The 143,291-nt window shown below is 45.6% G+C and overlaps 1 protein-coding gene and 4 long non-coding RNA genes across 7 annotated transcripts; 2 read left to right on the top strand and 3 right to left on the bottom strand.

Moving 5' to 3' along the window:
* The first annotated feature begins 30,035 nt into the window (after positions 1 to 30,035).
* LOC134165029 (uncharacterized) lies at positions 30,036 to 45,690 on the top strand. Its single transcript, XR_009965335.1, has 4 exons — positions 30,036 to 30,851; positions 31,444 to 31,486; positions 42,133 to 42,207; positions 44,686 to 45,690. It is a non-coding gene; the product is annotated as an uncharacterized LOC134165029 (long non-coding RNA).
* Positions 45,691 to 77,397: 31,707 nt separating this feature from the next.
* LOC134165026 (uncharacterized) lies at positions 77,398 to 83,670 on the bottom strand. Of its 2 annotated transcripts, none has more exons than XR_009965333.1 (2): positions 83,404 to 83,670; positions 77,398 to 79,506 (listed from the first exon to the last, which is right to left on the bottom strand). It is a non-coding gene; the product is annotated as an uncharacterized LOC134165026 (long non-coding RNA). The 2 variants fall into 2 exon arrangements; XR_009965332.1 differs by having other exon boundaries at positions 77,398 to 79,351.
* Positions 83,671 to 89,164: 5,494 nt separating this feature from the next.
* Positions 89,165 to 93,851, bottom strand: LOC134165028 (uncharacterized). Its single transcript, XR_009965334.1, has 2 exons — positions 92,691 to 93,851; positions 89,165 to 89,351 (listed from the first exon to the last, which is right to left on the bottom strand). It is a non-coding gene; the product is annotated as an uncharacterized LOC134165028 (long non-coding RNA).
* A 6,905-nt stretch (positions 93,852 to 100,756) lies between these two features.
* GARS1 (glycyl-tRNA synthetase 1) lies at positions 100,757 to 129,872 on the top strand. 2 transcript variants are annotated; one of them, XM_062621352.1, is made up of 17 exons: positions 100,757 to 101,014; positions 104,783 to 104,884; positions 107,793 to 107,895; positions 108,968 to 109,109; positions 110,120 to 110,208; positions 112,028 to 112,104; positions 113,809 to 113,954; positions 114,934 to 115,083; positions 116,641 to 116,803; positions 117,705 to 117,869; positions 120,383 to 120,491; positions 121,032 to 121,176; positions 122,970 to 123,055; positions 125,756 to 125,865; positions 127,211 to 127,304; positions 128,239 to 128,429; positions 129,658 to 129,872. In XM_062621352.1, the coding sequence occupies exons 1-17, from the start codon at positions 100,838 to 100,840 to the stop codon at positions 129,781 to 129,783; spliced, it is 2,175 nt and encodes a 724-aa protein (XP_062477336.1). In that variant the 5' UTR covers positions 100,757 to 100,837; the 3' UTR covers positions 129,784 to 129,872. The 2 variants fall into 2 exon arrangements, with proteins under 2 accessions (XP_062477336.1, XP_062477335.1); XM_062621351.1 differs by having other exon boundaries at positions 120,383 to 120,495; positions 121,036 to 121,176.
* Positions 129,873 to 138,958: 9,086 nt separating this feature from the next.
* LOC134165024 (uncharacterized) lies at positions 138,959 to 142,788 on the bottom strand. Its single transcript, XR_009965331.1, has 3 exons — positions 142,643 to 142,788; positions 142,369 to 142,424; positions 138,959 to 140,463 (listed from the first exon to the last, which is right to left on the bottom strand). It is a non-coding gene; the product is annotated as an uncharacterized LOC134165024 (long non-coding RNA).
* Between the last annotated feature and the right edge of the window lie 503 nt (positions 142,789 to 143,291).

The raw sequence follows: 143,291 nt of genomic DNA, 5'->3' as shown, positions 1-143,291 counted from the left end.
TGATGTGAGCAAACCATTCTTCAGGCTGTGAAACAGCATCTGTGGTGGTCATGGAACAATCCATGTACCACTTCCAATTAAGTGATCCAATTTTGTGACCAAAGTGATGGTAATCACTTTGGTCACAAGCAAAGAAGGATCTCAAAGGCTGATCTGGGCCTCTTTGCTCTTTAGCCTCTACGTGCTGCTAGAAACCTGTTTGTGTTGTGCTCTTCAGAGAGGGAAAAGCTGGCCAAGGGAAGCAATATAAAATCTGCATCTGGAGGTTCATTTTGCAGGGAGCTGCAGGGACTTTCACACACGTATAGCAACTTATTAATAATAAACAGAGGGTTGCTGCTTCCAAGTCAGGGAAATTCAGAGGATGAGCAAAGAGGGACTGCAGGAGCACATGAGAACGTCAGCATAGTACCTGGAACCTCATGAATCCCAGAAGGAGAGGATGGGGAATTGCCTGCCCCAGATTCAGGAGAGCCAGCCCAGAAATCAGAGCCAACAAGGGCTGTTATTGCTGGCAGCTGTAATGAAATTAAAGAGATGCTTCACTATCCATCATCAGGTGTGTCAGTTTTCAACACTTTAAGGCTGGAAGTTAAAACCTTTCTCGGCTGCATTTCCAGCCACTGGCTTTCAATTTTCGGGCACAAGGAAGTATATTACATAGGAGGCATTGCAGGTGAGATTTCTTCCCTCCTGCCACACACTTCTGTGGCAATGCATCAGTAATAAGACTTCACGCGTAGCATCTTCCTTGCCAAAACAGAATAACTAATTCAATTCTGTACCTAGATACTTGCCCAAAATCACTCTGCGATAATGCGACAAAGATTAAGCCAGTCCTTTTCTTTGGATGTGACAGCCACATGCCACATATCACACCACATTCCCACCCCTCCTTGCAGAGACGGGGTATCTGAGGAGCAAAGCATCATGCAGAAGCCTCACAAGGAGCGTGATGTTGTGCTCAGCCTCTCCAGGTGCAGTTCCAGGGCTGTCCAGACTTTTCTTTAGCAGCCCAGGATGAGGAACAGATACACAGGGCACATTTCCACTCAATTCGATTCAAGTGGTGTTTAATAAACCCCACTGCACTCTTTGCTGTAAATTCAGTTCTGTAGTGAGGGAATGAACAGCACCACGCAGTGTGTGAGACTAACAGCGTATGAAGCATGGGAGGCCTGAAGAAAAGGGCCCCTCCACTTCCACAGCCACATAAATGTGTGTTAGAGATATAGACTCCTTTTTGGCATTTGCCAGACAGCAGCCGTTTTTCAAGACTGTTTCTGACGGCATCATATGGATTTTCCTTTTATAACAATCTCTCTCATGGAAATCCCTGTTGGTCCCTGCTATTCCAGCGAAAGAGACTAATTCAGCTCATTTTCCCCAGGGAAGATCCAGCTGATTATGCAATAGCAATGTGTACCAGCACGTTAATGGCACTTGGCACCTTCCTGGGCTGCACGGGAGGCAGGGGATATTGCTGTCATTATGGAATTAGTCACACTGGAAACACCACAGGGTTTGTTTAATCCAAAGAGAAAACAAAAAAATTGTTGGGGTGGGGTGGAGTGGAGAGAGGGAACAACTGCACCTTTCTGAGCCAGATGGAGAGGGAGCCATGGCAGGACCCGGCCACCTCACTGGTGAGTGGGTGTCCCAGGGCCTCCCTATGCTCCAGGTGCCTGTGCGTATTAGTGGGTTTTAACTAGCTGCAGGCTGTAGTTTAGGGGTTTTTCATTGTCCAGGACCCCAGCAATTGTTTGGCTGGATTTGAGCTGGTATAAATGGTCAGGTCACTGCAGATCCCCATGGGAGGAGAGGTCTGAAGGCAGCTGGACTAGATGATCTTTTGAGGTCCCTTCCAACCCTTGGGATTCTTTGATTCTGTGGCAGTGGCTCCTCTTTGCTGCAGGTGCTTACTGAGAGGATGTGTTTCTGGAGAGGAGGAAATTCTCCTCTTTCAGGGAAAGGGTGGGTCTAGGCCGATGCTCCCTGCTCTGTGCTCTCCAGCTTTTATTCCAATACTACACCCGAGTTTGCCACTCGGCAGGTCCCCTCCACCTCTCCCAGGACTCTAGTGCCCTTATGGGGTTCTTCCAGTGTCCTCTTGTCTGAACCAAGGATCTGGTTTGAGGGATCATCAACCAAGAGATCTGGGAGCGAGCCTTAGAGACCATCTCCTGGCTGAAAGAAGAGGTGTGTTGGCTGCAGGTGCCCAATGAGGTGTATTTAACTCCTTCTGACCATGCCAGAGACATCTCTGCAGATGACCTTGCAGCAGCTGAGACCCACACTCACTCTACTGACTTCTGCCCATCAGGACTTCAGGCACCTCTGCTTCACAGCTGCAGCTGTATACAAGCCAATGCCACAGGCTGTGTGCTCAGTGCCAAGGAGCTGCTGGGATCATGCCAGCTGGAGATCTTCTGCCTCCAATATCCTCCACCCAAGCTAAGATGTAATGCTTTTGCAGCAAACTCAGTGGCTGCTTGCCCCACCTGTGTGCGCATCAGTGCTGCTTGGATTCACGTGCCATCAAGGGGCTTCAGGTGCTGCCAGCTGAGGCTGTCCCTCACAGGACAAGCATAAGATGGATCTAGACTAAATTGGTGCACAGGCAGATCCCCAAAGGTGCTCAGGAAACACTGAAGCATGGTAATGTCATAGGGAACATGGCTGGAAGACTGTGCCCAAGGAGAAGGGATGTCTGTTCCTTCAGCAATCAGCTGCTCACACCATAATTCATATTGTGAGTTTTCCTGCTATGTGCAAGGACAAATGACATTTTCTACCCCACTGACCCACTACCACAACAAAATGACTGCAGCAAATCGAGCTGTGTGGTGGAGCGTGTCTCCTGTCTCCCATCTCCATGCGACATGGAGGAGAGCTCCCTTCAGCAGTCTTCATCTCTCACTCATGGTGAGATGAACGAAAGATGCATTGGGATGTGTGATTCCCTGCTGGGTGCTGCTAATTACCATAAGAAATGGTACCAGAGGCTGCGAGGCATTGAACTGGAGTGTAATTAGTTACATGGGAATTGCTAAGTGTCTCAGTTTGGACAACAAGCAGGAAACCTCAGGGCCAGCCTCTATGAAAGAGCTGCTGTATTAAAGCAGAACACCCCAAGGGATGCTGTCCAAGCCTGTGGGTAGTTTTGTGCTTGGGACAAGGCTGTATTCGGCTATACACAACAGCCCCATTCCTGCTCCCTGCCCCAGGGTGCTAACAGCGCAGATATCTTTCTCCTCCTCACTGTAGCTTATCTAATATTTATGCACCCAGTGCTAGGGAATATCCTAATACTTCATGTGCTCAAAGGTCCAGAGCTCTGCTAAGATATTTTGCTTCCTGGGTTTCCTTTCCCTTGGCACTGGGCTCTGTGTAGGTGCTGTCACTGGTTTGTTCTAGACTCCTGCATGGGGATGGGACCAAGCTCCCATGATAGTGTCTCCTTATCACCTCCATTTTCTTTTCCCAGGCACAGAGGGTAGGATGCCCTTGGTGGCCAACAGAACTGGATTTCATTGTGTGATCTCCTTTTGCAGGCCATGGAGATCTAGTGAATGCCAGGAGGTAGGTGTCCAAAATATGACAGATGAATCACACATCCAGAAGGACCTGTTTTTTTCCACTGAGCATTCAGTGGCTCAACAGTAGGTGCTCACAGTCAGACCCAGTCAGACCCAGCTTGTCACAGCCTGTGGTACCTGTGGGCTTTAGGGACTGTGAGCCCAAAGCAGTAAATATCTTATGCTGCTTCTTGTCTCCATGGGCACCTCCTTGTGAGGGGCTGAAACTAAACATGCCTGGTTTTATCTACCCTTTACTGGAATAACAAAACCACACATTTTAATTTCTAAAGGGTTTGGAAGCCTGGGACAAAGGGATTTACCCTCAGGAGGCTAAATGAGAGGCTACAGGACAACCCACCTCTCTTGGATTAGCCAAGAGGGGACAAAAATAGCTTCTATCCCACCAGAAGCCTGAACCTGCAAAAGCAAGCGGGGCTTGTGATTCATGCCATGGCCGGCTGCCCACAAGGTTTGCACAGGAGTGTGAGCAGAGCAGTTGGGTTTCTGGACCTGGCCATCCTGAGTGCCTGCAGGAAGGATGAACCCTTTCTGGAACATGCCAAGACTTGGAAAGGAGCATCACGTCATGCCTGGCAGGAGGAATCCGCTCCAAACATAATGCGGCTTCTGTTCAAGGCTCCCTTTGCTATTTTTGCATGTGCAAATGGTGTAAAATGTGCTTTTTAATTTGCTTTAAAAAAAAACAATGAAACACAAAGCAAAGGGCACTGGAGGCATGCTGTCAAAGGGGTGATGGGGCAGGGGAAAACAAGGCAGCAACTGAAAATCTATCACCTGCTGTTAATGTTAGGGGAGATGTTTGATCGCAAACATCGCTGTGCGTGTCTCCTGCTTCCAGCCTGGCAGTCCTTGCTCTATAAAAAAGGAGTCAAGATGACTCATAGGAGTGATGAGGTAAAGGCTCTGGTGACCTGTCAAGCGACACCAGCGACTTCACAGTCAGGATGTGGGGCTGTGATCAGCAGCAGGCAGCTCAGGGAGGAGCAGGGATTTGTGTGACAGCCTGAGTGGCAGCTTTGGCACCAAAATAATCTTCCTTCCCAGGACTTCTCACCTGGAAGGAGCCTTTCTTGCACTGATTTTAGGCATCTTCTTCCCCACCTTTATGGAAGAGGAACAGACCTGTATGGCTAGAGATCAAGAAAGCCCCAAATGAGGCAAAAAAGAATAACCTTCACTTGCTTAATATTTGATGAAAACTGGTTCTGTCTTAGCCCAGAGTGATTCGGTTTAGCTGCAGTGCACAGGGGAAATTTCTTACATTCATTTGCAGACAGAGGCTGAGCCTCTTGGGTTATGCTGTTATCTCATGAGCAATCACTCTTGTCCATGCTGGGGTAAATGAGAAGTTTGTGATGAAGGACAGGGCTCTGAGTACAAGGGAAACTCCAGGGGTGGTTTTGAATGGCAACTGCATTCTCCTGCATTGAGCAGGAGTGCACCAGCGGGTGAGATGTAAACGCTCATCTCCTTTGCAAACAGGGTGGGAAATTCTTTAATTGTCCAGTTTACATCTAAAAAAACAATAAACAAACAACAAAAAAGAATCCTTGGGCAGGAAAACTCCATCTTTCCCCATTCCCTGTGTTTGCAGTAAATAAAAGCGGCTCCCTGCTGCTTCTCTCACCTCTCTGATTTCTGGGGTTTCTCAGCCCCAGAGTCACACTAGAGGTTTGAGCTGTGTTCTGCAGCTAAAAGCAAAGAAGGTGGAATGGGGCTTTCTGAAGGGCAGATGCAATGCAGAAGGACAGCCACAGGCTGGGGTTGGACTGCAGGGGCTGGACTCACTCCCTCCGGCTGGAATCACATCACTGAGGTCTCTGTGCAAGCTCCCATTCCTCTCTGCTCTTTCTTTGTTTGGGAGAGAGGAACTGACATCTCCCTCTGGAGGGTGACATCTTCCCTGACTGTCACCCAGACATGGGTAGGACCGTGCCTTGGAATTTGGTGATTAGCAGCTATTTCCTGAGAGAGAGAGAGCAGAAGACATGGTGCGGTGTGTGTGTTAACATGGCTCCTCTGGGCCCCAAAGGTTTGGCCAAGCTCTCCCTTGGCAAGCTCTCCTGAATGTTAGCTGGGAAGGTGCCCCTACTCTTCTGAAAATCACATGGCCCCACACATGGTGCTGCTGCCAATGGGGCTGATATCCTGATGCCTTGCTCCAATCTCCCTGCTTTGGGGCCTCTGTGGTGATGATGCACTGGCCTTACTCAAGCAGTGTCATTAGACAGTGTCATGATAGATTCGAATGCCAAACTAGACAGGGGGTGGAAAGGATTAAAATGTTTGCACTCATGGCTATGAGTGGCTTCTACTCATATCTGGAGGACTTTGCTGCTGTTCTTGTTGGATTCACCATGGGGGTGGTGACCTGAGGGTAGGTCCCACCTGGGACTCTGCTTTAGAGGTTGGGTTTAGAGACACCCGTAAGATGCTGATGGGATATATGGATCATCCTGCTGGATCCAGCATTGGGTGGTCATTCACAGAGAGAGACTCTGGGGTGGCTCTGACAGGTATCCTAGCTCCTTTACACCTGCAAGACACCTACAGCACAGAAATAACAGCACTGCAGTTTTTCCCAGCAGCATGGGGTGAAATAGCACTGCTGAATTCCTCAGCTGCAAGCCTCATTTCTCCTGACATACTGCTCTAGACATAATGTGAGGTCGCAATAATGCTGTTTCCCCAGAACTGGCGGTCATTTACTTCTACCTGACACCACTGGAATCACTTTTCTGAGGTTGGTACCATGGGGCAGACAGTCCAGAAAATGAAGCAGGTGTTTCAGCTTTCCAAAGGGAGAGCCTATCATGGAGATCAAAGACAGTCTTGCAAACTGAAATACCGTGTATGTATCTACTTTCACGTGCAGCTTCAAATGTGTCTTCCCCAACACGGGTCACTGGCATCTTGCAGATTTAACCTCACTATACATTTATGAAGAAGGAAGGCAAAAATCAGACAGTTTTTCTGGTCTTTTGATAAAGATTTTAGAAGGTTATGCTTCTATAGGAGGTTGTACCTCAAACGAGCCATGAGCACCAGGAGGAAGTTCATGCATGGTGGCCCCTCGGAAGTTAGACTGAGTGCAATCCACTTCTAGCCTCAACAAGGTCTGTGTGACTCTGCTCTGACCCCTAGCACTAGGAAGAGTGGAGCAGGAACCGGTCAACAGCTGTTACTCAATTTTGCTGAGGATGAAGCTGTAGCACACTGTGCTGGACTAATACAAGGGCTAAAGTTTAAATTATGATATGCAGGAGGGTCCTGAAAAGGCCTTTTAATATTGGCTTTTAAGGGCTTTTGTCTGTCTTAAAAACACATCATCTATGCCTGGACTGTTAACCTAAACAAGACCAGGGCTGTGATCATCCACAGCAAGATCCATGCCATGTGCATTGCCCCAAACCAATCAATTCTCCCGCAGACAGTACCCAGTCTCATTCACAGCACACAGGCAGGACCCTGCAGCCCTGTTTGGGATAGCAAGAAGGTGAGGATGTGAGCTGTGCAGTGCAGAAAGCCAACCCTCACCCATTTTATTTTTGAATATAGACAAAGGATGCAGGCTTACCTTTATGTGGGAGAATAACGCCCTCCCTGAAGTAAGGCAAGGGCATCATTCTCCTGCAAACCTGTCAGGGCTTTGGCGGTAGATGGATGTTTTGAGACCTATAAGCCAAGGCAAAACTAAGCTAGAAAAACAGCCTGGGGAGCTAAACCCAGTGGAATTCCTTAATGCCTCATTGGCCTCCCAAATGCTTGCCTGATCTGCCCAGAAGCATGCAGAAAATTTCTCCTCTGGAGTGAGAGCTGTCCATGAAAGTCCTGGCAGAGACAGGGCCACCAAGGCTGGCTTTGTGCTAGGACCTGTGTACACCACCCACATCCTAAGTCAATGGTGCTGAGCTCCATTCACACATCTCATGACTGAGCTTTCCTTCTGACAGTAGCAAAAACCCAAACAAGAGCTGGAATAAGCTGACTAGGTCTGGATTGGGTTAACGCAATGAGGTGGGGGTGACAGGCAGAGCATGGCCATCTCTCTGCTGGGGTACTGCAGGTGTGGGATACATCCCACTATCCCCTCCTATGGCTGAGGACCTGTCTCTCAGGCTGGGTGAGATCCTTCACCTCACATACTGCTGATGGTCACCATATGGCCCCCAAAATCTTCTATAAGAGAATTTTTGAAGGTGTGTGTCGAGGAAAGTCTCCTTGTTTGTTTGTTTTTTTCTTTCATCTGTGTTTGGAGAGAAAGGATATATGGAAGTCAGTTTAGCTCCCTGTCTTGCCTCAGGTGATATATGTCTCCCCATCCTCATTTCAGAACTATCAAGGATGAGTTCAGTCAAGTGCTTGGGCCTGATGCTAAACCCTAGTATGTGGATGGAGGCACACTGGGAACAAGAAAGCAATGCCACCTTAACAGCCACCTCTTCTGTTGCTCTTCCCATTGGGAGACATCAGTGCACTTAAGTCCACCTCTGCCTTACAGAGAGGGAGGTCCAGGCACAGCCGGTGGGAGAGGCAGGGATGGAAGCAGATCCCCCGTGGGGTGCAGGCACCAGCCCTGGGGATGCGCAGCCCCAGTGTGCTTGCAGCCTCACTGGCTGCACAGCTGCTCCCCTCATTCGCACACTTTCAGAGCGGCTCCATTCAGCAGCATGGCTTCCTGGAGCCTGAAAGGGATGCTGATTATTTTTAATGAGCCTTTGCCTTGCCAGAGGTTTGTTTGGCATTGATCGCGTGGGCAGTGCCGTAGCCCTCTCCCGCCTGGCAGGTTCACTCACCCTGCACTCCCCAGCACTGCTAAGCACCCATGGGGAGACAGTGGTGGGGACTCTACAGGTCTGGGGACAAAATATGCATGTTATGGATAGATCAGTGCTGTGCCCTATGGGAATTCAGGACCCCAAAGTGGAGCATAACCCTAGCCTTGCTCTTGGAGTAAGTTTGATCTCCACAATGTTTATACAGCCTCCAGGGCACTGCATGATGCCTACCTGGCTCTGACGTCCTCCATCCCACCTAGCAGCAAGGTTAGGATATTTGGGAACCTCCTCCCTTGCCCTCTAGCTTTCCTGCACACCTGCCCCAAGGGCCCGGGTTACGATTCAGCTCATCCCAAAGCAGAGCAGATGATTCACATCCTATAAGTGCCTATATCTCTCCATCAGTTCCAATGGGACCGTGGGATGGAGAGATGAGGTGACTGACTTTGGATGCTGGATCAGGCCCTTTATAATCTGGAAAACTGAATAACATCTGGCCTTGCAGGAATTAAAATTGATAGAGGGTGATCTTGCAATGATAGCAGTGCAAAGTGTAGCATCTGGGGCTGTTCCTGGAAAACCACCAGTTCTACTGAATGTGGGGCTTCTCCAAGCAGCAACTGCCTCATTCATTAGTCCATGTAATTTGACGGGACATACCCTGTTGAAACCTGCTGCCCAGCTTTATTTTTCATGTTACCCTTGCTGCAATTTTTTTCCCTGAGAAATTATTTAAACAGATGGCTGAGCTTGATATTAGTACACTTATTTCAACATTTGCATGGAGCATCTGTTAGGAGGGGGAAAAAAAAGTTTTGCAGGTTTAAAAAAATAAGGTTTTTTCATCTTTGACTTGAATTCCAAGAATCTCAGAAGACGACTACCTCTTCCAAGAATGTATAAAAGCTTCATTTATATACCAGTAGGATGCCACTCCACTGAAATGTCACTCACTGGCAGATGATTTGGAAGGGGAGAGGAAACTGAATGTGTATATTACAGAACTGATCAAGTCTAGCCCCCAGAAGGGGGAAACGTGTAAAATGAAGCTCCCAGCCTAGTTTTCTGCTGTTATTTGGGTCAGTCAAATAATTTAGAACCAGATTGTTTCATTTTCCTCCTTAAATAGATCCCCATTTATTGGGCTGCTCTGCCTGCATTGCAGATTTGGCACATGGTGGTCATCTCCTGGCTGCGTCCTGAGTTCACAGCAGGCTGAGCCCCCCTTCCTCTTCTATCCTGCTCCCTTCTGCCTTCCTTGAAAAGGCACAGCCCAGGTGGGACCACCAATGCATCCCTTCATTCTTGCCATGGCTGTTCAGAGGGCTGGAATCTCAAGGTACATATGGTGTGTCCTCAAAGGATGGCTTAGATGAAGCTGTTGAGAAACTGCATCTTTTTCTCTTAGAAAAGATCTGAGGGTATGTCTGAATCCCACATACCTCTTCCTTCCACAGTAAAATAGTCTCTGCAATAATTTCTGATTCTTAATTTTTGGGCTAGCCCTCAGAGGGGCTACAATAAAAATAAAACTCACGAAGACGTATGTGGTTCATCACTGCACATTAACAAGGAGCCATTCCCTTCTGGCCAAACTCTCTTGGTCGTCTGCTTGTTAAACCCCCAGGGCTAATGCTCTTCCACCCAAAGTCAGATGCTAAGTTGCTTTATTTCTCCCTTTTATGACTGTATTAAGCAAAGCCAAATAGTAAACATCTTTCTGATGTTTCAGCTGGCCTTCACAGAATGGGGTCTGGTCTGGTGAACTTGATGAACACAATGATGGTCTGATGCTTGCCCATCACTGAAACCTGTAGGTCTCAGTCCGTGTGTGCATTTGTTTAATTGCCTCTGCAACAGGATTTCTCTCTGGTCTAACACTGTATGGTTTTAAGAAGGTGGTTATTTGTGCCATCCATTTTTATTCTGTCATCCTCATGATTCCCACTGAAGTAGCACAGAGGATGCAGTCAGGCAACCAAGGCCCACTTTTTGACTCATGATGGAGACTGATCTTAGCAGACCTCAGCTGTAATGGAGTCACCCAACCTACAGCAGCGCTGATTCAGAGCAGTAGTTTTATCTGGAGTTGTTCTGGATTCAGGGCTTTATGTTGCAAGGGCAAAAGCAGTCTTTTCAGATGTATCTCAGACTGGTTTTCCCTTGCTTTTGTACATCACTGTATCCGGAGGCACTATGGTCTAGGGTATTAATATTGAGAGGCAGAATTATAAATTACAGCACATACATGCCTTAATTATTTTGTCAAAATGATTTATAAGCTCTAACTTACTGGAAAGTACCAGGCTGTATCCATGGACCAATCTTTTCTGGTCCTTACCTGTGTTAACTCAAAGGACATGCTCATCACCTCTTCCTCCCACATTTGTGCCCAGGGGATGGTACTTTCCGGAGTCAACCAGCACCTGAGCTTGACAGCAGCTATGGAAATGGATCCGAGACTACATGGATACTTTCCAACTCAAGCCAATATGACGCATGCAACCCCTGCCATCCTCCCCACCATGCACCAGCCAGCCACCCCACATCCTCACAGCAGGGAAACTCAGTTTATCCCATAACAAACTTCTGGCAGGGTGTCAGTTTAGCCAGAGTAATGCAGATTTACAGCCACAGCTGAGGCAATGCCAAAAATACCTGGCATAAATGACCATGTCGCAGCACACAGGTAACAGGGCTGTGATTTAGGTCCCTTGCAGGAGGGAGGGGAAGGGGTGCTGCTTTTTGAACATTTTTTCCATTTTTTTCACTATTTAATGACCTACTTAACCCATTGCTGAAGGTGTAATTTATGGCTTTGAAATGTAACCAGGGGGTTTGCAGCCTCCATGCTTTGGCTCTGGCTGTTTTATCACTTGGTTCATTCCTCACAGTTTCGCATGACAGCACATGGGCTGAGTGCGATGAATGGTATGCAGATAAAAACAGGGGAGAAAAGCTTTCCCTCAAAGACTGAGTGATGGTGGAAGAGAGAAATGGGGATGGAGGGGAACGTGCCTGGGGAAGGCTCAGGAGAAGCTGTGAAATGCCTCTGGAGCAGGCAGTGGGAGATACACAGGAAGAGTGATGTTGGATGCCGTGTAGTGGAAACCAAGGGCTGGATGCAACCCCACAGGCACTGAGGGCTAGGAGAATCACATCCTCTTGCATGGGGATGATGGGGTCCATTTATGCCCATAATACATGGGAATAAAATTTTGGGGAAAATCTGAGCCAGGTTGTGGGGAGGCATCCACTCCCATTCTTGTTCGTGATCTCCATATACATGCTCAGAAAACAAAACCATGCAGCTTTACCTCCCTCCTGCTTTTCATGAGAGTGTGGCTCCAGAAATGCACTCCATTGCTCTGGCCATTTCCATAATTAAAGCACTAAGGAGTGGATGTGATTTAAATCATGCCTGAGCTCTTGAAAAGCCACCTGTGGTGTTAAAAGCAAGTCAATAAAGTGTGTTAACAGAAGCGTTAACATTTCAGCAGCATACAGGCAGCCTTAATTTTGACATTCCCCATCAAGCAGGTTGTTCCAGTGTTCCTCAAGGACAGACAACGGTGTTGGGGTTTGAGTCTGAGTGTTTGGCTCAGCAGCAGCACAGGTCATGAAGGGAGCGGTATCAAGCTGGGCAGGCAGAAAGCATGGGAAAGGCTGTCTGATTTACTAGTTAGACCGCTTAAATGCAGGCTGTTATCCCACCCTGGGACCCAGAGCCACCAGCTACCTGCTATTTTAGCACCTTCAACTGTGATTTAAACACATCTTCTGCACACAGACAATGGCTGGCTTGAAATTACCCCAGCACAGGAGAATGGAGTACAGCATCCTTCCAGGCATCAGTACCATCACCCTGGGGAGAAATCTCTGCAGGCTCTTTGGGGCTTTTGCCATGTGTCCTACAGGTTGTCTGTCCTGCTGCAGGCTCCCACAGGTCTCCTCTGGCATGACTGTGCAGCTGGGCCTCTGTTCATGAGACTGAGTCCAAGTTATTAATTCTGTTTGTCTCCTTTGTGGTTGGAGGCCCTATCCGACAGGCATGAGCCATTAAGGGTCTGAGAAGAGGTGTTCCAGCAGCAGAATGAGCCCTCTACTATAAACCTCTGTCATCCCTGGGCTGGTGCACTGGATATGTGAGGACAATCTGGGGCCAGGATTGGTCCAGAAGCAATGCAGCTATAGATGTGTTACAGATGAGCTGGGCCCATCTCTGCACTGGGCTCTTGCAAATGCCTTTGCCCACTTATAGACTTACTTCCCCCGAAGGCAGGAGAGCTCAGTCCACAGGCAGTTTGATATTGGTATTATTCTAACTGGAAAGCAGAGGAAAATTTTGCATTCTCAAGTGCCAAAACATTCAAATCAAATGAGTTTGTCCTGAATTTACTGTCTGTAAAAACATTGCAAAACGCTTTGCTCTTCCAGACTGTTGTGATGTGTCTGCTCACATGTGCACAGGGACAGGCTCTAAGGAGAAACAATGACACCAGCATCTCCTCAGAAAAGCCCTGAATTGGCAAGGTACTTGGCACATGCTTAATATTAAGCATAATCCATCCCTCAGCAGCACAGCACTTAAACATGGTGGGCAATCCACTCTGGAGCCAGCCAGTAGCTGATACTCCAAGAGCCATCAACTGGGACTTAAAACATGCCCGTAAGTGCTCTGGGAGGAGGGGGCCCAAGTCCCACTGAGTCAGCTGAACCTCTGCCTTTCCATTTTTAATTAAATTCCATTTTTACAGTAGGAAAAAAGTGCTCATGAGTATTTGATTAGAGCTTTTTCAACCTTTTTTTTGATCAGCATGGGACAGAGGACATGTTCAGTCTGTCATTAAACATCCTTTGTTGGCTTCTATAAGTCAAATACTTGTCTTAAAAAATGTGTTATATTAGATTTCTCTCTCTTCCATACTGGCTGCTTTATGATTTTGCCTTCTCCAAGTGAGCCCTGGTGCAAATGGAGACATATGCAGAGAAGCATTTCAGCTTGCATTGCACCATATAGTGTGTGCTTTACATGGTATAGACCATGTTTCTGCAGAGCTTCAGGGGAGGTGGCTTCCTTACCCCCCAGTATACATGGGGAAAATGAGGTGAAGAATTTGAATGAATAGACCAAGGGCATGTAACATGTTTGGCAGCACAGCTGGAAATAGGGATACTTCCACCCTGGTTCTTTGGACTATGCCCTCTGATACAAACTGAACTTGGGATGCAGGTATTCGTCTCTAAGGATGATAATATTCTCTTAGTGCAACAACCAAAATGGCAGTGTCCCACTTGATGTCTTGTCAAATTAGTGTGTGGTTCAGAATTCACAGACACAGGTTCCTGGAAGAGCCTGTGGGACACGGCATGCAGCTGGTGGCAGTGTCAGAGGATGATCCTGGAAACATCCCAGCAGGACTGTGTCCTCTTCTTCTGAGCAGGGTGGATAACACAAAGGAGGGACACAAGCTGCTCCAGAGGCAGGTCAGCATCCACACACTGTTAAAGCCTGGGGCTTTAACATCCCAAGGACATTTTGCCTGGTTGTTGTCACCTGCAGATTCATGCAGGATCTATTTACTGGTGCTGACGTGGCTCACGGACATCCCCAAGGGAAAAGCAGCTCAAGAGGAGCTCCCTAGGGAGGAAGTCTGGGGGACAGCACGTTGTGTTGCTTGCATCACTCAGCAGCGTGTGTCCTGATGGCAGACAGGGAGAGAGCACTTCTCACTGCTAAGCTTTTTCCCCTTTGCTTTGCTTCTCCTCTCTCTTTAAGAGAGTTGCAAGCTTCTGAGTGGCTTCTCCCCTCCATCTTTCCTTACTGGCACTTACATCTGATGTGGATGGATCTCTTACTATTGCCTAAAACAACTTAGTTCCAAATGTGGCCTCTCAACCTATCATAAGCTCCCAAGATTGTCCCGAATATGGAATCAAGAGTCCAGAGAAGTGGGTTGTCCCTGGATGTCCCTGGGACTAGGGCTGTAGGTCTCTCTCCCCCAGCTTAGATGAGTGCTAGCTCATCCCCTGCCGTTCACTGAGTTCTGTGAGAGGAGGAGTGGAGCTCTTAAGGAGGGGCATGGTGTAGGTATGTCATTGCAATGGGCATGCTGGTCCTTCCTTCTCACATCATCACACAAATATCTCCCCTGCTCCCTCTCACTGTCAGGAGGAAGGAGATCTGCCCAAGCAAATCACTTTTGCCCTCTGTAAGCCCAAGGCTTGACAGCAAAATGTGTCCTACAGTGCAGGAGCTACCAGATCCTCCCTTGTTAGACCCTGGTGTCTTCCTGTCTCTATCCCTCACCTCCCATTTGCTACATTAAACTACCAACTTTTAGTGCAGGGAAGATCTCGCATGATGTATACAGCCTGGTACTCTGGTCTTTGATTTTTTCTTTGGTACTACTTCAACATGAATGATTAAAGCCCTTTGATAAGCCATTTCCCGCCACTCACCACAAGGCAAACTTACTGTTTCCATCCTGGCTCCTTTGTCTGTGTTCAGACTCTTCAGGCATTTCCGTACTTGGCATTTATCACTTCCAGTATATCTACATGGACTCTATTTTTCTTACTAAGAGATATTGAAAAAACATCAGTTTCTTGACTGCTGTCCCCTTGGACTGTCACTAAATATTCTTCATCTAAGGATATGCTCTTGAAAAACATATAGATCCAAGTCCTCCCTCTCATGGCTGCCGTTTAGCTGAGATATATGTGTTATTATTCATCTCTCCAGTCTATTCGTGGAAGCCAGTCCTGCTACTCACCACCATGGCTAGATTCCCCCGTTAGATGTAACATCTGCCTTTCCCCTGGATGGAGATGTTATTTATTGCCTCTTGCTCGCTTGGCTACTGAGAGAATAAAACTGTCCCTGCAGTTACCACACTGCTTTGAAAGGTGCAACGGCCTCATTTCTCTGGACTCCAGTGTGAGCTATGGCTGTCAGTGAAAACTAATGTCAGTGGCTGCTGGCAGAGATGAGCCGCGAACATGAACTGTGCCAGACCTGCAGAGCTCAGCAGGTTTGCTCTGGAGATCTAGTGATGGTGTGTGGTGGAGACCATAAATCACCCCTCACCCTGAGGTGAGACAAGCGCTGGTGGGATGGGCAGCAGCCTCAGGGGGAAGTTCTGCCACAGCTGCTGACTGAAAAGCAGGGTGAGAGCTCACACAGCTTTCTGTAAGCAGTTCTTTGATTTTCACTGATGTGCAGTAACAAATTCCCTCAATTCAGCTCAATTAACAAACTTCTGGGACCCCTGAATGCGTGCAGCTGAGGGTGCAAGCTTGGTGGACCAAACATAGTGGTCAAAGTGGGACTACAGCAGAAGATGGACCCACCTCCCTTTCTCTCCCACTTGTTCCAGTCATCTCCTTGGCATCTCCACCTACAAAGAGGGGAATATGTCAGCCAGGCTGCAGGCAGTGAATACCTAAGGGCTTTGCTCCATGTGGCACCATGCACAGGCTTTTCTGTGAAAGAGTAGGGGGGCAGATAGCCAAGAGGTGCAGGGTCAGTAAAGCGCCCTTGTCTCAGCTGAGGGGTGAGGGCAGGCACCCAGCCCTTCCTCTGCAGGCAGAGCAACAGCTCCTGCTGCAGCACCAGGAACCTGCCTGAGCTGCTGGCATTTAATTTTAGCATCTTTTTGTCATCTCCCCAACTTCACCAGAAGCCAATTCCCAGGCCTCTTGTTGGCTTCCTCCTCCCAGAAGTTCTAAAACACCCAAACACTGTAAGTCAGACCCCACAGCACCTTGAGATTAACAAGGGGGAAAAACATCTCTGGGTATTTTTAAGACAAACATATGAGGGGTACTTTTCCTGGCTGGCTGCACTACATAGGGCTGGAGTGTTTTTCACTTTTTCAGTGGTCCTTGCAGTGATAAGAGACTCACAGAAGTCATCTTAAAAAAAAAAAAAGAGAGATTTTACATATAGTTTACAGCTCCAGGAGCCATGGGTTGTTTTAAATAAAGAACCAAATAGATTTCTGACATGACTGGGGGAGCTGGGAAAGCAGACTCCAAACCGTATGCAGGCTTGTCATCCAATGTCATCTTCTCCAAAACACACCAAAAGGAGAAAAACCCCAGGAGAGTTAAGTCCCTTTGCAGAGCTGAGAAAGCCAAGGCTGCAGAGCCTGTTGTTCTGCTAGAGCATCCATTTGGGATGAATACTTAGAGGTACAGTCATTTTCCTAAGCAGGACGTCACTGCTTGATGCTTGTTAGTGCTAATGAAAATCAGACAGCCTGAGTTTGTGCTCCAGCCAGTAATTCCTCCAAGTGCTGCCATTTTCACTGTCATCTCAGAGAAGAAATTGAGTTAGTGAACTTTAAACCGGTGCCAGTTTTAAACAGAACAAAGCCATTGTAGGGCATGCAGAGGGGTTTATTAGGTTGCCCTTTTACCCAGCTGGATAGGAAGGCACCTGTCTTTGTAATAGTCCTCATAAAAATAAAATTAACGTGCAGAAGGCTCCACCATACTCCTAGGACAATTGCACTGGGACTCCTGCATGGGGAGAGCTGTCATCCTGCTGCATGTCTGTGGGATCCATGTCACAATATAGGGATGGTGACACACCAGTCCTGTGCTGCTCCATGCATGGGCCAGCAAAGCTGCTCCTCCATGACATGGTGGAAACTGTCCTTTAAAAGCATGACTCTAACCTTTCCGCTTTCTTATTTGCCATGGGCAAGGAGCCAAGTTAAGGTTTTGTTGCTCAGGGGTGTCCAGACCACAAGGATTATATATTTCCTATGTGATCTTGGCCAGTTTATTCACCTCTCAGCCGTAGCTTCCTTACTTTCAAAGTCTAGGCAATAACAGCCTCTTAGAGGAAGGAAGCGTGAGGGTTTGTATGATAATATTTGTAAGACACTCAAGGGATGTGTTGAGGAGGTCCATAAAAATGTCTAGCAGGGATGAGTAATGTTTTTTGGGCATATCTTGAACTTAGCCCAGGCTGCAATTGTTCCCAGAGCACCTGTGTGCACTAAGCTTTGTAATCCTCAGCTCCATAAAGGTGGAGAAAATGGGAGAAAAAATAAAATCTCACATTGCTCCAACAGGTAGAGCCAGAGCCTGCACTCACAACTATGTACATCAAACCTGCACTAAAATCTGGATTCACTTCCAAAGATTTTTTTCCACTTTGGTCTTCAGTGGAAGAATGGTCTTCAAACATTTCTTCAACGTTCCCTTTGGTGACCATTCTGGTAGATGGCTAGATCTGAAGTATTCAGTCATTTGTTCCATGATTAGCAACCACTGAAGTGTGTGGCTTTCTTGACAGGTCTCAGCAACAGCTTTAACTTCATGCAGGCCTGGGGCTGAGTCCCCATATGGTTTGGTTGCTCCATCGCAAACCCGGACTCAATAGCAAAAGTGTCAAGGGGATGAAACCTGAAGTTTACATTCATATAACTGGGAAGAGAACACATTCCAAAACATGCTATTTTAGGCCTTATTTCTACATTGAAAGAATAAGACCACTGTGAGAAAAAGAGCTTTTAAGGAGAAGAGGCTGTCTGATGGTGGGTAGTAGAAGGTGATCCATGACTAGGGTGGTGTTCATGAAACTAAATTTGAAAGTGTTTTCCACTCTAGGAAAGCACTAGAAAAGCCTGAATCTTGTAATATATTACTTCACTTGCTTTGCTGGTGTAATCTAGTGCTTTGCAAAGCCATACAGTTTTGCTTGTGCATGCAACTGCTAGTGTGGTATTGGGAGGACTTCTCTGGTTGTCATTCTGGATAGGCTGTCTTTTCATGAACTGATTAAACATGTAGCACTGTGAAGAGCTTGACTTTTTGCATGGTAACCCGGAAGTCTTAGGTCCAGGGAATAAGAAGAGCCTTTATCAGTGACATCTATTTTATCAGGACTACTGGTGAAGCAATTGAATGTGAGAGTTTGGGAGAAGCTGCAGAAGTGCAGCAGGGCCAAAAGCAAAGCACAGGACCTTGTGCTTTTTTTCATTTGCAATGAGATACCCTGCTTGAGCAGCAAGAAGTGGAGAGGATGTCGCTGCAGTCAGCTTTCAATGGCACCTTTGCAGTCCCTGCCTCCCTGCTGCATATAGGGATGCCAACAACCACAGTCATCTGTTCCTACGCTGCTTGGGTTGCACCCAGATGGCTTGCAAACCAGTGTAATTGCTCAGGCCTGGTGTGATTACAGGGGCAGTAAAGCAGTGGTGACACTATCCACAAAAGAAAGAGCTGCTGAGGACATGGGAATTGCTATAAATAACTTCTTGTTCAGTTGTAAGCTGTGCAGCGCTATGCAGGCAGGCAGAAATTTGCCTAAGGACAGCGTCCTGAGACTTACAGTTGTTCAGGCTTACCTCTTACAGAGCCAGGGGGGAGAGGAGAGCAGGATTAGGTCAGACAATTGATTTTTAAGGCTTATAAAATGTGACTGTCAGGCCTTCTGTATGTGTATTTGCATGGTGCAGAAGAAAACATAAAACCAGCTGAAGCCCAGGGCAGCCCAAACAGGAGTCCTGGAGGTTCTTCTTGCCCTTCTGTGCAAGACAGCTTGTGAAAACAGATGTGCTCTGACAGAGGCTGGGTTTTGTAGCTGGAAAATGAGCGTGAATCCCAAAGCAGAGGGCCCTTGATGAAGTGTAGCTTGCTGCCAGGGATTCTTCCTCCCTCCCCCTCTCTCTTCTCCAAGACACTGACACTGGAAATGGTCCTGCTGATTAGACAGTGTCTGAGCTGACGAGCCCAATGCTGGAACATGGAGTACTGTTCTGATGCCCACGTTTTCAGAAGGAAGTTGAAAAATTGAGGAAGGTGCCAAAAACAGCCACAAAAATGATACATGGGCTGGAAGAAATGGCTTACACAGCTTGTGCTGTTTAGCTTATCGGAAAGAATATTGAAAGGACATTATAGCACGTAAGTACCTTCCCTTGAAAAGAAAACACGCAACCAAACCCGTCATATAAAGGGGTCTTTAATCTATCAGCACAAGGCATAGCAACTGGTGCTGGAGGGAAAGGCCAGACAAACTCCAGCTAGGAAAAAGGGTTTTTGTTTTCCCCATAACTGTGAAGGTAAGCAACTGCTCTAGGGAGGGGACTGCGCTCCATCTCCTCAGATCCAGGCAGATCATTGTCTGATGATGCCATCAGTTCCTGGGTGCTGGATGTCAAACAGACACGGTATGCTGTATTCTGGAGCTTGAAGGAGAAAACGTAATGATCTCTTCTGGCTTGAGGCTTTCTCACCATTCACAGCAAGGCAGGAAGAAAGAGACCTGCTGTTCAGTAGCCACAACCCAAAACACAGATTTACCATTCAGAAGCAGTCTCATGCCCTCTGGGAAAAAAAAACCAACAAGTCTAATCTGCAGCTATGGATGCTAATGATGTTCAAAGGGCTGGTGCCCAAGGAATCACGTGTGGTGGGACATGACAGTAGCTGATTTTCTCCTTTGTGTACTGAGAGACAGTGAATACCAGGCAAGCCTTTGTTGTACTGTGGGTGATTTCAGGTCAGACAAGCCCTTGACTCACCTGTGAGATCTTTCCCTGCTGGGATTTCCAAGCTGGTGCACCCGTAAGAGGCCATGTATGACGAGCCCTTGCCTTTACTCTGCGGCCAAAATGAGATCAAAAATAGCTCCAGGCTTTGCAAATCCAGAAGCAGCCCCCAGAAATAGGAGGCAAGAACCAGTGGCATGGTCGCACATACCTCTGCAGGGCAGGGCTGGCCTAAATTGAGCACTGACCAGAACAAGAAAATGACCTACTGGAAATAGCATGGCCCAGCTACCCATGTGCCATTTCCACCTGTGTAACGAGGTGTAAAACATTCCCCAGTGGAAGCATTAGCTTGTTTTTAGCTGTCTCGGAATAGGTGTAAATACTTACTCAAAGCATGGACCAGAAAAAAAAAAAAAAAGAAAAAATGAAAAAATGCTTTAAATGCTTTAACATTCAAGAAAAGTACTCTGTGTACCAGGAGTTTTAGTGATTAGTTTGGGAGAGCCAAGTGTCTGAGCAAATTAGCCTTGGATCCGAACAGCCTTGCAAACGGCTGTCTAAGAGTGAGCAAATACCATATTATTAAAGACAAATGAAAGTAGCAATTGAACTGAAGAAGACAAAGAGTTTTGCTCATGTGGATTTTTTTTCTGTGAGTGCTTCTGAGATCAAACCTGATAAGATCCAAGCCCCTATTATATTCATTGGCCTCCTAACGATTATTTAGTGAAGGTCTTATGCAAATTACGCATGTCACAATCCCCGCTGCTATTTGGAGCCAGTGGTTCACTTTAGTTTGAAGATTATGGTGCAGTGTGAAACTTGTTTGTTCAAGAAATGCTCCCACTCTAACCTCCATGAGAGGCTCCATTGAACACAGCACTGCCACGTTTGTCAGGAATGTGTCTCTTATTTCCAGTAAATACAACAGCTAATTAGTTAGGGAGCAGGACCCAAAGAAAACAAACATGGCTGGATCAAAGATTGACATTTCTGTAGCCTCTGAAATCCAGAGGAGGTTCTTGCAGCTGGGGAGCTTGATACCAGGTGAGGACCATCTTGCACCGTTTGGCTGGGCATCTGTAAAAGCCAAAACCAAGCTGCCATGGCAGAGCAGAGATACACTCCATGTGAGCACAGATTGCTCCATATGTATGCAGAAGCCCACGCAGACTTGTGCAAATGTGGCCCAGGAGGGCATTAGCTCCTCCTGGGGTATGGTATAAATTTCCTTTCATGAGACAATGAAGAAGCACCATGGTACATACTTTCCCTTCAGTGTGCTTTTTCAAAATGAATTATTCCTGTCCAGCTGAGTCCTAAATCCTTTCCACAACAGCACAGATAGGATCTGGCTGTTCTCACATAGAGCATCCCCTCTAAAGCATTTGCCCAGTGGTCAAAGAGGCCATGTCTAGGCTTGCGTGAAGCAAGGCATTCAAAACCCTGTGTGCTCACATGAAAGCTAGTGCTGTGCAGTCCTAATTCCCTGGCAGGCAGCCTGAGCAGCCAGATGTGCCTGACACATGGCAGGACTGATGGCATCACACCATGCAAAGATCCCTGCACAAGCCCAGAGGGCAGTCTCAACAGAGAGAAATTAGCTCGATGTGTGGAGACCCAAGGGATACAAGCTGCAGCAAAGCAGTTTACTCTCTGCTGCTGATGCCATCCAGAGGGTAAGATCATCCAACACAGACTAAACATTTCTGTTCTGTGCTCTCTGACTGTGGCCTTTGGAAAGTTCCTCAAGGCTGTTGTGTGGGCATGCCCTCACGGCTACCTTGGAAGGCTCCTTGCTGCCTGACTTCCACAAGACTTAGCATCAGGGGACCAGGACTCATTGTGGGTTGGATGGGAACTGCAGGAGCATGGGCTGCAGACTTCACTGACACTGCAGTTTTGGTGGTGCTGCTCAAAGCCTGGCTCCTCCACATGGATCTGGTGCTGAGCCCTTCCTGCCATCAACCCTAAATCTGTAGTCAAAGCAATCTCTACATTGAGCCTGCTCTGCTCTGGCTCTCTAAATTGCTAATCTTGCCCGGGACTCCTCCTAGTAACAAATATGTTTGTGCCCAATATGATAGTAAACACAAGAGGTGGAGTAAAAATCACGCAGAGCCAAGAGATCTGAAAGAGGGGGCTTCCTATATTGAGCTGAGAAGCTGGCTTAGCTCTTTCTTTTTTTTTTTTAACTTGGACTGGCTTCATGAGCAGAACAAAGCATCAGATGTTTTCCCTTTCCTTGTCCACACAGTGTATCATCCTCTCTGTATGACTGTGTTGGCTCAGCCAGAGGCAGCAATGACTGCTATGGCCAAGAGGGGAGTGTGGCGCATTCAGCAAAGACAGAACTCCTCTCACAACTTTGCAAGCTGTCAAGATCCTGCATTTGTAATTAACCTATCCTTTTTCTGCAGCTTTTTTAATATGGTGGCCAGGAAGGTCCAGAAGCTGGAATTGCTTCCTTTTGGTGCAATATTTGCAATATATATTGCAATATTTGTTATATATTTTAGATGCAGCCTATGAACGTCTAAAATGCAAGCCTGTGCTTTACGTTTTCAGTGCAGCTGGATGCGAAAAGTGGAGAATACGGTACATGCTGTCAAACCCGGGCTCCCAAAGTCCACCCTCTGAGTCTTCGCTCTGTGCTGATGAAGTTGTGGATAACACAAAAAGATTAAAGAGGGTCAAGGTCAGATTTACACCCACTAGGTCTGATCAATACCCAGCTAAGACCATTGATTTAAATGGCTGTTCAGCATAGTGGAATCTGAGAGGCATTGAAATAGACAGGTTATAATTTTTCACACTTACTACACTCAGGGATCTGCTCAGATCTTATAACAAAGGTCCCTAACTGCTTTTTTGCAGCCTTCTTTAGGCATAGCATCCAAGGAAGAAGTATAAGCCAGACTCCAAGAACCTGAACCCATGTGCTCTCTGGCATACACCTGCATACTTCCCTCACTGCCCCGAATTTGTGCCAACAGCAAATCTCCATGAGGTTTTGTGGGCGACTGATCATCTGCCACTGTTCACACCAGGCAGCCCAGATCCTTCCTTTGTGGCATAACCGCTCTATGAGATTTGGATGAGCTCATTCAACTCATGACACTGGAAGAAAACTGTTCCTGTGTATTGTCTGATGGAGGTGGTTTTCTCTCCAAAGACACTCATAGTGGGGTTCAGCAGCCATAAGGGAAGGTGCAGGGCAGCAGAGCTGGGAGTGAGGGAGAGGGAAGTGGGAGGGATGGAAGGAGAAGGACCCTTGTCTCCTCCCTGGGTCCCGGGAAACTGCATGTGAGTTAGCATTTGCTAGTCATTTCCTTGGACCTGTATCTGTGTTCAGCATGGGAATACTCACTCCAGGCTACTTCCCCTATTCAGGTTGTGTGGAGAAGAGTTATTCAGTTATCCCCTGGAGAAGAAACTCTGTTTGGCTACTGCTGTGATGGAGCTGCTACTTTGGGCCAGCTGGTTTTGTCCCAACACTGAGCTTGCCATGACACTGGCCCAAGTCTCAGGCATCAGCCCCATGGTTTCCCATAGGAAAGCACAGATTCCAGTCATTATATCTGTTTCTGTTTGCCATGAACTACACGTGTCCTGTGTAGATGCTGTGTGATGGTAAAGAAAGAAGGGTGCAGCGCCATGCCTACAACCCAGCAGCAAAACCCCATTCACCACCTCCAGTCTGTGCCAGGCTGCCTCCCATTTCCGGCTGGGAACCTGTGTGCTTCCTGCTCCTTTGTGAGCAAACCTATTCACTGTATCCTTTTCTCTTTGCATCATTGGATCTCAAGCTCCTATGACTTGCAATTTGGGCTATGGTAATTTGCAGTCACAATCCCCCCTCACCCCATCCAAGTGCCTCCTCCCTCTGGACATATTGTCATAAAAATCTTTCTAACTTTTGGCTAATTGGCAGAGGTTATGTGCATGCTTCAGAAAAAGGGTAAATCATTATAACCTCATGCCTCTGTAGTCAATTATAGATTGCTGTCCCAGCTCAGCTGATTTGGCAGTCAGTGTCATTGCAGTAAAAAACTAAAGCCTTTAGCCAGCGTGCCTGACGTCTCTGCTTGAGAGCAGCTCAAACCGGAATCTTATATCTCAGTTCACACCCCAGTCTGGGAAGAGATGAGCTTTGGATGTGATCCTGTCCCAGGACTATGCAGACTGGGTTAGTCTTTTATTCATTCATTTGTTCCTTTTTGGCCAGGTCAAAGGTGCTGCTTCTCAAATGCAGATGGGCTGTTTCGCCCCAGCATCTGGGGTCTTCCCCTTAGGATCATCTTTGCAGGAGTGGATGCTCAGGTGGATCCTCACCACTGTTTTGATCCTATCTCTTTCCTTGGCCTTTGGTTTTCCTCCTGCAGTGAAGAGGGGAGATTCCCTCCCACCTGGGTTCCCTCATCAACCTTGGGTGTTCTTGAGGGGCAACACAATGTAGTTTGAAGCTACAGCATCACACCCAGAGACATGCGCACTCACATTTTCTCTGATGGTTCAACCTTGCCCAAGCAGACAGCTTTTGTGTCCTGAAACAAATGTTTGAGGCATGTCTGAGATTTGTGTTCACAAAGACACTCTTTATCTCCTGTGCTTCAAGAACTAATTTACAAGAGCAATTCAATTTCTTGTCTGGAGACTACCAGGGACAGTGCAGGGGCACAAACCCCAGAGATGCAACCAAGACTGAAGGGTTTGAGTGTCCCTTCAGCCACAGCTGCAAAACAGAAGCTGAAGTAGTTATTTTCTCTCTGGAAATTTGAGGAAAACAGGATATTTGTACAAAAAGCAGGACCCTGGAGCATGTGTAGGGGCACCACTAGGCAATGTCCAAGCAGTCTGTTTACCAGTCCACTGCTTGCTATGACAGCACTCAATTTGTGCAGCCATTCAGAGAACTGCAGAGGAAAGCACTCTGGGATGTTGCTCAAACCAAGGGCAGTCAGACAGCACCTTCTCAACCATCTGTAACAGAGTTTGGGGCAGTGCAGCACAGAAAGACATCTGCCTCTGCCATGAGTTTAGGTTATGCCATGGTTTTCAACCTGTTTTGCTCCATGCCTGCTTTTACACATCAGTTCTTGCTTTTACATCATGAGTGTTGTTTGTGGTTGCAAACCACCCATATCACATTTCCCTTTCACAACCCCAACGGAAAGGGCTGTCTCACATTTTGGGGGTTCCTCGGACACACCATCAAGGCTGGATCAACAGGTTGTCATGGTGCCACAGAAGAAGTTTATGGATGGTCTAGTCCTGAAGTTGCAGAGTGAAACCTGAAGAAGAATATAAATCATAGTTGGTCTCAAAGGCTGCTGTACTTGGAATCTTCCAGTTCAGATGGACAAGTTGGAAACTGGCTCCTAACCTCAGACCTTTGGCTTCTTTTGCTAATTTTACAAATGAAAAACCTCAAGTTTTTGGTTGGCTGTGAAAACGGTGTCCTTCATCCTACTTGGGGCTCAAGATTTTCATTGACATAAAAACCCCAAGGACTCCAGCCGTTTGGCATCCTGTAAAAGTGCTAAATGTGCATCTAGCCCATAGGAGAGAACCAAAACCAAGCCTCTGAGACTGTAAGCAGCCATCTGCTCCATAAAAGGAGTGAAGAATTAAGTTGTTCAGTCCACGAGACTTATCTAACAGAAAATTAGAATTAGTTAATATCTTAATATTTAATGTCTGCAGTGTCTGTGTACAGAGCAGATGTTTGAGAACAGGTAGCTCTCTAACCTTGTGGGGGCAGTGACTAGCGGATGAGAGCTAACACCAGAAAAATTGGAAGCAGAAATAAGACAGAATTTTTAACAGCACAAGTGATTAACCAGTGAAAGTGCTTCCTTAGAACCTGTGTGCGAAGCCTTTAAATCATGTCTGGGTGTTTCTCTAGCTGATAGACTCTAACTCATCCAGAGCTTAGGAGCTTGCTGAAGGCATTCCCAGATAAAAGGTCTGAGTGAGCAGAAGAGATGAGCTGCAAATAGCAGCTCCATCTGCTGCTCCTGGTTCCAAACATGGAACCAGGCACATAGCCTTACCTGCAGTTTGGCTATGGGTTTCCTCTTCTGTCTCTAAACCCTTCCCTAGTGCTGACATGAGATGTTGAACAACCATCCCTTTCCTCTTACCCCCAGCTTTTTGTGTCACCTGGCACAAAACAACCAAATATTTCTGGAAGAGCAGGGCCCAGTTTGTGGTTTCTCGATGCAGTCATTCCTCATGCCTCAAGGGACAGCAGAAATGGGCTTTTACACTGCAGTAGCATAAATTTCCAGGAAGCTTGACAAGATTAAGCAGAGCACTGCCTGCCTGCATGCTTGACCTGCAGAAGCAGTGGCACTGAAGGTGGTGAGCACCATCTCTCACTCCCCTGGACAGCTCAAGTTGGATGAGTTATTTTCAGATGTGATTCCCACTGAGCTCAGTGTAAGTAGTCATGCTGGTAAAACCAAGGATTAGAATGGGCATTTCAGGAGCAAACTTGAACAGGAACAAAGATATCAGTGTTACGAGCGGAGGTCACCCTGTCAAGTGCTGGTATTACCATCAGAACTGATCACACTGGGCTGCCTCCATGGTCAACAAGCCCAGGGTGAGTTTCTTTTCAGCGTAAATCTATCACCCAATTTAGGGCAGAAAATCCTCTTCCTAAAAGTGTTCATTTTATTTCTCTGATCAAAGGGAGCCTGGGGCAAATTGGTCAGAGGCACACGGCAGCTTTCAGGTACCTGATGTTAGATGAGGTGCAGTCCAGCTGTGACAGGAGCACATGGCTCTGCTGCTGCTCTGCAGAGAGATGGGTCTGTCCTCTCCTCCCCTTCAATTCCGTCCTTTTTCCTGAGCTTTAAAGAAAGTCTCCCTTTGCAAAGGCACTTTAAAGAAAGTCTCCTTTTGCAAAGGGGTTCAGTAAGGCCTGAGCTTGGTTTAGGATTTTTCCTATAGGACAGCAATGTCCTAATAATATCCTCAGCACAAAGCAAGTGAAGACTTTCGGAGGAAAGAACACAAGGTTCTCCTCTCTCTTATTCAAACACATCTAAATTGTAGTGCTGGTTTTCTTAGCCAAACCTTTTTTTAGAAAAAAAAAGAAGGGAATTCAGCTATCCAGAAATGCTGCGTGGATTTGCATCAGCTTCTGCTGAATTGCCCAAAAATAATTAAAAATAAAAGAGCCTGTAGGAATTATGTCCAATGGAGAGCTTCATTTCAGGATTCTAAAATCAAGCAAAAATAACTCACAAATACGTTCTTGTTTTTAACATAGCCTCAGTTTTATCTTTTACAAGTACTTAAAATCTCTCAAAGTTGAAAAAAACCTCTTAGTTCCCCGCTGAAACAAATATTTTCTTCAGCAAGTTTTTTGCTTATTAATTGATTGATTCACTTCAAATTTTAAAAGAATTGCATTTCTGATCAGCTTAAATCTGAACTTTCAATGAACTATACCAGCCACTGAGCTGCTTTGTAAGCCAAATTAGTTAATGAAGTGCTTGTTCTCAGTGCCAAAGATGCCTTTGTCACAAATTACTAACACCTAGAAATGTAAATAACCCTCCAAAATCAGTTCTGAGAAGATCACATTGGTTGATTTGTTTTAAAAACAACTAATGGGTTATATTGCTTGGGCGGTTAGTATTGATTTACTTTGAGGAGTAATTAATCACTCCATGAGTATGAAATATGTTATCTTTTGCCTGTAAGAAAATGTAGTTATAAAGAGGGATCAATACTGATCCAGCTAAATCTTGCTGCACTGATAAATTGCTGCCATTCGCATTCATTATTTATACCATTTTTAGGTATCTAAGTACATTGTATACAAGTGCATTGTTAATTAAAAAGTAATAAAATGCCCAGTTAATTTATGGGCTGTGGTTAGCCCAACTGAGAAAGGCTGGCACAGGGTGCGAGGGGGTAGACCTCCTCTCCCTGAAGAGCGCGTGTGCAGTTATCACAGTGGTGAGGCCAGCCTAACCTTCCTCCTGCCCCTGATGTTATCTGACCTGGGCTGATTTCCAGTAAAACGCTGCTCACAAGTCTCCCAGCCTGGCTGCCATGCAGGGTGAGCCTGCTTCTTGCATGTGGCATGAACCCAAACCACTCCATTTCCCCCACCCCAGCACCTGCTACCAGCCTGTCCTGCCAACTGGAGCACCCAAAAAAGTGCTTTCAGGGCACATAGCAGGCCTGGACCTGTTGTATCACCCATGACTGTAATTTTAGTGTTCTGGGTAACTGCCATCTCTGAGTGATGCTGGAGTGCAACAGCTTCACTTGCCCCTGCACCTCCATATAACCTAGAAGGCAAACATCATGTATACGAAAAGAGCCAGTACAATCTAGCAGAAAAGCACCATATAACCTAAAAGAGCAATCCTGTTGATGACAGGTGCACACCAGTTTTTCACTCCCTTTTATTTGTCTATAAGCTTTCCGCAGAGCACAGATTGCAGCAATTGCAGCCACTGCTAGGGAGCTTCCCCTAACATGGTCTCCCAAGTAACTCCCCTTTATCTCCAGCAAGAAAATGCCATTTTTTCTCCCCTTTAAATACAGCATTTGGCTGCTCTAATCAGATGGTATCAGATGACTTAAGGCTATATTCTTTTTTAAAGTGTATTATTTATTTATGGTGATTTTGTTGTGTATTCCAGATAGGCAAGATTTTGCCTGCCAGTCGAGCATGTACACCTGATACAATAGCCTGTGTAGTGTGTCTTGCAGCCAGGCAAACACAGTAAGCAGGCAGATGCAAGAGTAAGCAGTTGCCATGTATTTTCCTCTTCATATTTCTGTGTTGTGGGATTACAGTGTTTATGTTATAATTTTTTTTGGTTTTATATTTTATGTGCAGAGTGGTGAGAGACCTGCTGTGTTGCTTAAACATATGGTATATTCTACATAACTTACCTTCTACTCATGCCCTCTTGTAGTGTCTACTCAAAAGCCCCAGCTCCTGGGGCCCAGTGGCTATTCAGCAGTTTAGGGACTTTTTCCTTCTTAACCAAAACATAAACTAAAATAATTGTATCTCCTCATGAGCGGGGAAAGCTGCTTGAAGGAAACTCATCTGTGAAAACAACCAACAGGCGTGGTTTCTAAAACCCTGTGGTTTTTTCCAAATCCAGTCTTATGATTTTTCATGTTGGCTGGGGAGGTGGGGGAAATCTACCTCGTGATCCTTGGTTCTCATTAGCGGCCCTGTCATCATTGTTATGTGTGGGAATGCAGCTGGTGAATCTGTGCAGCTCTAATACGGAACATCAACACAGCATCCATCGCTTTCCTCCATAGGGCTGGGATGAATGAGGAATCCCCGCAGGACACTTGGCACACCCAGGGGTATGGCACAGGGCAGTCACCTCTGGCAGTCTCAGCCCATGGCTCACCAAAAACTTGGGGATAGTCAAGTGATGGGGTTTTGACACTTTGGAAGTTGCATAAGTTCAGTATATCCAATTCACAATCTTCTATTCATCTACAATATTTATATCAGTAGCACAGTCAATTACAAGTAATATTTACAGTATTACACCATGCTATGTATATGTTCATAAATCAAACAAGGTAATCTCACCAAAAATGCAGAGGGGAAAATAAATGGTAGCGATCTAATAGCTGTGAACAATATATGTCTAAAAATACGTCCAGAAACTGGAATTGTTTTATGGAGAAAATATTACCACAATGACATTTGTCTGAAATACAGCAGAAAAACATCAGAATAGCAGAACTTTTTGAGAGTTAACATGGGAGGGTTGGAGTGAGGCATTCCAGAATTTGGGGTTTGCCTCCATTTTCAGAGGTGGGGAGTGAACAGAAAAGCTGAAGAAGGGGGCAGTGAGGAACCAGTCTAAAGTCCTGAACCAAACAAAATATTTCTGAGTGCCTAGAGCTCCACCAAGGCAAGACACTGGAAAGTCTGCATGATGAGTTCTGCAAAAAATGCCAAATCCTTGCACATGATTTGGATCCCAGCAAAATCTCCCTGTCCTGTGGTAAATTTTGTGTTTCTAGACAGCGTCCATCTTCAGCCATAGTGTGCAAGTCTCTCACTGCAGGGATTAGATGGTATCCTTAGCTGATGCCAAACTGCTCTTTTCTATCTGTCCATTCCTGGGCTCCCTAGGGCAGTAGCAGAGCTTGCTCCCTCAATGCCACAGCAATGTCACCACACTCCACTTGCCAACCCTGCTAGCTGCTGGCTGGACATCCCAGCCCATGAAACCCCTGGCTTATTCCTGGAGAACACAAGTGAAATAATGGAGATGCAGTGCCCAAGACCCACAGTCTGGGAGCAAAGGCCCAGGCATCTCTCCTTGAGAGAGATTTCATGGACCAAACTGTTCAGTGGAAAAAGTTTGGGAAATAATAGCTTTGAAGTCAATGGGATTGATTTACACCATCCTGTGGCCTTACTTCTAACCCAAACATCACAAAAAATAGCTACCTAGAGGGTCCGAGCTCTTTTTTTAAAAGGCTGATCAACTGTTATTACTGGAAAAAGCAAACAAAGGCTCAAGGGCACAAGGACATCTTCGGCCTTCTAGGTCTGAAACCTTTCTTTCATTTCTCTCATTTTTTCCAATAAATAATTCCAATGTCTGAAACATTAAAAATATAAAACATTTAAATAATAACACTTTAGCTGTAAATAAAATTATGTATGGTGTGCATGGCATATGCAGTATGTAATCTATTATAATAGAATATATAGAATATTTATGAATATGGAATTAAATTATAAACACAAAATATTATTTAAATTTATATTATTAGAAAAGAAACATTCTTTAAAAAAATATATACAAAAATAGTCCCCACGTTAAAACTTTTCTCTCTGCACCAAAATGCTTTGAAAACTCTGGGGTCCGAAGCTGAGGAGTGTCCATCAACAATCTCCTTTGAAGCTGCTGAGAACAGAGGACACTTGAATCCTGGTAGGAAAAGGCTCCCAAAGTTTTTGGACTTCAGTTACAGATGGGAACTGGAGTGAGCTGGGAGTACTCTGCGGCTGTGAAACCCAGGCAGGGTCATTGGTGGAGATTCTGGGTCAAAGTCATATGCTTTGGAAGAAAAAAGGAAAGAAATAAAATCAGGGGGAAGTGTTTTTATCATGAACTCCTGCCCTCAAAAAGCTGTGGTAATAACAAATGCATTCTCCAGCACATAAAAGAGAAGAAATAAAGCTTAAAGCTGGATGGGACTTTATCGTATTTTTTTAAAGAAACCCTCTTTACTTTAATTGCCAGTTGTGATGGCAGGAAAAAAAATATGTAAAAAGCAAGAATAGCTAAAAATAGGTCAGATAAAAGTCAGCATATCTAGCCATAAATTATCCAGACCCCAATAAAAGCTCAGTGAATGAGACAGTGGAATGTGTGGGGGCATGAAGACATAATGATACTAAATTAGAGCTTGCCTTCAGAATCGCATAGGGTTGTGAATTACTCTCGTTTAAGAGCCTTGCAGTAATCGATAGCGGCTTTTGCTGCCTGTGGACAAAATCTCATAAATCCCCTTTTATTTTAGGTGTCTGTGTGGAGGAAAGTGTGCCATAGAGGCTTCAAAAGAGGTGAATGGATCAGGTCCCGTGTGGTTGCGATCCTGCCAGTGCCCAGGCTCTTCTACTTGGATTTGCTCCTCCTCCCACCCGTGCTCCCAAGGGGAAAGCAGGGTGCTAAATGCTGGATGTGCTAATTGCTGTGCAATCGTACTTAAGAGGTAAAACATTGTCAAGCTGGGCTCCCTTTGGAGAAATTAAATCTCCCTGAAATCCTTTGCCTACAATGTGTGTACCATCCAGCTGAGCAGCATCTCCATAATGAATCTCCAGGCCTGATTCTCTTCTCGCTGTGTTTAGAGCAGCGTAATCCTAATACGTGGGAACAACATAGCTTTATTCATATAATTAGTGATCTTCTAGGGAGTGCCCAAAGCATTCAAATTATTCACTTCTGAAGCCGCCTGAATTTAGCAGAGCTGCAGTGTTCATCTCCACATAAGCCCTGTCCATTTGTACACAGAAACAATTTGTGGACTGGTACAATTACCGGGCTTAGAAGTTCTCTGCATTTTGAAAGCTGCCAAGAAGTGCTGGCATCTTGATTTTTAAGTTGGGATACAGTGGTGCGACAGGTATCTCTGGGCGCAGAACCCATTATCCCATAGCCAAGACTTACTACAGGCCACAAAACTCTTGCTAAGACCTTCTAACACAATTAAGACCTACAATGAAAGACCACAAGTACAGTGTGCCACAGGAAGAGAGGAAGACACAAAGAGGGCATCTCCCTTGTCCCAAGGGGATTCATTAAAGGCCTCCCAGAGGGATGTAGAAAATGAGCCATTCCTCATACTATGGAAAAAACAAACTCTAATAGTCCAAATAAAGTCTCAAAATGAGCCAAGCTCCTTTACTTTCCTCTGACATTTGCATTGCCTTTTGCATGTTAATTATTAACAGGAATCTGCTTCTGGGACCATTACTCTGGGAGTAGCATGCCCATCTTCCTGATGGCCTTTAGGAAACAAGCCTTCACCACAGAAGGACATGATCTCTGAAGGCACAGATGGACTCGATCCTGAGAAGAGATGAATAAGGACAGGGCTTAGCTTGGCAATGAGGAGGAAAGCAAACACCTGCTTTTGGCAATGGCACTGGCCAAAGGAGTTATCAGGATCTTTGGAAGGAAATTCCCCAGCTGTGCCCAACATCCCTTGTCCAGCAGGAGTTTCTCAACCCAATGTGTGAGAAAGCAGAGGCCAGCAGTTATCTACATTCCTTTCATTCCACCAACAAAGTCTCCCTGTGGTTTCATTTCCTCTAGAAAGGTATTAAGGAATATTAAAGGGATAGGAATCTGCCCATTAAAGACATGTCCGACAGATCCCTTGCTTGCAAAGGAAAGACTGCAGGGCTTAATTTAACCAATTGTTGATGATTGATTAGCAAGGCCATTTTAAAGTGCTTTTGATCCCCGAGTCCCCTCATTACAAGCATGACTGGGGCTGGAGGGTTGGACTATCCCCAAACAATCTTGGAAGCCGAGGGAGCTTTGAACAAGTTTTTATTAATATTCTGATCAATAAGCATGAAGGAGCAGATGAAAAGCATTTTGCTGTATTGCATCCACTGTGCCAGGTTTTCAGCAGGCTTGGACAGATCTCTTGGCTGCATAGCTCCAGCTTGGAGCTGCTGGGTGCCTTCCTTGGCTGAACACTGGGTGTGCAACAGGACCTTTGCACATGTGCTTGGCTGTGGGAGCCTGTGCAGCTGCAGCAGTTGTGCAATGAGCTTTAGTTCTGCTGTTGCAGTCACGGCTTCTTGCTGGTTGGAAATGCATCTGAAATGCTGGGCTACAGGGGAGACACGAGTGGCAAGGCAGCCTGGGCTAGAGCTGCTTTGGAATATGTGAAGGCCTCCAGGTTGTGATGGTTTTAAATGATGCTTTTCATCTGATGTGCTAAAGTTTTATGTGTCTCACTGTGAGAAGGTGAAGTTCAGAAACAGCAGATCAACCCAAGGAGAGCCTATTCTCCAAGAAGAAATGCCATCTCTTTTCGACCCGAGTCCCCAGTCATGCAGTAAGCATTGCAGTGAAAGGAGGGTGGAGAACAGGCAGAAGAGAAATGGCAGGACAGGTCCTGACATTGGAGGCAGGGCAAAGGCTAGGAGCTTGGCATGGGAGAGAAACCCTGCATGAAGCTGTTCTTGGCGCGTCAATTGTGCTTCAGGCTATCTCTATGTGAACAGTCATGTCCCAGACCTGACTTTGAATTTGCATCCAAACAACCACCAGATATGACTCCAAAATTATTCATTTGAAGGTTGGTTGGAGTCTGGGCTACTCCACAGACACACATGGTGCCAATTTTGGCTTTGGACTCCAGAGACTTGTTCATCTGCAGAGTGATCACAGGTAACTTCTCAGACACCGGTGACCATGAGGCATGCTGAGATCTGCTGATGAGAAGCCTTCTGTACAGAGCAGGCATTCATATTATTATTAATCTAGGTCTCACATCTTACCATCTGGTTCTCTTTCCGAGCCTGGCTTCCAGCTGACAGCAAGCTGTTCAGATGGGCTCGCTCCCACCCACAGCAATCCTCTGGGCTCCAGTGCCCATCAGTGGATCCCTCCTGCGCTGTGCTTGCAGCCTTGCCTTACTTATTTGCACATGTGAAAGTAGGGGTGGTTCAGAAATCGGAGGTCATCCAGCTCACCTCGCTTCAGATGGCTCCAGTACAAATGTCTGTCTTTGAACTGAAACAGGTGCTTTTAAGACATGATTCATCTGCCCTGTTTTAGGTACCAGCTGCAGGATGAATACTGTGCTAGTCTCATTGCCTGGACTGTTTAGATAGACCTGAATTGCAAAAAACAATGTCCAGGCTGACAAGCTTACAGGTAGACATCTGCAAGGGAGATAAACCAAATGAGATGCTTCCTAGCACAGGCATGTGGAAATGTTTCCTGTAACTGGAGACTGCCAAGGTCTGCTTTGCACCAGAGAACACCAGGCTTCTCAGCAATGATTCTCATGCATAATAGTAATAACAAGCCCAACACTTCCCTCAGTCCAGTCATCACCTCTGCAGATTGAGAAATAACTACACATGGAACCCCATGATTGCAGTGCAGTGGCCAAATCAAACACCTGAAAAGGTCCTTGCATGTGGGTCTATCCAAGTGAGCAAGTTGTCTCAGCAGCTAAGACAGTCAATGGAGACGTTGATAGTTTGCAGTGGTTAGGTGTGATGCAGATGACCAGCCATTAAAGTGTTGCCTAATATAAAAGATAATGATATTTTTCATGTCATGTCACACTTGGCATCTTGCTAAGGAACCCCGAAGGCACAGGTCACCTGTAAACCCAGTGTCATCCGGGTCTGGTGTCTGCCAGGTGCTTGTGGATGACTTGGATACTCCGGGTCATCTCACATGGCAGAAGCCATCTATATTTAGGAAACCAAATTGTTCCCTTGTGACCCTGTGAGTCCACAGGCTGAATTCCAGCCCAGGTCACCACCAGTGAGAACTTAGGCAAAGCCACCATACTCCTTAGAAAGAAAGCACTGCCCTGCTCTTGGTTGCTTCTCTCAGACTGATGATGGCATTTTGCAAGAGCTGCACTGTCCCATGGCAAAGGTACACTCTGCTCCTGCATGTAGCCACACTGCTTTCATATGCTTTCCTTTTAGTCTGTCCACTAACATCTCCCTCCTGGAATGACATGTGGAATGAACGGTGGCCAAGGAACAAAACACAGAAGTGGCGATGTCTGGCAGGGATGTGGTGATCTTAGAGAAAATTTCAGACAATCACATCAGACCTGAATTTGTTGGCATACTTGTTTTTGTGTCTTGGCAAAGTTTTAACAGCAGACATTAACAATACTGTGACTTCTAATGTTAACGTAAGTTTGAAGAACTCGATGTCTAAGAGCTGAACCCCAATGTGCTGGACATCAATGCAGAGCAAGTACACAAAGAGCTCAAATAATTGGAAAGATCAGTTGCATGATCTTGCAGTGTGGAGCCAGGTACTAATTAAAGGTTTTTGGGTAGCTTTAAGCTTTGGTCTTCACTGAGGTGACTTGTAAAGTTGAGACTGAACTTCATAAGCATTCACTGAAATAAGTTACTTACTCCAGGGATGGTCTTGGTGGAAGACTGAAGCCCTTGGTTCCCAGTCAGAGTTCATCCTTTAGAGGTTTTCGGAGCACTTAGCTCTGTTGAGCTAGCTGGTTTATCAAAAAGCACAGCACTGGAAATTCATGTATAAATTAGGCTATGCTGTTTGCTTCCTGGTCTTACTGGAAGCTGCAAGTACTTTCCATTTTTTGAAACAAGCCTAAGGAATCCTTCCCAATTTCTTCAGAAACTTTCTTGGAAATCTGTAAAGAACCAGGATGGACATATCAAGGTGTCGCTCATTTTCTTGTATCTAAAGTGACAAAAGTCAATACGTAATTGAGATGAAGAAAATGGGAACCGAACAAAATGCATTGCTGAAAATCATGAGAAAGTTCTTTTTACTCAGGAAGAAGTACAGGTAAACAAAATAAATAAAGGTCAGCACATTCAACCTTCAGGTCAATTCTCCTTCAGATTTCATCAGGAGTTGCATGTTTCTAGTGGATGTGGCATTTCAGGTACCAGCAACCAGGGACAAAAGAAAGTACTCCTACCATCTCTCCTTGGTAAAGCCATGAGGTTTCTTGTTTCCCCATCACTCTGTGGGTCTATAGGGATAGCTGACTTAAAGGGAAGAAAAGGTCAGGTTTGAGCTGGGGAAATATGGGGGATGGTAGACCTGAGGAAGACAGTCACTGTGCCTTGGTTCCTTGCCTATGACCCCCCATAGTGAGTTGTGAGGGCAAACACATCACATACTTCCAGGTGTTCTGGAAAGCATTCAGAGCACAATGAGTAGATTGACTATCAACAGACTGACTCTTCCCTTGGATCTCTCACCAGAACACTGTTTTATCCTCCTTTCAGCTTGGAAAGCTGATTCCAGTCCTTCCTGATGTGAAGCTCAGCTCCCAGTCTCAGCTGCATATCCTGATAGCTCATATTAGGTGATTAAGAGAGAAGTTCAGCTGCAACATTTATTCATGGCACTGGCACATCTGATGCCCAGATCCATCAGCCAGCTGGCCACCAGGACAAGGATGAGTAGTAAAACTTCCAGTCTGCTTTTCCAGACCAAGGTGGCCTCTGCAAATTATATTAATTCTAGGTCAAATTTACCCTGGGAGACTCATGGGCAATTCCCATTTTCAATATCCTCTCTGTCCAGCTCACCCTACACATCATGGTAAAATCTCTCACTCACTGGTTGCATCCCGGGGCGTCTCATTTCACAATCAGTGCCAAAGTGCAGGAAACCTATGGGTACATTTTCTTCCCCTCAGATATAGCATTTAGGTTAGGAAGGGAGCTGTAAAGGTGACTATTACTTAAGAGAAAGAACCCATTATCCTGTGCTGAATGCAAGTGTGTAAGGAGAAACTTCTCCTGACCCAAGGAACTCTCTGTCTGGACAAAAGGAGGATGTATGTGATGGAGAAACAAACAACATGCAAGGCAAGACACGACCCCTGGAATTTGGTCTCTCAAAGTTCAAATCCTCTGAAGATCTTTCCAAGTTTTCTCCTCTGAACCTGAAATCCTGCTCTGGCTGCGACCCTGGCAAGTGGTTGGGTCCAAGTGTGTCTCAGTTCCCTCTCTGCTGCAACAGGGCATCAGTACTTGTCTGTGCACTGAGGTTCTCCAAGCACTTTTGAATTGTTCAGGCACCCTGTATGGTCTAAACAAACCGAGCTGGGGATTGTATAAACTACACACATAAATTAAGAGTTTTAAGAGGGGAAGGAGGAAGGTTTTGTTTGTGTATTTTTTTATTACAGGATATAAATGGGCAAATAAATAATTTACCATGTGATCCATGCTTTAAGGCAGCCCAAATCCTTTTCTGCTGTGTCTTTCAGAGCCCTGTTGAAAATCAGAGACAGGCAAGGGAGCAGCTATACATTTATTTTATTACTCTGCAAAAAGCAGAGTTCAAATTAGTTGAAAGTCAGGGTGGGAAAGAACGTGGCCATTCTCATCTCCTAGGTGCTAGAAGTAGTCTGTCTGTATTTCTTGGACTAAGGTTCATCTCACTAGCTTTTAGGTATCCACATCATGGTTGTCTCCTAAAGGACTGATTATGGAATGGTCCCTTTATGGAGAGGATGGGTCATTTCTGCAGCATGAGTCATCTGATCTTGTCTGAACTATTTTAGACAATCAGATAAGCATCATCCTGTCTTCTGGGAGAAGCACTGCAGCAGGGAGATAGACTGGCAGCACTTGTGGGTGGAGAAGAAGAAGCTCAGAGGAGAAGACAGGCTCCTGTTTGCTATCAGTTAGCTCCAAAATCACGGAAGTGGACTCCTGGGGACTGCAAATATAAGGGCATTCTATGTCAGCACATCCAGACGGTGCTACATTTGTGCAAGAAGTCACTCAGAAAAAGCAAGATCTTTAAAGATGATTGCAAAGGCTGTTGGAATAGACATGTCTGAGCAGGCTTTTGTAACATTACTTGGCCTCCTCCTCCTGGGGCTAGACCTAGGATTCAGTCAGCTACCTGCTGTAATCTCCATCTAGTCAGCAGAGCTCCCAATGTGGGTTCAGTTTAATGCCACTACAGGTTGGTGTTCCATCAGGTCACCCATAAACCAATCATGACACACGATAACATACAAAAAAAAACATCTAAAATCCTACTCTGAAACAGAACAAGAAGGAAGGGTGCTTGGACATACACCTTTAAAGCTGTCAATTCAGCACTTGGCTCAGCATTGACGTTTGTGCAAAACGGGCCTGGAGACACCTAATTTGTTGAAAGGAAATTCAGTGAAATACAGAGAAGGGAAAAGCCTTATGATTCAGTAGGTCACAAGGTACAATAAATGACCATATTATTGAATGCAAATATGTACTCTGGATCAGTTGAATGGTTCTTTGAGTTTAGTTAATCAGTTACAGAATGATGTTGCTAGCTGCTGCCTTTTCAACAGACTTCAGAAAGAAGGTCTTATTTTTTTAATCCAGATCATATTTGTCTCTTTTTAGGAAAAAAGCCCCAAGTGTCTATGGTACATGGCACTGCCAAACTTGATTTGTATGGATTCCCACCTTCAACAGGCCCTTTGAGGAGAGGGGACTAGAGCCTGGCGTGATAATGAATTGATGAGATATCTCGCAAGCTCTCTGACCTAAAGGTCAAAACTTTGCAGCCTACTGCAATTCAGCAGCTTCAGAATTCAACTTCCACCTAGATACAGCAAACAATATCACAGAACTACAGAATCACAGAAAAAAGCCAGTTGGAAGGGACCTCTGGAGATAATCCAATCCACCCCCCGGCTCAAAGCACGGCCAACTTCAACAGTTGCTCATATCCCCACACTACTTCAGCCTGTGTTCGGAAATAAGGTCTGTGATTGAGCCTGTTCTCATTTAGCACCTTTGAGAGTGTAAAAACTGTGCTTTCCAAAGACCTTTGCTAGGGAGATATTGGCAGTCCAGCAGACTGGGTGGCTTTTCTCTATAGATTTCCTTACCAGTGGTCTAGCCATTAGCATCAAAGTCCAGCCTCATGGCTTAGACTTCACTTGGGGCTATTTCCTTTTCCTCTATGTAGCTGATTTTCCTCCAAAATCAGCCAAAAGCGCTCAGTATCTCACCTTAAGTTGCTAGGAGTTAATACACTTTTTGACACTTCTTGACATGTTTAGGCCTGTATTCATTCTCCGTTTCCAGGCAAAACTGGTGCATGCTGTGGCAGGAATTCTGTAAGGAGCAACAGGTCAATATCCCCAGCACTTGATATTTGCTCAGAAAAAAACAACATTAGAGATTGAATATTGTGGTGTATACTCAGGGGGACGGTAGCATGTAGTCCAGTGGGCTTGGTTTCTCTTGCTGTCCCACTGAAAATAACAGCCCTGCTTCCATGACACTTCCTTTCCTTCTACACTCACTCAGATTTATCCCCCATGGCTGTGTCCCACAAGTGGCATTCAGGGCTCATTTCCTCCTTCTGTCCAGCTGCCAAGCGAAGATCATACGCAGGGTGACACATGGGAGCATAGCTTGCCAACAGACTGCAGCACACAGCGTTTCCCACAGGTATCTCAGTCTTTCTGGGTAGCTAATGATGAGGTGGGTGAGAACAAGTTACTTCGAGGAAGCAAACCTGGAGGAGTTTATGGTGTTAACCACACATTTTCCTGGAGCAACTGAAGCACACCCCTGAAAAGTTTAAGTCAGCTCCTCAGGCTTTGCTAACTTTGTCTTCTGGGTGCCATCAGCAAAGCTGGTGTCTCAGGTCAGGACCTGGCTCATTCTCAGCATGGGCTGTCCAATGTCGTGCTAGATCCATCTCGAAGAAATCCTGCTCATTCCTGCTGCTCATTCTACTGTGCTATAACATCAATATGGCAGTGTCACCGAGGAGACACATCACTCTCAGTTTTAATTCAGCAAGTGGTCCTGAAGATATCACAGTACCCAGTGGTGATGGATGTATGGCAGTGCTCGGGGTGGTTAAGGAGAAAGCCTTGGTAAAGGCAACACCACAGCAGTTGGAACAAAGGATCAGCAGCAAAGCTAGTAACACACCATAAATGTCCCCCTGCAAACTCTGAATTAAACACCCACTCAGCTGAAGCATTTGAATGATGAATATCATCATCTGGGGGTGGGGGGGAGGGAAATCTAGGCAGCTTTATTTTTTCCAGCATTATGGAAAGTATTTCCTTCCTCCTGCAGATGTGCAGCTAGGCGCTGGAAACAGTTACCCATCAAGTTCAAGCAGCTGTACTCGTGTGTCACCAGGCAATGAGACTCCAGGCCTGATCTGTCAGCTCCGCTATTGAAATTAATGGGCCAGACTGTTTACGTTAGTGGAAATCATCCCATTTAAATATATATATATATATATATATGAATACATAACGCAACTGTAAACTGGCAGCACGGAGAGAAGGGGAGAGGGTCTGGAGAAGGCAAATTGGAGAGGCAAATGACAGGGTGTGAAAAGAAAATCTGTGAGAGTAAGAAAACATCCTTGGGGGAAAGATATTAATTCAATGAAAGAAGCATAAGAAATTCCAAGAACTGATCAGATAGCACTGGAATGAGAGAGAGAAAGAGGAAGATAGTTTTATGTATGGATAGATGGATGGATATATGAGATCTATGCAAGAATGAACTCAGTGTGGGTCTGTATCAGAGTCCCAAACATCAGAGGTCACTCGGATCAAATATCTCCAAGGGTCGAAATAGCTTTCAGCAGTAATAGGGAACTTAAAGAGAACAAACACAGTCCAGGAAGAGAATGTGCTTTTTATTATTATTTTTTTCCTCCATACTTAGAATTCAGGAAAAGCAGCATTTTTTCTGCAGCATTTTTCCGCAGCATTTAAAGAGAGTAAATAATCAGGAACATGCTTCTGGAAGAGTTGGGAAGAGGCCAGAGAACATGGGTGTGAGGCAGGGGAATGGCTAGATTCTGGCAAGGTTTCCCATGTGCAGAGGAGGGTGGCGGGTACTTCTCCATCTGAGCTGGAGGAGAGGAGGGGGCCGTGTTTGAAGCCTGTCTGTACGTGAGTCCTGTCTTGGGACAAGGCGGTAGCCCAGATCCCCTCCCAGCAGTTTGCTATGATGCTCCAAGTGTGGGCAGCCAGGGTGGGAATAGCTTACTTCCATCAAAGGATCCATGTTCCTTAATCCGTGCAAGCATTTGACTTGCCTGGTCTTCCTGTGGAGGAATCACACCTACAGGGCTTCAGAGAGCCTGTTACCATTGTTGTTTGGGACCTCCAAGGTGACATGGAGCTGGGGGGACCTTCAAGGTCCCTCTGGGCTGGGGGGACACTGCAAGACTTGACAGAAACATGTCACTCCATCAGCAGGGATTCTGGGGACTTCTCCATGGTGGATCTTCTTGATGCATCAAGAAGCAGAAATCATTTTTTCAGATGTTCAGATGTATTTTCATGATAAGAAACAGAGAGGGGAAGAGACCTTATCTTGAGATCAGAAGCACCATCTCAAAAGTGAGGTTAACGACAGAGATAACCCAGAATCTGGGGACGACCTAATTTATAAGAGAAATGTCAGGAAAAAAGATCGTTCCATTCAGCCTCCCCCATCACATTTTTTACTTGCAATCAGAAACATGAAGTTTCTGATCTGAAAAAGAATGTGCTTTTTTTTTTGTGCATGTGTAAAAAGTCGCATTTTTTAACAGCTCTTTTTCAGTGGTGCTGCGGCAGTGAAATAAATCCCCTTCTCATGCCTGCACTGGGCAGCAAGACAAGAGCAGCGGCTGGGGGACATAGGGTTTCCCTGCATTGCCCCACAATGAAGCCGTGCAGGAGAAAGTGTAAATGAGTCAGAGGTTAGGTATTGCCATGAAGAAAATATCAGCCTCACCTGCATGTGTAAGGTCACAACTCCAGGAGTGTGTAAGTGCAGTTTAGGTTTCAAGGAGTTTGTGTCACAGTGGTTGTCTCAGCTCTGGGGTGCTGCGAGAGGTGGCCGCTGGGGATAGAAGGGTGTGATATGAACAGATCCCAGTATTCAACTGTCAAGTATTAATGAGCCAGGAAGGCTGCAGCTGTAAAATGTCGAAACAAAATAATTCTGTTTTGCAGAAGGACCTCGCTGAAGATGACTCCACCAGCACACAATCCACCAATCCATCACCTCCCAGAATCCCACATGAGAAGGTGGGATAATTACTATAATTTTAATGTACTCCATGATGATTTAAATACACTGGGTAAACTAAAAATATCCTGCTTTTCCATGAAGGTGCTGACTTTCTGAGGTAATGCTGCCCCAGAGCTCCTCATGGTTCATGTGCCAGCCTCTTCTATTACCCCTCAGGGCTCCATAAACCATGTCACAGCTCTTTCCCCTTCACCCCATGGAAAGTCTTTGCTTTCTGTGTTTTGCATGCCTTTCCTTTGGAAAAAAACCCAAACCTCTGCTGTTTCTCTTTCAGCCTGGAGATCAGGCAAGGAACTACACCTCCCATGGCTGTGGTAGCACTGCAGAAGGAACAGAGGATAGAGAAGAGGACTTTAGCAGAAAGGGTAGGGAGCAGAAAGCCTGAGCCAGATGAATGCTTCAGTATGGTTGGAAGTGTCAGTGAAGCGAACAGTGTGTTTCTAACATGGTCTTGAGCATTGAAATACTGCTTAAATTAACTCCAGAACTTACATGAAATCTGAAGGTTTGGAAATATCTTGTGTGATTGATTGAGTGCCTGATTGATTTGATTATATATGTTTTATATGTATGCATTAGGGCTTGATTCAGCTGTCTAAACATAGATTCCTAGGGCCAAGTTAGATGCTATAGGTTATCCAGCCCCAGATTCCACCTCTTGCTTCTGAGGAGTGCTCATCTTCCCTTGGCTCTATGTCGCTTTGCCAGCACTGTGGGATGTCTCAGATATACAAGGGCATCTCAGATAGCACCAGGCTCCCTTGCGTAGGCAACTGAATACCACCCTCTGAGTCATTAAGGCTCTTAGAGATCATGTTTTCAAGGGTTTTCTCTGCAGTCACAGGGACCAGAAATTTACCTTAAAAACAAATGACATCCAAAGCCAAGATTCTTGGATACTCAGTTAATTTTGTGGGGGCTGGTCTGGAAATATTCTGAAATCTGATCCTTGCTATAAAGTTGGGAATCTTGGCAGCAGCGTCAAGAAGTAAACTGTGTATATTTTGCCTAGAATTGTTTCTACCAGGAAATAATAATAAAAAAAAAAAACAAAGCAACTCTTTTCCTTTAATTTATTTTCAGAGATTTCATGGGTCCCTTTCTTGTCCCCATCCTGCTGGAAGGAAGGAAACCTAAGATGAGGTTGGCTCCTTGTATTTGTGCAAACAAAATTCTTAGATAGCCTGTCACAACTGTTGATGTTAATCAAAGTGGGTTTAGTAACACAAAAGTTTACTGGACCATTCATATGGATAACTCATTTAATAAAGGAGGAGAAACAGGCTTCTTCCCTGGATGAGGATCTGGGTTGGGCTTCAACCAGTGCTAGGGAGGCTTCTGATTTAGAATTGCAGTTCTTTGGTCTTGAGCAAAGAATGGGGGCAAGTGGGTCCATCTGGACTGTCAGGTTTTTGCATTCATCTATAGGGTCTTCTGTGTGAGAGCTGCCTGGCAAGATTACACTAAAGGAAACAAAGGATTTCACAAGCTCTAGCTGATACGAAACTGATGACCCTTGTTCTGCTCCTCAGTTGACCATTGTGAAGTTACTATTGCAGAGATAAAGCTCATAAATCTTTGTGCCTGGCTTTTTTCCTAGATTCTGTTTAGCAGTGTTTCTTGGCAGTTTCTTAGTAGATATTTTTTAGACCTGGCTCCCTTCCCACAGTACTGGCAATTAAACATATTAACATTCATCTTTAAAAATAGCGAGGAGTGGGTATCCAGCCTTCCCAGATGAACACCCCTGAATGTGGGAGGGCCTGCAACGGAGCAGAGCCCAGAAGCAAAACATGTAGATAGATGGTGGAGAGACTACCTGGTCTCTCCGTGTCCTTTCCAGTCTTTGTTTCTAGGATCAACTCACCCTCATTCTTTCTCCTTGATAAATTCATACCCACACTCCCAGACTTTGCAACCCCGTGCTGGTTTATGCAGAAACCACCCTGTTGAGAGGAGGTCTTATATTTAAATTTGTGTAAAGATTTAGATTGATAGAGCAACCAGCATCTGACGTGGTTTCCAGGCTGCTTGTTGAGCTGGGAAGTAAAAACCAACAAACAGTCCTTCTCCTCCCTCTGCTTGAGCTCTGACAGTGTGAAGTGGAAATGACCTGGCTGGTAATTTAGTTTTGAGCTTCCCTGCCTGAGCCTCTCTCAGCCTCTGTAAAATGCAGAGGAAACATCTTGTTATCTCCAGATAATGATGGCTACCCAAGAAGAAACAGACCCTTCTGGGAGGCACATTTTCATCTCTGCTTCTGTCACTTCTCCATCAGTGAGGACTGCTGGCAAAAGAAGTGGTGTGGGAAAAGACTCAGCTGTTAAGTGGGCACAGAGGTGAGTGATACATGCCCATACTTACACCTCAACTTCACAGTGAGCCCTTGATGTGTTACCTAGCCCAGCTTTTCTTCTGTCTGGTTCCGGGCAGTTTCCTGCACTGAAGAGATGCTCTTGGCTCTCATTCCCCAGGGTTTCTGATCCAGGGGCACCATGGTAATGCTTTCTCCACTGAGAACTGTGAATCCCAAATTTCTCCCTCATGGACAAGCATGAGAATGCGCAGAAACCCAGGCTAGGACACAGCAAACGAAGGGTAGCACAATGACTGCACACCATAACTTCAAAGGGATCTCATGGGGCTGAACCACTGCGAGAGGAGCACCCAAGTCCATGGATGGTGAAAATGTCCAAGGACAGGGAATGCAGGAGCCTGAGCAGAGAACTGGAGGAGGAGGGGATCTGCAGCAGATATTCACAGACAGTCAGCAAAGGAAAGCAGCAGCTTAGGAGATTGCATCTCTCCAGGAGCCTGCAGGAGCCAGCTGCCAAAGACAGCCCCACAGAGCCGGAACTGGCCTTTGGGTAGAGCAGGTGTTTTGATTTGGGGTCCACGACAGCCAGGACACAACTAAGCTGAATCTGAATGTAATAAGCTTGTAAAATACAGAGCAAGGACACTGGAAGTGTAAGTGCTGAAGGACAAGTCCCAGTCCTTCCTACTGAATCACCCTGCGAAAGCGTGGGTCCCTCACACCCTCCCAGTCTGCAGAACTCCCAGTTACTGGGATCTCAGGGATTGTTTTTGTGGAAGGTCAAGGGCACCAGCTACGCAGATCATTTGGGCCCCAAACCTGAACATTCTCTGTGTCATACAAAGGACATGGTTCAACACCTTGGTGAGGACAAATCGATAGAGATTGGTGGCAACAGTAATGAGGGGTGGATTTGGGGTCTCTAACATAGGACAAAAAGTCAGCAGTCATGCAAATGCCAATGAGCTGGGTGAGTCTAAAGGAAGAGGGGTTGTTGTAGTCACCCTGTTTTGGGGAGGGACAAGGTTCCAAGGCCTTGGGGATGTCTTTACCCCTCTCTGTAATGGGCTGTCACATAATTTTTTAAAATTATTTATCCTTGAAAGATTGACCATTTTAGCCCTCAATTCTTTAAAACAGACGGGAAGACTGTGGCAGTGTCTCACAATAGCCAGTCCTTCAGGCAACGCCTTCCACCAGCCATTTTGAAGTTTTAATCATTTTTGGTGTTCGTCATAATTTCAGCTAATATATCCAGGGTGGTTACAGTGATGATTCATGCAGGATGCATCCTGTTTCTTCTCTCCCGCATCTCTCTAGCAAAAAAGCTGCTATGGATTAGGAACTTTGCCCTTCATTTTTGGAAATTGCTCTACCACTATAGACTTTAAATGAGAATTGCTGTGGTATTTCACTGTGCGCTATTTCAGAGTGCAGGCTTCTTTGATGCAGTCATCATCTATATGGAAAAGAGGCGAATACATGAATCAATGGTATAGTTCAGCTGCATCTGCATTAGAAAGGCATAAAAATGAATGAAATGCAGTAACTGAAATGTGCTTTCCTAGGAGTCTATGCCAAATCGGTACTTCAGATATACATCAAGAAGCTTTGCAGGCACAGGCTGCAGAACAAACAGGGTCCTACAGTTTCACACCACAGTTTCTACATTCTCTTTTTCATCTCTGGAGACTGGAGCATGTCAAGGTTTGGGTGAGTTCACCAAAAGTTTCATCATACGTCTTTCATCTGATATATATATAGAAAGAAGATTGTTTTTCTACTTCCATGTTCATTTTTATTGCTCACTTCTAGAAAATGCAGATGTTTTTCAGCCTAGACTCTGGAGGAAGGCTGCTCTTCCCTGTAAGATGGGCAGCAGAACAAACTGTGTCAAATCATCTTAATACAGAACAGTTGGTCCATGCAGCTTTAGGCAGTCTTAGGGGGGTCCTCTGCAGGAGAAAGACCTGTTTTTTGCTTTGCTCTGGCCAGCTCACCAGCTGGGATAGTAAAGCGAAGATGTCTTCTGCTGCTCTACTTGTTCAATTAATAAACAAACCAGTTAAAAGACAAAGCCAAAAATCCTCAGAGGAACAGATGATCTTAGCTGCCCTCCTTGTTTTTCAGTAACAGTGAATATCCTTACTTTTGCCCAGCCTAATCCTATCATCTGTTGCAACTCACATGCCAGAAATCTACACATGAACACAGCCTACATCTGAGAGAGGGGACCACAACAACCGAAGCAGGTACTGCTGGTGGGTTTCTGCCTCTGGGATGTTCAAGACTGCTTATAACAGAGAACGGCAATGGGAACTGCTGGAACATGATTAATTTCATCCTAAAACTGATGTTTAAAATAGGTCAGACAAATCCCTCTTGGGCACTGCCATTTTCTCACCATTGGCTGTAAAATGAGCCTGGGGCATAGCTGTAGATAACTACTGTGAAAATATCGAGATGAATATCACCCCTTTATTGGAGGGATCTGAATATGTACTTTAGTTCCCACTATGGACTGTATCATGGGGGCAAGGCCAAAGAAGGGGCTTTATCATTACTTCCTTGGTCTCCTAGTCAACCAACAAATACTGGAGACAGCAGACTGGATTTGGCATCTTTGCTTTCCAAACCATGCTTTAATGGCTGATCTCTTTGCCCTGGTACTTTCAGGTTATGAGTCAATGGGAACATCTTAACTGCAGTTTTAGAAGCGTGAAGCTCATTGTCAAAAGCACAGAAGGCAACAGGTAGGAGAGGAAATGAGCAGCCAGCTCTATTCAATATTAACAGTTTGGCACCTAGGGAGGCATGTCCAAGTGAGTTTATCTCCCCCCAAAAACTGGCATGTTGAGTAAAAGCGCTTGTTAGAAGAGTGACCCCAGGGAGGATGAGATACTTTCTACATAATTATCTCCAGTCAGGGTTTGGCTCTGCTATAGTAGATGTCAGTCTTTCACGCCCACTGCTGAGTGGCCATATAACAACCCTTGTGGTGAAATACATGAATAGAAGGTAAAGGAATGCAATGTTCTTCTTGTTTTGCATGGTTCAGGATCAAATGCATCAAACACCGGCAGCACGTATCACATCACATAGAGCTGTGCCTTATCGCAAGGCTGTATCCTGTTGGCAGCTGAAACTCATATCAAGCAATCTCTGCCCTGAGGATCTTGTAACTAAAAGGTGAATGGTGATACAAAAAGGCAAAAAAACCCCACATGATGTATTGGGAGAGCTGTAAGCTTTGATTCAGCAAAGACTGTAAAGATGTGTTTCATTTAAATAAGCCCTGAAATTCACTCCCATCAAGAAAACATAAGAATGTGATTATTTCTCTCCTTAAAAAAAAAAAAAAAGGAAAAAAAAAAAAAGACAATAGAGCCAGCTCCAAAGTTATGAAAATAATCATTAATTTACAGCTCCACCAACTGTGGGAGATACTATTGGTTTTTAAAGGATGTTTGTAAGGCTGTTATCTACTGGGATCAATAACCACCTTGTAGTAAAGCCCCAGGGTGCTGGCAGAGGCAACCACAATATTCCCTGCAATTGTTGCTCATCTCATATTTATCAGAGTGTGGTCACAAAAGCCATCTGCAGGAACAAATTCAGAACTGGCATAATCTGACACAGTCTCTTTGTGAGAGGCACACACTGCTGCTGAACCTGAACCTTCAAGTTATAAAAACCCACTTAGAAGAAGTGGGTTTACTATTTCTTTTCCTCCAAACTGCTGACTTATGGGGCTCATGGGTGATCCTGGTTTTATCACAGATATGGGATATGGTACCAATGTCATCATTACAACTTTTTTTCTATAGGCACCATTGACTACACAGTATGCTGAGAGATTCCCTTTCACATGACCCTTAAACTTGGTCTTCATCCTTAGGCTTATATGGGCCTTAAAGACATAAACATGGGCAAGTGTATCTTAATGAGAAAAAAAAAAAAGGTGAATATATTACATTTGTGAGGAACACTTAGCACTAAAAAAGATAGTAACCATGGCTCAGTTAGCACTTCATAACTCTTTACAGTGCGATAATTGTATCCTTGAACCTGAGACAGCAGGTTAAAATGGAAAAGTGGCACTGATCCAAGCCTGAGTCTGATAAAGCACTGCCTGTTTGGAGTCTTGTAAATCCAGCAAAGAAGCAGAGTCCTAAAAGGCAAGAAGGTGTGGAGCAGGTAATCACAGCTCTTGGATGGATTACTATCACTTTTAGGGTGTACATTAACACTTGATGCTCTTCCAGATGGCAGGGTCTGCTTAAGAAGTTTGCAAGTGCAATTCTAAAACCAGCATCAAGCCTTCACCCAGATGAGGTCCCTCCCTGTGTTCAGAGCTGGTGACCCAACATTTTGGCTCCCCAGAGCCCTGTCAATATCAACTCTTTGGTGGCTGCCAGCACATTTCCCTGTTCACTGCCAGATCTGCCTCTTGTTCTCAAACTACATGCAGGCAGAGGATGCAAAGAGCTTTCTATCACCCTTCTTTCCCTTTTAATGTGGTGTGGGGCCCTTGCACAGAGACACTGGTGGTCTCACAAGGCTCATCCCTCTCTTGCAGAGGAAGGAGAGGCCTTGTGCTGTCCTTGTGCCCTTTGGTGCCACTTTGCTTTATGCCTCTACTAAATCTATCCCCAGAGCTCAGTGTGGCTGTAGCAGCTATAGAGCTTGGCACCGGGGGCTGTTTTAAGGTTGCCGCAGTGACTGTGATGGTAGCATTTAAAAATGGCACAGGTCATTATTTAATGCCAGCTGGGTAGGGATTGCAGGGAAGGTCGGTCAGTGACCTGGTGTGACCCATCACTGATTGACAGCCCTGTACAACAGGAACTTCATGGGGGGTGACCAGGGAGGAAGATTCACATCCTCTTGTATCCACAGGAATTCCAACATTTTGGCTGAGGTTCGGAGGAGCTGCTGTAAGTGAGAGGCACCAAGAGCTCAGGCCGAGCACTACCATAACTGAAACTGGTCTTGAAGAACAAGGCATTTCATCTTACAGCAGACAAACCTGCTTTAATTACACATGTGTAGAAAGGTGGGGAGTAACAACTGATGATAAGAGCGATGCAACAGCCCCAACAGAATTAGCTTAATTTCTCCTGTGCCCTTAATTATCTTAGAGGAGGAAGGGCTTGAGGGATATAAAATGCCTGGGGAGCCAAGGGGGAAAGGGAGGCATCATGATCAGTTTGCAAGGCTCTTCCAGGCTGCCCCAGTCTCCTGGCTCCTGCAGTTGCAGTCCCAGCATTCTCCAGGGACAGTGTGATCATTGCCAGGGACAGCATCCTCCATAACATGAGACGGATACAGACAACCTGCAAGGTCACCCTTGGGGTCTACCCAAGTGGGGTACACTGTTCTTAGAGGGGGTTTTGCACCTTGAAAGCAATGGAAGCTGGTCAGTGGTGAACAACATTTAGGTAGCACCACAGCTAACAAAGCTCAGACATTGCCCAGTGTCAAAGTTAAAGGCCATCCAGTTCCAACCCCCTGCCATGGGCAGGGGCACCTTCCACTAGACCAGGCTGCTCAAAGCCCCATCCAGCCTGGCCTACTATCTAGCCCCATTTATCCATTTAAGGGCAAGTTTAGTCCTACCTGCCTGTTCTCTTTCTCTCCCCCATGACAGGGACCATCTCCACATTAAGCTTCTCCACAGTCCACTAGAGCTTTCCTAAGAGAGGAGAAAACACCTTTTGCTGTAATTGCACCAGTGTGAGGGCATTTCTCCAAGCAGCATCCAGGGGAGAGGTTCTGGGTGACACAAAGCTCAGTGTGTCCCTACCTCGAGGTCTTTGCTAATTCTTCCAGGGAGGAGGAAGACATTATGCAAATGGACTCTTAAATACCTCTTCTAAGATCAGTCATCCTCAACTAAGCAGATGTTGAGGTAATGGTCATGCTTATAATCAAGCTGTTCCAGGAAATGTTCCTCAGAGCTACATTCAATCAACCACAGTGTTAGTCATAGCCCTGTTGCAGCTCTGGTCTTCATTGCTGGCATCTCTCAGACAGACCCTAGCCATGGCTCAGGGGCCAGCATGCACAGGTAACATCCCCAGCGCGGGTGACTGTGATTATCCACTGGGTTGGGTATAACGGCAAGAGCCATGCTGTCATTTCTGGACACAGAGCTAAAAAAAAAGAAAAAGATCAGAAAATAGCCCTTAGCATATGTTGTACTCATACAGCGTGTCCTAAATGACCTGCTAAGATGTTTTTAGGCAGCTAAAATTAGGTGAAATGAATCCTGCTGTTAGCACCCATTGGTGATCATCCTGAGATCTTTTCCAGCTAAGGTGCTTTGCAAGGCTCTCATGTACCATACCTCAGCCCACTCTGTACTGGTCTGGCTCACCAAAGATAAACAAGCCACCCTGCCATCTCTTTGGAGGGTGTCTTTGTCTTCATCCTCCAACCCATTGCTAGTTGGCAATAAACATCTCCTGAGGTGGAGGTGCCAGCTCTACCCTCCCAGTTAACCAACGCTGTGCATCTGAGTCATTGCATAATGACTCCAGCCCTGGCCAAGCTATGAGAGCTTGAGTTCCGAGTCCCACAGGCTGTTCCCACCAGGTACAATGCTAGCTGCTCTGCTCAGTGCCCCGTGGGTTGAGAAAGTCTGCCAGGGGAAGGGAACATCACTACCCATTTGTCAAAACAAGAAATTCAAGACTGTTTTCTCCAAGACCACCCAGGAAGTAGGTGGCAATACAAGATCAGGATTTGTGCTTCCAGCTCCAGCTTTCAGCCTCAGGTTTAAACCATGAAACCAACAAAAAAAACCCAAACCACGCCTGTGAACCAGAGCCTCCTGTTAAAATATTTTGAAGAGGTTAAACAATATTAAACTCTTAATCCGCCAGCCTTTTCTCAGACCGAATTCTAGTTAAAATCAAATATGCAAGGACCTTAAAGACAGACCATGAGGCAAATGAACTACTGTGATTGTTTTTTTTAACCCACAAAACTGCAAGAAGACATAATTACCCTAAATCTGCAGCATTCTCAGGAAGAGAGCTGTATATAAAATAGATTCCTTATGACTTTTTGGGTCAGCTTTGTAATTTCCTTTTGGAATTTCTGACACACTGAAAGGAAAAATGATTTTTAACTATATCTGTGAGAAGATGTTATGACTTTCAATTTCCAGAGTAGAAGTTTGAAAATATAAAGTTGCATGTGAGCTAATAAAGCTTTATCTTTGAATATCTATCCTGATTCTCCCTATCAGTAACCTAGAAGATTAGAGAATCATAGAATGGTTTGGGTTGGAAGAGGCCTGAAAGATATTCTAGTTCCAACCCCTCTGCCATAGGCAAGGACGCCTTCCACTAGACCAGGTTGCTCAAAGCTCCATCCATGATGCGGCCCCAGATATGGTTGGCTTTCTGGGCTGCAAGTGCACACCACTGGGTCATGTTGAGCTTCTTGTCAACCCACATTCCCAAGTCCACCTCCTCAGGGTTACTCTCAATCAGTTCTCCACCCAGCCTGTATTTGGGTTTGGGATTGCCCTGACCCAGTTGCAAGAGCTTGCACTTAACCTTGAAATTCTTGAGGTTCATAAGGGCCCACCTCTCTGGTGTGTCAAGGTCCCTCTGGATGAGTCCGCTTCCCTTCAGTGTCAATAACTCCACATGGCTTGGTATCATCAGCAAACTTGCTGAAGACGCACTCAATCCCATTGCCCCTGTTGCTGCAAAGATGTTAAACAATGCTGAGGAACACCACTTGTCACTGGTCTCCACCGCGACACACAAGTCTTCGAGTGTGGTCATTGATCTCAAAATCCTTATAGCTGGGGAAAGATAGGTCTTTAAACAAAAATGCTGAAAAAGGCTCTTAAGACAGGAAAAAACACAGCCTCTTCACTGGATTTTGTTTACTGTGACACACTATGGACTTGGGAAAAGAAAAGCCCTGAAAAACAATTATGGTTTTAGGATATATTAGGAATGAAATACATAAAATTTTGCTGTTTACAAAGGAAGTCGTCTTAAAATTATTATCCTCAAGTTTTCAGAGATGGGTAACTCAGTCCCGTGAAATGCAACATAGTTCATTGCAGGGTGAGAGCCACTTCCAGCAAAGAGGAATATGTGAAACACAATGGGGCAGTTTGTTACAGAGTATTTATGGAGACAGCCCTTTTTTAAGACATTAGCCGAAGCAAGAGTCCAAGTCAATGTCCCACAGAAGCTTTAACTCTCATGTTGAAGCAACAAAACCTGCAGGTACTAAAGATGATGAGCCATAAGGTGGGAAGGCAAGCTTCTATATTTCTTTGCAAGTGTAAATTAAGAGCAGCTCTGTTGATGTCCAGGATGTTAGGGCTTTCTCAATGCAGTGCATAGGAGCAAAGGATCAGACCCAGTCACAGACCATGACAGTGCCTTCAGCTTTTGGGAATGTTTTTCAGTATGTACTTCATTGTACTGCAGCAGAGCATCCTATAAAAGACCTTGACTGAAAGGAACCATTTTAATAATAGGGAAAAAGATCTGAATTTGAGTCAACAAAAAGACAGGCTGTAGCAGGACTGTCAAGGGAAAATTACTCTATTCAGGGTTATTCCTCACTTGCATAACTGACATAAATGGGGAGTCGCTCAGGTGAAGTGAATGAGGTGATAGTGTGACTAAATCATTGTAAGAAAGTATCAGACCTGAGATTTCCTTCCTCCCAGCCTCAAAAACCACTGCTTCCCATGGGCTAGATTGTGCCTACATAAGCCTGTATCCTGGCTTTCTGTAGTGATTTATGTTTGTTTGCAGTGCATTATTTAGCCATAAGTTATACTTTTGTGCTGTATGATCTCCAGGCAGGATGCATCCCCTGGTAAGCAACGAGACATATCAGGAACTCAAGAGATGTGCAAAACGTTTTTTGCCTTTATTGACTGTAATAGGGTTTTCTTCATATTTCGTGGAATTTACTCGGGGTTGGCAAGATGCAGATCTCCAAGTCCTCATGCTCAGCTGGAAACAGCAGAAACCCCTGGTCCTGACAACCAGAACTCCTCTGTACACGGAGGCCACTCTCCAGGTACTAGAGGGTGTTGCCTACTGTTTCTAGAATGAACCTTAACAATAAAAAAAGGAAATAGTCAAGGGTTATTTTACTGACACATTGCACCCTGCTTTTTCACACTTGATTGTTGCACTTGTTCATCATCAAGGACTCCAAACAGATCCTGATCCTTCAGTATCTAAAAGATGAGTTCACAATACAAGGACTAATATAGCTATATCATGAACTCATGTCATGATATAGGTTGGAGGAGATATCTGGAGGTCACCTTTTCCAACACGCTGTTCAAACTAGGGCTATAGCAGTGGGCAACTTTGAAATTCCACTGCACTTCTCAGAGCATTAACTGTGAAACTGTTCAGCCACTGAGGAGGGAGACTGTGGTTCCCATACTTTATTATTCTTTTGTTTAAATCATTTGAGGATTAAAAAATATCTTATCTTTTAATTAAGAATCAGTTTAGCTTCAGATTGCAGCATAATTTAATTTATTCAGAACACTACTAGAGTTAATTGACAACAACCCATGCCACTTTCTTTGTGCATTTCCCAGCCTCCACCACACCATGGTTTGTGCAGTCCAGATAGCACAGATACATGACAGAGGAGATCAGTCATGCCTTGAGGCTGTTTCTTGCGCCCTGAAGTCACATTGACTTCAAAGGAATCAGATGGCTTGGTGCAAGCTGAGATACTTCACAAAAAGACACCTGCTGAAGGAAATGGAGAGTGAAGAACATCCATACACATTGGCCTTATGGCCCACCTAGCTCAAGTCCAGTCTCCAAGAAGGGATCAAGAGTCCAGAGGTCAAGAGTCAAGGGATCAAGATCACAGGATCAAGAGCTCGGAGAAAAGTATGAAAGCATGGCAAACATACAGTGATATTGCCTTGAACACTAGTTGCTAGTCTCATTTTGGGGTTCTTAGACTTCCAGAAGTGCTGTCCCTGCATTTAATAGCCTTTCAGGTTGATAAAATAGCACTGTGATCTGTCAGAGGCAGTACAAGTTGCACATGCAAAGATATTAAGGCAATTTATTGCACGTGCAGATGCATGAACCTGAGCCTTCCACTGAAGCCAGTGTAGGCTGGAGAATTAAATCTATCAGCACAGGGTAGCAAGCAGGTCATTCCCTTTTATGCCTTGAAAAAGACTGCAGCTTTCAGCAACATCTGCCTTATCAGCCACTATGGCTTGGCATGGCACTTTGTATAACACTGAACAGAAATTGCTGCATAGATCAGTCAGTACAGAAACCAATACTGAACAGCTCAGGAAGTCAGGAACCAAGGAGACAGCACAAGCAAGAGTGTAGATGGTGTGACCCCACATTGATGCTGGAAGTGTGGAAATCCAGTGCTGGAAAAGTACAAAGATGGGTTGTGGAGTCAACTGTTGCTCTTCAGCAGATGATGTACTATTGACTGCTGTCCTGAGTGAGCCATGTTCCTGTGCAATGTGCAGAGATGTGGAAGAAAACAGTGGTAAACTGGCTGGATACACTCCCACATGCTTCTAGCCACTTTTGCATGTTAGTTATGATATGTTCCAGTCAGATTTCAGCTCCAGATCTGGACATCATCCATAGGACATAGTTGCCTTTACACACAAACACATACTTATCTCTTCCTGTGATGTCCTGGAGTATCTCTCCTGACCTCCCACCACCACTCCAGGATGCTGGAGGTGTCCTGTAGCTTTTGCATCATAGTGATATGGATGTTGCAGATCCCTGGTGGCATCTCAACTGCACCCCTATGCTTAAGCAGCAGAAGCTAACCCATAAATCTGGGGGGAAGATAGCATAGGAGCAGCAGATGAAGTCAGCAGGATTTGGGTTGTCTGATCACTGTGTCTGCTGGTTGCCTTGGATCTGCTGCCTAACTTATTAACATAGTGTGTCCTGGCTTACCCAGGTGTGAGGCAAAAATGTGCATGTCTTAGGCCACCTGATCAGTTTCACAGTGGACTGAATTCTGTTGTGGAAGCATCGCTGTTTGTGCCTACTCCCTATAGGATGGGCACAGGCTGGGAGGATGCTGCAGTAGCTCCAGCTGGGCACCCTGAACATGTGTCCCACAACACATTGGTCAATCTCACCTGTTTTTTTATAAGTTTTCCACTTTGTATGACTCTGCACATCAAGACAGAGGCCTCAGTGATGAGATGATGTGTAGCGAGTCTAAGCATGCTGGTTTTAACCCAAATAATTTCTCTGCTTCTGTTCCTGGTGGGGCTACATAAATGACTGGGCTGGCACAAGTCAAGAGGCAGGATCAGGCAGATAGCAAATGGACGTACCTTGAGGCAGATGAGGACTACTCTCAGTTCTGGTAGAGTTTTATACTAGCTGTAAGTGCTTGTGAATCAATGGCCTGATTTAAACCATTAATATCATTGAGCATTTAATTAAGAAAATGAATAATTAATTATGTGTTCATACAATAATAGTCATGATATTATTTCTAATGAACAATAATTAACAATGGATTGTATTTTAAGAGTCAGTAATAGTGATTAGGAATATGCTCTGGGGATGGTCATGGGAATAGATCAGTCCTGGCTGTTCCCAAGGAGGGTTGGGGCATCCTCCCAGGGAAACCTTCCTGATGCTGCATCCAACCTTTCTTTGCCCTCTTTGGCATCACCTTCAAGAACCATGGACTTGTGAGGGCTTCTGGTTTGGGCAGAATATGTGTTGGGAGCAGGAGGGAGTATCACAGCTTAGGAGCAACACAGGGTGGCATCTTCCAGGGCTCCTGCACCTTCTCTTGTTATGCTGCTGAGGTCTGGCTCCCTTTGTCTCATTCCTCACCATGCCCATACACCTATCTTCTCCTGTGCTCCCCAAAATAGAAGTTAGAATAATTTGACAACAAAACCTGGAAAAACACCTTTATCCATTGCCATGCACCTCAAGTTGTGTACTGCAAGAAGATAGAAAACGATGCCAGTTTCTTCTCCCAGATATAGGAGTGGTGAGTTTTGCCAGTGACTTTAGACTTGGTAGTTATCACCAGCCATTTATAGTGCCTCTATGCGTGTGCTAAATGCCAGCTACTCCTGTTGAGTTGAGTCCTATAAATAAGAATTAAATAATGGTAGCTGCAGTAGGATGATGATGGCAATGTTATGATGATATATATCCATGCTGGACCCTCAGTGAGCTGTGGGATGAAATGTGAGCTTTCTACAAGTCAGGAACAGCCCAGAGATTGTTTGGAAAATTCCGGGGGAAAAACTGGTTGGATTTTTGGCCTTCTTAAGGGAGGAAACTCACAGGAAATATTTTCCTGGCTGTGGGAGTAACTGGTGTGATGGGTAACATGCTCTTCGTTCACACGTCCCCGTCTCACTCTGCATCCTCAGGAATGCAAGGTTAGCAGGAAAATGCAGCTGGGGATCTGCAATGAAAAATTCTGCCGACTCTTCAAAGAGCATCTCTGATCACTTTCACAGGCACACTCAGCTTTCAGGTTGCTGCTGCTGACAAGAGGGGCTTCAGCTCTAGAACCTGCAGGACCACCCTCTGAATGGAGGGGCAGTGCTGGACTCAGGGGAAGACGTGCTGCTGCTGTTGGGAGTGCCAATGGGGAAGTGCGTTGTTGCTGCTAAGGGACTCTGATGATATTTTGGGGTGCTGCACTGAGCAGGTTCTACCCTGTCCAGCCACACAGTGACAACCATTCCTTCCCCAGGCAGCCAGCCAGCCAGCCCTGCAACCCCCAGCTCCGTGCAGAAACCCCCTCCCTGGGGAGGATAAGGCTCTCAATGACTTGTGCTGTCCTTGTAATCTCTTCAGACTGCGCTCTTCAATTCCTCTGAGGTTTCCTCCCTCTTCCATTATTCAGTAGTCCAGGCTGCTGAGCAGTGCAGGAAGCAGTAAGGATGGGAGAAGAAGAAGATAGGGCCAGCTGGCAAATAAACTGTTGGCAAGAAATTCTCCTTGCTCCTGCTCCCCATGTTGCTCAGCATTCAGATACCCACAGAAACAAATTGGCTCCAGGGTAGATGACTCCCTTTGCAAGGACCCAAGGTGACTGGAAGGGACTGATGCTGCACTTAATTCACTAAGCTCTGGATGAGCCAGCAAGGGAAAAACAAAGGGCTGGGAAGCTGGAAGGGACTTGCAGAGACATCCAGGCTCTGTGCTAAATCAGCAAAGGCTTTTGCGGCCCCTTCTCCTTTCCCAAGAGGTCGTCCCATAACATCACTGCCCTGGTAGTCAGAAACCTTGCAACTACTAGGTCGCATTGACTCACTTTCAGTTCGGTTGCCCTTAATTTTGCCTTGCAAGATCTTTGATGTTTACCCCTGAGATGAATGTGCAGACAGCAGCTGCATCTCAGCTCCCACTTCAGTAGACTAGGCAAGCTTCGAAACTATTCGGTGGGGCAGAAGGTTCATGGATCAAAGGCTTTGCTTTCACTTGTCAAGCAATTTTCCCTAAGAACAGATTTGTCTTGATGTTATTAACATAGCTCACTAGAAGAAAAAACTAATGGAATGTCCTTAGTCCTGGTGATGCCAAACACATATACATGAATACACTTTTATTTTTCAAATTAATTGAAAAGGAAGATCCATCACAATATCAAGGTTAGTGGAAAAAACCCTGTGTGTTCTTCTCTTGCATGAGCAATCCCACTTGTGCATCAGTGCTAAAAGAGCTGCTGGAGGATGAGGGTTTTCAAAAGTTAATTGATTAGAGGAAAATCCCACCTCCTTAATAGTTATTCAGACTCATTCCGTATTTTACAGCTATTACATAGTTATAAAGGAGCTGATAGAAATGCCCCTGGATTACAGATGGGAAAACTATTTCTTATGAAAAGATCAAAGTCCCAGTTTCCATATTTGAACACCTCTACCAATAAATCACATGCCAGGATACTAAATTTCAGTGATAGCTTTTTGCTTTCAGACCAACAAGACAACTACTCAAAAGCAGGGAGTTTAATTTTAATTATATTATTGTTTTTTAAACTTAGATACACAGCAAAATATTGGCAATTAATATGCTGTCTGACTCTGCATTTAACCAACTGTTTCAAAGAGATTACCCATGGCTTGGGATCAGCTGTGGATGGTCACTCTTAAAAGCATTTATTTACTAAATAGTAGATTATTTCATTGAGATGTTATGCTTTTGTGGTGACAATACATCATTACTCACAGGATTGGTGTTGTCAGTAAAACTTTATTTACTGCTTTTCTGACCAACTAAAGGCTTTCCAAAGGGCAGGAATACATGTGTCTAGAGAAAATTAAAGACCTTCATTTCTGGGAACAACTCAGCTAATCCCCAAAAAGTCTGAAAACATTTTTTTACAGACTTGCGCTACTGCACAAAATTAATCCAACACAGAGACCCCTAAATTTGGTCTGCCAACAGGGCCAACAAAGTACCAACAAAGTCATTGAAAACTAAGCAAGGGTGACTTTCTCTCAAAGGAGGAAATAAGGTATTTTCTTGATCTCCAAGGCTCCTAAAGGGAAAGCTTTTTTTTTGGCCCAGTCTGCAGCAAGGCTGGTAAGATGCTGCAACTTGCCTTTTCCATTTCTCATGATTCTGTCTCAGGCTATCCTGGTGATGGGAAGTCAACGGTAGTCCCCTGGAAGGCAATGGGAATTTTGTCTTTGACTTTCATGAAGGTCGTATCTGTTTTCTTTTATGTTTTTACACGTCTCCAGTCATAGGAGTTCTATGAGGAAGTGAGAATCACAGGTTTCCATTTTCAGCTAAAAGACTCTAAATGTGACTTTTAGCTATGCAAGCACAGATGCTAATAAGTCGCAATTACTAATTTAATATCTCAGCCTTTTTTATAGAAGGAGGTGGAGTGAGACTGAGGACTGGCCCTTGATTTTTGTTTGTTCAAGGTCAGCAAAACTGCTGAGGGAAGTTAATTTTTAACCTCCCTATGGAATGCTCTAATAGCCAGGAGATGTGAGGTGGGATTCAGCTGGTTCACTTCATCATCTAGCTGTATGTCTATGATATAAATGCTTGCATGTGAGACAGACACCCGTAAGTGTCTGGCACCATTTGAGGTGGCCCAGGGTGTGCCATCTGGCCTCCAACTGGGCCAGAATGGCGTGTCTTCTGCAGGTCTTACACCAGACCTGTCAGCCCCCTGTTTTGAATGCTCTGGAGCTTCTCAAAAGCATAGGCTGCTTATGTTCAGGTACTGGATCATACCCCACATCAAGGTCAACCTGTTCGTAATGTGCTGTCTGAAGCTAATAGGGGCAGTCCTTTATCCTGTGCCTTGCTATGCCTATCCAGCCTGCCATGGCTGAGTATACACAACTTAGAGATCTCTGGATCTTGCCTCTTTGATCAATAATTCACTGGGTGTGAGCAATGAAGGACATCCCTGACTTTCCTCGATGGTTATATGTGAGAAGGGAAATAAAGACCTCAGTACTGGCATTGATGGGGCTCTGTGAGCCAAATGATGATGGTCTCCCATGGACAACAGACATTTCATCCCGCAGTTGAAAAGCTGCATCCTCACCCTCCTGTGCTCTCCAGGGGGGACTTGGGGAGGTTCTCAGTACGTGTGCAACCTCAGCTGGGTGGCAGTGGAAGGGAGTGCGTAGTATCCAGGGCAGCGCCGGAAAGCAGATGGGGCCAAGCACAGCGGCAAAAGAGCCTTGGCTTACCCAAAATAGCCAGTGGATCTGCAGCATGAATGTCTGATACAGCTGCTGTGCTCCCAAGGTTTGGAGCACTTGATTGGTCATATCTGCCAACCTGAGCAAAAAAGAGGTGAGGGCAAAGCCCCTTGCAGCACTCAGGCCATGAGGGAGACGTGACGAGCTGAAAAAAGGGAGCTAAAATTGCCCTCCTTTTCAAGAGCTTCTGCTCAGCCTTTTCATTTGCCTGCCAGCTGTAAAGCTTTCGTTTCCCTTCTCCACCACATTTTCCCGCTAATAATTATTTCACCAAATCAGCTGCTTCTCTCTTTTTCCTCCTGAAAGTTTCAAAATGCCCAACCCCACTTTGTGATAAATCTGTTTAAAACCACAGCTGCTTCCACATCCCTTATGACTGGGCGCCTTTTTTTACCGAGTGCTTTCTATTAGACATATGTATGTAAACATGACTAAATATACTTTGTGTGCCTTGCTTATCCTCCCAGCACTATTTTCTTTCCACTGCTTTAGTTTTGCTCCCTCTCTGGCTTCACATGGCCATTTATTACTCTTTGGATACTTTTTCTTTTATCAAGATGTTTCCTCCAGGAATGTGTCCCGCCAATGCAAGCTGCCTGGCCCATTAACTTCCCAGGTTCAGCTGACAGCCTGGAGTCCAAGTCCCATTGCCTTGTGATACTGAGTGCTTCTGAGATGCAGGAACTGGTTGGTAAAATAACTTAGTCACATGCACAGTAAGAAGAAATACTGTTTAAGGGAAAAGAATACAGTAAATTTTACAGCTGTGCTTAGGTCCCTCTCTCCCTCTCTCCATTTTCCCCCATTTTTGCATGATAATCTGATAAGTGGTTGTGAAACTTTGACTGTTTCTTAACTGCAGCTTTATTGAAGGATTTGCTGCTGCAGATAAATTTGTGCTAAATTTCTCACAAATACGCCAAAGAGCCTAACCCATTGTTGTTTATGAGGATCAATCAGGCTTGTGTCCATATTACTGACACAGAGAAACGCCTTTGAAATCTTTGTTTAAGCATTCAACTGGTGCCATGAATTATCTCTATTTAAATTAGCAAGCTTGCATTTGAGGGTTCATTAGGCTTTCCTGCTAATTGGGTCTTGCTAATGATGAGAGCATCATTAAACCCACGTTGTCCCCACCACCTTGTTAGCTGACAGTTTAAGGGATCATAAAAGGCAGCCAGCAGGGAGGCTACATGACTCCAGAGGTTCTTAATGGCTCTGGAGCTTGTGCAGCTCCGAGTCGGTGGTTTGGTGCCAGCTCAACATGTGTCTGTGCCACAAAAATAATTGGCACAGTAGACGCCACGTTAAAGCACTGCCAGAGGACACGTGTGAAGCACGAGCTGATGGCTTCTCAGCCCTGTGTAGCTGAGGAACACTGCTGTGGATGCTTGTATGTCCTTGTTAATGGTTTATATACAGACAAACCTGAAGCTTTCCCAGGGCAAAAAAGATGCAGGCTAAAAGGCCTTGTTTTAAGGGGATCTTTGTCGTTGTCCACTGTCTAGCTCCCGGCAAAAGTTAATTATTTAGCCCCCCCAGGGTAGGGGATGTTACTATTAATGTGCACAGCCGAGGCGTGTGGGGGTTGCAGGTCCAAAGCCCACTGAGAGCGCAGATGGGCGCAGCAATGTGCAGGTGATGGATGACCCTCTCTCCTCTGAAGAAGCATTTTCTTACAGCTAATGCAGCCCCAGGGGAATCCAACCTACCACTGTCCATCCAATGGCTGCTGTGCATCATTGACCGCTGCTTAGCCTCTAAAGATGAAATATTGCCTTCGTGCTTTGTTAGCAACAGGACTGAGGGCTGGAGTGTGTACTAGCTCTGTTACCAATTGCTTTTATAAAGGGAAAAAGTGGGCTGGGTTTTTGAGCAACAGAATTTTTAATTTTGAGCCAGAGTAGTTTTAAGTTAGTGCAATTAATGGCATTTTTGGTTATCTCCTTTGACACCTACTTATTCACAGACCTGGGGCACTCCTCACACAGATGCACTGTGCATACAGTCTCCTCTGGATGTTCGAGTTCCAGCAGCTGATAGAGCAAGAGCACCAAGGGGCAAAGAAAGTAAACGAATTAGGTAGTTAAACCTCCACCTCAATGATTTAGTGATAATTACATACTGAAAAGCAAACCGAGCGGCTGTTTGCATAGCAACTGCAATATAACTACACCCTAATTACAGTTCTGTCACAGATGAAGCTGGTCACTTAGAAAGCTACTGTCCTACCTCTGTGTCTCCTCTGACGTGTATGCTCTACCCTCTGATGGCAGAGCAGGGGAAGGTGAAATGTGGCAGCAGTAGATGGGTGGACAAACCCACTCACCTCAGGGTGCAGGATGCATGATAGTGTTTGGAAGCACCTTTGTACAAGAACCCTTCACAGTGCAGGGGGATGCTGGAAGCACCCATGAATCCACTGCTGGAGGAGAAGACCTTTCCATGGATGAGTTAATCTCCATGACCCATTTAGAAACAAATTATCACACTACAGATTTTCCCACATGGTGATCCATCTTCTTCTGCCAAATGATCTGAGAGTCAATCTGAAAGTGTCCTGCATATTCCTAAACTTTTCCTGGAGTCCTGATAAAGAATCAAGCACCAAAGCAATTAAGCAACAACCTCCCCTTGACCTAAAGAGGGTAAAGACACAGTGGGGACAAGCAGCCAAACACCCCCCTCTATCAGTCCTGAATCTTGACTACCTTGGAGAATTCATAACAAGTATTAGGTGATAAAGCTCAGAGGATTTAGGGGTCACAACTTTAACAAGGCAAAAATTAGAAGCCATGAAGGCTCACAGGCATCTTTTGCCCTCCTGGACCACTTGAAGAACCAGAGGTGTCCTCCCAGTAGGGACAATGGTGGGTCTGCGGAGGACCCATGTGGGAGGAGAAGCTGGAGGATGGGGGCACCCGGGACATTTCCAAATACAGTGTATGTGGGGACAGTTGGATGAAGCCTTTAATTGTGCAAGCTCTGGAGTCCTGGTTGAAATTTATCACAACCCAGCACAGATGTTGAAAATAGGGCAGATGAATCATGCCCTAAAAGTGCTCGTTTCTGCTGACTACAAAGGGAGCCTGGGGTGACCGGCTCTCCTGGAAATGTCTTCATTGTGGATATATGAAGTCAGGTGAGAGAAATCCCACATCTCCCACTCCTTCATCTCTGTTTCCTACCTGAAACAGTCACTTTTCAAGATAAAAGTCTGTCCCAGGCTCCAGGGCTACTTAATCCTGTACTGAGCTGCTTAAACAAATGACAGCGGTCAGCCGGGTAGAAATTCCTGCGGTCTTGTTTGCAAAGTCAAGTCAATTTTGAAGCAAGGCTGGTTTACTTCAGTGCAGTGGACAAGAATTCAGCAGAAATTTCAGAGCTAAATTAAAGGGTTTTAGTGCAGCCAAGAGGAAAATGAGTGATGCAATTGGCCCACTCTTCCTTGTCTTGTTTATTCTGAGATTAGATTCAAACTATTGTATTCTACCCTGACAGTTCGTGCTTCCCACAAACTCTTGTGCTGCTGACTGCACGTTTTTCCCTTACAAGAATTATTGTGGGGGTAATGGGAAGAATTCGGGCTCTTATCTCTCCTCCACCCCCAAACAATCAAGTTCTGTGCATTCCCACGAGCGAGCAACTCTTCTGAAGGTTTTCCATTAAACTGAACCCCAGGCAAATTGTTGACAAAATGATATGTTTAAATGTGATCAAATTGAACCCCAGGCAAAGTGTTGATAGAAATAACACGTTTAAATGTCATCGTTAGGTTTCATTGTTATGAACCTGCTAGGAAGAGCAGCATCCCTCATACTAAAATTTGCAGACTGAAGGAAACATCAATGAATTAGTTTCCTATGTCTTCTATGCAACCATAAGGCCCTGAGTTTATACTGAAATCAATTAAATTTATGGTGGATAGTTGATCGGGTTGGGGTTTTTTTTGATATTCATTTTTCCCCTGGAGAAGGGAGGGGTTTGAAAAGAGAAATGAGGAGAAACTGGAAAAAAAAAAAAATCAGCACCCAAGGCCAGTTTGACCACGCAGGCTTGACGACAGCATGGGTTGTGATGTATAGACTTGTGCAGTAGGAAATGGACTGGAGCCATGATGGAGCATCTGCCAGATGATAACTTGCAGTCACTGGCAATCTGTGTTGGAGGCAGACCAAAGGTCTGAGCCAATGCTTCCAGTTATCCAGGCCTTTTCTCTGGGTCTGAACTCCCATGTTCTTTACATCCTATAGAATAAGACTCTTCTGCTGCTCTACTGTAGCACAGCAGTGACATCCAGGGGCCATTTCATTTGCTGTTGAGATCAGCCTACTGATATCCAAGAGCACATGCACCTAAGCCAAAACCCCACTGAAGTCGCTTGGAAAGATCCCCATCAATGTCAACAAGCTTTTGATCCACCTGTTTTACTCCGTGTCTTTTAACAGCTAGCAAAAAAAGAGCTTTCGTGCCCAATTACTTTGGTTGCTACCTTTTTGGCTGAGTAATCTAAGAAAACTCTCCCTCAGTCAGCCTTCTGTTCAACATACAAAGTGACGTTGTGTGCTGTGATTCACCTAATGCCACCACATCTCCCCAAAACAATGACCTATGGCATTAGCAGTAGGCACATCCACATCTCTGGGTCATAACAGTAGCATAGCCTCAAGCTTTGGCACCGAAAGCCAGTCCTATTTACTCCTTTAACCACATGATCAACAAACTACCGAGTCAAAGGCAATCAGACATAATCTTAGCCACCTTCATGGGCAGTTTGCACCAAAAACCTGCCAACCTTTAGCCATGTTGGGCGATGGGTGGTCATCTGGACTTGGTGGGGAAAACCTGACCTCAGTATGATTGGTTCAGCTCTCTCACTTGGATTTAATCTGAGTTTGTCAGACTCTATCTCATTACAACTTTTACTGATTTAATTTCCAGCATTTATACCTGTGCAGATGTTGGTAACCTGGGTCACTTCCTAATTTTTTTCTTTGATATGATTTTTTCACTCTAAAGCAGATTTTCAAGGCCTAAAATCACTCTGCCAGGATTTCTCCAAATCTCTGTTGTTTCCTTAAGATCTTTTTTTTTGGATATGTGAACATCAGAACTAGACATAACTTTTCAGAAATGATCCCACTAACGTGTTTGCAGAGATAATATCACTTCAGCACAGCCAAAGATTACTCCAGCCTTCTTGGCTAAGGCATTGATGGAAGTTCATACACAAGCAATTGCCTACCAGGACCACTCGATTCAGTTCTGAGTCACTGCTTTGTGGGATGTATTCCCTCATCTCCTAGGTGTGACCCACATCCCTTGCTCTAAAACATCTGACTTTTCCCATGGCCACACTGAGATAAGTTGTTCAGTGGTTTCCTCTTCAGCTATCGGCACCTGCCTGTGCAACCAGCTTGTGACCATTGCTACTTACCACCAATCCCATTTTTATGCCATTTGCAAATTCCATCAGCTTTCTGTTTTGTTGATTTTGTTGTTTTGGGGTTGGTTTGGGTTTTTCTTTTCCCATTTGCAAATAAGGGGCTACTGCTTTGTGGTTATTGGAGCATTCTCCAGCTCTTTGCTCTTTGCATTTTTCTTCCTCCCACTTTTTCTCAGCTTACATTTCACCGCCTGTGCTTTTACTCCTTTTCCCTAACATCAGTTGGGTCTGGTTTTATTTTTTAAAGGTGGCTTGTTTGGCTCAAATCACTGGTCACAATGCCAGATGTTTCAGTTCGAGGGGAGGTGCAATGAGAAAGGATCACACTGAGAACATGCACTGAACATCTCTGCTTGGTATAGATCAGGCATGCACCACATGACCCAGCATGATGGTCAGCCTGCATTGAAAATGAGGATATGAATATATTCCTCAAAACAGAAGAAGTGCACAGAACCACCGGAGGCAGGTCTCAAGAAACCCCTTGTTCTCAATAGAAAAGTTTTACCATGGTCCAGTAACTGTCTTAATAACCCTTTCCATGGTGTACCAGAATACTAACAAATAGGTAGCAAAGGAAATACTTTGTTACAGACTTAACTACAGTAAGGTGAGGGGCTTCCCCAGGTTCCACAGGGCAGGCTGGAAAGATGTACTGAGTGCTCATGGGAATGAAATTAAAGAAAAAGTGGAAATCTTCCATTTGTATCCTTAATTTGTGTTTGGGATGTCTTGGGCAGTGAGTGGAGGAACTAGGGAAAAAAAGTATCAGAAGTTCTCTGTATAAATAATAGGTGGTACCTACCCAGCTTAATGGAAACAGGCAACAAGAAGTCTCTCAACAGAGCCTTTTTAAACACACAAGCTGTGGTTGGGGTTTGGGGTTTAGGGCTTTCTTATGAAGACGTTAATTGCATTCCTCAATTTCAGTTATTTACAGAGCTTCTTCCCCATGGTTCCGGAGAAGTTCATGATCTTTTCATGGTGGTGAAACCATAATGTCAGTGCATATAGCTCCTTTTCCCATTTTGCAGTTGGAGAGCTGAGGCAGAGCAGGTTAAGTCCAGCATCACACAGCCACAGCTGGTGGCAGGGAGATGCATGTTCAGGAGTTGGTGCTGTTAACACCCTCCCTCTTTCCCCGAATGACTCTGCAGCAGTGCATGGCAGGGGTCGCTGCTGTCGCTGGGGTGAGATGCTATAGATCATCTCTTGATTGGAGGCTGAAGCAAACATGTCAAAGCAGTAGTCTTCTGTTTAAAACCAGCACTTCTTTCAATCTCTTATGCAAAGGATAAAAAGCTTTTCAAAATAGCCAGCATGATTATTCATGACTACTCATTTGCAGCAGTGCTTTTCCATGGCAGCAACGATGAGATCACCTGAATAAAGATTTAGTGGGGGGAGAATGGAAGGCTGAAGGTTTTGCACAAGCAAAGGTGCGGGCCAGCCCAGCCCCCTTGCTCTGGGCACCTGGTGACCCCTGCTAGACCAGAGACCCCCTCCCTGTGCTGCTCCTGCCCCTGACATACCCTCAGCTGGCACAGTGAACTCATCCTTGCTTGTTTTATTTACTATTAGCCACACAGGGGAAGGGCGTGGGGGCAAACTGGGTTTCCTGAGGGAGCTCTTGATGCATGGACACTTGACATGAAGTGATGAATCCTACTAGAACAACCTGAAGAGATATGCCCAACCCTGAAGAAGGAGAACGTGGCAGTGCTGGGGAGGAGTCCAGTCACTGAGGTCCCAGCCTAACTGAAGACTGTTTCCCAGCAGGCAGCCTGTCCTGTCCCCTCCAGCCCACCACTGCCCTCCACCTACTCCAACCAGCAGGCTGCGAGGACTGGAATTTCCTGACTCCCAAGACCTCAGCAGTGCTGCCTTAACACCCACTGAAGTCTCCTTTGCTTCCCCCTCCACACCCCCCTGGTTTTGTTTGCCTGTGGTTTCACACAGGGGAAAAAACAAGTAACCACAGGTTTCCGGGACACCATACTCCCTGCCACCCATCAGAAAGCAGACAACAATATTTAGCCTCTTTGATCAGTTTATTGTTACAGTATATTTAGATGGCGAGCTGCACATTCCAGTGCAGCAGCAGCAGCAGCTGCGAGTGATGTGGTGCGTGTGGCGCAGCCCAGAATGCAGGCAGGATGCTGCCAGTGCAGCCGAGCACTGGTTGGGCTGTCTGCTGTGTGATGTCACCCCTCCTTTAATTTGTTTTCCAGAAAATTCATTGTGAGAAGCGCTCTGCACACGGCTTGGCAGCAGCCGGAGGAAATGGGCTCGGGAGGACGTCAGCTGTCAGCCCACAGCCCCGCTGCCAAGCCCCGGCCGGCAGGACAGCGTGGGGGCCTGCAGGGCCGTCTTCCCTGCCCAGGAAGAGCCTTTGGGTCAGGTCCATGCTAAGTTACTCTCGGTCAATCAGCGCAGTGAGCCCCCGAGCAGGGACCGTATTTATTTGTATGCGTCCACAGCGTGCGGCACAGAACAGTCTGCACCTGTGGATGTGACAGTAAAACAAGTGATAAATAATAAGCCAAAAAGGAGTCAGTGCAATTTAATCTGTATAAGTAAATACGGTTAACTGGGGAAGGATGATCAAGCTGGCTGAGGATGTCCTTCCTTTCCTCTGTGGGTCTGAGGATGTACGTCTAGGTTAAAGCCCTGCCGCATTTAGAGGACACACCACACGAAGCCTTAACTTTTTAATTTATTCGTAGGAGATGGAGGGAGCATGCCTGAGAAAGCAAGCATAAGGTGTACCAGTTGCTGGGAGAGAGGAAAAAGTGGCAAGTCATCTGCTTGCCCTGGTTCTTGTCCTTGTCCTACCTTGTCCTCCCTACTTCCCTCTTTCCCTCCCTCTTTTTCTCCCTTTCCCCTATCCTTCTTTCCTTCCTTCCTTTCTCCTTCTTTTCTTCCTTCCTTCCTTCCTTGGACCTTCCTCACCAGGTCCAGCCCTAACAGTGTTTGCTCTACAAGACCTCCATGACCTCCTGGCAATGTGTCCTGGTTCCTGCTCACCCCTTTCCAACAGTAAGCTTTGCCTGACACATAACCTAGATTTCCTTGGTGCAATGTAGCAATGTCCTGCCCTTCCGGGACACAGATTGTTCCTTAGTGCCCTCAGCAGCCTTTCAGAAGCAGACCACGGCCTGTGTGAAGTCAGTTCTGCATTTCCAGGTATTGAATACATGAAGAAGTCTACTTTCTTTCTGGAAAGGATGTTCATGCATGTTTTCCTTCTGCCACATTTCTTACTAGGGCCATCAGGTGAAATGACTACTGGGAGTAAGGCCACTGGAAATCAGGTCCCTGACTTCTTCCATGACTGCTAAGCCTAAGGCCAAAATTGGGTGCTGTGCAGCAGAAGTGGGTACAGGTGATGATCTGGCTTTAACAGGATTGACTTAACATATGCCTAAATGCTTTGCTGGAGGAAGGCAGAGGCATCTGTAGCAGGTCACTATGAGATGTGATAAGAAAGCACCTGATGACTTTCCTGGGCTTCAGAGCACAGCAATCACTGAACGTTACCGCTTAGCACTGCAGGTGAGCAGAAAAGCAGTGAAAACTCCAGTAAAACTCCTCACTACCTTGCTGCAGGTCACCTACTCCATAACTCACTGGAGTCCTTTTTCCCTCCAAAGAAGGGCAAGCTGAATAATTCAATTGGCCAAATTGGATATTTATTTTCCTTTTTGGAAAAATAACGGCATAGCATTTCCTTTGCCTTGTCCTCTGCCATGCTCTACTGGTAGCTGTGCTGAAGCTGATTGATTAGTTTAATAACAGGCAGTTGATATGCAGCCATAAAATTATGCACTTTTACTCATCAGCCTGATTGAACTCCTCTGCTGACTGTACAGGAGCAGAACAGCAGAGTTACAATAATGAGGGAAACAGCCGAGGGAAACAGCCAAGGGAAAAGCAAGTGCAGTAGTGTTATTGTTGTTGTTTTAAAGCTGAGGAAGAAAATGACTCCAGGGAGGAGCTTTTCCAAAATAAACACCGAAATACAGAGGGAAAATGTTAAGATGTAGTTAGCACTGGTACAAGTGCCATTAAATGTCTGCTGGGGTTGGAGGTGTCAGCAGAGCCTCTTTTACACCCATCTGGTCTATGCTGGGGTTTCAGGAGGTTGGAGCTGACCCTGCTTAACACCCCCTTTTCCCACGTCCTCAGGAATAGTGAGAGGGGCTGGTCCATTTACAGGTTGAATAAACTTGAAGGGAAAATATGGGAATTCAGCTTTTTTTATTATTTTGCTGATTCTGACCAAGGAGGGAAGGATATGAGGATGGAGCTAGGAAAAAACCTAGCTCCCTAGTGCCTGGGAATGTTTTTTTCCCCTCTGACCCCATGCTAATGGCAACAGTGGAGAGGAGATGGTGTGATGGAGGTGTGGGAAGCACCAGGGTTCTTGCAGCCTGGACTGGCAGGCCGTGAATCCTGTCCGTGATGTCCCTACAGCCCTGAGCTCTGCTCTCTGTGTTTCTGGGCACCAGAGGAGCTGAAGTCAGTCTCTGTCCTGTGGGGTGTCAATCATGCTCTCCAAAGTCACTGAAGGGAATTGAAGGTTCCCATTTAGCCACAAATCAATATGCAGGAGCAGGCAGTTGGGGCTTGCTGATGAAAAGCCACACAGCCCCCATCCATGCATGGAGAATGGCATTTAAGACTTCATTTCCCAATAAAATATTTCCCAGTGCTACAGCATGGCTTGCTCAGTTGACAGGCTCCCTGTTTGTCCTGCACACATTCATTTTATTTATAAGGCCAATTTGTCTGTGAATAGGTCAGCCTGCTTTTTGTGCCTGTGGTCCCCATCAGTCTCACTGCTGTGAAACATTTTAATTGAACCTAGCCATATGCTGCCTTCCCAGCACAGGCAGCACACAGAGGGCTGGCTGCCTTGCCACTAGGTCAAGTCTCCATCCAGAAGGCCCAATACAAACCTATCGTATTTTCTCTTTGGGGCAGATCTCCCTGAAGGAGGGGATGGGAACAGGGGAAGGAACAAGCACTGTTGGGTGCTTATTTTCTCCCAGACAAATGCTTGGCAGATGGTTGCACAACTGTTCTTGCCCTTCTCCCTGATTGCACCCCATCCCAGGTTGTTCCTGTAAGTTTCCTTATTTGTTCCAAAAGGCTTTGGGTCAGGCAATGTGTGGCTTGTATGATGCAGTTGGAGATTATACACAGTTGCATACCCAAGGGTGCTGCTTCTCCAGCTATCCCCCTGTTTATTAAGGGTGCCCTCGACTGTGGTTTCTGGGCTTCTCCTGTGCTACCTCCTGTTTCCCATCTCTCATTGGACAGGAGCAGCTGAGGTTGCTGTTGGTGTGTGTTATCTTGTCCAGATTATCTCTCTAAAAGACACAGGTCAGGCTCCACAGCTTCTGACAGACAAATGCTGACCAGAACAGCCACTCTGTCTGGCTGAGGTCAATGTCGCCTGAGGCCAGAGACACCAGTTCAGAGGAATCTCAGGATCCCTGATGTCACTTCCAGCAGACCTTGATGCCTATGCATGGGCCGTTGAATCCTGCTAAGGTCCCAAATGGCCACCCGAGGAAGGCAGACCCTGAGTACCCTTTGGACTGCTTGGGCAGGACTGGGCAGGACTCAGTTTCTGTTCTTGTGCAGTACTGACTTAGCCTGTGTCATTCCTGATGACAGAAGTTTCTTTTCCTTATCCTTAGAAACCTCTGGTGATGGAGATCCATGATCTTCCCTGTGGTGAACCCAGTGCTTCCCCACCTTCAGCTAGAAGAGGGGTTCAGCTGCTTCCCATAGACATCTGGCATCACTTTAGGCACACTTTTTGCTGTGATTCATGATATTCCTGTGAAACGACAGCCTAAGTAACCTCCCAGCAAGAGCACAGTTAGGATTTCAAAAGCTGGAGCCATAATGAACTTCATGCCCCTCAAGCAAAGTCCATAATCATCCAGCTGCTCCTGGCAGGGTTTCAGTGCCAGCTGCAACACATGTCTCCTGGGTATTTCTTGCAGTGTGCTATCAAGCTAGTCCTGAGTCTGCTGAAAGTGGTGGAAGTCTTTTGATATACAGCACAGGGATGGATCAGACACCGCAAAGAACATCCTCACACAAGCCGAAGAACCAGGACTGAGGTTCGGCGTTAAGGAGTTTGGAGCTGGAAGCCTTGAACTCTCTTTCCTCTCTCTGCTGTTGTGGTTCTGCTTCCTTCCTAGCAGTGTGTAGTCTTCATTAGACTTAGTGAAGGAAGATGTGGAGTATGCACCTGAATTCAGAGTGCTGCTGTTGCTAAAGCAATACTTTGCTCCACTGCTAAGAAAAAAGCCTGTGTGTGCCTCCTTGTCCTCTGGGCTGGAGTGTGTCCTCTGGGCTGGAGTGTGTCCTCTGGCCTGTAGTGGAAAAGGTAAGCACACTGTGTTGTAGAAAACACTTTGCTTTTATTCAACTTATTCCGAAGTAAAACAGACCTTGCACTTCACTAGCAAATTGTTTTTCGGCAAGTGAAATGCTGGTAATGTCAAGGTTTCTCTATGCAGTGAAGTTGGAAAACAAAATGTAACTGCTCCTTCAGGCTTCCCTCCCACTTCTTTTTCTGGCAAGATCTCCACTACCAGGATGGAAAGCTTCCGTACTGAAATTTGCCATTGAAGTTTTAAAAGGCAACAATTACCACAAAACTTTCCAAATACTTCGGAGAAAAAACAACAGTAAAACCTACCAGGACTTTTCTTCCTGTCCCTATTTTGAGTAGTTACAAAGAGCCCTTTCCAAGGTAAAATATGTTACAGAAAGAAAGCATAAGAGGAGGCCAAGGAAGCTAACATGTGGACAGAAGCTGCAACAACAAACAATATTCCGACTCAAAGGATGTTGCAAACACATTGTATACACTTGGAAATATTTTTAAACCATTTTTAAACCAAAGCAGAAGTCGAGGAGAATGTAGCCCAAGGCAGGAGAAATATGTGGAGTTTGAATTAGGAGTCCAGGGAGAAGGAGTGATCATCAGCCCTGAGAGGGAGCTTCAGGGCAGCATGGAAGGGGGCAGGAGCAGAGGCAGTGAGGTTGGGAAAGCCCCCAGCTGGGCTGGCTGGCATGGCACATGCTGAGTCACTAATGCAAGAATGGGTCATGATGTAGTCCTGTCCTAAAGTTGCCCTAGCACGTAGAATGGGTAGAACAGCTTGCAAGGTGTCAGGGCCAGAGTCTGTACAGCTCTGGGTAGAGCCTGAAACAGCAGATCCAAATTGTTAACAGAAAGAATGTTCATACAGCAGTTCTTGCCAATTGAGAGGGGGAAACCTACCTAACAGCTAGTGCCTAGTGATTTGCTGCTCTGGGCAGAAGATTTGACCTCTTGAGGTCCTTTCCAACCTATTTATTCACTGATCCTATAAGGACAAGTCAATGTGCTCTCCAGGGTTCTTAACATTGTTCTTGTTCCTTAGCATTTTAACAATGTTAAGCATGATGAAGGGAATGTGGCAAGTGAAGATCGGAATTAATTCAGTCCACAGGGAATATCTTTCTCCAGACTTTGAATATCATAGAATTATAAAACCATAGAACCATTTAGGTTGGAAAAGACCCTTAAGATCATCAAGTCCAAACATAAACCAAACACTGTGACGTTCACCACTACACCATGTCCCTGAGTGCCACATCTACACATCTTCTAAATACCTCCAGGGATGGTGAACCAACCACTTCCCTGGGCAATCTCTTCCAATAATCATTTTAGTGAAGAATTTTTTCCTAATATCCAGTCTAAACCTCCCCTGGCACAACTTGAGTCCATTGCCTCTTGTCCTATCATCTGTTACTTGCGAGAAGAGACCAAGCCCCACCTCACTACAGCCTCCTTTTAGGTAGTTTTAGAGAGTGGTAAGGACTCCCCTCAGCCTCCTTTTCTCCAGTCTAAACAACCCCAGTTCCCTCAGCCATTCCTCATAAGACTTGTGCTTCGGACTCTTCACCAGCTTCATTGCTCTTCTTTGGATGTGCTCCATCACAATACACATACAACCCCAAGTATCCTACAGAAGGGTCTTAGTTCCCATTACAGCACTGTGGTTTTACAGACTTTTCCAGCAGAAAATGGCTTCATTTTGGGTATATTCCAGATCATCTCCATGGATTTTCCTTCTCTGCCCAGAGAGTTACAATTGCTTGAGAAATGGGAGCGTTGCACCTAGTCACAATAGAGGCAGGTGCACAAGGGATAGCTCTGCTGCATACCTCCAAAGCTCTTTTTGCCATTTCGTTGTTCTTCACTGCCCCCCCCCCCCCTGCCCCCCAGGCCCCATCTCTTCCCAAGAATTGCCTTTCCCCCTTTGTGCTGTAACACTAACTGCCATCAAACTGGAGCTGGCAGCCACTTCTCTCTGTGCTCCAAGGTCAGCCCTCCCTGCTGCTTTCCCAGCTTCTCCATCTATGCAGGCAGAATCCTCATAGTCCTTGTTTTTCATTTGGTACAGAGAAATAGGAGAGGACTGGGGAGGAGAAAAGAAGAGATAAGGAAAGGGGCAGAGGAAAGAGAAGAAGAGAAGAGATGGTAGAGAAAAGGGAAAAGGGCAGAGCCAAGGAAAGAGGAAGGGGCAAGGAAAGGGGAAGGGACACAGGAATGAAAAGGTGCAAGGGAAGAGGAAGGGTCAAGGGAATGGGAGGGAAGGGGAAGGGGCAAAGGAATGGGAGGGAAGGGTAAAGAGGAAAGAGTAAGATTAAAAAACAAGAAGTATTTTATGGAAAGCATAAGGAATATACTATGAAGCAAAATGCAGGTCTTAAATGTACTTCCTGTGTTTTCCCTTCTCTGTGGGGTCTTAAATGTACCGCTTGTGTTCCCCTTCTCTCCCAGCTCTGTGGCTGCTGTGCACTGCAGGGTGATCACTGCCTTTGTTTTCTTCTTTTTGAGCGACCTCCCGGTCACTCCAAATGTGGCAGTAGCCTGCAGAGCTGTGGATCTCTGCAGCAGCCCCTTCCGGATTGGAGACACTCTGTCACTGGACAAGAAACTTGGCTTCAAACACCAGAGAGCAAATTGGTGTCAGATGCAACAGAGCCACCAGGAGCAAGAGGGAGAAGGGATGAAAAGCTGGGGGCTTGGACTCAGTCATTATTGAGCAGTACACCCAATAATAATACTCTATGAACTGCATTGTGTCCAAATGTCATGAATGCCCCTCAAACACCACCTCTGGAAATAGAGAATTTCTTTATGTTGCCTCACTGCCGAACTTTGTACCCAACATACTGATGAAACCTCAAACAAAAGCAACATGTGGCAGAGTGGAGAGTCTTTCCCAGGTGGCACTGCTTTATTTTGTGCTTGACATTTAGCTATCACTGACGGGCACATTAAAACCATGATAAGACAAATATTTGCTCAGCATGAAGAGATGGTCATAGGTAAATTGCCTGACATTACATCCAGCATGTTTCATGCAGCATGAGATGCACAGGCTGGAGCCATGAAAATTGCAACCTCTGACCATTCACAGTCCATTAAAGATAACTTACCCCTTCGGGAATTCCATCTTCTGGCTGAAAGTTCAATTTGTCATGGGAGCAGCATTGATTTGGAAGTACAAGGTTCTGCATTCGTCTACCTAAATCTGTTGAAATACTGATGGAGCAGTTGATGTAAGCCAGGACACAAGCATCCCATCTTCCAGTGGATATCAAAAATTAACCAGGTGAGTTATGGTGCTTCTAAGGTGCCTCTTTCTCTCCATGGCCTGCTAAGGTGTCTACTAGCTGCACGCAAGGCTTGGTGTGGGGAATATATACTGCTGCTCTTAAGTGTGCCCTAATCACTTGTCAGCATCACTGTTAAAAAACCTGCCTCCTTTCTAATGTAAATTCACCTGCACTTCAGCTTTCCAGCTCTCTGCTATTGTCACATTTTTCTCTGCAGTGTACCTTGTATCCTCTACCCTTGGAGGCAATCTTCAGCTGTAATGAAGTCCGCTCTCAAATTTAGATTGTCTGTTAACCCTCAACCTGTGGGGGGCCTCCAGCTCTCAGGTTATGTTGGTGACTCACCATGCCCAACTTCCCAGCACTGTTTTAGCAGGAAGTTTACAGTACTTGTTTCATTAACACCCTGCATGGAAGCAACCTTACCTCTGCATCCCTCTCATATTGACTCAGACCTTCACCTCCAGGATGACACCATTCCCTTCTGACCCTCCTTTGGAGCGAGTTCATCACCTGCTCTTTGTCCACTCTGATCACTTTATCTTTTTGCACTGTCACTGCTCTCCCCATGACCAGATGGGAATGTCCTTCCTTTGAATGTCACTAGCTAGTAAACACCGGTCCCAAGGCAGCCGTTAATTTTTCGTCCAGCGTTGAATTAGTCCATAGCCACCATACTGAGACCTCAGCTGAATGATTTCATTTTTGATACATGATATTGCATATTCAGAAATGACCAGCTGTGTTTTTAGAAACACTAATGCTATTCTGCTGCTACACACAGGTTTCTCAGACTGACATCTCTGTAAACCAAAGTCTTTTAATTTCTTCATATTAGAGGCTGGAGCTATTCTCCACTTTAAGTGCTCATAGCGGATCCCTGCCACTACCCACTCTTGGGTAATGTTAGCTCAAAAATGCAAAGGCATGAAAGACTCCCTGGCTCTGAGCTACCAATAAAGCTTAAATGGAATATGCTATTTTTATTAATAGGTGTCCTCTGCTCCTTTCCTCCCTTCCATCTTCCATCACACATAACAGCCCATTACTGCAGCACTCACCCGAATCCTTTATTTGTCACCCAGACTCCCTACAGTACTATATAAACTCCTGAAGAAGCTGTCCTTCTCTATCACATTGCCTCAATCTGCACTTGCTGCATAAAATCTTTTGTTTTACATTTGCCTGCTTTACTCCTGCCCATTATGTCTGCAGTTTAACACCTTTTTGCCTGTATTCTCTAGTCTCCAACCAAAGAAAAAACACAAAAGTCTTTCCTACCCAGGAGCTGTCAGCTTGTTTTGTTATCTGCCCATCTTTGTCTTCTTCCACAAAATCAAAACTTTCAGGTGCATATTGCAGAGAAGACAGCACACACCAGTATGTATTGCTTTCTTCCTCAGCATGTCACAATAATCTCCCAGATGCTCCCCTTTCCAAATTATTTCTTTTTCAGACTCGCGGGTTTTCTGAAGTCTGTGCTGACCTCTGCAACTCCATGTGATGCTCCATCTATTGTTGACTTCTATGTGCTTACTTACTAGAGGGGAAACTGAAAACATGACTTTAAGGTCTGGCTGGTGGATCTTCTCAACCCATGGCAGACCTTATTTTGTCATTCTGTAAAAATAAGGTCTGCCATGGATTGATCTCTGATTTTGATCTGCTGAAGCCTGCTCTGGCTTAGCTCCGGGGATGCTGACTGAGGGTGGATCTGTGAAGTGCTTCCTGTGCTGTCCTTCATCTCATGTGGGGCCATGTCAGCCCATAGAGAACCAAGGATGGGCAAAGCCAATCTCACGTGCATAGTCACCAGTTATGGCTTTTAGCACAGAGGGGTCTCCAGAGTATCTGTTCCACACCCCCTGCTCCACCATATGATGCAAAACAGTTCCCAGTATGAGCATCATGCTAGTCACCCTCCCTAAGGACAGCCACAGCAGATGAGCTCTCCAGAAGAGAACATAACCCACAGGTTTGAGTTCAGTACACGTGGACCTATTTTAATGGGAGTCAGCCCCTGATATCTCAGCATAACCAAAACTCTGCATTCAGATACAGACTGGACTGAAGATGTGTCTGGGTTTATAGGTACATAATTGTCTCTCTGTTTCTGTCTCCATGTAGGCAGATGATGCCAACAGCTGGACCTCCATTTCAAGTATATTTATATGTAAGTGTATACGTGCATGGCCAGTGAGGTGTATTAAAAACAGTTTATTTCAGAAATAGCATAATTTTTCCTGGCGAAGGAGAACAGCTTCTCTTATTTTCTGTGCCACTTGTATTTTTGGCTTAGAAAGGCAAAATGCCAAGGAGCGACAGCATGTTTACCTAAGAGCAGCTAAAAGAGCTGTGTAGCAATCAAGGTATTGAGTGGGTTGGGCTGAAAATAGATCAGCTTGGGAAGACTTTGATCAAAAACATTCAGCAGGGAACTGGATGGTTGTGAGCGACAGTAACAACCTCTTCGGGCATATATATACCCAACTTGCAGAAGCTAATTAGGTGCAATGCTTTAGTGCAGTGTGTCTGCGGTCTGCCTCACTGACTCTGTGCTGTAGCTACCCCAGTTGTAGGGACTAGATTTTCCGCTCCCATCCTTTGAGGCTGAACTTTCTAGGTCAACACGGAGGTGAAGAGACACGTGGAGGCTCTCCCTGCACAAGCACTGAGCAAAGTGTATGGTCCTTCCTCCAGTCACTTCTGAACCTTACCATGAAATGGTAATTATAATGATACATTATCAGGAATGGGATCTTGTCGCCTGGAAAAACCTATTTTGAAAAGGTGCTTGTGGCCTCCCTGGGACACTACTGAGTCCTTCACCTCAACCTTTCTGGGGCAATTATTTTTGTTTAACCCCTTGAAGCTCCCCTGAGTTCCCACTAAAACAGGCTCCAACCCTTTTCCAAGCTGGTAAAGTTTTGCCTCCTCCTTTCTTGATGAGCAGACGTGCCCTGCCCTCTGCCAAGCCTAAGCTACCCATGCGATTACCAAAATATTTGCCTGCAGCTTCACGTATCTCATTTTATACAACACCTTGTGCCAGCTCTCCTTTCTGGGCATGTCTACATAGCTATTTTGGCCCAGTGTCTAGGTCTGGCATGTCTCTTGGCATCCTGACAGTCACGACAGATTACAGAAGAAAGCGTTCAAGCTCTTTCGGTGGCTCCAGGAAAGCTCTCACCCTGCGACAGGAGAGCACAAACACAGCCCAGGCTCTGGCTTTGAAGGTGTGGGGATATGACAGGTCTAGTCATGGGCCCTGGGCTCAGGTCCAGACAAAACGAACAACAGCGTCATGTCTTTGTAGCACTTTGGAAGAGTTTCCGGTCCTTAATTGCCTTATTTTGTAGAAAATGGCCTAGGTTATTGCACTATGAAGCTTTTTTGCTTGCACTTTTCCTCAAACATCAGGGAGAATTGGTCATGGGCTGGGAAAAATTTGCCCACCAGATACAGCACCGCAAAACCAAGGGCACTCCTCGGACTGCTGACTATGTAACTTCAGTTACAGACTTCAGTACCTACTATTATCCTGAAAACCATGATTACTTCAGGATTTTGCATTTCCAGAGCTGCCAGATCCCTAGTTCTGTACACCATCAGTGGGAAGAAATAAAAGCACCATATAAGGTTTGTTTGAACAGGGTCCTGCAGATCCCCACCAGCTGCAGAGCATGCCAGGTCCATTGCTGTTCTGGATGATATTGCTCACAATGTCCCTCCAGCCCCGTGCATGTTTAGGGCTTTATCATACTCCATAGTAAGTGGTTTGAATGTGGTCGAAGTTATTACCTGAGGTTTTCCAGCCTCCTACATTACATCTGGCACAACCAAGCTGAGGGTGTCAGGGTTGCTGTCTCCAAGTCTCCTCCTCCATGTCATACCAATGGCCAGGGTAGTATTTTAGCACTCTGTAAGAGGCTTAGAACCCAAATTACTATTTGAACATAATGATACCACCCATGCAATTCTCCTTGCAGATCTTGAAAATTGCAATCCACATCAGTCCTTTCTTAGATCAACTAATAGCACAAACCTCACTGATTCCCATGTGTACTGTGGCAGGCTCTAAAAAGCTTGTGGAGAAAAAAAAAACAACAAACAATTGTTGGCACATTTTGGTATAGAAAGAGGAAATCAGAGTGAAAAATTATAAAAGGCAGACCTTTGCAGTGCCACTATTTTCATCCTGGGTTCATAATGCTTTGCTGGTTTCCTGCCCTCTGGTAAAGCTGAATAGACTTCCAAATACAAAAGGTATGAGGACCAGCAGCTTGTTGGATGGTTTCCCATCAGAGAAACCTGTGGATGGCAGCAAGTCCATGACATCTCCTAAGTGAGATCCAGAGGGGCTGGATCCTCAGCCTTGGGAAGCAGCGGGCTGCAGTTTCATAGAAAACAAGACAGCAATGAAATATGTGACCTTCCAGTGCCATTCTGAAGGCCTTTCCTGCCTGATGGAGGAGGCAGTAATGGGATTTTTCTGTCCATCAGGGAGTATAGGCAGGGCTGTGTTTTCTCCCTCTCATTCTTTAGTCAGAAAGGAATGTGAAAGGAAATGTCAAGATTGGTATGAACACCAAGCATAAGTTTTAGCTTATGCCTGAATATTTTAGGGTACTGTCTTTTAGGATGCTTGTTATACTGCTGTATCATGGCCCATGATACAAACCTGGCCTTTGGTTTGAGACCTACTGGTTTACAGGAGAAGATTTCAGAAACTGAGGTAGATGGTCAGGAGGCAGGGCATTACTCCTGCATGAACCTGGTTAGTTACTGTGGATCAGATGATACTCCTCAATTCTTAAATTAGGTAATTTGACCTTAAATCTAAGCCCATAGATGCAACAATAGAAAGAGCAATTCCAGGAGTAGGCTATACATTCTGTAGCTGTGCACAGAATTACAGCAAAATAATAACGCAGGTCCATGTTTTATTACCCTGTGGTTCCTGTGCCTTTTGGGTGCTCAGAAGAAGGCTTCTTTTCTTTCTTTTGTTTTGTTATTTTTTTATTTTTTAATCCTAACATTGGTGTTCCCCTACTTGCTAATTTCATGGGTTTCAGCTTTAAAATGGAGAAAATTAATGGAACTGGAAACACATCACTGCTGTCTCAGTGTTAAAGACACCTGACAACATCCCAGCCCTTGTCTGTTTATAGCACCTAACAGTTTCTGTCTCTTCAGATGGGCTGCTGGGACTGACTACTATTATGGGCAAAAGTACCATACACAGCTCATCAACTACAAAAAACAGATACAGATGACTAGCTGTAGAGATGCTTTATCTCAGCATGTGATGGGGACACTGAAGCAGTCCATCGCCAGGGGCTCAGGGCTTGATTCTGGTCATAGCCAAGATTCCCAAAGATACCCAGTGACTGCTATCCCTAACAATGTCATGCAATTAAAAATCCCAGGTGCCAAATAATCCCTGTATAAGCAAGCAGACACCAGCCCATCAGCCAGGTCCTTACTTGTTTGCATTCTATGCACATTTAGAAGCAGGCAAAAAATAAAATACCATGACCTCTTAAAGACCACTTGTATTTTGTATCACCTCAACCTCATGTCACATTCACTCATCTGCAAACTGGAGAAAATTATCTGCAGAGCTACCAAAGCTCAAAGAATAACTCTAGTCAAGGGCTCTTTATTCCCTGTGCTTTCCAGGCAGGGTTTATGTAGTTGACAGAGATATCATGTTATTTTCTAGGAAAGAATTTCAGGGAGGAAAACTGGTGGTTACCCAAAGCAGTTTTGTGTCCTGCCACTAGAACCCAGGCAGAATACCTGGGTCCCTATGCAAAAAAGTACTTTGCTCAGCCAGAGGGGAAGTCACCATATCTTGGTGACCCTCCCAAGGTTTGCTCTTAGTGTAGCTGTTGGTGGGCTCATGAGCTGCTTCACAACCAGACCCTGACCCCAGCACATAGGGCTTCTTGTGCATTTCTGTTTTCATTTAGAGCAGCTTGTCTGTCCAGGCAAGAGCACAGCTAGATACCAAGCCAAGCTGCAGGTACCAAGGGGACAGGAAAAAGCAGCTGTGGGCAATCAGCAAGCATTCAACCTAGACCATCTGCTGCTGTTGGATTAATCTCTAACCTGTGCTCTCAGCTGGCCAAGGGGACCTTGTTAGGCTGAATTTATGTTTGTAGCTTCAAGTTACAGCCTGGCACAGTAAAATAAACCAGCACAGACTCTGAGTTAACTTAAAAAGCTGGGCTGTAGGTTAGAGATGGAGAAGAACTGGAGGAGCTGAATGAAACCATCACTGTGGGAGGAGGAGATAACACTGCTACAGCTTGGGCACAGCCAGGGCACCTCCTAAGGAAAGGATGGAGATCCCCAAGGTAAAGGGGTGCTTGAAAAGAAGCTTGAACCAATGAGCAAAAGCGCTCTCCTGCTTGGGATCAAACACTGTGTGCTCTGAACAAGCAAATTTGAACCATTGTTTCTCTTGTTACCATTGTTTGTCTTGTTTTGCCTTGCAAACCATCCTCTGCCAGAGGAGTAATAATTCTGAAAACCTGGAAGTATGGCAGAGAAATGAGGAGATTTAATTTGTATTTTTTTCCCGAATTTCCTTAAAAAAAAAAATAAATCAGACATTTTCATTGCCACACAAAGGTAAGGACAGAAAGAGAGGAGAAATGTCTGGAGAAAAACTTTCTCCTAGCTTTCTTGAATGCTGGAGCAGGAGCAGACAGATGAAAAGCACTAGTAAGAAGAAGTAAATTTGAGGAGTGGATGTGAAGGCTGACATTGCTCATCTGATTCCTCTGCAAACCAAACTGGCAGTCTCACATGACGGTTTCAGGTAGCATCTGACAGAGCCTTCCAACTCATCAGCGTGTGGGTTTTGGGTGTGTTTGAGTTAAGTTGCCAGTCATTTGAAGTCTCCTTTTACATACATGGAGGAGAGCTGGGCTGGTCAGACCCAGCGTTACAAAGCCTCTTTCTAGGAAAGAAGCTTTGCGCAATAGAAGGGAAAATAGGTCGTTGTCAGGGTTTAGGGCATCTGCAAAAGACAGTAAACAAGTGGTGTGATGTGGCTGGGTGAGATGGGAGGTCAGCTCCGTGCAGAGCAGGATCTGCCCCCTGCTCAAGAGAAGGCTGTACTTGCAGGAGGGTTTGGCTGGGAAGAAAGTCAGCTTTGTGCTTATGGCAGTGGGACTCGCATCACTACCCTGCCCTGATTCTCCATGTGACCATTTAATCGTTTAATCCCTGTGCCCTGTTGGGGTACAAGGAGGCATCAAGTGCCCTGTGAAACCCAAGGCTTTTTGGGTGACAAGTTGTGTAGGGCACTGGGCATGATGCACTCAGAGCATACAGAGCTGTTGGCTTCAGTGGAGCTCCTGATAAGCGTGGAAGTCTAATGGGGATGGGAGGCCAGTGGAACAATTGCACCAGCCATGGTCATGGCAAGCCCAGAGCAGAGCCTGCCTCAGGGAGACTGAGATGCAGAAACAAACATGAGGCAAAAAATAACAACCACCAACCGATTGCAAAAGCACCACAAGTCCTTAAAAAACGCCCTCAGGCATTCACCAATCAAAATCCCAGGGGAGCTCTGTTGCCTCCCTGGATGATACTGAACCACATCAAGTTACCCTGCCACCACCCCCCTGCCTAGGGCACAGGGCTGGGAGAGGGGAGGCTGCGGCACACACCCGTGCATCGCCTGATATAAGAAGCAATGGACGGCTCTGTCCTCCCAGCACGGGCTGCGGTTTCACCCGTGCCGGGAGGGTACAGGCTGTGCTGGAGCAGGGCTGCGGCACCCGGGGGGCTGCGCGGGGGCTCTGGAGCACATCTGCCAGCCGCCTGGCCCCCACCGCCAGCCCACCAGTACATCTTGTTTGTGTTTTTCTGCGGAGAACACTCCCAGCGGGTTATGTCAGAGGTGAGGAATGCAGGGCCACCCTGTGTCATGAGATCAGACTTACATTTTTAGGCTGAACGCTTACCGTATTTGCTGGGAAGCAGCACGCAGGCGGCACACGGGGCCCCGGAGGGGTGGGAGATACCCCTTTGCCTCCATCCCTCTTTTCCAACCCTCGCTCCAGCAGAGCCGGGTGGAGCGGATGGGGCCAGTCTGCTGGAACAAGCTCTCCCTCTGTTCCTTGCAAAGGAGCAAGAAAGGAAACGCAGTGAATTAACGCAAATGAAAAGGCAGCAGTGAAATGCGGCCAGGCGCCATGCCAAGCGCTCAGAAAACACTCTCAGAGAGACGTGGTGGTGAGCTGCTTTTTTGCTGCCACTGAAGGCATCTGCACCCTGGATTGCCCCACTGGGGAAACTCACCCAAGCAGCAGTACCTACAAAATAGCACCTTCCCAGGGGCTGAAAGCATAAGGAGAGACACAAGCCCATCCAGGACCATCAGGGAGGCTGGGAAACTGGGCTGGAGAGCTGGGCCAGAGGCTCTTGACATGAAAGACATTTGCAGGGTCTAACCCAAAGCACCGTGCAAATCAGTGACTTGCCCCCATTTTTGTTGCTGGGAGCCAACCTTTACATGCAAGCTTTCTAAAATTTCTTGTAGGAGTCCTTCTGCTCATGGAAAGCTAATGCAAAACCACTCTGCTGATGCCTTCTATGGTCACTGCAATGCCTGTTCCCTGATTTTCCCACTTAAGATTTGGAGGGTCCTTTGCAGCTCTGCTCCCCTCCTAGGGCAGAAAGAAGGGAACCACTTTGATCCTGGTGCCACCACACAGAAAACCCACTGAAGGCAGGGTTGGATCTTGGTGCAGGAAAAGGCTCCCCTTCTTTGCTCTGGCAAGGATTTTGTTTTCCTTTTTTTTTTTTTCCTTTTCCTGAAATAGCTACAGTAGTTGGTATCCTGATGACTGAAAACCCAAAAAGAAAAGAAAAATGCTTCTACAGACCGTGTCCAAACTAAACGCCACAGTTTGTTGCTTTTGGGGGATTTTTTTTGGTTCTGTTTTGCCTTACAGAGGGTTTTGACATGGTGGTGTTTTGTTCTGTGTCAGAAGGAAAACAAACCCTGGAATACCAAATTCTTTCACACAATGGACTTTCCTTTCTCTAAACATCCCCGTGAGATGGGCCTCTTGCAGCTCTCTCCTCTTCCCAGAACAAGAGAACAAGTACTAGGAAATCTGGAGAGATGAACAGCACACAGCTGGCTTCATCGGAGGAGTGCACACCAGCCCCATGTTACTCAACATCTCCACTGCTGGCTAGTCCTCACCTAGGCAGGCAGGTGAACTTCCAGCAAGCTCTGATGGTCCCTGTGCTACTGGTAGTTTTCTGCTGTGCACCTCAGACTCCTTTTTGTGTCCCTGATGAGACATGATGGGATGATTTCAGGTCCTCATCCTTTATCCTGGACCTTCCATCATCTACTATGCCTGTTTCCCGTGTCACCTCCATGTGCAGTTCCTGACTGCTTTGATCACTCTACCATAGTCCCAAAACCCTATTTGGGAAATACCCCCTTTTGTGATAAATGCTGGCTTTGAGGTTCTCTCTAGGCTTGTAGTCCTGTGGAGGCACCACAGGATATTCTGTGGAGATGAGAGAGGTGACCAGGAGGGACAGAAGAGACTAGCAGAGAGCAAGAGCTCCAGGGGGACCTTCAGACCTAGCATCCTCCCCTGGGCAAGAGGGTGGAGACACACAAAAGGTGAAGGTGATACATTGACAGGAAGGGGCTTTTTGCTGCCTTGTAAATGTGAGGTTGGAGAGGCTATTGGGTGGGATCCTTGAGAAAATGAGTCTTGTTTCATAGTTTAGGATGCTATCTTCTCTCTCCTTCTGCTCTCTTTGTCTGCCTTTCCTTTCATAAGGTTGTACTTTGGTAAGGTTTTCTGTTTTATTATTTGCAGTGGAGGAAGACAGTCTGAGACTGGGTTTCATTTTCCCTGGCATTGGAAGGGATGGAAAAGGAGGCTTGAGGCAGCATTTGGCAAGAGCCCTGGACACTGAACAAGGGCCAGACAAGACCTGGAGAAGGGGTTGCATGTCCACCTTGGCTGATCCATAAGATTTCTGCACTGTAAACAACATAAAGAAAGTATCTTGGCTTTCATTAGATGTTTCAGGTGCCCGGCATGCTTTAAGGAACAGAAATCATCATTACCAATGATTATCTATATTTAGGCTTGATAAAAGTTCAGTTCTTCTGCACTGAACTCGTTCACTTTTGTTACATTCTTTCGGTTTGGGGGTAATACACTGACACTGCTTAGCAACCTTTAATCATTTTGGCAGAGGACAGTAATCTGGGAAGACCAAAGTTTGTATCTGCAACCCTGCCCCAGATGGTTACTTGATCTCCCAAATAATAAGTTATTTGGCCTTGCCATTTGCTTCTAATCACCATTATTTTCCAAACTGCAATTGAGCATCCTGAAATGATAGGATCATAAAATAACTCAACTTGGAAGGGATCCGTAAGTATCATTGAGTCCAACTCCCTGCTCCTTGCAGGACTACTATAAATGCATACTACTCAACACTAATGCTAATATTATTATTTGGTCTGTAGAGCAGCAGTGTACCATGCTGTCTCAGGCAGTTCCAGGAATATAAGGCAGCAATATCTTCATCTGACCCAAACAGGCAGCCACTGGTTTGACTTGGTGCTGCTCAGCAGTGGGATCTGCTCTCCCTTCCAAAGCAGACACTGTAGGTTCTTTATTTCCTAATTGTCACTTTTTCTATTGTCTGCTTCAATCAGAAACAAGGAGCATGGAAAGAACAGTGCTTCCCCTGTCAGGGATGAGGAAGTAAAGACAGAAAAAAAGACTAAAGGAAAAATGTGGTGCCTGACTCTAATCTCCCTTGAAGCAGTGTAAACAAGCAGGTTAAAACACCTAGGAGGTCTGGCCCTGATGCTGTCATCAGAAGAATGAGGAAAACCTATTTTAGACCAATTATGCTGCAGAATATACTTGCGATTTTCAAAGCACCTAAAGCCATCATCATCAAACAGCGCAGTAATTTGAGTTTTAGGGACAGAGTTAAACACTAGGGCCACAAGAACCAGATCTTTAACCCAGTATAAAATGACGCTGTCATGTTGTTTCTGAAGATTTTCTATTGTTTCAAAGATTTCCTACCTCTTGGTTGCTTTGCTAACCTCTCTGCTGGAACACCCTGCATCTAGCCTAGACTCCCACAAGCCCTCCACCTATCTTTCTGCTTGCTGTACCCCAAATCTCCATTCTTCTCTGTCACTCCCTGCAAACTGGCTTGCATTTGCCATTTTCTGATGAAACCCAACGCTTCCTGACTCACTGCCATATTTCCCCCACTTTTTGTAACCACCAGCCATGATAAAGCTCTCTGCTCATATTCAGGATGGGACTGGCCTTGCCTTTGCTCTTTCCTATGAAACTCACTGGAAGAGCATCCCACACATCTGGACTCTTCAGCAACTCAGCTTATCCACACAAAGAAAAAATGAGGTAGAGCTGGTAAGTTTGAGCAAGAGGCTTAGGTCAGCCCCTGTGGGGCAATAGGACAGGACCTGCACGGAGACCTTGTTCCTTGATGTTCTCCAGGTTCCCATTAGGAGCCAAGCAGTTACCTGGCTTGTGTGGACTGAGCTAGCTGTCCCTCCTGGATACCTCTCCAATGGTCACTGGTGCAGCTAGGAACATGGGGCTTCTGCTCCACCTCTACCCATGTCCTCCACCATACAGTCATGGCTGATCTGTCTGAAGGCCAAGGACGCTGGGAGATATGCTAGTGTAAGTGGGTGCCCTGTCCCTACCACAGAGAGATCTCTTGCGTACTATGTTAGGCTCGAGGTATTGCTCCAGAGTATGGCCAGGGATTCCCTGCAACATTGTTTTTTTCAGAAGCATCGAGTATCGCACAGTCTCATGGGCAAGCAGGCTGTTATGTCTCTTGACGCATCCTTCCTGGTTCCCACGGAGCAGTGAGAGAGCCACAGAAGTCCTTGGTGGTTTTGTTTCTCCTCAGCGATGGTTCATTCCTGCAGCCCTTCTTGCTCTTACATCCTGCAGGGCAAAACAGAAGAGATCACCGTACAGAAGCAATGATCAATATAATGGTCCATCTTCCTGTATGCTAACCAAGCGCACACTCCATTGCTGTCCATTGCAGGAAGAATGGGAAGACGTCCGGTTGATGCTCCAGGGTGCTAGTGTACTGCTGCAAAAGCCATTTCAGAAAGGGGTGTAGGAAGGGTTTCAGGCAGCAACAGCATGGTGATTTAATCAACTTCAGCAGGCTCTCTGCCAGGCATATCCTGTCCAGCTTGTGTTGAACTCACTGGCAACAAGGCAAGTCAGTGGCAGCCAACTCCAAATGACCAAGATTAGCCTCGTTTCAGTGCTCTGTAGCTGATTCATGTTTTGGTCTTCTGCCCCACCCAGTCTAGAGTGAGTTCAGCATGTCTTCCAGAGCTCCACTTTCCTGCTTTCAAGGCTCTTCCTCTGCCGGGGATCTTTACCACATTTGTGGCCCAACCCTCTGCCACCAGTCCTCTCTGTTCTCCTGGACTGGACACCATGCAAGGCAGGAGCCAGCAGCTTTATGGCTTTGATTCATCATCTAGGAAAAACGCTGGCTGATCCTGCTGTTTATGCTTCCTCTTGCACCATCTGCCGTTCATGATAGCCATCCCCAACACAAAGACTTGGTGTTTATCTCCACCATGGTGTCTCATGGGGAAAGGCCACTTCTGGGGTCACTGTTCCTATATGGCATCATTGAACATAACACCTGGGAAGTGGAGCTGTGGAACTGGTGCTGTGCCATGCCCTGGCAATGCAATGGCATTCTGCCTCATTGCTTTTCAGAGGCTTTTCCTAAGGTAGTAAATTAGAGACATCAGCCTATCCTCAAAGCAATGCCCTCCACAAAACTCTTCACCATGCAAGAGCACCCACGTGTCCTGGTGTGCCAGCGAATATTTCCATGCTGGCTGCAATGGCTGGTGGCATGGACAGGCTGCCAGTTGCCAAGAACACTGCAGCACATGCTCTGGATTTGTCAAAAAAAAAAAACAAAAACAACCCCAAACCATGGACATGGGATCATGGGAACACATTCATAACCCACCAGTTTTGCACCACCAGACAATGCTCAAGTCTGGTCTCAGTGACTTACCTGTCTATGGTGTGAGCTAAAAATTAAAACCTGATGGTTTCCCACAGGACTCAGACTCCTGGATGATATAAGCCTTTGTGGTCCTTTTCCTTAAATAACTACAGAGTGGAACTAGATGGGTTTTCTCTCCAACAGATGGGTTGCGAATAGGTGCTGTTGGAGGCTGAGGGACGGTAAATCAAAGAAGCTGCCCAGACATGGTATGTCCCTAGCTTGAAAGGAAAAAAGCAGGTGATATCCAGTTCTGCCACACTATTCAGATGCTCTAGCAATACAATAACACAATTATTTATTAAGCTTTCCTCTCTATTCTGGTTGTCAGGAAAATATTATTACCTTGTCTTAAAGTCAGGAGAGTGGAATGTGTCTTAAAGATGGGAGATGGGATATGTCCTTTGGGACAACAACAATGTGCTTGCATAGCACAGGTCCCAGAAGAAACAGGGTTGTGTCAGAAGGGCATTCTGTAAAATAACAGAAAACAAAAGCTTTTCTTTCTCCCTAAGCAAATAATTTATGTGTTTCCTTGTGGTTCACTTGTAAAGGCTTGCTCAACTCTAAGAGGATGTGGTCACACTCACTGGAAACTCCAGATGCTGCAATATATAAATACAAATCTGCATTAAACTCACATTTTTTATTACTTAAATCTCATGTGCTTTCACTCCATTTTTCTTGCAGGGGGATGGCAGGCTGCTACAGTTTCCATGTCCTTTGGAGAGCATTTGCCCAATACCTCTAATATCTCCTCCTCGAATTCTTTGAGAGGATCCAGTCTTTTGTTACTTACTGATGTCACTGTAGCCTAGGAGAGGAATCAACAGTCATGAATTATGGACTATGCTGTTAGGACATTTCTCTCTGATTTTAGTGTGAACAAACTCCAGATAGCTACTGCCAGCGTCCTCATTTTGTGCACAGAAAAGCAACTCTGAACACTACCTTCAAAAAAAAAACAAGGAAAAAAAAGAAGTGGTGGTGGTGTCAGAGTCTTGCTTTCTCCTTGAACAGCGAAACTCTGATTCCAAGCAAAAGCAAACTGAACCTACTGCATTTTGAAGTGACTTTGAAAGATGATGCACAGTGCGATGGTACAACAGTGAGGGGAGGGCTTCCCTAAGCACACAGCCACTCTAGGGCATGATTAGAGGAGTAGCTCAAACTTTTCCATCTGAATGCTCCATTTATTTATTATAAACCCCCATCATTTCTAATCATAACTTACTGCTTGCTGAAAGCCCCACAGTAATGTTGTTGTCATCTGTAAGCAGTGTAGGATGTGGTTAGTTATTTGACAGACTCATGAGGGCTACGTTCAGATCTACCCATGTGCACAAAGCACCGCAATTTGGAAAGTCTGGACAGTCTTTGGCAAGGTACTCTTCGTACACCCAAACTACACCACCACACACACTCCTTAAGATAGCCAAGACGTGTGAATGCACTTTTGCCTACTCTTAGAGTTTATAGCTCTCAGAGTTGGTTAAAAAAAAATGAATTAGGCAAGTACAATGACATTGGATCTAAAGGATGTCTCAGCTTGGGTTTTGGAGATTTAGCTCATGATTTTTAACTCTTTTACTTCACAGGGGCAAAGAACTGCTTTGCTGTCTAACGAACCCCATGGTTTCCAGCTAAGCATTTGACCTAGAGAGTCAAGCCCATTCCTGTCTGACTCCCAAAGTAAAATCAACAACCTCAACAACAAAAAGCCTTGGAAACACAGTCTGACTCAGTTGACCCCTAAAATGCCACAATGGCACAATTGGATATAGAGTGGTATTTTTACCACCTGGGAGGAAGGAACACATGGACCTTCTTTGGATATGAAAAAACCCACTGCTTAGAATTTCTAGCAGATGGATCCTAAAGCGACTTGGAGCTTATCTTCAAATTTGGGGGTTCCATGCTGCCCTGTGAGGAGCTTCTCTACGGGACCAGGTTGAGTCCACTCACAGAGCAGTGGGCTTGCATTGCCACGGGAGAGTCCCTGTGAGGAGCAAGACAGAAAAGCTGGGTGCTCATCCCAGCTGTCATCAAGAAATTAATTTCTGATTGACAAGCTGAGGGGCTTTCTTCATGATGGGTATGTTACCATAAAGATAAGTCATCAAGAAACTAAAAGCAGAGAAGGAACAAAACTAATATTTAAGGAAAAATGTAATTGCAGCATCTGGCAAAATACTTCCTTTTTAAATCCTTCTGTTGGTTAATGGTTACTCACCACCTGAATTATGCTGGTGATTGTGACTCCTCTCAGGATCTACACATAAAGCGCTGCTTACTGTATGTATGATGACCTGGATGGACAACTAGTCTTAGAGGAAGTATCCAGTTACTGGTGGCTTTGATAAGACCTATAGGAAAGCCACTCGTGGTGGTGAGAAGCACTTCAGATACCTGCTGGGTCACGTTTTATATGTAGTCATAAAAAATCAAATGGTCATTTAGCATGCAATCAGCAGATGTAGTAACGCTTTTTTAAACCTGAACCATAATAGGTCAAGACCACTTACTCATCTCTAGCTCTCACAGTCACAGGTCCACTTTAACACATGGGGATTCTCTTATCCTGTGCCAACACCATGCCACCTGGAAATCCCTATTCCCCCCTGGCTTGAGGCACTGATTGTTGTTCAACATCCTGTCCTATCAGAGACTGGATGGAAAATCCTGATTTCCTTTAAAAGCTCAGAAGGGCGGATTCACAGATGCAGTTGTCTCTCAGTTCACAAAACAGTGGGAGTGAGGACTGCTGGGACTCAAGCTTTCCATATAGGCATTGGCCTAGGTGGGTTGAGCACTGGATCCGGCATTGCATCACCCATCTGGGGCCCTGTGCTTATTTGTGGGCTTGTCTTCCCTTGGAGGCAAAGAGAATACAAAGACAAATCCTCTCCCATGCCATGTTGAAGGCTCAAGTCACAAAGCAGGAGGGTAACACTGAAATAAGTCTCCGTAACATGCAAGATCTTGGTCTTCTTCACCAAACCACAAGGCAGAACCCTGTCTCTCACATTGGCCACCATGGAGCTAGCAAATATTAAATAAAACTGCTGTCTCCACCAAGCTGGGCCATATTCATCTTGGCAGCTCCAAGCTCCCATCTCTTTCTGCTCCTACAAAATGCCACATCCTCTCCAGGGAATGTTTTCAAGTCAAGGTGCCCTTTCAGACCTGAGCTTCAAGGCTAGGAACAAGCCTCCTGGGATCAGATGTAGAGACAGAAGAAAATGAGTAAGGAGGCATGAGGTATTCAACCTGGTAACAGTAATTTTGTCTCATATATATGCACTGGTGCTGTCAGAAGTCGGATATAATAGCATCACCTGAGGTGCCACCATTTTCTGAGTGCTGCACCATGAGCGCAGTTACTGCCCTGTTGAAGGACGTTATTAATATTTACCACGTGATTGCCTTGAGTGCCAGAGCAGTGAAATACTTGTCCTGCAGCCCCCTGTGATCAAATCAGCAGCACACAGAGGGGAAGTCCAAAGAAATGGCTCCTCGGAGCACAACCCACATGCACCCACTTGAAGGACAGAGGCTCCTCTTCAGGAATGTCACAGCTGCTTCAGTTTGGGAACCTTGAAGTCAAAAGCTCCTCTGCGGCACACACTTGAAGGGGCACTTCATCTTCTCTGGCTGAAGGAATTCATATTAACTAAAGCATTTCAATTAAAAGTCAAGACTGAATCACTGCAAAGTGCCAGGGACAAGAGTCGTTAATACTAGAATGCAAGTTTTAAATAATTTTTTATATGCTCTACAAGGCATCCATAAAAGGCCATTAATCAATATGCATTTCAGTTCCTTGCATTAGGGTTTACAGAATTTAAATTCACAGAAGTGGAAGGGTAGGGAAACCAACCTGAATTTCTATCAGAGCTCTTGCACAGCCAAAACTGGGAGACTACCTGGATCCAAGCTGTTGGATTCATGTGACCAAATGGATCAGACTGTTTTTGGTGGCCTGTGCCAAAATGAACTTGTGGTCCCAGTCCCTGCAGAATGGGTGTTGGGGCACATCATTGACATGGAGGCAAGTTTTTGAGTCCTTGCTGGTGAGAACAGCTGGGATTTTGGTTGGCCATCTCAGCCAGCATCAAATAGTCACAGGCACTACTGGCAATTTAAGCATTACCTTGTCATGCCCTGGTGAGAAGAGCAGGCAGGATGAGGATGGGCTGGCCCATAGACATTAGCTCTCAGAGCTGCAGGTGTTCAGTTCTTGGGGACACCAGATCTTCAGGTGCAGCATTCACATGCCCTCACCAGAGATTTGATAACTCTCTCCCTGCATAGGTATGGGGCTAGTTTTGTGGCAGATGCATAGCAAAAGAAGGTGATGCTCCTGCCTCCTGCTGCTAGTGGCGAGAAAAGGAGACGCATCATAGAATCATAGAATGGTTTCGGTTGGAAAGGACCTCAAGATCATCTAGTTCCAACCCCCTTGCCATGGTGGCGTCATCTCATAGCAGGAGCATAGAGAGGCATGAGCTTTCCCAAGGCAGGAAGGGACACACAGACTCATCCAAGAAGTCACTTGTGGGAGTGCAGGGGGCTAGGGTCTGAAGCTAAGTGTGTGCTTAAGCATGTGTCTGGATCAGGGCCAGAGGTGCAAAAAAGAAATTTCCAGCAAGGAGAAAACTCTAGGAAGAACCAAACCCTTGAGGAAGCTAAGGGTGAGGTTTGCGCTTCCTAGTTCAGTCTAAAAAAAGCCCTGTCCCAGGAGGGGGTGAGTTTCAGAAACATCCAATGTGTCCGTGTCCACCCCCCAATCAGGTAGCTTGATCCTTTGTATCCAGAATAGGGGTGAGAAAACAAAGCACATGGAAGCCCCACAATGCAGATGCAACCTCAGAGCATCCTTCCCTGTAGTCAGCAGAGCAGCATCACAGAATCATAGGATCAGCTAGGTTGGAAAAGACCTCTAAGACTGAGTCCAATCATTACCCCAGTGCTGCCAAGCCCACCACTAAACCATGTCACTAAGGGCAAACTGATATCCCCTCAACATTTCCCCTCAGGACTGCCACTCATGATCTCCACTCACAGTCACTCCTCATCTACCTGCCATAGAAGCCTACTCTGTATAGCTGCCACCCCTACCCCTCACAGCCACCCCTCATCTCCCCTCAATATCTCCCCTCAAGGTCTCCCATCATGGCCACCAGTCACAGTCCATGGCTGCCCCTGCTCTCCTTTCATGAGCTCCCCTCACACAACTCATGATCACCCCTGCTCTCCTCTCACAACGTCTCATCATGATTTACTCTCACCCCTCATGGCCACCCTCCTCTCCCTTCACAATGTCCCCTCATGATTTACCCTAATCTCTCATGGTCACCCTCCTCTCCCCTCACCAACTTACTTCAACCTCTCATGGCTTCTTCTCCCCGCTCACGACTGCCTCCATGAACTCCCCTAACGACTGCCCCCAAGGAGTTCACCTCATGACTGCCCCCATAAACTCACCTCATGAACTCCCCTCATGAATCCCCCTCTTGAACTGCCCTCACGAATGGCCCCATGAACTCCCCTCACGACTGCCCCATGAACTCACTCATAACTGCCCCCATGAACTCCCCTCTCGACTGCCCCTCATGAACTCTCCTCACAACTGCCCCTCTTAAACTACATACATGACTGCCCCTCTTGAACTCCCCTCACGACTGCCACTCATGAACTCCCCTCTCGACTGCCCCTCTTGAACTCATGACTGCCCCGCCTGAACTACATTCACGACTGCCACTCAGGATTTCCCCTCATTAAGGTCCCTCATGAACTCCCCTATCAACTGCCACTCATCAGCTCCCCTCACGACTGCCCCTATGAGCTCACATCAAGAGTGCCCCTCTTGAACTCCCCTCACAACTGCCCATGATGAACTCCCCTCTCAACCACCCCTCATGAATTCCCCTCACGACTTACCTCATGAACTCCCTCTCGAATGCCCCTCATGAACTCCTCTCTTGACTGCCCCTCATGAACTCCCCTCAACTGCACCCATAAGCTCACATAAAGACTGCCACTCATGAACTCCTCTCTCAAATGCCCCTCTTGATCCCCCCTCATGACTGCCCCCATGAGCTCATCTCTCGACTGCCCATCATGAACTCCCCTCATTACTGCCCTTCATGAACTCCCCTCTTGACTGCCCCTCATGAACTCTCCTCTTGATTGCCACTCAGGAAATCCTCTCTCAACTGCCCCTAATGAACTCCCCTCACGACTGCCCTGCATGAACTCCCCTCTCTACTGCCCCTCATGAACTCCTCTCTCGACTGCCCCTCTTGATCTCCCCTCATGACTGCCCCCATGAACTCCCCTCACGACTTCCCTCATGAACCCCCCTCACAACTGCCCCTCATGAACTCCTCTCTTGACTGCCCCCATGAGGTCACCTCAAGATTGCCCCTCATGAACTCCCCTCTCAACTGCCCCCATGACCTCATTTCACGACTGCCCCCATGAACTCAGCTCATGACTGCCCCTCATGAACTCCCCTCATGACTGCTCCCATGAGCTCACATCATGACTGCACCCATGAGCTCACATCAAGACTGCCCTCAGGAGCTCCTCTCTCAACTGCCCCTCTTGAACCCCCCTCTTGAGCTCATCTCTCGACTGCCCATCATGAACTCCCCTCTCAACTGCCCCCATAAACTCCCCTCAAGACTGCCCCTCATGAACTCTCCTCACCACTGAACCTCATTAACTCCCCTCATTACTGCCCCTCATGAACTCCCCTCATGACTGCTCCCATGAGCTCACCTCAAGACTGCCCCTCATGAACTCCCCTCACGACTGCTCCTCATGACCTCCTCTTTCGGCTGCCTCTCTTGAACTCCCCTCACTACTGCCCCCATGAACACTCCTCACGACTGCCCCTCTCGAACTCCCCTCATGCTTTCCCGTCTTGAAATTCCCTCACAACTTTGAATGGTTCATAGGAGCAGGGATGCACCAAAAGCAGCAGAGATGGTTGTTGCAGCTCAGAGATGAAAACGGGGCCTGGGAACAGTTTTACCCCAGGGTTATTCGCATACTGTGTGCCATGGTGTTGGATGTGCCCCTGCTAGTTCTCCCCCTAGCACAGCTTGGGGGAAAGCAGGAGCTGGGAGCTGGAACCTAGAAGCAGGCTGGATGCAGCCACCCTATTCTGAAGGCTAAACAAATGCAACCCTATAGAGGAATGTCAGGTTAAGCCATTTATGTGCCCGCCTCAGGCTCTGCTTAGTTTACTGCCAGCATAAAAATCCGCCGGTGCTTGGAAATCATCTTGAAACTTGTCTGCACATCGCTAAGGCTCAGCTTGTGTTCAGAGGGATGCATCTGCCTGATTTTGCTACCTTGATGCTTGAAATTAGCTGGGGAAAAGCAGGCAGCCTTTCGGAGAGGGAAAGAAAAAAAAAGAAAGAAAAAACCCAACAAACAAACAAAACCCCAGAAAGAAACCAAAAGCGGGGGCGGGAGGGAAGCGAAAGGGAGGGTTTTAGGATTCTGTCTCAGGGAAAGGCAGCCCAGAGGCGTCGGAACCTCGCAGGGCCGTCTCCGCCGTCGTTCCGCATTGCGAAAGCCCCTTTTGATTGGGTCGGGGTGCCCCTCGGTTTTGCAAAGCATCCCGACACGGAAACTCTGGCCCACGCTGCACCTCCCCAAAACCCAGCGGGAATGCTAGAAAGCCGGGAGGCCCCGCGTCGGGGCCGGGAACTGCTGCGGGGCCGGGAACAGCGGAGGGAGAGGCCGCCTGCCATCTAGCGGCACCGAGAGAGGCACTCCGAGCCCGAGCACAAGCCCCCGTCCCTCCTCACGCAGGGGGAGCGGGTTGTGTTCCGCGGGGGCTCGGAGAGGCTTGTGCCAGCGGGGTCTTGTGCATCTGCCAGGAAAGTACACCGAGACGTAAGTGCGGTGGAGCAGAAATGGTTTTGCAGACTGACGAGCTCCCCACCCTCTTGCACGGCTCCTTTCTGCCTCGCTACACCCGTGCGAGGGATTTTTTCCTCCTTTCCCTCCGTTAAAACAAGTCCCCGTGGCCGGAGCAGGGCTCCCCCCTCCTCTCCATCCCTTTCCATCTCCCACAGCGTCCCTTCTGCCTCCCATTTTGGGGCCTCGCTGCTCCGACGCTGCTGCTGTCTCCGATGGGGACACGGAGAGGGGGAGCAGGAAGACACAACCACATTTTTGTTCTCCCTTTGGTGGCCTCATATCTCCATAACAAAGTGCAGAACTTTGAGGGGGTGCTTGTACCTCTCTGTTTCTGCACCAGGAGTCTGCAAGCTGAAGGAGGGGATGCCTGAACACACCCCACCCTTCCTTTTCCTCTTCCTGCAAATTCCCTTATGCAATAAATCCAACTCCCCTTGTGCTGGGGGATCCCCTGTGTTACAGGCTGACCTGTCACTTTTCATGTTCTATGAAGACAGGTTGAGAGAGCTGGGGTTGTTCAGCTTGGAAAAGAGTTAGGGATAGGGTGAGAGGATGGCTTTAAACTGAGAGATTTAGATATTAAGGAGAAATTCTTTCCTGTTGCCCACAGGTTGCCCAGAGAAGCTGTGGCTGCCCCATCCTTGGCAGTGTTCAAGGCCAGGTTGGAAACGGCTTGGAGCAACCTGGTCTAGTGGAAGGTGCCCTGCCCATGCCAGAGAGCTGCAACTAGATGAACTTTGAGGTTCCTTCCAACCCAAACCATTCTAGGATTCATCCCCACAGCACAGCCTTATACCCAGGGAACGAAATGGAGATGGCTTTTCAGAGGCCAAAGATCCCATCCTCCCCCACAGACCTGTGGGGAGTCCTCATGAAGGGGCTGCACATCACAGACCCAACATGGGCATCCTCAAACAAGCCCTCTCAAGGTGCTTATCAAATGCAAGGAGCCACAGAGCTGGAATCCAATTTAAAAGGAGGGGAAAAGCTGGGCTCTGGGCAGTTGTGAGGTGTCAACCAGTGGCACTAGTGTGCCCAGGAGTGCTGCTGGTTACCAGGGTGCTAAAAATGAAGGCAGTGCTGGGTCCTCCCTGCAAACCAGCACAAAGTACAAGGCTCTCTGCAGCAGCAGATCCTCTGCACTGGAATGAGTGTGAGCAGTTTGGTGGCACCCCAGGACCCAGGCAGATGGGGGAGATGGTACTGGTAGATTAATAGACCTGTGCCCCAGTCCACAGACCCTCTGTCAGCCCTGGATACACAAGGGCTGCCCAAGCAGCTCCACACTGATGTAAAGCTTTATTTTTAGCCCTGATAGTAGCTTCTTGATAAATCCCAGAAATACTCAGCCCTACACACTGAAATCAGCTTGGAGATGGGGTTCAGCCAACCCTGGGCATGCCCCAGTTCTGGGGCCCCAGTTTGCTCACAGCCTCTCATTGGCAGCTATAGTCTGGTGCAGAACATTGCCTATTTTTCTTCCCTTCCTGCTCAACCTAGCAAGGATCCATCTGTATGCCTTGGAACCAAGGACCCTAAATCGTTCCATCAGTCTCAAGTAGTACCATGGCAAAAGAGGCAGTCAGGATTCCCTACTGCACTCCCTATCCACCCTCCTCTAACCTTGCTCAGGAAATATGTCCACCCTCATTTTTATTTTATTGCTTTGTTCCTTTATCTAAAAAAACAACACAATGTGACTTTTAAAGTTCAAGTTGACTGCACAGACCAATCCTTGTGCAAGCCCAGAGCACAGGCAGTCAAATGTGTCATGAAGGATTTATTCAAAAGGACAGGTTTTACCTCTCAGTCTTGTTCCATAGGTGCTCTCAGCCAGATGCTTTTTAAAGTCCTCTGGGGAAAGAGCTGCCGTCCCAGCGAGATGAACAGGCAGGGAGAATGTCTTTTTGGCCTTTGTGTTGAGGCTGTCCTGTACCAGCCAGCCACAGTGCTGGGAACCAGTGCCAGGCATGTTTCATTTGCAAGGAGAGATGTTGCTGGGATCAGTAGAGGGTGCAAGGCATTTTATTGAGGAAAAAAGGCTCAAAGTACTAGCTTGGCCCATCTCCATCCTCCTGATGCACGGCAGCAAGGTGCTGCCCTGGGGACCAAGTATGCTTGGCCACCAAGTATAGAAGGAAATCTAGGAGGGGTTAAAAAAGGCATTTTTGAGATGTGCTGCTACCTGATTCTTCAGGTTCAGCACAGAAGAACTGAGATGGTCCTGGTCACTGGGGTTTCCCATCTCCCTGGGTCCTGCCCACGTTTCCTTCCATGTTTCCTCCATGTTCGCAGCAAGTTTGCCCTCTAATTTGTCCACATGAGTGATTTTTTTTTCTGGGCTGATTCTAGTGTCTTCACATCTTAGATCGCCATGACAAGCTAGAAGGAGGCTGCAGAGCCCTTTTGCTCTTGTCGGTACTGGTTTAATTAAAGAAAATAATAATCAGGACTAGAGAAAAGCTCAGCATTAACCTCATGCTAAAGCGCTTTCCAAGTAGGTACGCCAGTGAAATAAAAACAGCAATTTGCAGCTAAATAAAAATAACAGTTAAGCATTTGAAATACAAATATACCATTCAGAACAAGCAGATAAATATTCAGCTGTGTTCATTACGAGGTTGAGGCTGTCTCTCAAATAAACAGACAGGTACAAAATAGCAGCCTGAATACTCCAATTAGCAAACATTGCATCAGCGCTGACACTCCTGGCCCCAGGCAAAAGGGAAATGAGGAGAAGGTTAGGGGCAACAGGGTAAGCATGTGTGGAAAATTCTTTTTTTTTATTTAATTTGCCTTAAATTTTGTTTTATGGAACCATTGTTTGGATTCTCCTTCTTGGAGGGCTTTAATTCCCAGGGATGGGGTGTTGTCATGTTCACGGTTACAGACTGGGCAGAGAAGTGATTCAGAGCAGCCCTGAGAAGAAGGACTTGGGGGTGTTGGTCAATGAGAAACTTAACATGAGCCAGCACTGTGCGCTTGCAGCCCAGAAAGCCAACTGTATCCTGGGCTGCATCAAAAGCAGCGCGACCAGGAGGTCCAAGGACGTGATCCTGCCCCTCTGCTCTCGTGAGATCCCACTTGAAGTATTGTGTACAGTTCTGGTGTCCTCAGCATAAAAAGGACATGGAACTGTTGGAACAAGTCCAGAGGAGGGCCATGAGAATGATCAGGGGACTGGAGCACCTCCCGTATGAAGACAGGCTGAGGAAGTTGGGGCTGTTCAGCCTGGAGAAGAGAAGGCTGCGTGGAGACCTCATAGCAGCCTTCTAGTATCTGAAGGGGGCCTATAGAGGTGCTGGAGAGGGATTCTTCATTAGGGATTGTAGCAATAGGACAAAGCATAATGGGTTCAAACTAAAATGGGACATTTAGGCTGGATATAAGGAAGAAGTTCTTTACTGTGAGAGTGGTGAGGAACTGGCACAGGTTGTCCAAGGAAGTTGTTGCTGCACCATCCCTGGCAGTGTTGAAGGCCATGTTGGATGGAGCCTTGAACAACCTTGTCTAGTGAAAGATGTCCCTGCCCATGGCAGGGGGGTTGGAACTGGGTATCTTAAGGCCCTTTCCAACCCAAAGCATTCTATGATTCTGTGTGGCACTGGTGCTCACTGGGGCTCTTTTCTGCTATGACGATTTCCTTCCACCCATGAAGACCCACCACACTCATGCCTGCAGGGGAAAGCAGGTCTTGGCCTCCTGCCTGCTGCCCAGTACCAAGTCCGCGGGTGTTGCCTGTCTATGGAAAGACTACGGATCAGTGCAAACCAAAACACAGCCAAGCCCAAAACCTACAAAGCCTTTGCAGCTCAACTGCTGCAGCAGATTGAAAGAATAACACCCAGTGCCCAGTGCTTCCCTACCCTGCAGCGGGGGCACATGCTGGGGACTCGGCTCCTGCACAAGGGTACACAGGGTCGGTGAGGTGGCCTGGGTAGGCGGTGGGGCCCTGCAGAGGCATCAGTGTGGGGCTTATGGTGGCGGGGTCTACGGCAGGGTATGTGCCCCCCAGGGCCAAGTGTCACCGCAGGGGGCGCTAGGGAGCAGTACCACCTGGAGCACGCGGACTCCGTACCCCCACCCGCAACACGCCGCGGAGGGGGTTGTGTGGGGCTGCTGTTCCCGCGCATGAGCAGCCTGGGCCTGGAGCGCTGCGTGCGCGGGGCGGGCATTCCCGCGCGCCCCCTGCCGGCCCGCCGGCCGCACCGCGCCGTGCCGAATCTGCGGCGGGGTGTTGCTGCCGCCGGCGGCTGCTGCTCGCTGTGCTGAAAGTGCGGCGGCCGTGCGCGGGGCGGCTTTACGCCGGGCGGGATTTCATCATGCGGCGGGGGGCAGGGCGGCGTGCCGCGCCTCTCCATGCCGCTGCCGCCCCGTAGCGTCCTGCCCGCCCTGCTGCGCCTCCTGCGCCGCATCGCCTGCCCGCCCGCTGCCGCCGCCCCGCTTCGCTCTCGGCACGCCCCGGCCGCGACCCCCATGGACGGTCCGCAAGCCGAGGCGCTCCTCGCGCCCCTGCGGCAGGCGGTGCGGCACCAGGTAACCCGCCTTGGCCCCGCTGACCTGGGGGGAACGCGGCTGAGGGGAGTCCCGCTGCGGCGGGTGGTGGCTGCCGGCTGCCGGGGTTGGACACGGAGCACCCGGCGGGGAGGACCCGCCTGAGGGGGGGACGCTCGCCCAGGGGGACTTGCCTGAGGTGGCGACACCCACCCAGGTGAACCCGCCTGATGGGTGGACACCCGCCCAATGAATGAATACGCGCCCGGGAGGACCTGCCTGAAGCAGGGGGGTTCCTGGTTCTCCCTGAGGGGCCGGGTATGTGACAGATCCGCCTGGAGCTCCGGCCCCACTGCGGCTGGCCGGTGCCTCGGCTCGGGTCTGTGGGAAACGTCTCCCCCTAGAGCCATGCCGGCTTGCGTAGGGTGGGTTTGCCCTCCGTGTGGAGTGAACGCGGTGTTGCCCCTCAGCCCCACGGGGCCGGGTTTTCGACCCTCGAGTTGCGCGCCCTGGGGTACTGCTGTGCCCTCTGGGCTCTAGCCATGAGTAGGGGGGTCACCGTGGGTCTGCCAGTGCCTTCTGGCCCTCGGGGGTGCAGGTGTCTCCCTTCGGGTGGGTCTTGCTCTGTCACGGGGAAGTGGGCTGGCAACGAGAGCGTGTGTGGGTTTCCCATGGACTGCCCTTTCCCCTCCCCGTGGTGATGGAGGGTGTTAGAGCTGTCCTGCAGAACTGGATCCGTGCGTCAGTCTACCTGGCATTCCTCTCCCAGGCTTGATGCGTCTTCCTTCTGTGCCCGAGCTTGGGCTGACTTTGCCATGCTCTTAGGACCCCGTAGCTGGCTCTTCACGTTTTCTTTAGAAAACAGCCTGCATGGGGTTTATTATCCTATAGGGTCACACAGTGACTTCCCTTTAGGACTGAGTTTTTGCTGGGTTTTGGAGCTAAACGATATTCTTTAGAGCTGCATGCTTGCCTGATGCAGTAAGGGATGAGTATTTGCTTTGCACATTTTCCATTTCATCATTCTTACTTGTCTAGGTATGTACCTGTCTCCTGTTAGCTGGGGCTGCATAACATTATTTTCCCATCTCCTTCGCTATTATCTTTAGCTTCCTTCTTACCTGAGAAGGATTTGGTTGTCTTTACTTCCTAAGCAGATCTCGATCTTATTACCCATGCTGTGGGGCTAATGGCAGTGGAGCTTGCTTACAGAATGTGGGAGTTCCCCTCCCTGCTTTAGCAGTAAGACCTGGGCGTGTGGGTTCCCCACATACCTCCTTTAAGTGGCTGAATCCGTAGTCTTCTGCTTAGCTTCACACATAGCTGCGTGTGTCCCATGTATTCATAGGTTTGTGCATATGTTTTCGCATTAAATGAGTAGATTTATGGCTCTCTAATTGTACCAGATCTTCAATGAGTTTTTATTATGAATCATTGTACAGCATAATGCCTTGGCAAGAAGGCCTGTAAATAAAATTATGATCTCTAGAAGTAGTTAATTTATTTTAAAATCCTGTATCTTGGGTGCTGTCATTTGCCTTTAAAGTACCAATGTACTGCTTCTTTCAGGCTGCCTTTGGGATTGAAAGAGCAGTGTGAGGTAGCAGAGAAAGGTTTGTGGGTAAATTTGAATAGCTGGGACCACAGATATTGTGTCTTACAGCTAACAGCAGCAATTCACTGAGATATTTGCACAAGAGGAAAGGGAGGGAGTAATGAAGATTGGGGTAGTTGATACTTTATGATGCAGGTGACCCTGGCTATCAGCTCATGGAGAGGCATGTTTAATTAACCCTCAGGGACTCTTAACCTATGGAGTGAGCAGCGTATCTTCCTGCAGCAGTGCCTGATGCAATAAGCTGCCGTGATCCAGGGGTGGATCCCTCTCTCTGCTTTACTGGTGTATGGGACAAAGCTGCAGTAAAATTTGCCACATCGAGTGCTGCTGTGCACTCCTCCTCTGGGTTGGGCTCAAGACCGTAGCTTTAATTAGACTGAGTCCTGTCAGTAAACATCATTATTTGCTGCAGTTCTGATTTATTTTTTTTTTTCTCCTTGCATATGTCTGAGCACTCTTCTAGATCAGGACAAAGAGTTGCTGCACGCTGCTTTTAGATGCTCAGCAATGAGCAGGGTGCTAGCTCTGTTGAGTCAGCAGTTGCTGCTTTGCTGCTTACTGCCTTGATGTTTTTCCACTGCTGACCCCCTCACTCAACAAAGGCAATTTGGACTTACTACTTTAAAAGAGGAAAAAAAAAATAGATCAGATCCCTCCCTCTGCCACGTTACCCGGGAATGGCAGTTGAAGTCCTCAGCCTGACAGTGAAAGTTTCACATTTTGGTATAACTAGTTAACAGGAAGGAAACAGCAGATTTGGTTTATCCTTGTAGCCAGCGGGGTTAGGGAGCCTGACAGGTTTCTTATTTTTCTTTCTTTACATTGTGTGTGTTTGTTTTAATGCAGTCTTTTGTGTCTTCCTCCTTTTATTAATAAAATTAGCTTTGTATTTCCTTAGTCTCTGAAGCTCTTTCAGCTCTTCTGATCTGATTACTGAATGGCAGTCTGTGCATTCTCTTCTCTTTGGTTTCTCAGTGCCTGTAATATTAATGTCAGAAAAGCTCAGAATTTATGCAGAAGCTGGTATAGTGGAAATGTTGCAATATCTTTGGATTGTTTGGGGGGAGGGGTTTTCTTCCTTTTTCTTTCTGTTTTGTTGTTTTTTTTTCATTTTTGTTTAGTTGACAAGTATAGGATGAAAGAAAAATGCTGAACTTGGAGCATCCCTTTCTTAGAATATACCACTTGAGAAGGCATTGACATCTCTGTGCCTTTTCTTCCTGTGTCAGTTCCTTTGTCCTTCTCAATAATTGTAGATAGACCTTGGGTTTGACTGAAGAAGAGTGGACTCAAAGGAAGACTTTTAATTAATTTATCTCCCAAGAGCAAGCTGGGCATGGCTGCTGAGGATCATGTTCAGAGGAGCATGCTATTGGATGTTTAGGGGTTGAGCATTACCTTGCTGGCATGAAAGGGGAGAATTGTTCCCACAGGGCAAAGAGACCTTTGTGGAAACATGACAAGGTGATGGTGGTTTGACTCGGGTTAAGACCTCTATGCAAGCCCATTGTAAAGTTTTGCTACTCTGAAAAATTTACGCTTTGGGATTTTTTGTGTTTTTTTTTTTAATCTTATTTCCCCCCCCCCCCCCCGCCCCTTCTTCCTGAACGTTACTGGACGAGTTTTAAGAGCTAATGTTTTTACAGATAATGCAATGCTTTTTTCACTTAGGCTGAAAATGTCTGTCTTCTGTGAGACCTCCTTCTAAAAAACTGTACTTGCTGTCTAGTTTTGAATGGATATGATAGAGAAAAAGAAGTCTAAAATGGTCATAAACTTCGAAGAAAAGGGGTTGAAAGAAGACAAGCTTTATTACTGAGAAGGGCAGCACAAAGCCTGTGTTAACTGTCTGAGAAATCCACTTAGTGCATCCTCAAAGATGGAAAACTAGGATGTGTAGAAATCTGATGCAAAGTGTTACATACAGGAGTGTATTTGCACACTAAGATTTAATAACAGGTCTGGGATTTAGCAATAGTGTGTGGGGGTTGAATTTCTCTAATGATGTCTTGTTCGAACACTAAAATCGTGTTTCTCACTTCTACCAATGGAAGCAGCCTCTTGAGACCTGTGTGAGGAGGCAGGGCAAAACCCTCCCTTTGGGTTGCTGGAGGAGCTGAAAGGAGGAGAGCTCTTGTCTGTGGTGTTCAAAGAAAGAATCTATGTCATATGCTTTTTCTTCTTTTTTCTAGGGAGAGTTGGTACGGAAACTGAAGGAAGAGAAAGCTCCCCAGGTGGATATAGACAAAGCTGTAGCAGAGCTCAAAGCTCGGAAGAGGGTCCTAGAAGCAAAGGTGAGTCTGGAAATTAAATTTGAGTTCTACAGATTTGTCTGAAAAGCCTTGAAATCTCTACTTCATGCTTTTTTATAGTATTGATTTCGGCTAAACAGTCACAGCAGGGTGGACTGTTTGAATAACTTCTGAAATATTTTGCATTTTCCAACTAGTGGCAATTTCATCTGTTATGCTACTGTCTATTAGCATTAAATCGCAGTGAGCGAACAAATAAATATGGGTTCAGGTGGTTCATAGTCAAAGTTGAAATTCAGTCTATATGGCACTGATCTTTGTTTACTGTATAGATTTTTTTTTTTTTGTGTACAGTGAGAGGACATGCTGTTCATGGTAGTGTGTCTCATCTTCAGATCTTTTGTGCAGCATTGAAATTCCCAGCGTGGCATAGAATATATTTCCTTAGAAACCATTTTCTTTGCTACAGTTTACACAAAGTTTTGGAGACGTTTCAAGTAGCCTGTGGATTTTCTCAGCCTTAAAGAAAGGGATATATTGAAATTGTGCCCCTTTTTTTTAAAGGCAGTTTGGGCTCTGAAAAGTCTTTCTGCAAATGGAATGATGGAATTCCAAGTTTTTGTTTCTAGATCAATAAGGAAGTGAATATATACCTCTGTATTCTGCAAGCTTCCCTCCCCTTCTCAAGCTAAAATAACAAAAAGAAATACCTGAAGCATAAAAACAGGTGTGCAGATTCACCCACTAAACTGTGAGGTTCTTTATAATTTGTATTCCATATAAAAATTGTAATTTGGCCCTAGTCTTAAAAATATATGAATAAATCAATAAATACACCTCTGCTTTCAACTAACTTACTGTGAGAACATGAGTATACCCAAATTGTTGACCCTATTTATTCTACAGAGTCAAGCGAGGCAAACAATTAGCATTCGCTGACAGGTCTGGTGTTATAGCTGCCTGTTTGCATACATTTAATCCAAGTAAAAAGATGTCATTTTTACTTAGTATTTAGCATAGAACTGTGCTTTGAAACCATTGCATGAACCCTGTATTGATAGCCAGGTTGTCCTGGAGTAAGTAGTGTAAAAATGTTTTCACAATTCTGTTTCATAGCCCTTGAAGCTTGACGTAGAGACATGTAGCCAGGCAGGTTAGGAGCTATGGTATCCCTGAGAGTCCCACTTTTCTGTTGGAAGAGTGCCTGTAAGATTCAGAGTAGAGACATGCTTACCAGTTACACAATTCATGTGGGCTGTATCCCAGTCTGTACAAGAATGACCTTGCAAACTCAGCATCTGCCCTTGTGAATGCAGCGCTCCAGTGTAGTCTTTCTGTCTTGATGGTGTGATGGTGTTTCCAGCAATGCATCACAGTCACTTGCACGTTTGCAGAAGGCAGCAGTGTGAATGCTCGTTAGTTTTAACAGCTGCTGGTACAGTTTTCAAGTCCTGCGATTCCTACCTAAAGATAGCAGAGTGGTTCTGAATTTGAAGCTTTAAACAGGGCAGAGCAGTTGAGTGTTTAAAATTCCTCAGCTTTTTGTCCTCAAACCGTGTCATAAATGAATAGATGATTCTTCTCCCATGCAAGGTCTTTATCCTCCTTGAAGCCAAACACAGGTACTTTTCTGCCTTATATTTATTAATATATTTATGTTAATGAATGTACGCCAGGTGGAAGAGACTGTTTCTTGACTTCTCCACCAGTTTGTTAACTATCCTCTTTTAGGTAATAGAAGAGGGGCTCTACAGAATTCTTCCAGTTTACTGCTGTGCAGCTGGCCATTTCTCCTTGCCAGTTCAGAATTGGCTTGTGTCACTGTTCTCCTTTGGTCCATCTCTAGGCAAAAGCCATCATTTCTGTTAATGGACTCTGGTCATTGTGAAATGTGGTGCTGTGTTTTTAGGCAGAGCGTGCCGAATAGATTCAATCTCCATGCTTTAAAAATACTGTTCTGGTGTTTGCTGTCATGTGTGCTGTCTTTGACTCTTTCTGTCTCTCGTGCAGTTATGCCTTGGCTTATGCTAGGTTATGGGAGCAGCAGAGGTTCAGTGCTTTTAAAATTAGACTATGTTTATATGTCTTTGCAGGTGCTAAAAAGAAGTTTGAAATTATTGGTTGTGCAATACTTTTTGTTACCAAAACACTCTTCAAAATGATACAATTAGCCACAAAGATCTGAATTAATTTACTGAACTTCTTGGCCTAACTCTGCTTTAATTATCAAAACATATTTCTTGAAGAAAAGCTTTCAAGTGTCTTGAGTTCACTAACGGAGTTGGTTGCAGAAATCAAAATTTTTCAGGTAAAATAGTGGGTCTGCTGTAAAACACTTTCACAGAATCTGATCAGGGCATTTAGACACTCTGACTGAATTTTCTGAGTGCAGGGGCCATATTTGTGAAAGCCTACGTTTCGTGAATAGGTATTATTTGTACAAATAACTAAGTACACAACTTCGGAGAATTCAGGGATGATGTTTATAATCTTCATTGTCAAAATTCTTTCATGGAAGTAACACTGTTGAAAGCTTCATATATGCCAAGAGTTAGGTGTTTGTAGTCTAGTCACTTTAAGCTCTTTTTATAGTCAGGAGAGGGAAATAGGTCAGAAAAATTGCTTTGGAAATTAGCATTTCTTTCCCATGATTGTAAGAAAAGCTGAGGATAATTAGCTCAGGGTTAGTCATCTGAAAGTTAGGGCAGATGAGTCCACCTCAAGTGTCTAAAATGCTGCATTCAGACAATAATGTTCATTATTGAGTGCTTGAATCTCAGTGTTACTGCTTTGGAATCTCATGCTCTTTGGAAAAATGAGCATGTTGGCAGGATACCTTTGTTTCAGAATGGTCTTTGCAGACTTTTGACTTATAGTGGTGAATAGAGAGGATTTCTGCTCCTGCCATAATTGGGAGCTATTAACTGCTTTCAGTTTGCTTCAATTACAGGAGCTGGCCTTACAGCCCAAAGATGACATTGTGGACAGAGTTAAAATGGAAGACACTCTGAAAAGGAGGTTTTTCTATGATCAAGCCTTTTCTATTTATGGAGGTACGGCTTTGAAGAAATTTACGTTTTAATCCCTTCAGGCTAATGTTCTTGTCCTTCTAGCTGTGTGAAACGCTGTACTCTTGCAGTGTTACATTAATGCAACATAAAAGTGTTTTGTTTTTTTTTTTTAAGTTGGCATCAAACTTTCCTGCTTGTGTCTGTAGGCCCTTCAAAAGTTCTCCCTTCCTAAAGTGTTTCAGTGGGGAGGGAGTTCAAATTCTGTCTTTTGCTTTCCGAACATAAATGAGAGGACTTCAGGATGCATGTTCCATTCATTACAATGCAGAAGAAGGTTTCTTTGCAAAAGGGAAGAGTGTTTTGGCATTTAAGGGGGTAATCAGCTTATATCCTTGTGACCATTCTATCTCTATCTGAATTTCTCTTGGCACAGTAATACTCAAAACTGCTGTGAGCTTTAGAACCTGTTACCTTAGTGAACTTTGTGGTGCAGGTGAACACACATGGCTCTTAAACCTCCTTACATAGCTGATTTGAGCATCTCAGGAGCGCAGCACAATCCCTGTGTGGTTACTGCTTTTTTTACCTAAGATGCTGGAATAAAAAATCTGGGTTTTGTTGGATTTTTCTTCTTTTTTCATCTTTGTGCCTAAGTTGGTGATTGGCAGATATGTGTTATTTCTGACAATAACATACTGCTTTGGCGCATGTCTTTTTTTATTATTCAGATTCCTCCTTCAGATAGATTGGTCCCACAAAACTCACCACAAAACAGAATCCGTTGGTGGATGGACTGTGGCTTTTAGAGTTGTTTATTGCGGTTATTTAAGAGTTTCAGCTTCTACCACTATCTGATGCCCGGTGTGCTCTGCAGCTGAACTGTACTGGTTACTCAATAAGGCAGTGTCTGTCTAGGTGCTTCACAGAGTTTACTTACAGCCTTTATGTCATGAGTTAAGGGAAGCTGATGCTTCATGCTCAGAAAATGACCTCAGCCTTAAAGCTGCTGATGGAAACGCTGACAAGGGAGGACATTTCCTCCAAACAATATTGGTTCATGCAATCTTGCACCTACCACATTTTTATTTTTTTTTTTACCTTTTTCTCTCTGCAGGTGTCAGTGGTTTGTATGACTTTGGGCCCGTTGGGTGTGCTTTGAAGAATAACATCATCCAAGCATGGAGACAGCACTTTATTCAGGAAGAGCAAATCCTGGAGATTGACTGTACCATGCTCACACCAGAGCCGGTTCTGAAGTAAATATGAGTCTTTTGTTCTGCAGCATGTAATTTCTGGTCATAGTTGATTTTTACAGTCTTCTGTAAAATACCCACAGGGATTTTGTGACTGGGTCACCCAATTTCATGCCTTGTTGCAGTGCAAAATAATTAGATCGCAGTGCAGAGATCAGTGTGCGAAGCTGTTGTTCCATAAATCAGGGAGGACAGTGGGACTTGTGTCTGCAAGTCTAATGTCTTAATGTCACCTAGTAGTCCCATAAGGTAAGAAATTGCCATTTCTTACCTAATTGAATTACTGCCTCTTTTCTTACCTAAAATAATTGCCCCTTTCTGAAAGATCAAGAAGACAAAAGGATTAGGTGACTTGCCTAAATCTGGGACACCTTGGTTGTAATTTCGGATGGTGGCCAGGTTGCTTGACCATCCCTCCCTTCTTTGTGGAGGGATGGCAATATGCAATGTGTTAATTGAGCTCTGAATCCATACGATGCTTTCTAGTTCTGGGGATTAAGTCATCTTTTATCTGGAGACCAGGTAGAGGGACTATTGACCAGGTAGACTCTGAACCCTCTCACCTCCATGGGCCTCTGCTAATGCTACCCACACGTTTGTTAAGTATGTCAGGAGCTTTCAGAGAGCCTGAGCTGAGTCAACTGCATTACTTTCTATGGGTCACAGCATAATGGGCAGCTTTCATGGATCACTAGTGTAAAATAGTGGGAATCTGTCCACCTGAATTACTGGTTACTCCTCACAACTGCATCTGTGTCTTGCTTCAATCACAGTTCAGTTTCTAGAGGCACTAAGAATCATCTTAATGAGACATTTGAAGATTTTAGATACATCGATACCTCTCTCAGATCAGATTTTCTGTGGGATGGTACTGCTTAATAGAGCAAGCCTGCAGTTTGAGTGTGCAGATTGAAGGACTTCTCTTTGATAATGGTCTGTCCACGGGGATCACACAGTACCCACGGATGTCTAGTGGCAGCTTTCATGCTCCTTTTTTGTGTTGTCTTTTCTAGGACTTCTGGCCATGTAGAAAAGTTTGCTGACTTCATGGTGAAAGATGTGAAAAATGGGGAATGTTTCCGTGCTGATCATCTCTTAAAAGGTTTGGTTTTGTTCCAAGGCTGGATGGGCTTGGGGATTTCTTGCAGTGGTACAAACATGGGAAAAGAGTGTCTTTCTCAAGAAAGGGCAATTGGTGTAGCCAGTCTTTCATATTTGTGTTTGTAGTTCATTAATCATACCGTACCAATGGTCCCGTAAGTTCTCAGTTCCACCCAAATGTTGTGTAATGTCTTCAGCAAGGTACAGCATTTCTAGAAAATAGGTCCCTTTTTATCCTGTGTTATCAGGCCATAAAAGATCACTGTGTTTAAGCTGAGGACTGCCTATATAACAAGGTTCTTGTTCTGTGCCATGTTCTAGTCTTGGTTTTCTTGAGTTTCAGTTGCATTTTGTTCCGAATTGATAAATGATTTAATGATGATGTGAAGGGGCAGAGCATGCTTTCCCTATGCAGAAGTTAATTACAAGGCAGCTGCTGACATTCTTTTACCTTAGAATTCAGCTGGCTTTTGGGAACACTAAGTAGACTTCAGCCATTACTTAGGTTTGCAAAGTCCTAAGACTTCCTTCTGGTTATTGATTAAAATTTTTTAAACAAAAATCACATGAAGAAAAGGACATGGAACTGTTGGAACAAGTCCGGAGGAGGGCCACAGGGATGATCAAGGGGACTGGAGCACCTCCCATATGAAGACAGGCTGAGAAAGTTGGGGCTGTTCAGCCTGGAGAAGAGAAGGCTGCGTGGAGACCTCATAGCAGCCTTCCAGTGTCTGAAGGGGGCCTATAGGGATGCTGGAGAGGGACTCTTCATTAGAGACTGTAGTGATAGGACAAGGGGTAATGGGTTTAGATTGGATATAAGGAAGAAATTCTGTAGTGTAAGGGTGGTGAGGCACTGGAATGGGTTGCCCAGGGAGGTTGTGAATGCTCCATCCCTGTTGGTGTTCAAGGCCAGGTTGAACGAAGCCTTGGATGTCATGGTTTAGTGTGAGGTGTCCATGCCCATGGCAGGGGTTTGGAACTAGATGATCTTAAGGTCCTTTCCAACCCTAACTATTCTATGATTCTAAGTAAGAAACCTATTAGAAAACTTTCTCCTGTACAGCTCCATTTTGTAAAGATTGTTCTGTTCTAGGTTTAAGTGAGTTGTGCTCTCCAGTTTCCTAGCCTTTTCCTTGGAACTTAAGTATGTAGAACAATCTATATTATCATAAAGCTGCTTTCATAATATTCAGTTTAATTTTTTGCTTCATTAAAATAAAACCCAGAAGCCCATCTAACCTCTTCCTGCTTTGCACACTGAATATCATTAGACACAAGATTGTCCCTGTCTTATCTGCAGCCCATCACTGGTGAACAGCCACCTGCAGCTACTGCCACTAAAAAGTCTGTGTTTTGCAAATGAGAGTGGGAAGTCTTGGCGTTTGTATCTCACGAAGGATGTTGTGCTTTAAAGTGGGATGCCGTCTAACCTTACTGTAGCAACTCAGTATGTGCCTCTGAGTGCATTTGGATAAACTTAGACTTGCTAGCTCAGGATCAGATGTTGCTTTTAATTTCCAGTCTGTATAGGAAGAAAAGAAGGAGAAAGGGACTACAAAGACAATGCTTGGCTTTAGAGGAAGGAGTATTGGAAAGAAACTAGATGAAGACCTGTTGTTTTCCTTGTGGCACACTGTACAGTGAACTGCTGATCAGCCTTGCCCTGAGGACATGAGTGAAATTACCTTGACAGACACTAGACACTAGTGACAGCTGGTAGACATACACTAGAAGATCTTCCTGATTTGTCAAACTTTCAATTGGGGTCAGTGGTGGGGTTGCAGTATAAACTCACTACATATGTTTCTTGCTTGCAGCTCACCTGCAAAAACTTATGTCTGACAAGAAGTGCACAGCAGAGAAAAAGGCAGAAATGGAAAATGTTCTAACACAGGTAGGTGCTTGCATGGGGAGGTGAATGCTTCAGGAATGTGTGTGTAGCAGAGGAAGTGTAATACGCCAAGTTCAGAGGCAGTGTCCCTTCTGTGTCTCTGAAGGTGCTCAGAAGTCTTTACCTCAGAAAGACATTTTGGGCTGTACATGCTCCTAAATACTGAAAACTTGCTCATTAATAAATACTGTAAACTTGCTGGGTAAGCGCATGTCCTTCCTTCTGCTGTTCTGGAGAGTTATCACTATCATATTTGTCTCTTGAATATTGGATTGGTAGGGCCGAACCTCTGTCCTTGGAGATTCACACTCTGGCAAAAGGCCTGTTTCTTCAGAGTACCTCCTTTACCTTTGTAAATCCCTCACTGCAGTATTATGATACAAAGGAAGAGAGATGGATATGAAGTTTTGTCAGGGTTCTTCTGAATCAGCTTAGCAGTGAATTGCTGTGTTTTAAAGTTGTCTTGGCTTTGAAGCACTTGAGATTTGTCCCTCTGTCTTGAGCACCCCGCACAGATTTTCCTGTGTTTACCCATGAGAATAGCTGGTGCTCCAGGCTGACATTCCTGAGCAGCTGTACAGATATTTGCCTTTATTTTTTTGGTCTTGCTTTGTTTTTAATATTTGTTGTCATGACTTCTAGGATAAATGCTTCCAGAGTATTTCCTTCCAGAAAGAGCAACTTACATTTTTCAGTGTATCTTATTGCTGAATAGCTATCATTAGGTTTTCCACATTACAACACTGAACTTTGACCATCCTTCAGGGGTTTCTCTCTATTAATAAACTGCTTTTGTCTCCTGTCTTGAGTTTTCTCTGATACATGAAAGATTATGACAGTTAGTGCTAGAAATAGCTTATTCAGTTTAACTTTGAGTGTTAAATCATTGCTGTACTATTCAGTATAGATCCTTTATGGTACTTAAGTCTAGAAACAACATCTAAATATATTATGTGAAAGGCTAGTACCTAAATGCATAGAACAATGCCAGAAATCGTGGCTGCTGTGTGGTTAAGTTGCAGTTAGATCTGTGATTCTACTACTGCTTGATTCCCGTCTTCCAGAAAAAGGGGAAAGTAGGTTGCTGGGATGGGCTGACATTATCCCGCTTGTGAAAGCATCAAAGTCATTACCAAGTTGTTTTCAGAACAAATGGAAAAATCTTTCACTAAGAAGTCCTGTGCTGCAGATTTGCTCTATTCAACTAAAATGCAGACCACCTCTAGAACATAGCTTGAATATTTTATTTCTTGCAGCAGCTGAAAGAGAAATGAATGCAGCCAAATTCCTGCAGAAATTTCTGCTTTCTGCTTTTACTGCTCTATTTTTTTTTTTTTTGTTCCCAGCACAGTGCTCCCTATGTTTTAGCTGAAACTGTTCAAAAGAAGCTACTGGTGGGTGGTGATGCAGTCCCCATGACTTTTCTTCTGCTTTACTCCCACTGTTATGCTTGCTGCTTGCATTTCTATCTAGGTTTCATAGTTCCTGTGGTATGACTGAGTCGTGGACCTGTGTTACTAAAATGGGTTTACAGGTGTGCAGTGTGTTCTTCTATTACTGGTTCAAACTTGAAAATTTAGGTTAAAAGGGAATATTTTGGGCAGGTGATTCAGAGCTGTGGATCATGTTAAGCAAAAGAGGAAGAGGATGTAATTAATTTCTGTTATCTTGTCCAGTAATTAAAATAATTCTGTGTCTTGATATTAGTTGGACAATTATGGCCAGCAAGAACTTGCAGATCTCTTTGTGAACTACAATGTGAAATCACCTATCACTGGGAATGACCTGTCCCCTCCTGTTTCTTTCAATCTGATGTTCAAGACCTCCATTGGGCCTGGAGGAAACATGCCTGGGTAGGTACTCATGCCGCTCACACCCTTCCTTTTTCATAGATCCCTTAGAATAAAAATGAAGTCTCAGCAGGACGGAAATAGGAAATTTCTTCTTGAGTAGCCTTTCTTGCCTTTCAGTCCCAGTCCTCTGGCAGGTTAGCATTTCCTGTGCTCTTGGTGAAAGGCAGGAAAAACAAAGAGCTGTTGCAGAATCGTGAGAATACTTGAAGCAGCCAGACTGTGTAGAGAACAGCTGTGCCCTTGGTGGCTGGAGTAGTTTCCATAGAGACAGTTAACACTGGGTCTGCCATTGTCAGTGACTTCATGGCTGTAGGGAACCTGCTTCATTGTACTTGTTTCAGGATGAAGTTACCTAGCAGTGTGATCCAGTGATAGCATAATTTACTAAGTGTTGGTGTGAGAATGTAGATGCTGTTGTCTTGAATTGGGGTCTTGAAACTAAACTAGAAGCCCCCCTGAAGAGTGAAGAATCTGATTCCTGTGTGTGCTCTTCGATGGCATCTGAGATACATGTAGTATGTGATCTCCAGTGTAGTACATGAAATAGTCTGTGTAGGTAGTATTCTCTGTGAAAGTCTTAAATCACTGTAAGGGTTGTAAGGGCCTTACACTAAAGCCATTTCACAGTTTGTTTAAGAGCAGAGCTGCCGTCGTGGTTTGCCTGCAAAATCCACATTTGTCACAGGTCACTGTATTTTATTCAGACACCTTTTTGCATTCCATGCTTGCATCTCAGCAGCAGCCAAGTCATCCAGTTTACTTGTGGGAGCAGCCATGGAATGCTGTGTTCAGGCTGCAGCTGATACTTGTTTATTTCCCCCCTGAAGTCTATTACTTCATTGTTTTGTGTCTGGAGTTAAAAGATTTGAAAGCGAAAGTACCATCTTCAAGTTTTGTAGTAGCTGTGATTTTGTTTTTCTCACTGTTTCCCGACCTTTTCACCTTCCTGATTTTTAAATCTCCCCCATCTCCTTTTCAGCTATCTGAGGCCAGAAACTGCACAGGGAATATTCCTTAACTTCAAACGTCTTCTGGAGTTTAACCAAGGCAAACTGCCTTTTGCTGCTGCTCAGATTGGAAACTCCTTCAGAAATGAAATATCACCCCGCTCCGGCCTTATCAGAGTGAGGTACTGCAAATTTCCTCTTTCAGCAGAAGGGTACCCGGGAGCAGGTATCACCTCCATTTTGTTCCAGTGTTTGTACATGAATGTTTCCCTTTGGTGCCATCTCTCAAAAGGCTCCTGAAAATGTGTCTAGTGACTCTTGGGATTCACAAGTGAACTCATATACTTAAGGTTTTAACTACAGAATTCTGTGTAAGCTTGAGAAGTAGGGTCTCCAAAATAGCTGTTGTGTTAAAACCACCTAGATTAAACTCAGTTTTACTACCAAAATTGGGCTTCCATCATAATCTAAATGAATCATATTAAAGGATATCTCTGTTTTCAACAGGACATGCAGCTTTGCTTATTGAATTACATTCATGTGATTTATTTTAAAACTGAAACCTGGACTCAAAATATGATTGACCTTTCAGCAGTATTTCCTTGTCTCAGTTCTTCAGATTCTGCAGTTCTGCAACTTAATATAGAGAGCAAGTTGTGAGATGAGATGACCTGACATGTCTTTGTGCCCCAAGATCAGTCAAGCAGGAAAGCTCAGGGTTATTGAGAATGACTTAGAAGCTTTCTATCTCAGGATAAAAGTGATTATTGCAGCTGGTTAAGGATAAATGTCTGTGTTTTAACTGAACTGTTCTGAACAGCACTCTGATTTGGAGCAAGAACTCCTGTGCACAGTAAGTGTGGTTCTGCTGTTCGCACAAGCAGTGTGTGCTGTAAACTTGGTAGTTGATTAACATGGTGCCATAAATGTCACTGGGAGGCCGTGGCATCATTAGCCCTAAGGGAACTCCGGAATTTTCCCAGAGTCCTGTTCTCTCTTGCACATCTGGAAGTGGGAACTTTTCTCATTGAAATGCATTTGCAGTCAGATATAAATGATATGCTTGTGGCACATTTACTGGAGACTGTTATTATACTATCATAGCAAATTACATCCTGATGCCCATGATTTAAAATTAATGATTACCTAGAGCTTTTTAAAGGTTCTTGATAACAAGCTAATTCAGTGTAAAGTGATTTCAAACAAGAAGGCCAAGATTCAATGTATGAGTATAGATATATTAAAGACAAGTCTTAAACTAGAATGTACACCATTGCTGAATCACTGTAGTCTTCAAGAAATTATCACCTCATCTGGGCTATTTTGGGCATCTCTGATATGCATTAAGGCTATTGAATTAATCAATGGATTAGTCTCCATTAACCCTGTAGGAAATGTATCCTTCTAATACAGGCATCACAGCAGTCTGGAAAAATTCCAGAGAACTTCTGGAAGTATTTCTAAAGGTGGTGTTGCCTGCTCTGAATCACAGTGGTGATAACTGTGGCCTGGAGATCTCTAGATGAATTTGTAGAAAGTCTTATTTGGAATTTGAAGATGAAACTTAAGTGCAATGTTGAGACTGGTTCATGTTCCAGTCTATATACCTTGTCTTGACTCTGGGTTTGCATATGTCTTTACTGGCTTGCTTGTGAGAGGCTAAAGCATAATCATTTCTTAGAGGGGCTGTGCTAACATATAACATATTTAATACATATGATTGTTTGTGTTTCTGTTAGGGAATTCACGATGGCAGAAATTGAGCACTTTGTGGATCCCAGTGAGAAGAATCACCCCAAGTTTCAGAATGTGGCAGATCTCAACATCCTTCTGTACTCTTCCAAGGCCCAGGTCAGCGGGCAGTCTGCCCATTTAATGCGGCTGGGAGATGCAGTCCAACAGGTAACATTTTTGCAAGCACATGGAGCTTGTTCTTTTGAAAATCACTCTGAAGGCTAAATTACAAACTGTTGTGTTCGTGCCAGCTGGGGTTTGCTCCCAGTTCTCTTCAGTGAATTCAGTGACTGCAATCCAAGCCTAGCCCTTGTTATCAGTAATGAAAGGCTGCAGGTGGTGATGGGATAGGGGTTAGAGGTTAAGCTTCACACTTATCTAATGGAAGAAGAACAGTAAGGAATACTCTGCCAAAAGCTCAGCAGTGGCTGGGAACCTAACACTCAGCTGCTGACTGCCATCAGTACGTGGCTTGCAGGTTATGGTTTCACTACCTGATTCTTCATGTATGCAAATTATGAATGAGTTGATTTACCAGCCCTCTCCACCCCATCCCCCCAGAACGCCAAATAAAAAAGAAACACAAAAACAACATCCCCCCCCCAACTAATTAAAAATAAATAAAAAAAACCCCAAAGAACAAAATAAAAACCAAACCAGCAATAACAGAAGAGAGAATACCACTCCTCTGTTGTATTGCAGCTGTGAACTGTAGGGTACAATTGTTGTGGAGTCCTGAGTCATAAATGCAATTCCCATGGACTGTCACAATATCAGTGACTGTGTTGTTGCATACAGCAGGGTATTTTCAAGTAGGTGATTTTTCAGAAACAGTGATGAATCCTTAAGAATTTACTGTTCTGTTCAGACAGAGATAACTGCCAGTGGCAGTAGGTGAATTTGAAAAGATGTCATAATTTCAGGGGATACATATTAGTTTATCACAGGCAAGAAGTTCTCTCTGTAACATGTCAGGTTGTCTGCAGAAGTAAAACAAAACATGACTTTGCTTCCTTAGGAATTAATATTTGTTTGGTTTTTTTTTTTTTCTTGCTTTTTCCCTTTCCAGGGTGTGATCAATAACTCTGTTCTGGGTTACTTCATTGGCAGAATCTACCTCTTCCTTACAAAGGTCGGTGTATCCCCTGAGAAGCTGCGCTTCCGACAGCATATGGAGAATGAAATGGCTCATTATGCCTGTGACTGCTGGGATGCAGAGTCCAAAACGTCATATGTAAGTGATAAAGTGTGGCAGCAAGCAGCACTCCCTGTCAGATCTATTGATAGTTTAGGAAGGGGCTCTGTTATATTTCTTGGTTTTAAAAGCTAGGGCTGCGAGTCTCATGTTTCTGTCCAGTCCCACGTTGGTATGAACACACTTGCTGCAGTGGAAATATTCTGAATCCAGGGCTAAGGGGACAGGTCCCTGCAGTGAGCTTGCGGAGTTCATGAACTGTTCACACTTCTTTGTAGGTCCATGATTCAGACTCTTTTGCTGGAGCCTGAAGTTGCCTGGGGGCTTTTCAATGGTTTATTTCATCTGGAATTAAAAGAAACCAAGTCCTGGTGCTTTCCAAAGAGTAACAGCAGTGGAGAAGGATTTGTTTTGCTGGAGGTGTTATTCCAAGATAGATTCCTTCCTGCTTGAATGCTTGCTTTTCCTTTCCTACTTCCAAGCTGTGAGAAATGAGTTCGCTCCTGCCAGTTCAGACAGCTGGTGCTGGGAGAAAAAATTCCCAAGGATTTTTTAATTTTCCTGCTGACTCCTAAAGGGCTGTTCACACCTTGAGTGCTTTGTTTGCAATAAGAAATATCTTAGAAGGCATGATAACTAGGCTCCATTGATTATGAAGTCATTCCCCTTTTCAGGGGCACTGAATCTACTTTTTCAGTCAAATCTGAGTTAAAAAAGAAAAAGGATATGTATAGGCAGCATATGTTCTTCTGCCTGGTTAGCCTTTCCAAGGGTTCTGGGGTACCTGCAGATTTCTGAAAATGTCTAAAGAACTCTGGAGGGCCTGGTTCCAGTAAGGGTAGGAAGACTGAAGGGATTTTGCTGAAGTCTGTGGGGTTAGCCTATGACATTTCAGGGACCCTTACATGGGTGACCCCATCCATGGTCCTTACTGGATTGGTAGCCAAAATGGGAGCATGTTCAGCCCAAAGGTGCTCACACAAGGAATGGATCAAAGCTTCAAGTGGTTCAGACAGCCTTATTTATGGGCAGGAAGAATCTACAACCTAGGGGTGAGGTTCTGTGTGGTTGGTGGGCTTTGTGTCAGATTTTTGTTGGGTTGTTCATGCACACACACACACACCCTTTCTTCTGAGGAGCTGGAACGGACTGCTAGTGATGTTTCATTACTGGCTGCTATTCCTCTATATAGCTGTAAAATTCTACCAAACTTAGACTAGAAAACAAGTTCCTGCAGCTCCAATGAGTGTTTTGTCTTCAGAGATCTATAGAAATGGTTTACTCTGAATGTAGATAGCCGACTTCCATAAATTCACAGTCTCTCTTCCCAGCCAGCCCAAAGAAGGCTGGACATGTGTGGGCCACACTGTGTAAGTATGACTAACAGACTTGGCAAGCCTTGTCACGGGTCAGGACAACACACAAGAGAGCAGTATGTCCTAACATACAGCCTAACCCAGAATTGAAGACAGCAATACCAGGGGCAAGACAAAAACACCTCATGAGTTGCACTCATGCTTTGGTTTGTCACTTAACTCTGACCAAAAATGTTTACAACAACGTGCAGCACTCAGTAGTAAGAAGTTGACTGCTCTGAATAACTTAAAATCTGTTATATAAAGTTAATTACATAAACCTGTATTTTGCGTTTCCTGAGAAGTAGCTGCAGTACCCTAATGGCATAAAAATTCCCCAGTATGTTCTGGAACACCATAATTTTTCAAGCACATGGGTTTCTTCCTTTCACATACCTTTTCTGATACCCTGCTATATCACTGCAGACTGGAAAGCCACACAGTATCTAGCTGCGTGTGTGTCCCCGTGACAGAGTGAATGGATGTGTCTTTTCTTATACAGGATTGCCTTTTAGAAAATCCAGATGATGGTTTGCTGCAAGTGTTAGAATGCTTCATCAGTTCCATGTCCACTAATGGTGTTTTGAGATTCCTCCTTGCCATACCTGCTGAAATCATAGAATTACAGAATGGTTTGGGTTGGAAGGGACCTTAAGGATCATCTAGTTCTAACTCCCCTACCAAGAAGGAACAACTTCCACTAGATCAGGTTGCTCCAAGCCCTGTCCAACTTGGCCAAATGTCAGAAGAAGTACTTCCCTTGCACATGGTCTGTGTCTCATAAGCCAGGCTTTTGGCCATTCTGATGTGGCTGATTGCCTGCTGGCTGTTCCATACTTGCAGAGCACCAGCACCCTGAAGGCATGATGTCTCAGTGCCTATAGCATGTGAGCGATGAAGCTATCTGCCCTAGTCCCAGCCCCAAGCTTTTGGCACAGTTCTGTGTTCTGCCAAGCCATGTGGAAAACCTGCCCCTGAACACAGGCACTGGTTAGATAACTGATCATTTCCTCTGGAAATGAATGAAATCATTTAAATGAAGGAGCAGCTAGTGAGTGAGGCTGCTTACTGTAACGGAGCTAATTATGTAGAAAAAACAGTCATAGCAGCAAGAGGGCTTACGGGTGTATAAACATATTTGATGGTTAAGTGAACAAAAATGTGAGTTAGTGAAAGCTTACGATTTTGTTTTTTCAGGGTTGGATTGAGATCGTTGGCTGTGCTGATCGTTCCTGCTATGACCTCTCCTGCCATGCCCGTGCCACCAAAGTTCCTCTTGTAGCTGAGAAGCATCTCAAAGAACCTATATCCTTTCAGAATAAGCCAAATTCTCTTAAAGTGAAAAGTGATTTAACAGTGAGATGTCTTGGAGAGCTGTGTAGCTCTATTTTAAGTTACACCTGTAAATGTAACAAGGAAACCTAGAGCTATGGACCAGCACGACTTGGGAAGTAACTTTCAAAGAATTGAGCTTGTGGGTGACTTTACTCAGGTCAGGGATTTACTATTGTGCTTAGTTTTTTCTAGCTTAATGCTATGCTCTGTTTTGACTGTTCACAGTCTGACTGTTTGCATGGTTTAAATGTGAAAATAGGATTACTATGCCAGGTTATTCCACATCATTCCATGGTTCTGCTGCTAGCTGTACTTGTAAAAACAAGTTGTATTCTTTCAAAATTTGTGATCTTCTGCTCTTCAGGATTATTATTCCTTTCCTCTCTTGTAGTAAAGTTCCTTAATCCAGTAATGGAGGAGATTTCTTTGTGTTGTGTAGCAATTAGCTTTAAGTAGGACCTGAACCAGGCCCTGCTTTCTGTCATCTCAAACTCCTTAACTACCTTGTACAGAACAGTCAACGTTGTTCAGTTTGAGGCAAACAAGGGAGCTATTGGCAAAGCTTACAAGAAGGATGCAAAGGTGGTGATGGAATACCTTTCAGTCTGTGATGAGTGTTACATCACTGAGATGGAGCAACTGCTCAATGAGAAAGGGTGAGCTAGCTGTGTGTATTTGTTACCCGTCTCTGACACCTCTGTTGAGGATCACAAAAAAGCTGCTGGATTGATTTGAGTCACCTGAAACCAGCTTCCTCTTGAGAGTAGGCTGAGTGGATTACCTGAAATATTTTAGTGTTGTCCCTTCCACCAAGTCATTGCTTGCCATCCATCAGCATCTCTTGATATACACTTGTAGATGGGTAACCATGGTATTCAAATACTTACTTGTAAGGGAATGAGCTTCTGAATTTAGTAGGATCATCACATAAGAGAGATCCTCCTAGGAAATGAGAAATGGTTACCTCCTTCCCTGCTCTGGTTTGACAGTTGGCCAGGACTGGCAGATGGTTTTGAACTTAATTTAAAAATTAATAAATTCTGTGAGTGATGGAACAAAATAGTTTAATGAGAACCAAAACTTACGTGAGTGTTCTCCGGTGTTTAGTGATATGCTTTAGGACCTGTTACAAGCCTTTGGCTTCTTGGGGCAGCAATTTGTAGGTTTTTCTTTCACCTGTCTGTGTGTATTCCTAACACATGTAGGAACAATGTAAGATGTCTCTGCAGCTGTTACATTTGGCAGAAGCAGGCCAGCAACTGTGTATGTTATGAGAAGGCTAATGGTGCAGTAACAAAAAACAAACTTCATTTCCTGCTTGAAATGGTACAGTGAATACATTCCAGAGTGGTTAACATTTACTTTTTTTTTTTTTCTTCTCTGAGCTAGGTTTTATTTCTTTTACATTTCTATAAATTTGAAAGTGTAGAAGAAATAGCAGCACTCGAAACAGGGAGAGAAACTACTGCAGAATATGGTGATGTGTACACACATCAAAGCCAGAAGAAAGTGAACTTAATGCATCCAGAATCCCATTGAAATGATTCAGTAGATGAGTTACAAGCAGTATCTCAGGTTTGAATTGATAGTGGATTGCAAATCATACCTGTTGTTTAAATTCAGCAGCCAGTTGTAGCTGCATTCAGAGCAAAGCCTTCATCTCATTTGATAGTGGGTCAGAATGCAGGTTATTAGCACACACTTTCTTTTTAAATGTGTTTTTTATATAACACCAATCTGAGCGCTTCAGCAGGGTTACCATTCCTGATTACACATGCTGACTGTGTCAGCATGCTAGACTTGCCTTTTGTATGACCATGTTTGCATAAATCCATTGGTGGTAATTTTCCGTTAGCACGAATAATAACAGTCATTTGCTTCCTATAAGTGGATGGGTTAATACAGCCTAAATTCTCCTTAGCAAAGAGTGCGTGCTAGTTGCAAGCTAGCAAGTGGCAAGAAGTAGTATGAAGATCGTACTATCAAAAGCTTTAGAAATAAGCAATAAAATAACTGCTGTATCCTCCCCTTAGTCTGGTGTATGTGAAAATGCAGGGTACCTTCTGACATAGCTCAGTTTTCATGAGAAATCACTAAACAAGATGTACAGTGTGCAAGCAAATGCCCATTTTGTGTGTCTCCCTTTTTTCTTTTGGTGTATCTGCTTCATCCTGAGATTATTCCATTTCCCAACAGAGTTTGCTTTGGGCTGTTAACCACAATTAAATTCACTGTGATTATGAAAATGGCTGCTTTTAATGTAAATGTAGTACATTTATTGTTAACAAAGGTTTCTTCTAATAGGTATGCCACGTGTTTCTTTGGTCTTTGAGGTTTGCTCTGGCTTCTGTTGCCCCACTCTTAAAAGTCAACCAACCAAAGCAGTTAAGGAAATGTAACTTGTTTATTTACTGCTGCAGCTTTTAAGTGACTTCTTTTTACTTTGCAGGGAATTCACTGTTGAAACTGAAGGGAAAACTTTTAAATTAACAAAGGACATGGTTACTGTGAAGAGATTTCAGAAAACATTACATGGTAAATTTGTGTCTTTGTTGTTTGATCATTAAAAATAAGAGGCAGCTCGGGATACACTTTGAAAGTGAACTTTATTAGTTGCATTGTCCTGTTAGCATTGTACCAGGGCACAGGAAAAATGCCATATGTTATTTCCTTGAAATTTGACAATTTAAGAGAGTTGTAAAGCTTTCACACAGCAGTGGGATTTCAGTGACCATTGATGCAGGCCTGTCTGCCTGCTTCTTGCCTGGTCTGCTCAGTTACTCATTCAATAGGCTTTGGGTGGCATATTATTGATGATGCTTCAGTTGCGTATTGTAGGATCTGTAAGGCTCTACGTGGTGCTATGACCCAGCTGCTGTTGTGATGGAGGAGCTGGGGAAAGTCCACCAGCTTTGGGAACTTCCATCTAAGTCCATTACAGTGCAGCAGATGGGTTGTGGCAGTCTGTTGGTCAGGCTGTGGGCAGCTCTCTGTGCTCAGAGCTCCTGTTGTCACTTTGCCACCTGGAGCCAAATCTTCTGGCCACTGCCAGCTCATCAGGTTAAAGACCAGGCTCCTTAAGCTGAGAAGTCCAGTTAGTTCCTTTGGTAATCACATCAGCTTTGGTCAGTGACTGCATCTCCATGGAGCTTTTGTCCTCATATGGGAAATGGGGCTAGAAAGGTAACTTGCCATATTGCATGGATTTAGTTCCTCAAATAAGTCTTGTCTTTCCAGCCAGCTCTGTAAGCACCTCACCCAAGGTCGTTTGGGAAGTCTTTTGACAGAGCTGGAGACTGAGGTAGTTTTTTCCCGAGTTCATACTGTAACTAGTGAATCATTCTGCCCTAGCTTGAGAACATGATAAATGCTCCTAGGATGGAGTAAAACAACTTATAGTATGTGCAGAATATATTTGTTCTTGCAGCTTCTGAGCCTTTAAAGATGTCCAGGTGTCTTTTAGTTAGCATGTGCTGCTGCTGTGCAAGGCTTTGCTTTGTCACTTCAAAGAATAAATCGGAGTTGTAACTTGCAGTGACTGTAGTATTGCTGGGCACCAGTAAGTAGAACCTCATTGCTGATTTTCCTTGAAGTTGATACATTTGGCGGTTTGGCTTCTGTCTGCAAGCAGAAGGCAAAGCTTATAGTTTCCCTCTCTTCTCTTGAAAACTGGTTGCTCGATGCAAATAAAACAAAACTATCTTGTACCGTGTCCAGCTCTGGGGCCTCCAATATAAGAAGGACGTGGACCTGTTGTAGCAAGTCCAAAGGTGGTTTGAGGGCTGGAGCACTTTTTCTATGGAGACAGGCTGAGGGAGCTGGGGTTGTTCAGTCTGGAGAAGAGAAGGGTCCAGGGAGACTTTAGAGCAGCTTCCAGTACCTGAAGGGGCCAAGAAGAAAGTTGAAGAGTGGCTTTTGGCTGGGGCATGTAGGGGATGGGGCAAAGAGGAATGGCTTTAAATTGAAAGAGGTTTAGATTAGAAGTTAGGAAGAAGTTCTTTACTGTGAGGGTGGTGAGGCCCTGGCTCAGGTTGCCCAGAGAAGCTGTGGCTGCCCCATCCCTGGCAGTGTTCAAGGCCGCATTGGACGGGGCTTGGAGCAACCTGGTCTAGTAGAAGGTGTCCCTGCGTGTGGCAGAGGGGTTGGAACTGGATGAGCTTTAAGGTCTCTTCCAACCCCAACAGTTTTGTGATTCTTTTGATAGGTAAAGCCCCACCCAGGTTAGGTACTTAATTGAGAAGGATTGGCTTTCAGAATGTGAAGCATGACCCACTTGTGCTGGAGAGCTGGATACTGCCTTTGATTTTCAAAAGCAGCTAATGCCTGTAACTGTTGCTTCTTCCCCATTATCTATCTGAGTTTTTTCTAAAAAGCTGCTCTGTCTGAGTAAGGCAGCTGTCCATTGAGCTCCTTTCATACACAGAGGAGAGGAAGAGGAAAAAGCCTCTGTGACAGATACGTGCCAGGTACTGGAGAGAATGATGGGTATATAACAGCACAGCACATTACATCTTCTGAGAATTTTTTGCAAACACTAATTAGTTGATCCTTATTCTTTCCCACTCTTGTGATATGTTGCAGACGGATGGAGAATAGGGCAGGTAGCAGCACTGAAGCAGGCAGATAAGCGACTCAAGAATACAGAGGGAGTCTTTGGAATTTGAGTTTTATCTAAAGCTCCACAGTTCTCCACTCAGACTCCTGGATACTGAGGCTGTGTCTGTACATTAAACCAAAGTGGGCCAGGGATTTAGCATTACCCTGCCATCATGCAGGCTGTTTAATTGCTGTCATATTCTCTGGAACAGTTTTGGTCTATGCCAAAGAGCACCCTCCGAGACGATGCCTGGACCTAGTTTGTGGCATGGTGTGGAGCAGGCAACTGTTCTAGTGAACAGTTTAGATGAGGCTTCAGTGTTGTGAAGTGGAAGAGGGTTTATCAGCATGGATGGAAGTTATGCAGTGTTGTTTGTTCTCAGTGCCAGAGAAGGGGCCTTGACTTGTATTCTACAGCCTAAATACATTATGTACATGGACTATGTCCAAACCTCTACTTTAGGTATTTGCATTTAGAAGAGAAATGCTTAACCTTTTAATTCCACGTGAATGGAATATTACTTTATGTAATCAGAACTCGTGAGCACAAAGGCAGCTTCAGTAAACACTTTTTTTTTTTTGTGTGTGTGTGTGTATAAATTCCTTTTAAATGATGACGTGGATTCTTTTGTGTTCCAGTGGAAGAAATCATCCCAAATGTAATTGAACCCTCATTTGGTATTGGGAGGATCATGTACACTGTGTTTGAACACACCTTCCACATCCGGGAGGGAGACGAGCAGAGAACGGTGAGCTTTACTATGGCTGGGCCTCAGTTTAACTGGCTGCAGGCATTTGCCTTTCCCTAACATCCAGGGGCAGGGCTGAAATAGGACTGCACAATACACAGTAGAGAGGGGAAGACCCAGGTGGGCTGTTGAATTGCTGGTTTTGCCTGCGTACGTGTTGTTTGTACATGGGTGCTGAGAACATTCTGGGGCTGCGTGCGCATGAGGCTCTCACTGTATTACTGGCAGGAGGGTGAGAAATTCCTCCTTCTGGATTCACACTTGGCAGTGTCCCATGTCTCAGAGAAAGGCATCTCTTCTGTGTTATATTTCCTTTTTCTCCGTTGCTTTTCCTGGAACCGCAGCTCTGCAGCAAGACAGACAATAGACTGACTGTTTCCTCAGTCCCCCAGTGAAATTTAACCTTCTCTGATTCTGGACACCCCTAAAATCTTGGCCTGAACTTTGTTGTGGCAGGGGCCAGAAGGATTTTTGTGTTACACACAGAGTACAGCCTGTTCCAGCCAGTGCCCACACTGTCATGTTCTGCACCATTGCTGCTGGCCCATGGGAAGCTGGCTGTAAACTTGATGCTGGTTCCTGTTTGTTGTTTCTGGCTGCTAGACTGTGTTTATTGAAAAGAAAAATAATGATGCTCCTTAGCATCTCTGGTTACCACAGGATGTGATACAGTTATGAGTGGAGGGAACAGGATTCAGGAGCCCAGAGTTAGGACACAGTTGACTTTCTATCACAAAATGCTTATGTAATCTAAAATACCAGACTTCCTTCTAGCAGCCATTTACTTTCCGGATAGCTTGGGCACCTCTCTATTGTGGTGCATCTCAGTTCATTGCTTCTGTACCCTTACAGGCCTTGCTGTTTGCCAGGAAAGATTTCCAGTTCCCCCCACCTCCCTTTTTTGCACATTTATCTGAGGGTGTCTGTGGAGGGTTCTGAAAACCTTTGAGCTGCATATGCTCCATGTGTTTGGGGTTTCTCTGGGAATCTTACAGCAGGTTTGGCTTAGACTGTGCGTAAGACTAAATCTCCTGGGAAGTCCCTTCTACGCTTCATTTTCCTGTAATTCAAGTGAGGTTCACTTTCTTCAGGCAGTGTTCTGTTAGGCCTCTCTAGGTGGAAGATAATGTTTATCTCTAGGGAGGGAAGGGGGAGTGGAGCACAGCTGGAGAAAATGAGTCTTCAGTGGTGTTGATGCACTACTGCCCTAATGTCTTATATAAGGCCAGTGACTCCCCTTGGAACAGTTGCCCTTCCTCCATCCTCAGAGCATATTCTTAGCTCTTAAGAATCTGGTCTAACCATTAAATTTGTATTAATTTCTGCTTTTCCTTTTTCTCCTTAGTTCTTCAGCTTCCCAGCCATTGTAGCACCGTTCAAGTGCTCCGTTCTTCCTCTAAGCCAGAATCAGGAATTCATGCCTTTTGTCAAGGACTTATGTAAGTGTATTGAGCACTTGAGGGCTGATGGGGATGCACACTGTGAAGAAAGGTTTCTTCTCAGTGCTATAGGAAGAAAATGGCATTGGGATCCCCTGGCTCTCATTGAACAAAACAGCTGAGTTTGTTGTTATCAGTCAGCCTTGGGTATCCATCAGTCTCTTCAGTCTAGTCTCAAAAACCCCAGTTCCCTGCCTTTCCCCATGTTGATTTGCAGTGTAAAAGACGCTTATTTTTTTTTTCCTTCTGTGTCATAAAGAAATCTTTCCCACTGCTTAGGAGAAGCTGTCAGAAGTGTGTGTGTGTGGGGGGGTGTTAGTTTTTTTGTTCTTCTCTTTTTGGGGGGAGAGGTGAGGACAATTGTTTGGGGTTTTTTGATTAAAGTTTGTTCTTGTTGGCCAACTAATTTACTGAGTCAGTCCCAGAGCTGCTGAGCCTCCAAGCATTCAAAATGCCCACTGGTACCATCTAAAAGTGCATATCTGAAGGACAGGAATGTAGGCTATATGTCAGACAGTGTCTTTTGCTGTTGGCATCAGTTCTGCTCGGAACCTTGCCTCTGCATGCTGGATATGCCCCTGCACATGCATGTGGCTTGCAAGTTTTTGAGTTAAAGCAGAGTCATGGGACTGTAATGACAGGTTGAAGTCACTAAGAAGTCAATGGCTTTGCTCTTTGGGTGGGGATTGCATGATCCAATGAGAGTAGCAGGGTACCTGTGTGGTGGGCTTGAGCTTGTAGTCTTGTCAGGGACTGGAGCACTGGATCTTTTGTCAAAATAAAACCGAGACTCTGGTGTTGCTCGAAACCAGGATGCAGGTGCCTCGCTTCAGGGTGTGCTATGCGAATGTATATTGGAGGCCTCTGCTAGGATTGTGTTGCCTGCTGAGTATGTAATGAGCCCTGGTGGTCCCCCCTTTTCTGCTTTTTGCAGCTGAAGCTCTCACTAGGAATGGCATCTCTCACAAGGTGGATGATTCCTCTGGATCCATTGGCCGGCGCTATGCCAGGACTGACGAGATTGGTGTGGCCTTTGGGATCACGATCGACTTTGACACTGTTAATCGAACACCTCACACTGCCACCCTGAGGGACCGTGACTCAATGCGCCAGATCCGAGCCGAGGTAAAGGGCAGGCAAATGAGTTTGGCTGCTGACGAAGCTGAGCCTGATTCATATGGGCTAGGGGAGAGCATTAGCTGCTATTTCTGACCCAGCAGTGGCTCTGGTGTATGCAGGAGGTGTCTCCAGCTCTTGCAGGCAATTCTGAGAAATCCCCAGGGAAGAAGGATGCTGGCCCTGCTGCTGAAGTGAGAAGAGGCTTTTGTTTTTCTTGGATACAGAGGTGTTGATCCTACTTGAAAGCCATGCCTTGTGCCATGCCTTATGTTGATTGCACTGCTTTTCAGAGTGCCTCCTTCCAAGTGAAGACTGCTGAGTAAATGCACAGGTAGTGTCTGGCTTTCAGAGGCAGAGCTCTGAATCCACAGACACCAAAAAGCAGGAGATTTTTTACTACTTCAGGCTGGCTGGCTCGCAGAGCATGGCTCAGACATAGCTCCTTAAAGCTTTTGCTTCCTGACAGTGTTGCTTGTGCAGCACCAGAGAAGCTGGTGAGCCACTGCCCAAAAGCCATGTTGGCCCTAAGCATGCTCTGCTAGTAGGGCCATAATAGAGACTGGAATAGCAAACCTCCCTATGGTGGTTAGTGCCCATCTGCAAAGATGAGATGTAGCTTCACTCTGTACAAAAGCACTGGTGCCATATTGCTGGGGCTTCTGGGCCAGCTGTGGATTCAATTCAGTGTGACAGGTGGTGCCCATTCCTCAGGGCAGCCACCTGTGTCACCTGGATGACGTCTCACTGCTCAGCAGCAGAGACAAAACTTTGTTATCCTAAAATTTCTGCATGTTTTCTGGTTTCCCCTAGCTGATCCTTCACACTGTGACAGTGTGCTGTGAGGAGCAAAGAAAAGGCAGCTGTTTTTTGTGCTGGTCTAGTAAATAGGGCCAGCTAAATCCTGGCTTACAGCATCTTTTGGATGCGTGTGAGGTTTTCTTTTGTTTCCAAAACTGTAACGCAACACTATCAGGTATGAACCTTGTTGTGGTCCACCACAATGACAGCTGCATTTCCCTCAGGGGACATCTCAGTCTGCTGAGATGACATAGAGTAATTTAAGATCTCCTCCTAGTTAATGGTTTTTCTCCCCAAAAATGATCTTGTATTAAGATACCTTGCACATGTTCTGTTACTGATGTAAAAATTACCCATGTTCTCCAAGCATCCAACAGAGCAGCTTTATTCCAGTGACTTATTTGTGTTTTATGCATCTTTGTGACTTTGCCTGCAGATTTCTGAGCTTCCTGCCATCATTCGTGACCTGGCCAATGGTTATCTGACTTGGGCTGATGTTGAGGCAAAGTATCCACAATTTGAGGGACAAGAGACTGGCAAAAAGGACACAATAGAGGAATAAAGAAAAGGACCTTGAAGTAAAATCCTGTCAAATGTCCACTTTTTACTGTTTATGTTAATATGAAATAAACTTATCATGTATTATTCAAAGCTGCATTGTTTGTGCACACAGGGACTATTTGTTTGGTTTTTTCGTCAATTGCTGCCCGAATTTAACTTTAAAAACAGAAAGAATTGCAGTCCAAGGTGTTACAAATAAAAACACCATTAATATGCCTGCTTCTCTGTGTTCATGCAGCCTTGTGCTTTCTTCAGCAATGTCTGGGTTTTCCGGCTTTTCTGGCTTTTTTTTTTTCTCCTCATTTTTTTTTTCCCCTCCTGCTTAGAGCTTTTGGTATTTCAGGTTTGTGACAGCCCCTCAAGAAGTCAGGGACCATGCATCCTTCCATCTGGATTCACATCACCTCGTATTCTCATGCAAGATGGCACTAGTCCTGTTTCTGCCACCACCATGTGGCTGCAGGGGCAGCTGAGCATGAAATTGTTGCACTGACCAAGTCTTCTGTATGTTTGCAAGAGCTCTCTTTAAAACATGAGTGCAGGCAATTCTGGGCAGTGAAATCAAATGGTGACTTGAGAGCTATAGTCAGAATAATAGAATCACAGAATGTTTTGGATTGGAAGGGACCTTAAAGCTCATCCAGTTCCAACCCCTCTGCTATGGGCAGGGACACTTTCCACTAGACCAGATTGCTCAAAGCCCTATCCAACCTGCCTTGAGTTAAACTGCACTTTCATGAGTCTGTCTTATGCTTCAAAGAGGTGTCTGCCCTGAAGCAAGGCAAAAGCACCAGGTCTTCTGTCTGGACTGTTTAAAGTACTCTTAATGGTGGAGATGTGCATCTGTGGATCCCTGCTAGGAGGCTTTTCTAGCCTCAGTTTCCCCTGTGCTGTGGTGAATGATGGTTATCGTCTTTGGCAAATACTCCAAGATACACAGAGCTAAAGTAATAAACCTGGTAAGAAGGACTAGACAAGCCAAGGGGCCTATGTGCCAGGCACTGTACAAGCCAGCACACAGAGGGGTATGGAAGGGTGGGAAGGGCTTTCAAAAACAATTAGTGCTTTGGGGTGTCCTTGTTTTGGAGGATCCAAGTGTACCCTGAAATTACTTGGGTTTTGAGCTGCATTGGAGGCCCTGCCTGCCTCTAAGAAAGTGTCTGACCTGGTCCCTCCCAGCCACTCTCTGTCTCCCACTGCTGCTTTTTGAGCAGTGGCTGGAAAGCCAGGTCAGCTCCATTCATCTCCCCAGCCCTTGCTGCTACTCATGCTTGAAAAAGGCAATTAAGCACCCACACACTGCCAACAAATGTAGCAGTACTATATCCGTCATGTAAGAATGGATGAAGTTTGCAGCAGTGAATGGGAAACCGTAACCAGGGAACTAATTAGCCAGCAAATTGTGTCTTGGCTTCAGAGAGGAGTGTTAGAGCAGGATGCAGGTAAGCCCTGCATGAGGTTTGTAGTTAAAGGCCTTGTTATTTAAAATACAAACAAGCCCTGGAACCAGCTGCACTACGTTAAATCCTTTCAGGTGGAGACCTGATCGATGCCAGCCACAAGTGAGGTGCTCCTGCCAGTGCAGAGGGCAAGTTAGAGGTGGAATCTGCTGCCTGACCAGATGGGTGCTACCTGTGGCTGCCCTAGCCCTGGGCAGCATCCCTGGGCAGCTGCTCACCCCCTTCTTAGCTCACACCCCACATTGCTGTGAGATGTAGCCAGCCGAACACGTCTGTCCTCGTCCTGACTAATACATACGTGCTGTGCAGAAAGGTGTTTGCTCACCTGCGTTTCAAACAAACAAAAAGGCTGGTACATGTCTGAGGACATAATTCAAAATCTGAGGGCAGTCCTCCCCAGCACAGGGCAGATCTTACCTGCTGCTCCAGCAACGCAAAGCAGCAATTTGCCAGGTTTTACAGGTGTCTGTTGCTCTGTGAGACATGTTACAGCAACTCAACAGAAGCATGAAAATAAGGATTCCTGCTCCTCTCCTAGGTAAATAATTCCGTATTTCTGAGTTGTGGTTTCTTCCAGTGTTAGGCAACAATAGCAATGTAAAAAAGCTGACTATACATGTGGATATTTGTTGCCCTGCCACCAACTGCAGCTGGTCCTGGCTGAGGTCCCACACCAGTTTGTGCTCATCCAGCAGGTAATTCCCAATTGCATCATTCTCCGAAGACATAAGAAATGGGTGGAGGTCTCATTCCCTCTTTGCTGACTGTGCCCCATACCTCTGATCAGGGGCTCCTCAGTAAATTTTTACCATCAGCTAGTAGCTACTGAATAATTGGGTGCTGTGACTTTGATTAGCACTTATCATTCAAGGAGCAATCTTCAAACTCCTTTAAGGGGGTTCCTTAAAGGGGAAAAAAACAGCTCGGAAGAGACTGCCTAATGCCATTCTGCTTAAATGTACTCTGAGAGGGCTCTGCCCTTTTTGGCTGCTGATGCACAGACAAGGACCTGAGCAGAGTGGCGGTGGTGAGACACTGGCAGAGGTTGGCCCAGGGAAGCTGTGACTGCCCCATCCCTGGCAGTGCTCAAGGCCAGGCTGGAGCAGCCTGGTGTAGTGGAAGGTGTTCCTGCCCGTGGCAGGGTGTTGGAACTGGATGAGCTTTAAGGTCCTTTCCAACTCAGACCATTCTGTGACTGCATGATTTAGCGAGCAGCATCCAGAAGAGGGTGCTGTCAGGCAGGAAATACCAGGCGTAAGGAAGCTATTCACTGAAACCGTATGTATTACTTTTAAGCCTTGCGGCTATTTCAGTTGTTCTGCAGCCCTGGACCTCTAGCGCTGCACTGCTCTAATGCTCTTTGTTAATTCGCTGGCTGAAAGATGCTGTTGCAGCCTAGATTTTAATGTAAGTGAGGCAACAATCCTAAGAAAGTCTTCAAAATGTAGTTCACAGTAATTCGTCTTTAGGGGAGTTCACAGCTGGCATATAAGAGTGGAGTCTGGATTCCCTTGACAAGAGCTTATGGAGTTATGGTGACCCACCTATTAAATGCAATTATATACAGCATGGATGGTTGCACCCTCTGGGTAGCCTCTGTGACTGGTGGAGTCTGGGGTATGATTTGTCTCACTTGTAAATGGGCATTGCAAACAGACATTAGGAGAACACTGGGTTTTGCTCCGCTGATGGAGGGGATGTTGGGAAAGGTAGGACAGCCAATGCCTGAAGGTAGTGGCATGAACCTTACCTAGTCTGTCCATTGCAAAAAATCCCCCTGATAACAAAAAACCCTGAAGGTGACAGGCTTGGCCTAGCGAAGACAGCTCCAACAGATGTACTTTGGAAATTCAGCTTAAAGCTTTTTAATTCCTATCTTTTCTGTGACCTGCAATTCACCTTCTGAGCCAGATAGGCAGAGTTTAGTATTTATAAGTGGGGGCTGCTGAACCTCCATCTAACTGCATATCCCTCTGCCACACTCATTTCCATGTTCCTATCTGAGCTGATCATGTAACTGTCTGCTTTGTGGTGTAATCTGCAGCTATCTCCTCTGCAAGGGGATGGGAAAACATTGCCCTTTCATTTCATAAAGCTACAAAAAATGAAAAGCACTGGCAAAGCTCATGGGTCTTTTTAAAGTAATATCTCAGCTTGCATCGTTGGGGCTCTAGCTGTGGGTTCAGGCACTATTTAGGATCACCCCCACTTTAAGGAAGTGTGTGAAGATTTTCTTTTCTAGTACAAGAACTGGTGAATAATTGATAAAATTAGCAGGTGACGGCTTTGAAATAGGTCCTCAGAGGAAAGATCACTGTGTATTTGTGCTGTTCTTCCTCTCTTTGCTTTGCATCTCCTGGTTGCTGTTGACTGGTCTGTGAGGACTTGGAGGTATGGGAAGAGCCAGAGTCAGAATCACTTATATTCCTAACAGTCAGCACACAAATCAACCCACACAAGCTAAATCCATCTATGCCAGCCTTTAACGTGGGGAGTGCTAAGGGCAGCATTTAAACCAATTGATCTGTAACAGTGTTATACAGCTGCTGCTTCAGACCAGACCTCTACACCTTCATGTATAAATTGATGAGAAATGCAGCTGCTTTGCAGCAAGATAAGTGAGAAACCCTCAGCACCTATCCCCAAAAGCCGAAGCAAAGAAAGCTTATCAGGACTTTCCTTTGGGAGCAAAGCAAAGCTCTTCTCTTTCTTCAAAGGGCTTATAGTAGTGAAAGGGGTATTTCTATGAGACACACTGTTACAGTAACTGGACAGGAGTATAAGAATAAGGATTCCTGGTCTCCCAGGTAAATAATTCCATATTTTTGAGCTGTGGTTTCCTCCAGTGTTAGGCAGCCATAGCAGTATTGAAAGTGCCTTTAGGGCTGGTTATACTGATGGATATTTGCTGCCCTCCCACCAACCCCAGCAGGCCCTGGCTGATGTCCCACACCAGTTTGCACTCATCCATCGAGCAATTTCCAATCGCCTCATTCTCAGAAGACTAAGAAATGGGCACAGGTCTCGTTCCTCCCATTGCTAATGCTCCCCCCTCTCATCAGGAGCCCCTCAGTAATTTTCCAAATCCCACAACCCTCTTTACAAGAATGTAATGATGAAGAGAAAAGGCCAGGATTGAATTTTCTGCCTCTTAGGGGAAACCAGATATGAAATAATAAATATATATTATATTTTCCAGTCAAAACCCTGCTGGTCACTAATACCTGCAGATTAATTGTACTAATCCAGTGTGATCAAGGGGAGATGGTTGGCTACCTGGCACTATTTTGGTCCCTTGCTTATGAAACTCCATCTCCGTGTTTGAAAGAGAAGTCTTTACATAACCGCAATCACTCAGACGCTCAGATAAGAAAAGGACTAAACTGTCCCAAAACATTTTATCTTCTGCACAGATGCTGCCTATGAATTTTGTCTTGATTAAATAACACGGCAGCATCATATTTTGTTCTGAATAACAGATGTCCCTCTGTAAGAGGGAAGGAGGAAGTCTGCTCTCTTGACTGGTTGTTTGGTGCAAACAGAAATGGGGATAGTTGGAGGTTGGAGGATATGGAAACTCACCTGGTCAGTGAGAGCTCCTTGGAAAATAGCTAAGGGACACTGGGAAGGAACATTTCGTTATGTCAACGAATGGCCTGTGACACATGTTGGCTCAGAGAGGTCTCCAAATGTGTAGCGTTGGTGCCATCACAAACCACAGAGCAAGATTAAGGTCTGGGTCAAACAGTGGGAAGGGAGCAGGAGCACAGGAGCAGCGTCTTAGCTGAGCACACCAGGGGATCTGTTAAATGAAAGTGGTTTGTATCTCTTGCACCATGTCTGCTTCCTGCCTCTTAAAAAAGGGTGTTCTCCTGCCCCAGGACGCATGGCAGGGCTGGCATGAAGAGTGGTTTTGGGATGCTCATGATGCAAAGTGTGAACGCTAATGAAAGAAGTCTCATTCTCGCTTCCCGCCCTGTTGCTCTTTCCCCATTGATGAGCTCCTGTCTGCAAAACTACGATCACCAGCAAACAGCAATGATCTGAGCAGAAAACCAGGATCCACTGAATGCTTGGAGACAGGATTTCTCACCAGTATTTTGCTTCTGTTTATCACTGATTTTTGCAGACTGATTTACACCAAGATGAGTGAGGAGCTTGCATATACTTTTCCAAATATTGCTAGAGAGACATGGAAAGTTAAGTTCCTTCTCAGGTATTCCTACAGCAAAATCTGGGTCTCACACAACCCCCCTTCAGACCTGCCATGGGATGAAGGGTTGAATCGAGATGAGGATGCTAATGTCCTGGAGCAAGGTGGATGTTTCCATCCCAGGTTCTCACCTCCCCCACCTCCATTTCTCTCGGGGTGATTTGAATACAACAGGAATAAAGAGCAGCTTTTTTTAGTACAGGTTTTTATTAGAAAATAGAGGCAAACTATCAAAGGAAATACAGAAAAAATCCAGGGAAAAGAGATGAACCTCATAGCTGAAGGATCCTATACAACAGAAGTATGTTGGGACATGGTACTGAGAAAAAGGACAATTGCAAAATGTAATTTATTTTGCTTTGTAAAAAGAAATGTAGGGAAGAGCAGCAGATAATGTTGGATTGTATGTTAGTATTTCACTGGGTGTTCATGACTCCTGCTAGCTCTCCCATCTCTTGCATGACTAGTTTCTGCCTACCAATAAATAAAAAGTCATGAAAAATAGCTGGAAAATAACCATCTCCTTCTGTGTGGATTATGGCAGCCTTTCCACATCCCTGTCTGCACCAGCTCACTCCCTTGGGTGTCTGTCCACAGCCAGGACTGTTTGAAGGCAGAGTTTCATCAGTGCAGCCCAGCAGGCAAATTGTTAAGGGCTGGAATGTTTCTGCCTCAGAGACATCTGCAGTGCTGCCTCTGTGTGCCAATGATGTCTAATAGCTGCTGGCTGTTGCAGCCTGTGTTCCTACAGCTCCTGCTCTTTTCCTGAAGAGGCTGGCTCCTATGAGGTAAAACCACCATGAACTAATAGGGATGTCTCACTTGGAGCCCAGCTCCCCCTTGCAGCCGAGAAGATGAAGCCAGTAGGAGTCCTGGAGTCTCACCCTAGTGCGGACATCTAAATAGGGCAGAAAAATCACTTTCTCCATCTCTCTCTTTCTTTCTTCTGATTTTAAATAGTGGATGACCAGCTCAGATGGTGCAGAGACATGAATTCAGGTGAGATAAAGCCAGCCCCAGAGCATGGTAGACCTGCAACCACTGAGAGACAAATAGATACATTCCTGTTATTATTACTATTATTATTGTTGTTGTTATTGTTTATTATTATTACTATTCTTATTAGACTTTAGGAAGATTTGCAGGTGAGAAACTCTGTTAGACTAAGAATTCACCTTCCTTTACCCCACAGCAGCCAAACTTTTCTAGACAGCCAGTGGAAAACTGCTCAACCACATCTTAAGCTTTTCCTGTTCACCAAAGGACGGTCCAACTGGGCTGCACTCATGCTCTACTGTTTGTCTTGGGTCTTACTAGAAAGATGCTTAGGCAAAACCTTTTCTCCTTGTATCCATGCTCCAGTAACACAGTCTGCGACTCATCTCTCACAATCACCTTGGCTGGAAAAGCAGTCACTTTATCAGTGCATGTCACGTACGTAGCTGCCTTCCGACCACCCCCAACTCAACTTTGTTTCTGTGAGTGGGTCATCATGTGAGTTAAAAAAAACATTCCCAGTTAGAAAAGAGGACCTGGATAATTTATTCCTCACTGTCTTTTAATTCCTGAGAGAAAATCCGCAAACAAGGGACAAGGCTGGGGCAACTGGTGAGGCTGAGCCTGCACACCAGCTCACTGTCTCTTTCGCTTGCAGAAATAGGGCAGAGCTGAGCAAAGATTACTGGAGCAGTAACATCTTGTACAAAAAAAAGCAAGCTTAAAAGGATACAAAGCTTGCAGAAAGCAGCCGCCTTCCACCATGGCCTGTTTTCCAGTGAATGGTTTAATTCCCTGCTTTTCATGTAATAGTTTAGTCTACTATTATCACAGTCTGTTATCAGTCTACATATTTAGGGCTGATGAATTTCATGCTAGCAAAAAAAAAAAAATAAAAAAAATGCAGGGAAAAAAGCCCTATGAAAATAATAGAAATGCTGAAGGAAATCTTCAAAATCAAACAGATCTATTGGGGGTAAAAAAGACTAAAATGAAAATGGCCCTTAACTTTGTGTAAGTATCCATTTGGCTTGCCTGGTGACCACATGGGGTTTGAAGACAAGCTGTCTCAGTTTTTGCAAGCTACCACTGGTTTATTGATTCTTCCTTCAGCTCCTGTCATTTCTTTGTGGCATTAGATAGAGCTCTTTGCCATTGTTAATAGCAGGATAGTAATGTAATGGCCAGGACATAGAGCAGCAGCGGCTGGGGAATGGAGCACAGGGCACATGCTGAATCCATCAATGGCAAGCGCTGCTAAAAGCACAGAGGGAGGAGGATCATTTCGCAGTGGGTAGTTTTGATGAAGCGGCTGGTTGAGCTCCAAAGGCATGGCCAAGTACTGAAAGTCATCATTGTATGGATGCAGTCTCACGTCTCACCACATTTGTGCAACCTCAAAGGCAAAACCTGGTGGCTAAGGAGGGAGCAGGAGGATAGAGTGCTGCTCTGGGCAAGGAGAGCACCCAGTTCTGGGGAGGGAGTCATGAACCTCCTTTTTGCTGTCACTGAAGCTCTCTTAGTAATGCCCAGGATGCAAAAGCAACTGAACCCCCTGGGCAAGTCTGAAGTGGCACTTTCAGTCAATTGCCCAGCAAAGCCCTTCCTTCTTCTGCCCCCAAATCACTCTAAACAGCAAATTGGCTTGGCCCAGTAGCTTTGGAGGTGCACCTTGAAGGTAGCCTCCACATTACTAAGCTGGGTCAGAGGGGTCTTATGGGACAACACAGCTCATAGGCCAAAGCCTCCATGTCAGATGTGGGGAGGCTCAATCCATGCTTGTGGTGGAAACGGCCTCTGCAAACTCCCAACTCCACCTGAGCTGGTGAAGCACTGGGATCAACCTAATGCCTCCTTTTCTTGGCAGAACAGTTAAACACACCGTTTGTGTCCCCATACCCTAGTCCTTTGGCCTTGGCATCTGCAATGGTTGCGAGCCTAGCTGAGAGTTGATTCCCTCTCAAGACTGAGACATAACAAAGGATGTTTTTTGTCCAAGTGTATTCAGTAGAGCATATATGTTTTTGTTCATTGTGACTGTTGGAAGGAGGAGGAAAACACAGGTGTGCAAGTGTTCTATGACCTTCATACTTGGCCATGCTAGGGCACCTGGCCAATGCTCTCAGCATGGACGACAGTGAGATCATAAGAAACAGCCCCAAGAGTAAACAATTACAGATCTGGCATAAACCCAGTTGTTTTTCTAAGGGTACAAGAGCAGGACCCTCTTGGAGCCAAATCTGAATCCTCACCTATGGGTGGATGCACCATGCAGGAATTTTCCCAATTACCTGAGACTCCTGGCATCAGCTGCAATGGGGCTTCCAAGCTGGAAATGTGGGCCTGGATGGTGATTCAACGGTAATTGGAGATGTATTTCTTCTTAATCTCTGTTCTCTCTATGTAGTAATGATTTGATGCATTGCTAATTTTCCTCTGTACTTTATATATATAGATCTCTAATTTGCTTCACTGTACTTATTTACTATATATAAATATATACATACCAGTTTCAGGTTAGCATGCTTGTTTGCTTTCATGTGCTTATTTACTTTAGTGTGCTTGTTTAATAAATTGTGCATATTATACAGCTAGTCTGTGGTCACTTTGTTGTGTACCCTGCCTGTCAGCAGAACAGCATCCTCCCTTACCTCTGACTGCAATTTGTCCATGGTAGCAGACCCCTCACTGCCTCACATGACTGCAGGACAGCCAGTGCTGGCATCAGCTGCTGGAAGGCTAGGGACCAACAACTATGGCTTGCTCCTACTCCTGCCAGGAAGTTGACGATGGAAAGCCTTACTATGTTTGGTGAGATTTTTGGTACTTTTCTTTTTTCTTAAAGCTCCAGCTGTTGGAATCACATGAATATATCTGAAATCACAGATTTCATTTACTTACTTTAAAAAACATCTCATCCCTCTTGTTAGCAAAAAAACCCCAACCCAACCATGTTGAAATGAGGACTCTTATATAAGAGATAAAGAAGAAGCCAAAATAAGTATTTATATCTGTCCCTCATCTCCAAATCTCCCATTGTGTCAGCCAGTTTTGACTGAGGTTTAAGTTCGCTCTGTGCCAAAGTCCAGATCCTCCCAGGTTTACCACTCCAGGCTCCCACCATATACTGTGAGATGTTCCCAGGAGAGCAGCTCCACCAGGACCATGGACTTTGGGGGCAGACACAACATTCCCAAGTGAGCAGGCATCAGTCCTTCTCTTGTTGAGTGCTTAATCCTTTCTATCATGGGACCTGTAGGAGCTCATGATCATCTCACCTGTGTGGATCTCGTGGTGCACAATGAGGGGCAAATTCTGGGTGAGGTTCTTCCCATAGTCCAGGCACTTGTACTTCTGCTGACCCATGTGGATCCTCTGGTGCTCCTTGATTTGGTGATGAACCTTTTGCAGTCAGTGCAGGAGAAAGATCTCTCCCCCGTGTGATTCCAGAGGTGCTTGGTGAGGTCCACCCTCACCTTGAAGCTCTTCCTGCACTCACCACAGGCATGGGGCTTCTTCCTTTTCTCAGGATAACTCTGTGTTGCTGTGCTTGGTAGGGTCTTCCCCACTGGCCTCCCCTCCAGCTCTGATGCCGTCTCAGTCATGCAGCTCTGGAGGCTAGTCATCATCACCCTCGTTCTCAAAGCCTTCAGCCTCTATCTCCTTCTTATGGTATTTCTGGTGGGTTGCCAGGGTGCCCTTGTGGTTAAAACTGTCCCCACAACTCATGCAAGTGTACAACTTCTCGCGAGTGCAGCTGAGAAAATCCTCTGCCTCCAAGAGCTCAGCATCATCGTGGCTGGCTGTTCCACCACCTACTTCTTCAGGGGTGGGTCCTGGGTGGTGTTCACTAGGACAGGCATTGCTGGGAGTCCTCCTGGCTGTTGCTACCAGCTTTTCCTGCCTGCCAGGGCTGCTGGGAGGTGGCAAACATGGATGGGAAAGCTTCTGCACTGGTTTGAGTTACTCTTCTTTAGATGAAAGCTTATGTTTTCCTTCATGGAGGCTGAACCTGAGAAGAAACCGAGGCAGGTGTTATTGTCAAGGCCAAGAGGAGAAAAAAAACAACAAACCAACTGCTTTTAGTATAGCAAGCAGACATGGTGAAAAAGAAAATTGTAAATAAAAGCCCAGCCAAGCTTAGTTAATTCTAGTAAAACCAAAGGCCGAGAGACTGTAAAATCTAAGAAGGGATTGAAGGTCATTGCTGGAACTGCCTGGCACAGGGTGGAGGTTCTCCACGTCTCCAAGTACTCACAACAAGATATTGGTGGTATGGTGGCTCCTCGTGCTGAGCTGATCTCTGAGCAGGAACAAACACCTAAGTCTGTTTCCTTCAGAGAGGTGTTAATGGCTGGTGGTCACAACCATCAGGGACCAGCTCATAGTCATCAGCACTTCCAGAAGTAAATCCCCCTTGGTAGCAGGCACACACAGACCCATTTCTGGAGCATTCCTGGAGTCATAAGTCAGGATGACCAGACCAGGACCAGGGGCCAGGACCAGGAACCCATGCAAAGAGTAGTCACTGAGATCATCTGCTCCTCTTTCAGTGCACTGGTAGAGAGGGACCTTCTGGGATCACAAGGGTAAGTGTTAAGGATGAGCTAACAGCTGCTTGCCTCTGGGATGTCTCATGTTGCACTCCCAGCACTGAAATATCACATCTGTGGAACAGAACTGCCCGATCGCTGTCTAAGGCTCATCTGGCTGTGCAAACCCCACGGGGCTCACGTCCTCAGCAGGTGCACCTCTATTTCTATAGGGACTTTGTGTCACATCCAACACGGTGATGGGACAATGACATCTGGGTCATGGCTGCAGCCAGGCAGGCTGGAGGCAGAAATGAATCTCACACCAGTGTCCTCATTTCTCTGTGCAGCACCAGGGCAGACACCAGAGGCTGTGCAAGGCTGCTAGGGCTGGTGGCGAGGAAAACAACTGAATGGACACAGATGTCATCCTGGTGTCCAGGGCAGCAAGGAATCAACTCCTTCTCCTGCCCTCTTTCCTGCAGTTGAACTGCCAAAGGTCCAGCTTTGCCTTGATGCCAGATTCAATTTGCAGGCTGTCGCACGTGACCCATGAAGGGTGCAGCCACAACACCATCACCAGCATTATTAACCCAATTGCATTAGAAGTCCAGGCTGAAGAAGTACCTATTTGCCATAGACTTTCTTCATGGGAGAAACACTACCAAGCTGTCTAAGGAACTTACCTGGGGCAGCTCCTGGCTGGGTGGAGTAGCCAACTAAAACTCTCTCCTCCCTTGCTCCTTTTCCCAAGTGCCCCAAGGTGCCTGAGAAGCCTCTGCCCAACCCCTCACCTGGGCAAAGGGAGCCCTAATCCATCAGGCTCAGCAGCCTGATGCATCCCAGCAGGCTTCCATCCAAGGGCATTTGCAGCACATCTGCTCCTTTCTCACCAACAGAAAGGACAGGTATTGGGTGAGATGTTCTTTGTGGACCTTTCAGTTAGGCTGAGAAATGGAGGTTGCTTTTACTCTCTGTGGTCACCAACTTCTCAGGGCCCAGAGATGATTCCAGGCAAACTGTTCTCTCTTGCTGTTCCATGTGCTGGGACATTTTTCCCAGTGATGGCTGCATGTCAGCACAGCTGCTTGAGTTATGCTCGTGAAACACATGAACAGGAGCAGCTCCTCTACTGTTGCTCTGCTCCTTCTACTGCGAATAACACCTCTGCCCAACAGCACACACACAGGCACAGGCAGGCTGTGTATTAACTCATTCCCACCTGTGCCTCCATCACTCCTGAAAGCAATTGTTGCACAGATGTCCCAGAAGCATCAATTTTAGTCAGATTTTAAAGGATGGATGGCCCTTCCCATGTCGTACTGGTGTTCCTGCTCCCTGTGTTTAGCCAAGCTGCCTGCTCCTGGACTAACCATACCTCTGACCTTACCGGTCACCTCCATCCAGGGGAACAAGCTAGGTCTCTCAGGCAGGATTCAGGCTGAGAAAGACAAGGGAAGCAATTTATCCCACCTGGGGCAGTTTACTCCACCACAGACAACCTTGACAAACACTCTGGCTTTGCAACAGTGACCCCAACTCCCAGAGGTATCCTACTGCTGCCCTGGGATGCTGTGGGACACATGCAGACACCGCGAAGGGGTTCAGCCCTCAGCATCCCATCCTGGCCCAGACATCCCAGCTCAGCTATTTACTGACCTGTCTTCCATCTCCCTCAGCAGTATGTAGGTCTGGAAGTATCCAAGTGTCATTGGCCAGATTTTCTTATTTCTACCCACTTTGAGCTCTTCTTCACCTTCAGCTACTTCATTCACATCTGTGGGTGCTGACTCACAGGAAGTCTGTGTCAGCTATGTGAAAACTACCGAGGGGGAGGAGAGACAGAGGAACTGGGTCAGTGAGAGAAGGGGCTTGGGGGTAGGAAACAGCAGCCCTAAAACACCTCAGTTTATGGTTGGGGGGATCCCCAGCCAATGCTGCCTCCCTGCCTGTACTCCTGCCTGGCTGCCCAGCGCCTGGTCCCTCCACAGGCACTGCCTGGGCTGCAGGCTCCTGGGAGCTGTAGTCCTCTGCAGGGATGCTGCTTGCTAGGTTGCTTTGGAGGATTCCTACATTTGGTAGCTCTGGGTTGTTACAGGGAAACACAGTGCCCATGCAGCAGCAGACTGGAAATAGCTTTTGATTTGCACTAGTTCTCTTTTTTAATTGCTATTTTTAGGCAGCTGAACTGCTTTGCATTAGAAGTCCCCCCATAGTTCCAAGCTGTCCATGTGGATGCTTTCACTCTCTGTTTGCGTGGATGACCTCCTTGGAGTTGTGCAAGCAAGTAAAGCCACCCTATTCTCCT

The sequence above is a fragment of the Pezoporus occidentalis genome, unplaced genomic scaffold (assembly GCF_034315485.1).
Source record: "Pezoporus occidentalis ecotype Australia unplaced genomic scaffold, CSIRO_AGI_Poc_V1 ctg23, whole genome shotgun sequence".
Lineage (NCBI taxonomy): Eukaryota > Metazoa > Chordata > Aves > Psittaciformes > Psittacidae > Pezoporus > Pezoporus occidentalis.
The sequence above is the reverse complement of the archived record's forward strand: the minus strand, read 5'-3'. Positions and strand labels throughout refer to the sequence as shown.

Coding starts and splice junctions, on each gene's coding strand:
- GARS1 (XM_062621352.1), top strand. CDS start 100,838: ATGCCGCTGCCGCCCCGTAGCGTCCTGCCCGCCCTGCTGCGCCTCCTG. Junction 115,084..116,640: donor TCCGGCCTTATCAGAGTGAG/GTACTGCAAATT, acceptor TGTTTCTGTTAG/GGAATTCACGATGGCAGAAA. Junction 121,177..122,969: donor CAACTGCTCAATGAGAAAGG/GTGAGCTAGCTG, acceptor TTTACTTTGCAG/GGAATTCACTGTTGAAACTG.